General features: G+C 43.8%; 1 protein-coding gene across 4 annotated transcripts; it reads left to right on the top strand.

The window, feature by feature from the left end:
* Positions 1 to 33,663: 33,663 nt before the first annotated feature.
* On the top strand, positions 33,664 to 133,929 carry PANK1 (pantothenate kinase 1). Of its 4 annotated transcripts, none has more exons than XM_073596385.1 (7): positions 33,664 to 34,007; positions 86,100 to 86,452; positions 97,057 to 97,310; positions 106,949 to 107,125; positions 113,456 to 113,579; positions 125,181 to 125,306; positions 130,680 to 133,929. In XM_073596385.1, exons 1-7 carry the CDS (start codon positions 33,815 to 33,817, stop codon positions 130,737 to 130,739), a joined length of 1,287 nt encoding a protein of 428 aa, XP_073452486.1. In that variant the 5' UTR covers positions 33,664 to 33,814; the 3' UTR covers positions 130,740 to 133,929. The 4 variants fall into 4 exon arrangements, with proteins under 4 accessions (XP_073452486.1, XP_073452489.1, XP_073452485.1 ...); XM_073596388.1 differs by lacking the exon at positions 33,664 to 34,007 and adding an exon at positions 38,855 to 39,058; XM_073596384.1 differs by lacking the exon at positions 33,664 to 34,007 and adding an exon at positions 58,557 to 58,869.
* Positions 133,930 to 144,179: the final 10,250 nt, after the last annotated feature.

The following is a 144,179-nucleotide window of genomic DNA, read 5'->3' as shown; positions in this document are numbered from 1 at the left end:
AAGAACTTTGCCTGCCCCTTGTTTGGCGAGTAGTATGAAATGAGGGAGTAAAGTTGTTCGTCTATGAGGATCTTTACAAGCAAAAATCTCCCTCCGGGTCCTTGAATTCAGATACCAGGGAGAACTGAATTTTGTGAGAAAAGAATAGTCCTACGCCTTTGATCTTATTGTCAGAGTTCGCATGAATGAATGAAGGGGTATATGATTTAGGGAAATGTGTTTCCTGCAGGAACAGTATATCTATTTTTTGGGCATGATAAAGTTGGAAGATCTTCCTTCATTTCACAGGGGAATTGAGTCCCTGAACATTGTGGGTGGCAATGCGTAGAGCTTGTCTATGTGTGGTGGGATCAGCCATGGAACAGTATAGAGGAGAAAGTGGGCGACCCTCGACCACCTACCTTCATTACAGAGGCTGATCTTATTGCAAATTCTGCAAGAGGGTTCACCATGTCATCCGTCAGATTCCTGCAAAGGAGCGAGACCACGTCCGTCACTGAAAGAAAAATTGGAGAGATGAGGGATAGAGGAAAGAAAGAGAAGACAGTACGAAGAACTAGTAGAAGTGAGCTCCGAGGTAGAGGTAAGAGCAAGTCCACCTCACCCAGAGAAACAATCATGGTATCCCCCAGCTAGTGAAGGAGTTCCTGACCAGGAGCAGTGAAACCACTACGTTTAACAACTCCGAGTACGGGAGTAGGTGCATTGGACCCGCTCCGTCCTCCGCACCCCTAACTAACAACTCGTGACAAAAAACGTGAACAGTCAGGATATGTGACCCTTATAAACTAAAATAGGAAGGACCCGGACTGGGGTTATAGCAGGATATGGGCGAGATAGGTGGGGTGTACTAAATGATAACGTGGGTCTATGAACTGTAAGTCCGGTGTAGAGCCAGCCTTGGAGGTCTGGATAAGAAATGCAAACTACGGGAAGGGAGAGGGGAATGGGGTATGGGGAGAGGGGAGCCTAATGGGCCAGGCACGGTTCCAGCCTTGTGTTGGGGGAAGGGGCTAGAACAGTTCCCTCTGGATGCTCCATGAAAGCGCCAGTGGACCTAAAAAAAGGAAGCAAGGATTAAGTGATTGGGTCCCTTAAAAAGTGGGAGGCACATATACAAACTGTTGTAATTCCTACACCATTCACCTGATTTGGATGTAAATACCCTGAAATTAAAGCTGAAAGTCTGCAGTTAAAGTACATCTTGTTCGTTTCATTTCAAATCCATTGTGGTAGTGTATAGAGCCAAAAAGATTAGAATTGTGTCGATGTCCCAATATTTATGGACCTGACTGTATATATTTGAAATCAGTTTTTTTTTAGGGGGGCAATAACATGGTTTAGGCTGATTTCTGCCAGTCACAGGCTGTGTCACACCCCTCCAGCCTCTGTCTAAGAATAAGAGGGAGGTGAAGCCTTCATTAATCTACATGCAATATCCTGCCCCCATTGTGTATAGCTGGTTAGTGGGCATGGAGGAGGAAAGAGGGAATGGGCTGTCATTTACCACTGTGTATAAACCTACATGTGTGACTCTATAGCCATATGGGCTGCTCAGATGAGGTAGGGAGGAAATGCTCAGCAGAGAAACTTACTGAAAACTATGCATGTGCAAAGTTGCCACCACAGCTGCAAAATCCCTAGCTAAATCGGGGACATGGACAAAAGGTGGAGAGCAGCAGGATCAACCAGGTTTTTGGCAGAATACAGAAGACGAATCGCATAGTGACTGAGTGAGTATGAACAGCATGTAATACAGCATTTATTGATAGTTTTTTATGATGTGGGTTTAGTGATAGTTTAAGCAAAAAAAGCCATACAGTAAAATAAATCAAGAGTGCATAATAAAATACTGGAGAAAAAATGGTGTCCACACAACTGTAAATTAACGTCCACGATTAACAAGCAGGCCTTCCTTTTAAAAGCCCATTTGTGCACAGGTGTGTAAATATGGTAAACCTCAAGATGTGAAAAACACCACAAATGTGTTCCTCCACCAGGTGCCACACCAAAAGGCTTACCGCACAAATTTGACCCTCTAAACCAAAGAAGTCACATAACGCAGACATGGATGTCACCTCTGGTTCACAGAAGCAAATATGGGAAGACAGAAGACCAAATGTACCACATATGTAAAACTACTCAATAAGGCTTTATTAAAATCAATAAAACTACTCACATACAAATAAAATACATCAGCGCTTATGTATAAGCCTGTCCTGAGGTAGCGCAGACCACTTCTTTATTCTCGGTGTGTGGTGGCGACGTCAGCTCCACTCTACGCATTTCATCATAAATAACATCTTACGAGGCACGCACACCACGCTTTACCACAACGCTTAATATAGACAGAACGAGCATTGAAAAACCGGAACCAGGAAATGGGTAATCTTAGTCACAGAACTAAGCCTTACTATGATATTGGACAAGAGTCTGCCATCTTGTGGTATAATAGCAGAATACCCTCCTCATCTTAATAAAAAAATAAAAACAAGTCTAATTTAAAATATGGAAATTATCCAAAAAGGGCTGAAGAATATTATACAGGTTTCCCAATGTCTGTTCACTGTTACAAATCAAACATGGAACTATCCACAATCAATAAATGAAAAATTTACCAAAGAAATAAATAGTACATTAAAGGTAATTACAATAAATAATTATACATGTGAGACCAAGGATATACAAGCAAAATTATTATGGATATATTGTGAGAATCATAGATGGCCTAAACAACTGCACAAAAACCTCAAACCAAAAACCCCCCAAAAAAACAGACACATTAAACTAATCACAGGACGAACATGGAGTGAAGAATCATTCATTATTAATAAATGCATTGACATCCCACGCCACAGTCATACAGTGGGGAGTAAAGGCCTGCAGCTCGTGAATCCACTGGGTTTCCAACTGGGATATCCCCTTTCTCACAGCACTACCCCGCCAAAGGTGGGTGTATTTTGTCTATTCCCAAGAAAAGGGTACCCAGTAGAGGCTTTATTATGGCAGGCTGCATAGTGCTTAGGGATGATATGCCCCTTATATCTTCTTTTAATATTGCCTGTGGTTTTTTAACTGAGCATTTGAGGTTCTCCCCACATACTGCAAGCCGCAAGGACATTGCGAAAGATAGACTATGTTGGTGGTGGCATATGTGGTGAAGGTTTTGGTGGAATAAGTTTTAGAAGTAGCAGTGGAAGTAAAGGTACAGCCCTTCTTACGTCTCCTGTGATTAATCTATCAAACTGAGCATTTCTTACAAGGGAAAAAATCCTTCAGATCACAAAAAAGAAGGGCTGGATGGCAGGTTCATTATATTAGGGGGAGTCATACCTTGGAGTGAGGAAACTACCCTGAAAATATCCCCCTGCCTTTCAGGATGAAGGGGACATAAAATAGGGTAATTTTTTAACACCGGCCATTGTCGGCTCATAATCCTCTTAATAGCTGGATGTTGAATAGAAAAAGAAGTAATGAGAGATCACTCATTTCTCAGTATCTTTTTGTCAGGGCTGTATCTGGCAATGACTCTTCTTGCTGAGCTACTTGAGATGCTGGACAGTTCCCTGGACAATTCCTTAAATGATCCTGCCTTGAATCTTGTTTGTCTTGAAACACAAATTCTTTACTTCTCCCATGAACTTCTTGATTTAAGCCATGTCTCTGCACTTCCTGTTTGCCAGATTATTGTGCTCTCTCTAGCCAGTATCTTGCTTTTGTGTCATGGTTATGCAGTAATGTGTGTCTGTCAGCTTACCTCTCCATGTGTTCAGATTAAGAGGCCAGCCACTCTCACCTGGCTGCTTAAGTAATCTCTCCTCAAAGCTTGGCTCCACCCCAGCCCCTATCAGGGAACTCTATATTAGCCTGTGCACTGCAAGCCAGCTTTGGCTTCCGTCTGCTCATTACTCTGTGTCCTACATCTGATCCTGTTTATCGATCTTGGCTTGTTCTTGACTATCCCTGCTTGCTTGTGACCCTGACCTTTTGGCGTGTTCTCTGTCTATCCTTGTCTGCTAGTCGCCCTGACCTTTGGCTTATCTCCTTACTATCCCTTGTTGTCCTGGGCTGTTGCTTCCTCTCTATCCTCCTGTAGCCTACCGTGAGCTGGGAGACCCTGGGGGCCGCGACCTGGAGTCAGTTGCAGCAGTCCATCCTCACCACTAGAGGCTCTGGTGAACACCTGCTGGCTCTTAGACTCCGCGCCCTGGGGAATCTTATGATCTAGCTCCCAGTGGGATCCGTGTTGATCCGTGCTCCAGTGGACCTGCCTTCCTGAACCACCCAGAGTTCCATCCGCATCAGTGAGCCGTAGGGTCCACTACCTTGGCGGTGCGCTCCTGACTCCATCGGTGTGCATCTGTCACCTGGACCCAGGTGACTTGACATTTTGTCTTTTCTACTGCCGTTCATATCTTTGCCACTACTCGTTGCTGACCCTTGGCTTGTTCCTCAAGTACGCTTCAGCTTGATCCCAACCTGCAACCACTTGTTACCGAACTTTGGCTTGTTTACGGACTACATTTCTGTTTGATAAGGAAACTCTGATCCAGGCATGTGGGGTGTAACTCAATCCCAGTTTTTCTCTTTGTGTAGTAAAACTGGGATTGAGTTACACCCCACATACCTGGATCCTGGATATGTTCTTCCCACTGACACCAATGATAGAGCACTTTTCCTCCCACTGATACCAATGATGAGGCACTATTCCTCCCACTGACACCAATGATGGGGCACTATTTCTCCTACTGACACCAATGATGAGGCACTATTCCTCCCACTGTTATATCTGCTACTGGACCCCAGCTTGCTCATGTCATAGTGGGGCAATCCTGAGGACCCTGACCTGTTACTAACATGTAGCTAAACCCATATCCACCATCAGAAGCTCTGGTGAAAAACAGTTAGTACTTAGACTCCGCACCTCATTTGAGCCTGTGTTATTTGCCAGGGTGACCTGCTTGTACATCAGTCCTACTGGTCAGTGGGAGTCCTCCTACTGCTATAACTACTGGTCTCCGAGCCTGACCCCAGATTGTGACACTTTTTTTCTCTTATTTTTCCTATCAACCAACAAGGCCTCCCTATTCATAGATCTAATCTGGGAAATATCCAACTCCAAATGCTCCTTCTTATATCCCTTTCCCAAAAATCACTCCTTTAGGATACTGGCTTGGACATCAAAATCCTCCACCCTAGAGCAATTACATCTAAGATGCATAAATTGGCTATGTGGTACTAATTCCAGCCAAGACCTGTTATGGCAACTATCCATGGAGATGACAGAGTTGAGAACTGTGAATTTAAAAAAAGTGCTGGTAACTATATTGTTGTTTGCCACCCTTTTTTTAAAATCTAGAAAAAAAAAAATCTCCTCTAAATGCACCTCATATGAGAGGAAAATACCATGATTGTTTGAATTCAACTCTCATGCACATCTCCAGGAACTCCTCATCGCCTTTCCATAGGATGAGGATGTTGTCTATATACCTAGGCCTTCGGTTGCCTTGAATTGCTGGTATATGATGACGTCACTACTGCAGAAGTACAGACATCCCACCACATAGGCAGTGTGTCAGAAGGTGTTGTGAATTTTTTTTTTGAAGTATAGGTACAGCTTCCTGTCCCTAGTTAGTCAGTGAGGCCCAATTGGAAGAGACATACTGTAGTATGGTAGATCAGACACAGACATCAAATATATGCTGGTACTGTCTCAGGTTATTACAGATCTGACATGTGTATTTTTAACAGAAAAGATGCAAGCCATGCACTCTTTGGTCATTGGTCAGATGTTTGTGACAAATGATCAGATACTGGTGATTATAATCAGGTGTTGGTGACGACTGGTCATAATTTTAGATGACTTCTGGATTTTCCGCTGGACTTTCCTCACCATTTGGATGTATGTTTGTGACTTAATGTTTTCCAATTTTAAACTGATCCTTTGTGGTTACGGGTTGTGACACTCAGATGCTTATGTACAATAAACATAAGGAGAAGTAAAAGTAGACATTAGTTTCAGTAACTATCTTATAAAATCATCAGTAGTTTTTTTAAGGCTCCATGCCTACTGGCTTAAAAATTGCTGTTTCTACAGGAGTTTTGTGTTCTGTCTGTACAGTGGGAAAAATAATTTTTTGATCCTCTGCAGATTCGTAAGTTTGCCCACTTCCAAAGAACTGAAGGGTCTATAATTTGTATCATAGGTGTATTTTAAATGCTAGAGACAGAATATCAACAAAAAATCCAGAAAAAACACATAAAACAAATGTTATAAATTGAGTTGCAGTTCAGTGAGTAAAATAAGTATTGGATCCCCAAGGAAAACATGACTTAGTACTTGGTGGAGAAACTCTTGTTGGCAAACACAGAAGTAAGACATTTCTTTTAGTTGGTCACCAGGTTTGCACACATTTCAGGAGGGATTTTGGTCCACTCTTCTTTACAGATCTTCTCTAAATCCTTAAGGTTTCTTGGCTGTCTCTTGGCAACTCAAAGTTTCAAATCCCTCCATAAATTTTCCATAGGATTAAGGTCTGGAGACTGAAAAGACCACTCCATGACCTTAATGTGCTTCTTCTTGAGCCACTTCTTTGTTGTCTTTGCGGTATGTTTTGGGTAATTGTCATGCTGGAAGACCTCTCCATGACCCATCTTCAGTGTTCTGGCTGAGGGAAGAAGGTTCTCATCCAAAATTTTACAATACATAGACCCCTCCATTGGCCCTCAATGCGTAAAAAGTCGGCCTGTACCTTTAGAAGAGAAACAGCCCCAAAGCATCATGTTTCCACCTCTCTGCTTGACTGTGGGGATGGTGTTCTTAGGGACATAGTCAGCATTTTTCTTCCTCCAAACACGGCAAATTGAGTTAATGCCAAAGAGCTCAATTTTGATCTCATCTGACCACAGCACTTTCTCCTAATCCTTCTCTGAATCTCTGAATCATTTAGATGTTCATTGGCATTAGGGATGTGTCGAACACCCCCCGGTTCGGTTCACAGCAGAATATGCGAACAGGCAAAAAATTTGTGCGAACACGCGAACACCGTTAAAGTCTATGGGATACGAACATGTAAAATCAAGAATGCTCATTTTAAAGGCTTATATGCAAGTTTTTGTCATAAAAAGTGTTTGGGGACCCGGGTCCTGCCCCAGGGGGCATGTATCAATGCAAAAAAAAGTATTAAAAACTGACTTTTTTTCGGGAGCAGTGATTTTAATAAAGCTTAAAGTAAAACAATAAAAATGAAATATTCCTTTAGGTTTAGGCCTTAGGTGTTGGTGGTGCCAGAACACTGTAACCCCTCACAGTTACCCTTGTTGGGCACAGGAATGGGCCCTGCTGTGAAATATTATATCAAAAATTGTAATTACGTGGCCTTGTTAAACAGGGGCAGAAAAATTGGGCCTTAGGTGTTGGTGGCGCCAGAACACTGTAACCCCTCACAGTTACTCTTGTTGGGCACAGGAACGGGCCCTGTTGTTAAACATTATATCAAAAATTTTAATGACATGGTCCTGTTAAACAGGGGCAGAAAAATTGGGACTTTGGTTTTGATGGCACCAGAACACTGTAACCCCTCACAGTTACTCTTGTTGGGCGCAGAAACAGGCCCTGCTGTGAAATATTATATCAAAAAATATTATATCAAAAGTATTAAAAATATAGCAATTTAGCCAAGCTAGCATTTAGATGCTGAGCATGTGGATAGCTAGGACCGAATTTGTTTTTATGGTTCAGCAACTAGGGTAGGGAAATTTGCCTGCTAAAATCAATTGGTGGTGTACTGCTAGCAGATTGGCAAGTACTTGGGACACCTATTGCTATACCTTCATTCCTCTCAGTGCAGGTTTTTGAGAGGACTGGAGGTATAGTAGGGTTGGAGATCCCAGATGAGGAGCAAGGAGAAATCTGCCTTTTTCTATGATGTGGGTCTTTCAAGTACTGTTGCCAACGGACTGCATGGCAGGTCGTCATATGTCTGGTCAAGCATGTGGTGCCCAAGCAGCGGCTATTCTGGCCACGCTTCAGACATAGGTTGCAAACAGCAACAGTGCGATCTGCTGCACACAAGTCGAAAAAGACCCACACCAAGGAACTTTTAAAAGTCAGCAGGGAGACAGCATTGCCTTGCACCTCCAGAGCTCTGCGATGTGATGCAATAGGGTGACTGCCCTTAAGCTGCCCCCTAGAGGACATCCTGCCTCGTTGGAGTTGTGCCTCCTTATCCTCTCTTCTCTCAGGCACCTAAGTACAGTCAGTGACCTCATCATCCCCTCCCTCCTTGTCACTGGAGCAAACTTGGGAGTATGCTGCAGCTTGGGGAACGTGACTGCCAGTTTCTTGTCCTTCTGTGGCACCCCCTCTCTCTAGGCTCACGTTACTCCCTTCCTCAACCTTTGAACCAACATCGGAGCCTTCAAATCGCTGCGCACCCTCCAGCAGCATATAACCAACACTGTGGTCGAATAATTCTGGGGACTCCTCCGTGCATGATAGTGAGGCTATGGAAGGAGTGACTGTGGACAAGGAGCCGGTGGAATAGTCCGCTTTGGCAGCTGCGTTGGAAGCCAAACTACTCTGAGATTGGGTGAGAGAGGATGAGGAGGATGAAGACAGCTTCGTTATCCACTCCACCAACTCTTCTGCATGTTCTGGCTCAATAACACGGCCAGCAGCAGAAAAAAAGGACACGCGTGCTCCACAGCCACCTGCAGAGGATGCACCATGTCCATGACCACCACTGTTGACTGTAGACGCAGAGGCTACTTGCCCTCTTTTAGTGGCCTGTGAGCGTCTGCCTTTCCTTGGTGGCCTTCCGAACATGATGTATTTTTTGTTTTGCCACACCACACTACATTGTATTATATACTGTGTACACCGCCTGAAGTGTATTAGAAACTATAAACCACTGAATGCACTGTATATATAGGCTACACTGAATGCAGAGTATATATATATATATATATATATATATATATATATATTAGACTGTATATATATATATATATATATATATATATATATATATATATATCTATATTAATACACTGCCTGCACTGACTTAATATAGAGTAAACACTGAATATAAAGTCTATGCTAAATGCAGAGTATATATATATATATATATATATATACATATACATATATATATATATATATATATATACATATACATATATTATACTATACTAGACTGACTGTATATATATATATATATATATATATATATATATATATATATAAATTACACTGCCACTAACTGAATAACCTGTCTGCTTAATCTAACTCAAGCTATCTCTCTGTCCACGCCAACAACACTACACATGACCGCTATGTAAGCAGCCTTATATAGTGTGGGGCGTGGACTTAATCCCCCTGAGCCATGATTGACCAAAGGCACCCTGCCTTTGGCCAATTATGGCTCTCTCAGCAGAGCGCGCTGTGATTGGCCAAAGCATGCAGGTCAGGTGCATGCTTTGGTCAATCATCATACAGCAATGCACTGCAATTCGAACCGTTGGCTCATCCCTAATTGACATGACTGTACATGTGCCTTCTCGAGGAGGGGGAGTCGCCGTGTCTGGAGTAAGAAAAATGCTACAGGCATAGCAACCTGAGATGCTGGACAGCTTCCTGGACAATTCCTTAGACAAGCTTGTCTTGAACCTAGTTTCTGGTGAACCTTGAACTCTTTGCCCCTCCCATGAATTTCCTTTTTAAGCCATGCCTTTGTACTTACTGATTATTGTACACTTTCCAGCCAATATCTCGTTCTTGTTATTCCTGCTACCAGTGGCGGTGCGTCCATAAGGGTGCACGGGCCCCCTCTCTCCTGCCACCCCCTCTAGCACCAATAGAAAGATTCATGCATTGCATGAATCTATCTATGGCCGCCGCTGCCACCCCCTATTCAGGTGCCCGGACCCTTTTCGGGCACCAGGCGCCTGAATTACAGCAGCGGGGGGTGTTTTTGAAGCACCTGATTAGAGCCATAGGCTCTAATAGGTGTCAAAAAAGGTGACCTGCGAACGCCATGCTGGGCTCTCGCAGGTCACTTAACTGTGTTAGAAAAGCAAATGAATATTCGCTTTCCTAACACTAAACCACCTCTCCGCCAATCAGGTGCTCAGATCTGTTACCCGTCACCTGATTGGCTGAAACGACAAGCGCTGTGATTGGCGTCCAATCATAGCAGAGGACAGGAGAAGACATAGAGGAGCTGTCCCGCTGAGACAGGGTAAGTGCAGACGGCGGGGGCACGCTGGCAGCATTTGATATGGCACACTGGCAGCATTTGATAGGGCACAGTGGGAGCATTTGATGGGGCACAGTGGGAGCATTTGATGGGGCACAGTGGCAGCATTTGATATGGCACAGTGGCAGCATTTGATATAACACAGTGGCTGCATTTGATGGGCACAGTGGCTGCATTTTATGGGCACAGTGGTTGCGTTTGATGGGCACAGTGGCTGTGTTTGATGGGCACAGTGGCTGTGTTTGATGGCACAGTGGCGGCAATTGATGGGCACAGTGGCTGCATTTGATGGCACAGTGGCTGTGTTTGATGGTACAGTAGCAGAAATTAATGGGCACAGTGGCTGCCTTTGATGGCACAGTGGCGGCAATTGATGGGCACAGTGGCTGCGTTTTATATGGCACAGTGGGAGCATTTGATATGGCACAGTAGCTGCATTTGATGGGCACAGTGGCTGCATTTGATGGGTACAGTGGCTGCGTTTGATGGCACAGTGGCTGCGTTTGATAGCACAGTGGGTGAGTTTGATGGCACAGTGGTGGCAATTGATGGGTACAGTGGCTGCGTTTGATGGCACAGTGGTTGCGTTTGATGGGCACAGTGGCTGTGTTTGATGGGCACAGTGGCGGCAATTGATGGGCACACTGGTTGCCTTTGATGGCACAGTGGCGGAAATTGATGGGCACAGTGGCTGCGTTTGATGGTACAGTGGCGGCAATTGATGGGCACAGTGGCTGCGTTTTATGGCACAGTGGCTGCGATTGATGGTACAGTGAGGCCGCAATTGATGGGGTTTTTTCAGAATCTTTATCTGCGTTTGATGGCACAGTGGCTGTGTTCGATGGTACAGTGGTGGCAATTGATAGGCACACTGGCTGCGTTTGATGGTACAGTGGCGGCAATTGATGGGCACAGTGGCTGCGTTTTATGGCACAGTTACTGCAATTGATGGTACAGTGAGGCTGCAATTGATAAGGTTTTTTCAGAATCTTTATCTGCGTTTGATGGCACAGTGGCTGTGTTTGATGGTACAGTGGCGGCAATTGATGGGCACACTGGCTGCCTTTGATGGCACAGTGGCAGCAATTGATGGGCACAGTGGCTGCGTTTGATGCTACAGTGGCGGCAACTGATGGGCACAGTGGCTGCATTTGATGGCACAGTGGCTGTGTTTGATAGTTCAGTGGCAGAAATTGATGGGCACAGTGGCTGCCTTTGATGGCACAGTGGCGGCAATTGATGGGCACAGTGGAAGCAATTGATGGGCACAGTGGCTGCGTTTGATATGGCACAGTGGGAGCATTTGATATGGCACCGTGGCTGCATTTGATGGGCACAGTGGCTGCATTTGATGGGCACAGTGGCTGCGTTTGATGGCACAGTGGCTGCGTTTGATAGCACAGTGGCTGCGTTTGATGGCACAGTGGTGGCAATTGATGGGCACAGTAGCTGCATTTGATGGCACAGTGGTTGCATTTGATGGGCACAGTGGTGGCAATTGATGGGCACAGTGGCTGCGTTTGATGGCACAGTGGCAGCAATTGATGGGCACAGTGGCTGCGTTTGATGCTACAGTGGCGGCAACTGATGGGCACAGTGGCTGCATTTGATGGCACAGTGGCTGTGTTTGATAGTTCAGTGGCAGAAATTGATGGGCACAGTGGCTGCCTTTGATGGCACAGTGGCGGCAATTGATGGGCACAGTGGAAGCATTTGATGGGCACAGTGGCTGCATTTGATGGGCACAGTGGCTGCATTTGATGGCACAGTGGCTGTGTTTGATGGTACAGTGGTGGCAATTGATGGGCACACTGGCTGCCTTTGATGGCACAGTGGCGGCAATTGATGGGCACAGTGGCTGCGTTTGATGGTACAGTGGCGGCAATTGATGGGCACAGTGGTTGCGTTTTATGGCACAGTGGCTGCGATTGATGGTACAGTGAGGCTGCAATTGATGGGGTTTTTTCAGAATCTTCAGTTTGTTTGCGCCCCCCCCCCCCAAATATTTTGAGCACCAGCTGCCACTGCCTGCTACCACCTGTATCTTTGAGACTGCTCGTTACAGATCTTTGGCTTGTGCCTCGACTACGCGTCTCCCTGATCTGAACCTGCAACCACTTGTTACTAACCTTCAGCTTGTTTACTAACTACGCTTCTGTTATGTCTTCTGCTATGTCTGCTACTGGACCCCGGTTTGCTCACCTCCTGGTGGGCAATCTTGATGATTGTGACCTAGTACTAACATGCAGCAAAACCCATCTCCACCTTAAGGGGTTATGGTGAATATTGGTTAGTGCTTAGACTCATCCACCAGGGTGACCTGCTTGTATACTTATAATGCTGGTCAGTGGGAGCCTCTCTACTGCTATAGCTACTGGTCTAGAAGCCTAAATACCTGACCGTGACATGGGGAATCGAGAAGTCCTACCTTAGGAGCAACCCAAAGAGATTTTAGTTCACCCCCTGTACTCGGGGACTGCACTATAGCTGCTTTGGTACCTGTAATTACCGAAGAAGAGGTAATAGACGACCCATGGAGCTGTTTATTTTACAACACAAATAAGACAATGAAACAGTATAAAAACACATTAGTACCATATTTATTAAATGCAGCTAAAGGGGTAATTCCAAAAAAGTGGTTAGATCCAGAAAAACCTACAGTAAGAGAATGGTTTAAAAGAATTGATTATATATTTTGTATGGAAGATTTAAATAGCAGAAAAGAAGATCGGACAGAGAGGTTTCAGGGAAAATGGGAAAAGTGGATGGACTTTAAAAAACAAAACAAATATATAGCAAACTTTGTGGGAGTATAGATTTTGGTGGGGAGGGAGAAGGAGGGGGTCTGTGAGTCTATGGCATGGGGTGGGAAGAGGTGGGGGGGGGGCGAGATTAAGGTATTAACGATGTGAATAATATGTCTGTGTTTCTTTTCATTAAGAATTTATATTGTAAAACAATATAGTTTAAATAAAAAATAAATGGTACCTGTAACGGAACCGCTTCCTGCACTTCGCTTGAGTGCTTCCGTCAGTATACTGCTTCCTCCAGTCTGGATCTTCAGATACCAGATATTACAGTCACATGTTGTAAACAAGAATCAGGCGAGACTAGCTCAGTTACAAAACTGCAACATGGAATGTTTTATTGAACAAGGATACAGGCTTTTTATAAACTTGAAAAGTATATCAGTCCCCCACATACACAATAACCCAAATATTTACCCAAAACATCCCACAATAGGTTAGATAACAAGGTAGGGCTGACTCATGGCTACTCCCCCCCTCCTCTAGCAACTACTAGCTGACAATGATATAATTAACATGCTAATTAACGCAGCACTTAAACCAGCCCAGGTGAACAGATTGCCCGGCAACAAGGGTAAAGCAGAGTACATTATACATTATCCTAAGAATAAACACAGAACACCTTATTAAACAGACATTAGCAGGAGACCCCATTAGCAGACTGTTTGTCTCCTACCTACAATAGTCTGAGGCAAAGCTCATACAATGTTCCATCATTCTGATACAGTGGAATTAATGTATCCTAGATTTCTTTAGGGATAAATATTACTGTCCCATCTGCAGTAATACAAACCACGTTCTCAGTGTCCATTAAGTGGTGGTTCAACATTAGAGAATGATCTGCTCTGTCCCTGGGCCATAGTCAGTGGGTAAGAGGCTTGCTCCTAGTCCTCTCCAGAAGCCCCTAGGTCTGTCACAGTACCAGATTACTTTGTAAGTTTTATGACCTTGCTTGGCTGTCCTCACATTGAAAAATGTACGTGAGAGGAGATAGGAGAGCTTTGCTTGTACCTGATAGAAACTGCCCTTTGAAGCCCCTTTCCCCCCTTTCCCCCCATTCCCTAAATTTCATGTGAAGTCACCGAACATTTAAAAAAAATGCTTTTTTGCTTTACTTGTCTTTTTTTCTTCCACTTCCTGTTTTCACTTAAGGCAGCGGTCACTTATGCCACACAAATGCCCCCTGGGAATGAAACATTGACATTGCCTTCAGGAAAATACTGTACATAAAAAGAGAAACCTTGCAGTATTGTCATACTGTGCATTGGGGATGAGCCAAACACCCCCGGTTCGTACCAGAACTTGCGAACGGACCGAAAATTTGCACAAACGTTAGAACCCCATTGACGTCTATGGGACTCGAACATTCGAAATCAAAAGTGCTAATTTTTAAGGCTAATTTGCATGGTATTGTCCTAAAAAGGGTTTGGGGACCCGGGTCCTGCCCCAGGGCACATATATCAATGCAAAAAAAAGTTTTAAAAACGGACATTTTTTCGGGAGCAGTGATTTTAATGATGCTTAAAGTAAAAAAAAAAAAAAAGTGAAATATTCCTTTAAATATCATACCTGGGGGTGTCTATAGTATGCCTGTAAAGTGGCGCGTGTTTCCCGTGCTTAGAACAGTCCCTGCACAAAATGACATTTTTAAAGGAATAAAAGTCATTTAAAACTGCTTGCGGCTTTAATGTAATGTCGGGTCCTGGCAATATGGATGAAAATCAGTGAGACAAACCAGGCCCTTTGGGTCTTTTATGGATATTAAGGGGAACCCCATACCCAAATTAAAAAAAGTAAAGGTGTGGGGCCACCAGGCCCTATATACTCTGAACAGCAGTATACAGGCGGTGCAAACAAGACAGGGACTGTAGGTTGTTATGTAGAATCTGTTTGTAATTTTGAACTGGTACATTTTTAACGTGTTTAACTCCAGCAAAAAAATCTGTATTAATCTTTTTGGAAAACATAGGGAAGGGTTATCACCCCTGTGACATTTGTTTTGCTGTCTGTGCTCCTCTTCAGAAGATTACACTTTACTTTTTGTCCCAAATGTTTTTTGAAAATTTGGGGATTTTAGTGAAACAAGGACTGGTGATAAAGCATCAGTGGAAAAGAGAAACGTTTTTCCCATATTAACTCTTACAGGAGAGAATTTCCCTTCCTAGGGCTAGATTTCATTTCACTTTCTGTTGTCTCCTTCCGTTTGCAAGTAGGAGTCGTTTGTAAGTTGGATGTTTGAAAGTAGGGGCCTGCCCTATATACTCAGCAGAAATTTGGGCCTTAGATGTTGGTGTTGCCACAACACTGTAAGCCCTCACAGGGCCCTGCTGTGAATTATTAGATCAAGAATTGTAATTACATGCCCCTGTTGAACAGGGGCAGAAAAATTGGGCCTTTGGTGATGGTGGTGGTGGTGCTGGTGCCACAACACTGTAAGTCCTCACAGTTACTCTTGGTGGGCGCAGAAACGGGCCCTGCTGTGAAATATTAGATCAAGAATTCTAATTAGATGTCCCTGTTAAACAGGGGCAGAAAAATTGGGCCTTAGGCACTGGTGCTAGTGCCACAACACTGCAACCCCTCACAGATACTCTAGTTGGAGCGCAGGAACTAGCCCTGCTGCAAAGAATTGCATCAAAAATTGTAATTACACGCCCTAAACAGGGGCTGAAAAATTGGGCCTTAGGCACTGGAACCAAAAATGTTCTTACAAGCTATCAGCATGATCATTGAGGAGGAAGAGGATAATTACTCAGCATAACAGGATAGTCACTCAGCATCAGCATAGGCAGTTTTGAAGGGATCTGACATTTCAAAAAAAATTATTCGGTTACATCAGCATCAGGTGCTTGGTAGCTGGTGGTGATCCAAGACTGATTCATTTTTATGAAGGTCAGTCGATCGACCGAGTAGGTGGACAAACGCACCCTGTGATCGGTTACAAAGCCTCCAGCAGCACTGAATGTGCCTTCCGAAAGAACGCTGGATGCAGGACAGGCCAGTAGCTCAATTGCATACTGTGCAAGCTCTGGCCAGTGATCCATCCTCAAGACCCAGTAACCCAGAGGATTTTCGGTGGGAAAGGTGTCCAAGTCAGATCTTGCCCCTAGGTATTCCTGCACCATGTAAAACAGACGCTGGAACTGATCATACCTTGGGGCTGCGGACTAAAAAATTGTCTGGTTGCATCGGTCAGATGGCCACCTTCTCCACTGCTCCTTCTTTGACTGACCGAAGCCTCAGCAACACGTTGTCCAGGAACAGGAGTTTGTAACCTCCCAGTCTCTGGGAACGCATTGCACAGACCTTTCAGCAAGGCCTCCCGAAGGTGTTTCATCCTCTGCTCCTTCTGCAACAGCAAGATATGGTCCGCAACCTTACCCTTGTAACGTGGATCAAGGAGGGTTGCCAGCCAGTATTGATCCCTCTCCTTGATACCACGAATACGAGGATCCTTCCGCAGGCTTTGCAGGATCAGGGAGGCCATGCAGCGTAGATTTGCTGAGGCATTCGGTCCGGAGTCCTCTGGGTCACTAAGGACGACATGATCCGCAGCCACCTCCTCCCAGCCACGTACAAGTCCATAGGTTTCTTGGGACTGTAAATGATCCCTTAAAGACTGCTGCTGATGCTGAATGCCAGGCTCCACCTCCATGCTGACACAATCCTCCGCCTCCTCTTCCTGTGTGATCGGCGGGCACGCAGGAACACTGTCTGGATAAAGGGGGCCTTGAGAGCTAAGGAAGTCCTCCTCTTCCTGCCTCTGTTCTGCCTCAAATGCCCTGTCCATTATTCCATGCAGCGTGTGCTCCAACAGGTGGACAAGGGGGACAGTGTCACTGATGCATGCACTGTCACTGCTCACCATCCTCGTGGCCTCCTCAAATGGTGACAGGACAGTGCATGCATCCCTGATCATGGCCCACTGGCGTGGGGCAAAAAAAAAACAAGCTCCCCTGTCCCTGTCCTGGTGCCATAGTCACACAGGTACTCATTGATTGCCCTCTGCTGTGTGTGCAGCCGCTGCAGCATGGCCAACGTTGAGTTCCACCTGGTGGACATGTCACAGATTAGGCGGTTCTTGGGCAGGTTAAATTCCTTTTGGAGGTCTGCCAGCCGAACACTGGCATTATATGACCGGCGGAAATGCACACAGACTTTCCTGGGCTGCCTCAGGACAACCTGTAAGCCCAGGTACCTGCCCAAGAACTGCTGCACCACCAAGTTAAGGAGGTGAGCCAAACAGGGCACATGGGTCATTTGTCCCTGTCAGAGGGCGGAGAGGAGGTTGGTGCCATTGTCGCAAACCACCATTCCTGCCTTAAGTTGGCGTGGCGTCAACCACCTCTGAACCTGCCCCTGCAGAGCTGACAGAACCTCTGCCCCAGTGTGGCTCCTGTCCCCCAAGCACACCAGCTCAAGCACCGCATGGCATCTTTTGGCCTGCGTACTTGCCTAGCCCCTTGAACGCCTACGGAGCACCGCTGGTTCCGAGGACAAAGCACAGGAAGAGGCCATGGAGGAAGAAGAAGAGGAGGGGGTGGAGGAGAGAGGAGTGTCAGAATCCCCAGTAGTGGCATTTTGGAGGCGTGGTGGCGGAACAACCTCCAACACTACTGCACCTCGTCCTGCATCCTTCCCAGCTGCCAGCAGTCACCCAATGCACCGTGAAACTTAGGTAACGTCCCTGTCCATGCCTGCTGGACCATGAGTCATCGGTAATATGCACCTTACCGCTGACCGCCCTGTCCAGCGAGGCCAAGACATTGCCTTCCACATGCCGGTAGAGAGCCGGAATCGCCTTCTGTGAGAAAAAGTGGCATTTGGGAACCTGCCACTGAGGAACCACACATTCCACAAACTCACGGAAGGGGGCAGAGTCTACCAACTGAAAAGGTAGCAGTTGAAGTGCAAGAAATTTTGCCAAGCTAGCATTCAACCGCTGGGCATGTGGATGGCTGGGAGCAAACTTCTTTCTGCGGTGCAACAGCTGGGGCAGGGAAATTTGCCTGGTACAATCTGACGTCAGTGTACCGATAGCAGATTGCCTGCTATCTTGGCTGTGACACACCTAATTCTACACCTTCATTCCTCTCAGTGCAGGTCTCAGAGAGGACTGAAGGTATAGTGGGGTTGGAGATCCCAGCTGATGAGGAGCAAGGAGAGGTCCTCTTTGTTCTTTGGTGTGGGTCTTTTAGGTACGCTTGCCAATGAACTGCATGGCAGGTGAACAAATGTCTGGTCAAGCATGTGGTGCCCAAGCGAGAGATGTTTTGGCCACGCGAGATATGCTTCAGACATATGTTGCAAATAGCAGCGGTGCGATCTGATGCACTCGTCTCAAAAAAGGCCCACACCAAAGAACTTTTGGAATAACGCGCAGAGACAGCAGCGCCCTGCACATGCGGAGCTCTGAGGTGTGATGCAGTGTTCTGCCCTTAGGCTGGCCCCTGGAGGGCATCCTGCCTCATTGGTGATGTGCCTCCTCCTCCTCCACCCCTCTCCTATCAGGCACCCACGTTGAGTCAGTGACCTCATCATCCCCTCCCTCCTCATCACTGGAGCAAACCTGGCAGTATGCTGCAGCAGGGGGAACATGACTGCCAGATTGCTGTTCCTCTTGGGCACCCCCTCTGTCCATGCTCACGTTACTGCCTTCATCTAGCTCAGTATCATCATCAGAGCCTTCAAAACGCTGGGCATCCTCCTGGAGCATGTACCCAACATTGTGGTCAAACAGTTCGAGGGACTCCTCAGGAGGACATGGTGGGGCTAGGGAAGGAGTCACTGATGCCATTGAGCCGAGGGAAGAGGCCGCGTTGGCAGCTGCTTTGCCAGACAAATTACCCTGAGCCTGGGTGAGAGAGGATGAGGAGGATGAGGACGGCTTGGTCATCCACTCGACCAAGTCTTCCGCATGTTGCGGCTCAACATGGCCAGCTGCCGAAAAAAAGGCCAAGCGTGTCCCACGGCCATGTGCTGATGAGGATGCACTGTGTCCACGACCAGCACTGTTGCCTCTAGACACAGAGCCTGCTTGCCCTCTTTTATTGGCTTGTTACTGTCTGCCTCTCCTTGTTGGCCTTCCAGACATACTATTGGCCTGCAGTGAGCTGCACAAAACTGGAATATATATATATATATATATATATATATATATATATATATACATATATATATATATATATATATATATATATACACACACCGATTATACTGCAGCTAGCAGAATCAACTGCCTTCCTGTAATATTATTAGTATGATAACCCCTGCACTTGTCTTCAGGTAGCTATACTGTAGGTGCAACTGTGCAGGGTACACAGTATAGTAACTGGAAATACGTCAAGAGCCTACACAAGCACCTGGCTGCAGGTAGCTATACTGTAGGTGAAACTGTGCAGGGTACACAGTACAGTAACTGGAAATACTTCAATGAGCCTACAAAAGCACCTGGCTGCAGGTAGCTTTACTGTAGGTGAGACTGTGCAGGGTACACAGTAGAGTAGCTGGAAATACTTCAATGAGCCTACACAAGCACCTGGCTGCAGGTAGCTTTACTGTAGGTGAGACTGTGCAGGGTACACAGTACAGTAGCTGGAAATACTTCAATGAGCCTACACAAGCACCTGGCTGCAGGTAGCTTTACTGTAGGCGAGACTGTGCAGGTGTCAGGAAGGGCATGCCAGCACCCAAGATGGCTGCCGAAGAAGACGACCTGTTACCTCTGCCTGTCAGGAAGGGCATGCCAGCACCCAAGATGGCTGCCAAAGAAGATGACCTGTTACCTCTGCCCCTGTCAGAATGCCATTGGTGCACACACACCCTGTGACAGCTTTTGACACCCAAACAGGCTACTTAAACTTAGTCAGTTTCCAGACTCAGTGCTGTCTGCTCTACAGCGTTCCCTGTGTATCCTGCAATTACCTACCTGACTTCCGTTCCTGTTGTGACCCGGCTTGCTTCCTGACGTTCCTGTTTCCTGCCTGCATCCGACCCCGGCTTGTCCTCTACTCTGCATCTGCCTGCTCCTTCTGCCACTTCGCTGCCAGTCTGCTGATGACCTGGCCTGTAATCTGATTCTGCTTCCACTTCAGCCTCTGTTCCTGACGTGCCCATTTGTGTATGACCCGGCCTGCCTGTACCTGCCTTCTCTTCAACCTCGAGGGTGCCACCATCCCTTCTGCTGCACCTGCACTTCTGCCTGTGGGGACCGATTGTCTACTCGCTCCAGCTACCTGCCTACCACTGCTCTGGGATTCCTACAGACACCTCTACAGCCCGGCCGAGTGCTCCGATCCAGCTCCAGGTTCAGCGACCCCGCCAGGCACTCATGCGACTCTGCATCTCGGTGCTTCCTGTCAGCTCTATCAGGGGCTCCAAGTCAGAGTTGTAAGAGAGGCTGTCCTCTGCATATCAAGCTCCATCACCAGGTACATGACAGCAAGGTACACAATACAGTAGCTGGAAATACTTCATTGAGCCTACACAAGCACCTGGCTGCAGGTAGCTTTACTGTAGGTGAGACTGTGCAGGGTACACAGTACAGTAGCTGGAAATACTTCAATGAGCCTACACAAGCACCTGGCTGCAGGTTGCTATACTGTAGGTGAGACTGTGCAGGGTACACAGTACAGTAGCTGGAAATACTTCAATGAGCCTACACAAGCACCTGGCTGCAGGTAGCTTTACTGTAGGTGAGACTGTGCAGGTGTCAGGAAGGGCATGCCAGCACCCAAGATGGCTGCCGAAGAAGACGACCTGTTACCTCTGCCTGTCAGGAAGGGCATGCCAGCACCCAAGATGGCTGCCGAAGAAGATGACCTGTTACCTCTGTCTGTCAGGAAGGTCATGCCAGCACCCAAGATGGCTGCCAAAGAAGATGACCTGTTACCTCTGCCCCTGTCAGAATGCCATTGGTGCACACACACCCTGTGACAGCTTTTGACACCCAAACAGGCTACTTAAACTCAGTCAGTTTCCAGACTCAGTGCTGTCTGCTCTACAGCGTTCCCTGTGTATCCTGCAATTACCTACCTGACTTCCGTTCCTGTTGTGACCCGGCTTGCTTCCTGACGTTCCTGTTTCCTGCCTGTATCCGACCCCGGCTTGTCCTCTACTCTGCATCTGCCTGCTCCTTCTGCCACTTTGCTGCCAGTCTGCTGACGACCCGGCCTGTAATCTGATTCTGCTTCCGCTTCAGCCTCTGTTCCTGACGTGCTCATTTGTGTATGACCCGGCCTGCCTGTACCTGCCTTCTCTTCAGCCTCGAGGGTGCCACCATCCCTTCTGCTGCACCTGAACTTCTGCCTGTGGGGACCGATTGTCTACTCGCTCCAGCTACCTGCCTACCACTGCTCTGGGATTCCTACAAACACCTCTACAGCCCGGCCGGGTGCTCCAATCCAGCTCCAGGTTCAGCGATCCTGCCAGGCACTCGTGCGTCTCTGCATCTCGGTGCTTCCTGTTAGCTCTATCAGGGGCTCTAAGTCAGAGTTGTAAGAGAGGCCGTCCTCTGCATATCAGGCTCCATCACCTATTACGTGACAGCAGGGTACACAGTACAGTAGCTGGAAATACTTCATTGAGCCTACACAAGCACCTGGCTGCAGGTAGCTTTACTGTAGGTGAGACTGTGCAGGGTGCACAGTACAGTAGCTGGAAATACTTCAATGAGCCTTCAAAAGGACCTGGCTGCAGGTAGCTTTACTGTAGGTGAGACTGTGCAGGGTACACAGTACAGTAGCTGGAAATACTTCAATGAGCCTACACAAGCACCTGGCTGCAGGTTGCTATACTGTAGGTGAGACTGTGCAGGGTACACAGTACAGTAGCTGGAAATATTTCAATGAGCCTACACAAGCACCTGGCTGCGGGTAGCTATAATGTAGGTGAGACTGTGCAGGGTACACAGTACAGTAGCTGGAAATACTTCATTGAGCCTACACAAGCACCTGGCTGCAGGTAGCTATACTGTAGGTGAGACTGTGCGGGGTACACCATACAGTAACTGGAACTTACTTCAATGAGCCTACACAAGCACCTGGCTGCAGGTAGCTTTACTGTAGGTGAGACTGTGCAGGGTACACAGTACAGTAGCTGGAAATACTTCAATGAGTCTACACAAGCACCTGGCCGCAGGTTGCTATACTGTAGGCGAGACTGTGCAGGGACAGTAAAAATCTCTCCTGCGCTCATGTGTCCAGGAACTGAACATGTGGTGCGACCACCTAAAGAAGGTAATGTCTGACGTCTTGCAGCCCTCCTTTGAACAATGGGTATTCAAGCTAGAAAGAAACAAAAAAGAAATGCCCGCTCAGGCTCTGAAGAAAGGGGTGCTCCCCCGAAACGCGTTAGCCATTGGCCATCTGCACCGGTCTGACCCTCTTGGCAATAGGTCCTGTTGTGTCGATTCACAGAACAGTGCATTTGTGCCCTTTTCAAAGCTGGTTTTGATAGCTGGTTTGTGAGTATTATTTTTGCTGTTTTTATGCTGCATTAAAGTTTATCAGTGGTGATGCACTAGGTTGGTGCGCCCTCCTTCTTTCTTTTTTGAGACTGTGCAGGGTACACAGTACAGTAGCTGGAAATACTGTAAAAACACCTGCCTGCCTGTCAGTATATTAGGAAGAGAAGAACAGGATCTAGCTAAACTGAATACAATATATATATATATATATATATATATATATATATATATATATATATATATATAAAATGTATAGACAATACACTGTAACTGCAGCTAACTGACTCGACCTGCCTACTCTATCTAACTTAAATCAAATAACACTGTCTGTCTTCCTCTCTCTATCTATCTGAATGCCGGAACACACTACACAGGGCCGCCGTGCAGGTGGCCTTATATAGTGTGGGGCGTGTACTAAACCCCCTGAGTCATAATTGGCCAAAGCCTCCTCCATCTGAACCTCTCTCTGTTCAGATGGCGCTGTGATTGGCCAAGCATGCGGGTCATAGTGCATGCTTGGCCAATCATCAGCCAGCAATGCACTGCAATGCGCAGTGAATCATGGGCCGTGAAGCACCACTCGAATTTGATGCGAACGGCCCATATCGTTCGCAATTCGGCGAACGACCGAACACACGATGTTCGAGTCGAACATGGGTTCGACTCGAACACGAAGCTCATCCCTACTGTGCATGCATGAGATAAAGCGCATAGCATAGGCTAGAGCCAGGTTAGGCATCTGATGGCCACCTCTGGTAGTTAGAGGTCTGGTTGCATGTCAGAATAGAAGCTACTAAGGACTAAGATGCAGAGTAGATAGGCTGACTCTGAGTTCCAGTGTCATGATGCTTTCTGCTGGTGAGAAGCTGTGTTCCAGGCTGGTTGCACAACAGTTGGAGTATTTCCCCATCACCACTGACCTTATCCTCAATTCTCCAACACAAAGACAGACACCGCATCACGATCACCCTCAGGGGACCCTGCAACTGGACTTTGCTGTAACAATTATCTGGAGGTACAGAATCTCTATTAATAACTACAGTATCTCACAGAAGTGAGTACACCCCTCACATTTTTGTAAATATTTTATTAGATCTTTTCATGTGACAACACTGAAGAAATTACACTTTGCTACAATGTAAAGTAGTGAGTGTACAGCTTGTATAACAGCTTAAATTTGCTGTCCCCTCAAAATAACTCAACACACAGCCATTAATGTCTAAACCGCTGGCAACAAAAGTGAGTACATCCCTAAGTGAAAATGTCCAAATTAGGCCCAATTAGCCATTTTCCCTCCCCGATGTCATGTGACTTGTTATGCCGCGTACACATGATCGGAATTTCTGCCAACAAAACTGGATTTTTGTTCGAAGGTTGTTGGCTCAAACTTGTCTTGCATACTGTCAAGTCCCTGGTGGCGAGCTTGACGTGTAGAGGAAAGCCTCCCGTACAACTCCGGCTCAAGGGCCGCTGGTAGTGGAACAGCTGGCGCTGGAGCACGGTGGAGTAAAAGTGCCTATGGAAGTCCCGAAGTCTGTGCAGGAAGTTGCCGGAAACACACAGGTGGACGGCTGGACTTGACTGGAAGCAGACAGGAGCATAGCTGGATCACTGGCAGGTCTCGACAGCAGATAGACAGATCAGATGACGCAGCTGGCAGGAACGTAGTCAGGTCACAGGCAGAATTGGCTACGGCTAGGCAGATCAGGTACAACAGCAGGCAGGAGAGAGGTCAGCTCACAGGCAGGTTCAGCAGCAGGTAGGCAGATCAGGTATAACAGCAGGCAGGAGAGAAGTCAGATCACAGGCAGGTTCGGCAGCAGGTAGGCACATCAGGTATAAACAGCAGGCAGGAGAGAAGTCAGGTCACAGGTAGGTTCAGCAGCAGATAGGCAGATCAGGTATAAACAGCAGGCAGGAGAGAAGTCAGGTAGCAGGCCAGAACGGTAATCAGGAATCAACACAGGTAGCAAAAATTCAGGTACACGCTGTAGACCAAGCAGCAAACAGCCAATACTAAGTCTGTGTTTAAATAGGCCGCCTGGCGCCAGTTCTGATGATAGGGTGTGCACATGCGCATTTACTGATGCACCCATGGTTGTTCTGCGAATCCCCTGCTGGTGCCTGTGCACAGGTGTGCGCCTGCGAGCATCAGCTGTATTCTGCAGACGACTTCCCTGACACGCACGGTCACACAAATTTTGGCAAACAATTCCGAACGGGAGAACGCGGTGACGTACAACATGTACGACAAGTCGATTAAAAAGGTTGTTCAATAGCCAGTGCGCCAACCTTTGGGCTCCTTCTGCTAAGCTTGTGTTTATCTTGTCTTAGTAGAAGTTTGGTGAGAGCCGATTCGCACTTTTCAGTTCGTATCTGTTCTTCAGTGCGTGGTGTCAGTTCGTTCCTGTCTTTCAGTGTGTTCTTTTTATAGTTTGCGTCTGTTTTTCAGTCCTTTCTTGTCCGCTCGTTTCTGATTTTCAGCTCGTTCTTCTCAGGTCCTTTCTGATTTTCAGTGTGTTCTGTCAGTTTGTTCTGAGCAGCCGACCGTTTTCTAGCCATGTTGCGGTTACGTACTCATCGTAGAGTTTGTGCTGTTGTTGGGCTTGGTGTTGGAGTTCTTGCTTTGACCCAAGTCCAGTCCATGAACAGGGGGAGGAGGAGTTCATGGCCCAAGAATTGGTTACTTAATTGTGCCCAGTTCTCTCATATGCCTTTGTTGCGGGAGCTCCAGGAGTATAATCCTGACGATCTCTGGATGACGGACCCCGTCTATCACCGTGTGTTGGCTTTGCTTACTCCCTATATTACCAAGCAGGACACCTGCATGCGCCAAGCAAAGGCTCGTCGCCACCTTGCAGTACTTGGCTATGGTGAGAAGTCTCCAGGATATTAAGTTCACGACTGGGATCTCCCCCCAGGCTCTGGGAATCATTATTCCAGAGATCTGTTCTGCTATCATTCAGGTCCTGCAGAAGGACTATATTAAGGTAAGTTTTATACTTTAACATCACATTCTATGTTTTTAATGTTTGCTTATGTATTGTATTTATTTCATCATTCCCTAATTACCATGATTGTAATGTGCTGTGAATGTCCTCTTTGTCCTCATGCATGCCGTAAGCTTTTAATGCTCCTTTTTTGTCCTTCAAGCATAATTGCCTTCACTAAACTCCCCAGCATGCTACCCTGGGCCCATACACACCTAGCCTAGTCACTTAACAATGTATTTTGTCAGCTCCATAGTAGTGCTTACCCTAAACACCCCCTAAAATGTGTCCAAATGTTATTGTTGTCCTTAAATTCAGGCAGAGTGCAAGAGGCTTTTTTTTGGGGGGCCCCAACTCATTTGGCATTTGGCAAGCTCGAACACATGGAGGAGGGCCAATGCACAATCTGTGAGGAAATAATTTTGAAGGCCCTAAACAATTGGACGAGGGGCAAACTCACAAATAAAACCCACCTGTGTGAGTTGAACCATACTCCTCCACCACCTCCAGCAACACCACCAACACCACAGCCACCCAACCCACCACAGCAGCATGGAAGGAAGTGTGGATGGAAGTGTTGAGAGTGATGGCCTGGGTTTGGTGTAGTCTGGCAAAAAATGCAGGCTGTTGTAAGACCACAGCCTCGGGACATATATGTCATCTACTGCTTCTTCCGATCTCGGAGTCCTGGACCGTATTGTGCTCCCTATTAGGTGTACTCCTCAGGTTACCAATTTTGACAGTCAAATAATTGATGTCTGCCTTGGGGTACAAAGGCTTCACCAATTCCAATGCTTTCTCCAGCATTGCCTTCCTCTTTATTTTGTTATGACCCCTATTAAATTTCTAATTTTTGTTTTAACAAATACTTGGCTATGTGTTTGACTTCAAAAAGGACAGTTTGTTTGTGAGTAGGCAGGTACATTTCAAAAATACAATGTCAAATTAACAAGGGACACCAACATAGTTTTATCTTTGAGGTTAAAAAATACAAGATAATAATGGTGTTGTGGTAACCTGACACACAAAACGAAAAAAAAAATTATGGTGATCACTAGAAAAAAAAAATAAAAAAAACCCAACAAAAACAAATATTATTCAGGAGATCACGAGAAATAATAAAAAATACATTTGTCAGAACTCTGTGAATATCAGCAGCAAAGCAACTTCATTATTATAGCATTATAAAGAAGAGAATGTGCTGCATTGAGAGATTTCAAAATTTGCCACGTGACGAATGTGCTATCTCCATTATGAACGCTAGTTTTACAAGATCGAGCGCTTCCGGCTACTTGATTCCGAGCATGCGTGAACTTTTGTGCGCGGACTTGTGTACACACGATCAGACTTTCCGACAACAAAGTTTTGTTGGCAGAAAATTTGAGAACCTGCTAGCAAACATTTGTTGGCAGAAAGTCCGACAGCAAATGTTCGATGGAGCATACACACGGTCGGACTTTCCGACAACAAGCTCACATCCAACATTTCCCGTCGGAAAATCCAACCGTGTGTACGCGGCATAAGTGTTACAAGGTCTCAGGTGTGAATGGGGAGCAGGTGTGTTAAATTTGGTGTTATCACGCTCACTCTCTCATACTGGTCACTGGCAGTGCAACATGGCAACTCATGGCATAGAACTCTCTGAGGATCTGAAAAAAGAATTGTTTCTCTACAAAAAGATGGTCTAGGCTATAAGAAGATTGCCAAGACCCTGAAACTGAGCTGCAGCACGGTGGCCAAGACCATACAGCGGTCTTAAATAGGACAGATTCCACTCAGAACAGGACTCATCAAGGTCGACCAAAGAAGTTTAGTGCAGGTGATCAGCGTCATATCCAGAGGTTGTCTTTGGGAAATAGACGTATGAGTGCTGCCAGCATTGCTGCACAGGTTGAAGGGGTGGGGGGGTCAGCATGTCAGTGCTCAGACCATACGCCACACACTGTATCAAATTGGTCTGCATGGCTGTCGTCCCAGAAGGAAGCCTCTTCTAAAGATGATGGACAAGAAAGCCCGCAAACAGTTTGTTGAAGACAAGCAGACTAAGGACATAAATTACTGGAACCATGTCCTGTGATCTGATGAGACCAAGATAAACTTATCTGGTTCAGATGGTGTCAAGCGTGCGTGGTGGCAATCAGGTGAGGAGTACAGACAAGTGTGTCTTCCCTACAGTGCTGCCGGGAAATGGGGAGCTACAGTTCATTGAGGGAACCATGAATGCCAACATGTACTGCGACATACTGAAGCAGAGCATGATCTCCTCCCTTTGGAGACCGGGCCGCTGAGCAGTATTCCAACGTGATAATGACCCCAAACACACCTCCAAGATGACCACTGCCTTGCTAAAGAAGCTGAGGGTAAAGGTGATGGACTGGCCAAGCATGTTTCCAGACCTAAACCCTATTGAGCATCTGTGGGGCATCCTCAAATGGAAGGTGGAGCAGCGCAAGGTCTCTAACATCCATGATGTTGTCATGGAGGAGTGGAAAAGGACTCCAGTGGCAACCTGTGAAGTTCTGGTGAACTCCATGTCCAAGAGGGTTAAGGCAGTGCTGGAAAATAATGGTGGCCACACAAAATATTGACACTTTGGGCCCAATTTGGACATTTTCACTCAGGGGTGTTCTCACTTTTGTTGCCAGCAGTTTAGACATTATTATTATTATACAGGATTTATATAGCGCCAACAGTTTACGCAGCGCTTTACAACATTAGGGAGGACAGTACAAGTACAATACAATTCAATACAGGAGGAATCAGAGGGCCCTGCTCGTTAAAGCTTACAATCTAGGAGGGAGGGTCAAGTTATACAAAAGGGTAATAGCTGTGGGGGATGAGCTAATGGAGAAAATAGTGCAGTTGTTAGATGGAGGCAGGATAGGCGTCTCTTAAGAGGAAAGTTTACAGGGTTTGCCTAAATGTGGATAAATTTGGAGACAGTCTGACAGATTGGGGTAGGGAATTCCAGAGGATGGGCGAGGCTCGGAAGAAGTCCTGGAGGCGGATATGGGAGGAGGTGATGAGGGAGCTAGAGAGCAGGAGGTCCTGGGAGGAACGGAGAGGGCGATTAGGTTGGCATTTTGAGACTAGGCTAGTGATGTAGCTGGGGACAGAGTTGTGGATGGCTTTGTAACTTATTGTTAGTATTTTGAATTGAATCCGTTGGGCGAGTGGCAGCCAATGAAGGGATTGGCAGAGGGGGGTAGCAGACACTGAGCGGTTTGTAAGGTGGAGTCTGGCGGCAGCATTCATAATGGACTGAAGGGGGATAGTCTATTTAAAGGTAAGCCAATGAGGAGGGAGTTGCAGTAGTCGAGGCGAGAGATAACCAGGGAGTGAATCAGGAGCTTTGTGGTTTCGTTCGTTAGAAAGGGACGTAGTCTAGAGATGTTGCGGAGGTTGAGGCGGCAAGCTTTGGAAAGTGATTGGATGTGGGGCCGAAAGGAGAGTTCAGAATCCAGGATAACACCTAGTACCCTGACATGTGGGGACGGGTGGATGGTTGTGCCACTGCTCTTGACAGACAAGTCAGGGGAAGAGGCACGTGAGGGAGGAAATATAAGCTCAGTTTTGGACAAGTTGAGTTTGAGGAAGTAGTGTGACATCCATACAGTTATGTCGGTTAGTAAGTTAGTGATGCATGAGGAGAATGATGGAGTGAGTTGAGGGGTGGAGAGATAGATTTGTGTGTCGTCAGCATAGAAATGATATTGAAAGTCGTGAGAGGCTATCAGCTGACCCAGGGAAGAGGTGTAGATTGAAAATAAAAGAGGTCCAAGAACAGAACCTTGGGGGACCCCGACAGAGAAGGGAAGAGGAGTGGAGGAAGTAGAATTGTAAGTGACACTGAAGGTGCGATGGGATAGGTAGGATGAGAGCCACTAAAGAGCACAGTCACGGAGACCGAGGGAGTAAAGTTTTTTTTCGAGGAGGAGGGGGTGGTCAACCGTGTCAAAGGCAGCTGAAAGATCCAGAAGTAGGAGTACAGAATAGTGTCCGTTGGTTTTTGCAGTTAGTAGGTCATTTGTGAGTTTTAAAAGAGCAGTTTCTGTGGAGTGTTGAGGGCGAAATCCAGATTGAAGGGGATCAAGAAGGTTGTTTTTAATGAGGTGGTCACTCAGTTGGTTGTAAACCAGGCGTTCAAGGAGTTTAGAGGAAAAGGGGAGCAAGGAGATAGGGCGTAGGTTGTTAAGATAGGTGGGGTCCAAGTACGGCTTAAGTATGGGGGTGACCAGTGCATGTTTTAGAGCATTGGGGAAGATGCCAGACGTGAGGGAGAGATTGAAGATGTGGGTTAGAGAGTGTAGGATGGAGTTAGAGGGCGACCGTAGCATATGAGAGAGAATAGGGTGCAGGGAACAGGTGGCTAGGTGGGCGATAGAAAGGAGTTTAGCAACTTCGTCTGTAGTAGCAGATTTGAATAGGGGGAGTGTCAGTTGTACCTGTTGACATGGGGTCTTAGCTTGGGGAGATACCTGTAGAGCGGAGATTTCATCGCGGATTGTATCAATCCTGTTTTTGAAGTGATTAGCGATCTCCTGGGCAGTGAGTGAGTCAGTGGGTGGAGGTGGTGGAGGACAAAGTAGAGAGTTGAACGTAGAGAAGAGTTTACGGGGACTATATGAGAAGGTGTTAATAAGAGCTGTAAAATAGGTTTGCTAGGCAGTGTGGAGGAAAGAATAGTATTTTAGGAGGGCAGATTTGTATTGGTTGAAGTCTTTGAGAGACTTAGTCTTGTGCCACAGACGCTCAAGAGCGAGACTACGTTTTTTGAGAATTTTAGTGTCATCTGTTTGCCAGGGTTGTAGGGGTCGAGGCCTGATTCTGCGTGTAGTGAGGGGAGCAAGCTTGTCCAGGGTGGAAGACAGGGATTTATTGTAGATGGACGTGGCTTGGTTGGGGCAGGACAGGGGAGAGATTTTGTCATAGAGGTGGTCAGTAGCAGAATAGAGGAGACAGGAGTTGAAGTTGCGAAAATTTCTACGGGTGATGGTTAGGCGATTGGAGGGAAAGGTAGAGACAGGGGGAGAGAGAAACTAATAAGGTGATGGTCGGAGAGAGGAAAAGGATTGTTTGAGAAGTTGCATGCAGTGCATACGTAGGAGAATACGAGGTCAAGGGTGTTGCCATCAGAGTGAGTAGAAGCCTGTACCCATTGTTTTAGGTCAAATGAAGAGGTTAGACTAAGAAGTTTAGAAGTAGCAGGAGTGTTTGTATTAGCAGGGATGTTGAAATCACCGAGAAGGATTGTGGGAATTTCTGTAGAGAGGAAGTTGGGTAGCCAGGCAGAAAACTCATCAAGGAAAGTTGATAATGGTCCAGGGGACTGGTAGATCACAGCAATTCTTAGGGAAGTAGGAGAGAATAGACGTATACAGTGGGCTTCAAATGATGAGAGAGAAAAAGAGGGAGGAGAGTGAATAACCTGGAAGGTGCATTGGGGGGATAGGAGGAATCCCACTCCACCTCCCTTGCGTCCATTACGCCTAGGGGAGTGAGTCCAGTGAAGGCCACCCTGGGATAGGGAAGCAGGAGAAGGGGTGTCATGTTCGTGGAGCCAGGTTTCGGTGAGAGCAAGTAGATTGAAGGAATTAGTGACAAAGAGGTCATGAACAGCAGTGAGTTTGTTGCAGACAGAGCGGGTGTTCCAGAGGGCGCAGGAGAGAGGGAGGCTGGTGTCGGGAAGAAGAGGAATGGAGACTAAATTGCATAGATTGCGACTACTGCCAGAGGGTGTAGGGTGATGGGTGTGTTAGGCACAGTTAAATAAGGGAGGCCCAGGGTTTGGGGAAATATCTCCAGCGGTTAAGAGAAGCAGAAGAGTAAGGGAGGTAATATGAGAATATGATTTGTATGAGGGGAAATGCTTCAGTATCCTGGGGGGTTTGTTAGCAAGTGGGCTTAGAGTTAGAAAGAGGTGATGAGTGCAGTAATAGGGGGAGGGGAGAAGGGAGGGTGATATCTACAAATTGCGGGGTTGAGCAGAGGGGTGAAGAAAAGAGAGTTTGAGGAGAGAGGCAGCAATTGTGAAAAGGAGGAGAGGTAAAGAGAGCATGTTTCAGAGAGGAAGGTGAGATCATTTGGAATAGAGGTCATCTGCTGTCTGTTGTAGTTTGCTTTGTGCAAATCGCTGAAGTGCAAGAGCATAAGTGCCACTTATTTAAAGAACCCCACTTCTTTGGAAGAACCCCTGTATGTTAATGGCTGTGTATTGAGTTATTTTGAGGGGACAGCAAATTTACACTGTTATACAAGCTGTACACTCACTACTTTACATTGTAGCAAAGTGTCAAATCTTCAGTGTTGTCACATGAAAAGATATAATAAAATATTTACAAAAATGCGAGGGGTGTACTCACTTTTGTGAGATATGTATTTATATCTGGGTATATGTGCACAATTCCACCAGGACTCCTATCGGACCCTTTCCTGATATTACCTGTTTTTATATTGTATGTATGTATTATTATTAAAGTGATATTAAATTGGTTATAAAGGCTCAAGGCTTTTTTCCATCATGCATTCTATGAATGAAGGTAAAAAATCTTCTTTCTGCAGCAGCCCCCCCCCCCTCATATTTTTATCTGCGATCCAGCAGCGTGCAAGGAGAACTCTCCCTCCTTATTGGATGAGCTAATAGCTCCAACTGCTGTCAATCACAGCCAGTGACCCAATGAGGAGGGAGAGGGGGCAGGACCCAGCCACAGCTCTGTGTGTGAATGGACACGCAGAGCAGGGCTTGAAAGCGAGCCTGCTTGGGTGCCCCCCAGAGCAAGCTGCTTGCTCTGGGGGCACTTGGTAGAAGGGAGGGGCCAAGAGTTCTGACGGGGGACCCAAGAAGAGGAGCATCGGGGTGGCTCTGTGCAAAACCACTGCAATTACCAATATCCCTTTTGAGGGCTGTTTTTTTTTTTGAAATAACAAACATTTTATACTTATTTGATCTATGCAGTGGTTTTGCAGAGAAGCCCTGATCTTCCTCTTCTTGGGTCACCCCACCGGCACTCCTGAGCCCTCCCTTCTGCTTAGTACCCCTATAGCAAGCAGCTTGTTATGGGGCACCCCTGCAGGCTCTCCCCTGAACTGCTGCCTTGTCTGACTATTCAGACCCAGAGCATGGCTCAGCCCTGCTCTCTCCTCACTGGTGCAATTGACAATTGTGAGAGCCAATGGCTGTCTCAGCCAATGAGGAGGCAGAGACCCCAGACAGCCCCGAGGCTCTCGTGCACACCTCTGGATGGAGATGGGACTCAGGTAAGTATGGGGGGGGGGGAACTGCACACAGAAGTTTTTTTAACCTTTATACATTCAAACCTTGAGCCTTTACAACCACTTTAATCTCTTTTTATACAAAACTTGTATTCTTCTCATACTGTTGTATCAGTATACATATGGTTACTATTATATACTGGTTGCGGTAGTTCCTTGCCTCCCAATGACTTTGATTAGATTACGGGTTCATTTCCCAAGAAGGGAACTAGGGTTGCCACTTTTCATTTTTTTTTCATTTTAGTATACACTATAGGATTGTAACAGACCTGGGACCCCTTTGGGCACTCCAAAGAGAATAGTAATGTGGTGCACATAGTGCCCCCTCACCCTCCTGTTCCGAGCCACATTCCAGTCTGAATAATGAGGCCGAGTTTCAAGTGGAATGAAACCCAGACACGTGATTTAAAACCTGGACTGTCCGGGTGAATCCCGGACAAGTGGCAACCCTCTCTGCTCACAGATGACCTGTCCTGAATGGAAGCACTACCAACTGTATTATCATTCCCACTCTTCCACTTAGTGAAGGTTCTGCTTGTCTTGTTTACATAGAGGTTTAGTGCAATAGGGGAGTCCATTTCTTATAACTCCCCAAAAGAGGCCTACACATGCACCTGACATTGTCCATACACCCCCTATACAGAATGTCCTGTAGTACAGATACTGTAGTGATCAGCACCTAGGAGGAGACAAGGAAGGCCACACAGAGCTCTCACCCTCCATAGACTGGACACACACTAACTGAGGGGTTTGGTACAAATCACGTGATGCGTCACACAGCTGACTATAGGACACACATCACGGTTAGAGGTTACACTGTACGCTTCACCTTGTCACTTTGTTCGCTTGCGCGCGCGCCCCGCCCCGCAGCTTACGCGTCTGCGCAGTATACACTCCCGAGCAGCGAGCTGACAGGCTGATCCTCATGACAAGAACTCCAGCCTCAGCCAAGCCCCCGCTGACGTCACCCTCTCCGGGCTCCATTGCTCGCAGTGCCGCCCCCTCCCGCACGTTGTAGTGATGGGGGATCCTGCGGAGCCCGAGGCGGCCTCCTCTCCCCGCCTGCAGAATGGCTTTCATCCCCCGGTGCTGGTGAACGGGGAGAGCAGCCGGGTCCCGGGAGAGCATGGGCCGCTCCGAGCACACCAGGACAGTGCGCACCACCAGGGATCCCCGGCCAAGAAGAGCCGAATGAGGAGGAGGAGCAGACCCCGTGAGTGGGGCAGCTGGGGGGATTGTTCCCTGTCATCATCTGATTGGTCATTGTGGTGTCATTCATTCCCCGTCATCATCTGATGGTGTATTGTGGTGTCATTCATTCCCGTCATCATCTGATGGTGCATTGTGGTGTCATTCATTCCCCTGTCATCATCTGATGGTGTATTGTGGTGTCACTCATTCCCCGTCATCATCTGATGGTGCATTGTGGTGTCATTCATTCTCATGTCATCATAGGGCCATCTGTTGGTGCACTGTGTTGTCATTCATTCCCCTGTCATCATCTGATGGTGCATTGTGGTGTCATTCATTCCCCGTCATCATCTGATGGTGCATTGTGGTGTCATTCATTCTCATGTCATCATAGGGCCATCTGTTGGTGCACTGTGTTGTCATTCATTCCCCTGTCATCATCTGATGGTGCATTGTGATGTCATTCATTCCCCGTCATCATCTGATGGTGCATTGTGATGTCATTCATTCTCATGTCATCATCTGATGCTGCATTGTGGTGTCATTCATTCTCATGTCATCATAAGGCAATCCGATGCTGCATTGTGGTGTCATTCATTCTCATGTCATTATAAGGCCATCTGATGCTGCATTGTGGTGTCATTTATTCCCATGTTATCCTAGGGCCATCTGATGGTGAATTGTGGTATCCTTCATTCTCATGTCATTATAAGGCCATCTGATGCTGCATTGTGGTGTCATTTATTCCCATGTTATCCTAGGGCCATCTGATGGTGAATTGTGGTATCCTTCATTCTCATGTCATTATAAGGCCATCTGATGGCCGCACTCACCCCAGTACATTGTGGTGTCATTCATTCTCATGTCATTATTGTGGTGTCATTCATTCTCATGTCATCATTGTGATGTCATTAATTCTCATGTCATCATAGGGCCATCTGTTGGTGCATTGTGGTGTCATTCATTCCCCGTCATCATCTGATGGTGTATTGTGGTGTCATTCATTCCCGTCATCATCTGATGGTGCATTGTGGTGTCATTCATTCCCCTGTCATCATCTGATGGTGTATTGTGGTGTCATTCATTCCCCGTCATCATCTGATGGTGCATTGTGGTGTCATTCATTCTCATGTCATCATAGGGCCATCTGTTGGTGCACTGTGTTGTCATTCATTCCCCTGTCATCATCTGATGGTGCATTGTGATGTCATTCATTCCCCGTCATCATCTGATGGTGCATTGTGATGTCATTCATTCTCATGTCATCATCTGATGCTGCATTGTGGTGTCATTCATTCTCATGTCATCATAAGGCAATCCGATGCTGCATTGTGGTGTCATTCATTCTCATGTCATTATAAGGCCATCTGATGCTGCATTGTGGTGTCATTTATTCCCATGTTATCCTAGGGCCATCTGATGGTGAATTGTGGTATCCTTCATTCTCATGTCATTATAAGGCCATCTGATGGCCGCACTCACCCCAGTACATTGTGGTGTCATTCATTCTCATGTCATTATTGTGGTGTCATTCATTCTCATGTCATCATTGTGATGTCATTAATTCTCATGTCATCATAGGGCCATCTGTTGGTGCATTGTGGTATCATTCATTCCCCTGCCATCATCTGATGGTGCACTGTGGTGTCATTCATTCTCATGTCATCATAGGGCCATCTGATGCTGCATTGTGGTGTCATTCATTCCCATGTTATCATAGGGCCATCTGATGGTGAATTGTGGTGTAATTCATTCCCATGTTATCATAGGGCCATCTGATGGTGAATTGTGGTATCATGTCATTATAGGGCCATTTGATGGCCGCACTCACCCCAGTGCATTGTGGTGTCATTCATTCTCATGTCATCATTGTGATGTCATTCATTCCCCTGTCATCATCTGATGCTGCATTGTGGTGTCATTCATTCTCATGTTATCCTAGGGCCATCTGATGCTGCATTGTGGTATCCTTCGTTCTCGTTATTATAAGGCCATCTAATGGCCGCACTCACCCCAGTGCATTGTGGTGTCATTCATTCTCATGTCATCATTGTGGTGTCATTCATTCTCATGTCATCATAGGGCCATCTGTTGGTGCACTGTGATGTCATTCATTCCCCTGTCATCATCTGTGCATTGTGGTGTCATTCATTCTCATGTCATCATAGGGCCATCTGATGCTGCATTGTGGTGTCATTCATTTCCCTGTCATCATCTGATTGTGCATTGTGGTGTCATTCATTCTCATGTCATCATAGGGCCATCTGATGCTGCATTGTGGTGTCATTCATTCCCATGTCATCATAGGGCCATCTGATGCTGCATTGTGGTGTCATTCATTCTCATGTCATCATAGGGCCATCTGATGCTGCATTGTGGTGTCATTCATTCTCATGTCATCATAGGGCCATCTGATGCTGCATTGTGGTGTCATTCATTCTCATGTCATCATAGGGCCATCTGATGCTGCATTGTGGTGTCATTCATTCTCATGTCATCATAGGGCCATCTGATGCTGCATTGTGGTGTCATTCATTCTCATGTCATCATAGGGCCATCTGATGCTGCATTGTGGTGTCATTCATTCTCATGTCATCATAGGGCCATCTGATGCTGCATTTTGGTGTCATTCATTCTCATGTCATCATAGGGCCATCTGATGCTGCATTGTGCTGTCATTCATTCTCATGTTATCCTAGGGCCATCTGATGCTGCATTGTGGTATCCTTCATTCTCGTTATTATAAGGCCATCTGATGGCCGCACTCACCCCAGTGCATTGTGCTGTCATTCATTCTCATGTTATCCTAGGGCCATCTGATGCTGCATTGTGGTATCCTTCATTCTCGTTATTATAAGGCCATCTGATGGCCGCACTCACCCCAGTGCATTGTGGTGTCATTCATTCTCATGTCATCATTGTGGTGTCATTCATTCTCATGTCATCATAGGGCCATCTGTTGGTGCACTGTGATGTCATTCATTCCCCTGTCATCATCTGATTGTGCATTGTGGTGTCATTCATTCTCATGTCATCATAGGGCCATCTGATGCATTGTGGTGTCATTCATTCCCCTGTCATCATCTGATTGTGCATTGTGGTGTCATTCATTCTCATGTCATCATAGGGCCATCTGATGCTGCATTGTGGTGTCATTCATTCCCATGTCATCATAGGGCCATCTGATGCTGCATTGTGGTGTCATTCATTCTCATGTCATCATAGGGCCATCTGATGCTGCATTGTGGTGTCATTCATTCTCATGTTATCCTAGGGCCATCTGATGCAGCATTGTGGTATCCTTCATTCTCATGTCATTATAAGTCCATCTGATGGCCGCAATCACCCCAGTGCATTGTAGTGTCATTCATTCTCATGTCATCATTGTGGTGTCATTCATTCTCATGTCATCATAGGGCCATCTGTTGGTGCACTGTGGTGTCATTCATTCCCCTGCCATCATCTGATGGTGCATTGTGGTGTCATTCATTCCCCTGCCATCATCTGATGGTGTATTGTGGTGTCATTCATTCCCCTGCCATCATCTGACGGTGCATTGTGGTGTCATTCATTCCCCTGTCATCATCTGATGGTGCATTGTGGTGTCATTCATTCTCATGTTGTCATAGGGCCATATGATGCTTCATTGTGGTGTCATTCATTCTCATGTCATCATAGGGCCATCTGATTGAGAATTGTGGTATCCCTTATTCTCATGTCATTATAGGACCATCTGATGGCTGCACTCACCCCAGTGCATTGTGGTGTCATTCATTCTCATGTCATCATAGGGCCATCTGATGGTGCATTGTGGTGTCCCTCATTCCTCTGTCATCTCATGTCATCATCTGATGGTGCATTGTGGTGTCATTCATTCCCCTGTCATCATCATCTGATGCATTGTGGTGTCATTCATTCTCATGTCATCATAGGGCCATCTGATGATGCATTGTGGTATCATTCATTCTCATATCATAGGAGCATCTGATGGCCACACTCACCCCAGTGCATTGTGGCTTCATTCATTCCCATGTCGTCATAGGAGCATCTGATGGCCGCACTCACCTCAGTGCATTGTGGTGTCATTCATTCCCATGTCGTCATAGGAGCATCTGATGGCCGCACTCACCCAAGTGCATTTTGGTGTTCTTCATTTTCACCATACCATTGTGTTCAGTATGGTGGAGTGATGTGCTGCCATTCATTCTCAACCACAACCCCTCCATCTACCCGCCAATGAATGTGTGCAGCCAAAAGATGGTGCTGTGTGTACCCCTTTCTGGCACCTCACCCCTCCTGTCATTGTCCTGCAATGCATGCCCATTGGGTGGGTCACTAGGCGCTGTTCAGGATGAATGGCACTGCATTGCACTGATGCATCTAGGGTCCATTCACCCTGTAACCTTCCATGCACGTAGTTCTGATGTTATACATAGACGGTGGGCACATCACTGCGCTATTTAGAAAAATATGAGCTGTCAGATTTTTATCTGTGTGCTACTTTACACCAAAAAATACAAATAAAAATGCAGAAAAATGGCAGAGGCCTAGGTGTGAATGGGGAAAAATGGCAACCACCCCAACCTATAACTGGCCTTAACAGCAAGGAGCACATAGAAGAACAATGCATGTCAAAAAAACAACAAACAAAGATTCCCAGCTCATTTACCAGTCAGTCTGCAACAAACTGAATTCTCCTGTCTGACAGTTCACGTTAAAACCAGGGATTTAGTTTGCACACATTTGCAAATACATGTTAAAGCTACAGCAGCCACTTCACAGCACCCCAGTGTACTGCAGTCCTAACTCTATCATTTTGAGAGCCTCCATAGTAGGAGCACATATATAATAGTGGATAGATTGAGGGCAGGTATGCCTGGAGGAAGCCAACCCCTCCCTAAAGGGATTCAAATGCAATGGACACCCAGCAATAGCACAATGGCGGCGAAGATATCCAGTGCGCCCCCTCACCAATTCACCAACAGTACAAACAAATGGCAACCACCCCATCCTAGAACTGGCCTTTGGAGCAAGGAGCACATGGAAGGGCGACGCATGTCAGAAAACAACAAGGTGTGAATGGGCCCTTGGTGTGCATGCTTCTATAACTAGATGTTGTGATGGGTCCTGGATGGCAGCACATAGTAATCAGGGTGTGTGTATCGGGGTGCGCTGTTTCAGGGGAGAAGGTGGCGCTACATTTATCTACCTACTCTTGTGCTAATCAAAAAAATCAAATAAGAGGGTTTTTTTTTTTTTTTTTAGGTTTTATATGGTTTAGATACAATTTCTGCTGCTGGATTAATCTAATCGCTATGGATATTTTTGAATTTCACAACAATCATGTTATTGACTCTGAAGGTGTTTTTGATGAATACACTTGTGCTTTGGCTGCCTCTCCAAAATAAATGAGCCACCTTAAGCCCCGGTTCACACAGGGGCAGCACGACTTGCAGGTCGCCTCAGCGAGGCGACCTGCAAAAGACTTCCGCGGCGACTTGCAAAACGACTTCTGTATAGAAGTCTATGCAAGACGCCCCAAGTCGCCCCCGAAGTAGTACAGGAACCTTTTTCTAAGTCGGAGCGACTTGCGTCGCTCCTATTAGAACGGTTCCATTGTCGCCTGACAAGTCGCCCCTGTGTCGCTGCGAGCCATAGTTACTTCTGGTTCGAACAGCAGTTTTACAGACAAGATCGTGGCGTGGCCATGGGAGCCAAATACGCTCCAAGCCTGGCCAACATTTTTATGGCCAAATGGGAGGAGGACGTCATCGACGCCCCCAGGAGACCCGAGGTGCTCCTGTGGGCTAGATATATTGATGACGTCCTCCTCCTATGGAATGGAGGGGAGACTGAACTCCACAGATTTATGAACACCCTTAACATTAATGACCGAGGCATCAGATTAAATTTTGAAGCCAGTCAGGAAACCATTCACTTCCTTGACCTTAAGATCCAGATCCTGGAAGGACGGTTCGTGACGTCAACATATTTTAAAGATACTGACAGAAATTCCTATATCTCTGTAGACAGTTGCCACCACGAACCGTGGCTGAAGGCCATCCCATACGGACAATTTTTGCGCCTTAGACGCAATTGTTCAGATATAGCCACCTTCGATCAGCAGGCATCTATTTTAACAGAAAGATTCCTAGAGAAGGGATATGACCGTTCTTCCCTCTTACAGGCCGTGAAATCGGCAAGGGACAGGGATAGAGCCACTTTGTTAACTGAAGTTCCCAGACCTAGGAATGAGGTTTTGGAGACTATACCGTTTATTACTACGTATTCAGTACAACATCGAGCTATCAAACAACTAATACAAAAACATTGGCATGTTCTTGGTAGTGATTTGACTCTTAAAGCCTTCTTACCACCAAGACCCAGGGTGATCTTTAAAGGAGTAGCCTCCTTGGGAAATAAGATAGCACCTACAGTCCAGGACCCTCCACGGGAAAATAGATCTTTCCCTTTCCGTCATTTCAGGACAGCCACAATAGAGAGATAGTCTCCTCCCCTTCCTCTGGAAACACTGCGCCAGCCCATAAAATCTCTCCTCCCCTGCCAGACCTCAGTTATTAGTGTTTCCTCCGGTGGGGAGACACTGTGCAGAGGAACCAGGCCGGGTGCAGTCAGGGAGACTGTGGCCTCTTTCTAAGAAAATCATCCCTAGGGAAGCAGGGGCTTCCAGGATGAAGAGTGGCGGTACATACCGCAGCTGAAGCCACCCCTTCCTTGCCGAGCGCGGCATCAGGTCGTGGGGGACCCCTATCGCGTCCACAGGGCCGCAGCATGGAGACAGTCCGCTCTCCCCTGTATCCATACAGGCCGCAAAATTTGGAACCAGCGGGCCGGACGACGGGTGACGTCATTTCCGGCGGGGGGGCGGACGCTTTCCCTTTGAACCGCGACTTCCGGTTCCGGGTCGCGGGGCTGATAGGGGGCCGGGCTCAGGCTGGAGTGAGTCGCTTCACATGTACACAGTGTGAGACTCTACACAGGCAACCACCTGCAGTCATGTCTGAGGCAGATGCTGCAGCTCATTCGGACGCTGTCTCCAGCCTTCCAAAGGTAAGAGTTCCCTGGGGAGGGGTCCTCTCTATCTAAGGTTTGCTCTCCCTCTTGTATGGTTCCTTACTTAGAGGGAGGGCAGTCCCCCTGGGTGGTCAGGGGGTGGGGGGGTGAGCGCAGTTCCCTTAAGATGGATCTGGTACACCCCCAGGGTTGTTTCCACTTAAACTTGCTGGAAGTAATATGGTTTTTTTGTATGTATTCTCAGAAATCTACAGAAAAAACAAAGTCCACTCATGTCTCTAAAAGGAAGTGTGCCTCTTGTAGAGACAGTTTAGGGGAAGCATGGACTAAAGTTTTGTGTAAGGAGTGCATAGACTCCCTGGTTAAGGAAAGGGAATCTGAACAGCAGTCTGGGTTGGCAGCTTCTGTGAAAGAGCTGTCATCCACCTTTTCATCTTTTAAAACCTTTTTTGAGACGTTCAAGCTTCCCTCTAAACCCATTCAGCAGGACACAACCCCGCCTCATGCTCAGGGCTCTGCACCTGCCAGATCTACCAATTTAGTTATGGCAGAGGAGATGTCAGGCCCTTCCGGGGTGGAGCAGAGGCAACCGGACAGTGGCACGTCTGATTCCCATGAGGAATCAGAAGGGGAGGACCAGGACGGGGAGTCCAGGAAAATCTCCAGGTATAAATTGTCCCTGGATGAGGTGGAAGATCTCTTGGGGGCAATATATACAACCCTCGGGATACACGAGGATAAAAAACCCCTATCTCTCCATGACCTTATGTATAAGGGCTTGGGAGTTCAAAAAAGAAAAGTTTTTCCAGTACATGAAGTGCTGGTGGAAACGATTAAGAAGGAGTGGCAGGATCCTGAGAGGAAACCCTTCTTTTCTAGCTCCCTTAAGAGAAGGTTTCCATTTTCAGAGGATCCAGCGTCCATTTGGAATAAAAATCCCAAGTTGGATGCCGCCTTCTCTCAGGTCTCTAGACACACAGACCTGGCATTCGAGGATATGGGGGCTTTGTCGGATGTCATGGACAAAAGGATAGACTCACTTCTAAAAAAGACGTGGGACTCAACTGTGGGTAACTTAAAGCCAGAAATGGCTGTTACGGTCGTAGCCCGCAATTTAGAGCACTGGCTTTTCCAGATTCAGGAGCACATTGAAGCTGGCACAGCCAAGGAGACTATCCTAGCCTCGTTCCCCACGATTCTGCGAGGAATCGCATACATTGCAGACGCCTCAGCAGAGTCAGTCCGTATGTCGGCCAGATCAGCGGCGCTGGCGAATTCGGCCAGAAGAGCGCTCTGGCTGAAAACTTGGCCGGGGGACACCGCCTCCAAGGTCAAATTGTGCGGGATACCCCTGACAGGTGATCTACTCTTTGGCCCTGGTTTAGAGACGGTCTTAGACCGTACAGCGGACAAAAAGAAGTCCTTTCCGCCTAAGAGGAAAGCCCCAGCTCAGACGAGAAAGGGGTTTCGTCCGAAAAAAGGCAAGGAATCTCCCAAGCAAGGGAAGAAAACTTGGGGCCAAAGAGGCAAGGGCAGAGGAGGGGCGATTTTTCGCCCTCCTGAGAAGGCCCGTAAAGATCAATGACTCTCTAGGGGCGGTGGGAGGAAGACTGGGGGCCTTCCTTCCACAGTGGGAGACCCTCTCACCCAATCGATTCATCCTGGGGGTCATAAGAAGGGGGTATCTCTTGGAATTCTCAAGACCACCCCCGCAAAGGTTCCTTGTTACGAAGCTTCCCAGCTGCACAGCAAGGGCCGAAGCTTTGGTGGACGCCCTGAAGGAACTGGAGATTCAGAACGTAGTTCACAGAGTACCAAGGGGGCAGGAAGGAGAGGGGTTCTATTCCCACGTATTTGTGGTGAAAAAGCCCTCGGGAAAATTCAGACTGATTCTGAATTTAAAACCCTTAAACAGGTCAATTTGCTACAAAAGGTTCCGCATGGAGTCAATCTTTACGGTCAGGGCCCTGCTACCACACAACTGTTATATGGTGTCTCTGGATCTCAGAGACGCATATTTACACGTCCCTATCGCAGAAACCTCCCAGAGGTTCCTCCGTTTAGCAGTAGACCTGCAGGGCACAATACTGCATCTGCAGTTTCAAGCGCTGCCCTTCGGGCTATCCTCCTCGCCCCGCATATTCACAAAGGTACTGGCAGAGGCGTTGGCCTTCCTGCGACTCCAGGGGGTATCAGTTATAGCCTATCTGGACGACCTGCTTCTTTTTGCAGTATCCCCAGAACAGTTGATCAGAGACCTCGATCTAACCAAGAGGGTTCTAACAGGTTTGGGGTGGCTGCTGAACTTAGAAAAGTCCAGTCTCATTCCCTCACAGCGCATTGTGTACCTGGGGTACCTGCTGGACACTACGCTCTCGAGAGTTTTTCTTCCAAGGGAAAAAATTCTAAAACTGGACAGAGCAGTTCTCTCTCTCCAGTGCAACCATCTGGTGTCCAAGAGGTCCATAATGTCAACATTAGGCCTTCTAACTTCTACTCTTCCAGCAGTGCAGTGGGCAGGATTACATTTTCGCCCCCTACAATCATATGTACTAAGAGTATGGGACCACAGTCAGAGGGATCTAGACACCTTAGTACAGGTTCCCCATCAAATAAAGAGATCTCTTTGGTGGTGGAGGAAGGAAGTGAACTTGTCACAGGGACGTCTGTGGCTCATCCCAGTCCCACAGATCCTAACCACGGATGCAAGTGGCAAGGGCTGGGGGGCACATCTGGGATCCCTTCTAGCGCAGGGCACATGGAAGGGCGACGAGCTGCAGAGGTCTTCCAATTGGAAAGAGCTGAGGGCAGTAGGCCTAGCCCTCAGATTCTTCAAAAAGGAACTCCAGGGCCACCATGTACAGGTACGGTCGGACAACTCATCCACCGTGGCCTATATAAACAAGCAGGGAGGCACCAGGAGCGGAAGTCTGCTGGCCCTAGCAGAAGACATTCTAAGCTGGGCCGAGTCCAACACTCTCTCACTCTCAGCGGTTTTTCTGAGAGGGGAGAGGAATATAATCGCAGATTTTCTCAGCCGGAGGAGTCTAAAGGAAGGAGATTGGGCCCTCAACCAGGAGGTTTTCAATCTCATATCCGAGAAATGGGGACCCCCGGAAGTGGATCTTTTCGCTTCAAAAGACAACGCGAAAACCCCCTGTTTTTTCTCCCTAAACGCAGGGGAAGGAGCACTGGGAGTGGACGCATTATCTCAGAGTTGGCATTTCAGGACATGTTATGCCTTCCCTCCTCCGGTACTATTACCGGCGGTTCTGAGGAAGTTTCAATTAGAGAGCACCTCTCTTATTCTGGTAGCTCCACATTGGCCGAAAAGGGCATGGTTTTCAATCCTCAGTCAGTTAGCAGCGGAACCTCCCCTTTTCCTTCCACCTCGAAAGGATCTTCTGTCGCAGGGTCCAGTCCTCTGCCCACAGGTGCAGCAGTGGAAATTAGCGGCCTGGCTACTGAGGAGGGTATATTAAGATCCAAGGGGTTTTCAGAGAGCTTGATCTCTACCCTCCTCAACAGTAGGAAAAAGGAGACCCGTAAGATTTACAAAAAGGTCTGGCTCCTTTTCAACAAATGGTGCATAGAAAACTCCTTCTCGGTGCAGAGTCCCGTAGCTGTGTTGGAATTTCTGCAGTGTGGAGCGGACAAGGGTTTATCTGTAGCTACCCTTAAAAGTCAGGTTTCAGCACTCAGTGCTTACCTGGAGAAGTCTCTGGCTACCAATCCATGGGTGGTCAGATTCTTTAAGGCACTGTCAAGACCGAGACCTACCAGGGGTCCTCCCTTTCCCGGGTGGGACCTATCTCTGGTTTTACAGAGCCTTACGGGAAGTCCCTTTGAGCCATTGGACAAGTGCCTGTTAAAGGAACTTACCCTAAAAACAGTATTTTTAGTTGCAGTAACAACTGCCAGGAGGGTCAGCGAAATTGAGGCGTTATCAATTAGACCTCCTTTTTGTGTTATTTTGCCAGACAGGATAGTCCTTAAGACTGATCCAGCTTTTTTGCCTAAGGTGGCGTCAGGCTTTCATAGAAGCCAGGAAATAGTTCTACCCTCGTTTTGTCCCAATCCTTCAGGTGAAAGGGAACTAAGATTTCATTTTTTAGATGTAAGGAGGTGTATCTTACAATACCTAGAGATGACTAAGACAATAAGGAAGTCTGATTCTCTATTTATTTTACTTTCTGGGGCCAGAAAGGGTCTCAGAGCGTCCCGACGCACGATTGCCAGGTGGCTTAGATTAGCTATTGGGCAGGCATATTCTTTAGCAGGGAAGGAGGTCCCTAGAGGCATAAAGGCACACTCCATCAGAGCAGTGGCAACTTCCCAGGCAGAGAAGGCTGGAGCAACGCCAGAGCAAATATGCAAGGCAGCGACATGGTCCAGCTACTCCACTTTCGTTAGACATTACAGAGTGGACCTGGTGGCGGCAGGTGAGCAGGCTTTTGGGCGAAAAGTTCTGCAAGCTGTAGTCCCACCCTAATTGGTAAGTGCTCGATTATCCTCTCTATTGTGGCTGTCCTGAAATGACGGAAAGGGAAAATTAAAGTTACGTACCGGTAACGTCTTTTCCTGTAGTCTTTCAGGACAGCCCTAGTTACCCACCCTAAGCTTGGGGGGGTCTTATTAAAGACCAGAACGCAATATGGTAATGATATTGATTGGTATGTTATTAATGTGTTCTTGTGTCTCCCCAGCGGCCGGAGGTACTCTTGAAAGAACTGAGGTCTGGCAGGGGAGGAGAGATTTTATGGGCTGGCGCAGTGTTTCCAGAGGAAGGGGAGGAGACTATCTCTCTATTGTGGCTGTCCTGAAAGACTACAGGAAAAGACGTTACCGGTACGTAACTTTAATTTTCCTGCAAAATCTAACAGGGTTCTATAGGTGTGGGAGATGTCAGGTGTGCTCCCTAAATGCCAACAGATCAAGACGTATCACGTCATTCATATCCACCAGTACTGGAGACTCACACGACATTGAACCATTCATTACTTGTAGCTCTGAAGGGGTAGTTTATCTCCTACAATGTCCGTGTGGTCTCCAGTATATAGGGAGGACTAAAAGGGCCCTACGGGTTCGTTTAAATGAACACATAGGAAATATCAGAAGAGGGTACGATAAACATCCTGTTTCCAGACACTACGATCAATGCCATGATAGGGACCCTTCCAAGACATTATTTATGGGCATAGACAAATATAAACCCCATTGGCGGGGTAGCTCACTGATCAGGGAGATTTCAAAGTCAGAGATGTCTTGGATATACAAGGTCAAAAGTTATGTACCACATGGTATGAATGTAGACACTGATATTAATGCCTTCATTAATAATGCCTGACTTACGGATGTCCTTTTATAGGGCTCCTTTTTCTATTTAATGTCTAGAATATTTTTGTGGAGTTTTTTTGATCTGGATCCCCTCTCCGGACCACCGGATATGCCCTGTGACTAGGGTTTAGATCAAGACTGCAGTACCTGTAGAGTTTATAATTATTTTAAAAAATTTTTAACTTTATTTTTAATTTAAATTCTTTTTCCATGTACCCACATAGGTAGTTTTATATCTATTTTTAAGTTACATGAGGATTTCAGGATGGCCACTAGGGGTCGCTACATCAGGGACTCATATTTCTATGTCCCCTTATGACCATTTTTAGGTTGTGCCTATATGTGTCACCATTCAGGCCCCATAAATTTTACATTTATTTTTAGTTTTTAAGTTGGGGAGTTGTTTTAATTGGACATATGCTAATGTTGCTATACAAAATAATTTATGATTCATTCACGCCTTTTTAGGCTTATCTACTTGTATCCATCCATTTATGCTCATTCATATAGCCATCATAGCCATCTGACTATCTCACGCAGGAGAAGTCTGGGACTGAGGGTGTATATCTTTATTATGGCCATTAGAGGTCGCTGTTTGTAAGTGGCTCATGTCCCCTCACAACACAATTTTAGTTCAGCTGGCGCGTGTCACCATTCACGCCCAGACTGCTATAAGAAGAAGAAGTCTGGGACTGAGGGTGTATATCTTTATTATGGCCATTAGAGGTCGCTGTTTGTAAGTGGCTCATGTCCCCTCACAACACAATTTTAGTTCAGCTGGCGCGTGTCACCATTCACGCCCAGACTGCTATAATACATGTTATTCATATTTAGTAAACTCATTCACGCAGATTTGCTATATCTTATGTTTAATTTATAACAACATGTTCCCCTAGTTCCATCAACATCTAAATGGCAACACCAAGGATCGCTGTGGGGTTTCTCTTTGGGAGAGTGACCCGACTGGCAGGGATCTGGTGATGTTGTTTGGGACGTTTTTTTGCACATAGGGTTGTTTTGGCTTTTGGCTAGTGCCATTCCCCGTTTGTCTCCTGTTGCTCGGCTCCCACTTGCGCTGTGTGTGGGGTGCCCCTTTGCATGTTGTGTGTGGAGGCTAGCGTCGGGCTCTCGCGCGTGCGCGCGGGGATCTGACGTTCTTTTCCTTGAGTGGGTAGTACTTCTCCTCTGACGTGACATTGAATGGGTCCGCACATGCGCGGTAGCGCTGAGTTCAGGGACGCTTTAGGCTCCCTAGGAAGTCTAGTTCTCTTCCGCACATGCGCACTAGTAATCTATGCGCTCGAGGCTAATGCGGAAGTCCGGTGTGGGGGATTCCAAGGTGAGGCTTATCATTTACTATTTAAGGGAGGTGTTGCGATGAGCAGCTCGTGCCCCTGGAAGACGCAATTCTTTTGCGAAACGCAGCGTAGGGCTGAGCGGCATCATCGCGCCACCTCCCACTGTCGCTGTACTTTTAACAGGACGAGCTATCTGTGGTCATCCGGCCGGTGCCACAGTTCGTTTTTCCGATTGATGATGTTGATTGTCTTACCTACATGTGAGTGTTTTTGTTTTTTTCTACAATAAATTACCAATTGATTTTACACTATGGGAGCCCTCCCTTTTTTCTCTCCTATGATGACACCACTATGCTGAGGGTTGAGCCCCCTTCTTGTGGATCCATCCATTTCTACTCCAGCACCTGATGCCCTTTTCCAGCTTCCATTCCCATCTCTGCTCCATCTCCGTCCCTGGGAAGTCCGGATTACTAGGATCTCAAAAGCCCTTTCAGACCCTCTGTAACGGGGGGTCATGGGCTTCTGGTAAGCGGCCAGGCTCTTACTTTTGGTGGTGGTTCTACATATTTGAGGTTCCATGCGGTTGCAAGACCTGCGATTGCCAAACTCACTCTGTCTTGAGTTCTTTTTTTGGACTATTTTTGATTTTTTCACATGGGTTTCTTTCCAGTGTATTTTATTTGGACTTTATTTTTTAATTGTTTGCACTGATTGGGATACATTATTGCACTGATGATTTATGTGTCATTAATCATTTTTGTGATCTGTTTGCACTGATTGTGATATATCACTACACAGATGGTTTATATATTCACTGATATTGTATCTAGTGCTCTTTGTGTGACAAATTTGGTCACACATATATCCATATAGCGCGAGTCATTCAATTTTCTCCTTTGTTTATTTATGTGTTTGTGTCACATTTAGACATCGCTGCTTTTTTATTATAATTTTAGACACTTTGAAGCGCAATTTTTTATATATATTTTTTCTGGCAAATTAGTGCACAACATACCGGACAGATGTGAAAGGGCCAATTTATTCCAGTGCTGCACAATGCAATGTAATGCATGTAACACACATTGGTGCGATCTGATGGTACATTGTGGTGTCATTCACCTTGCCAACAAATGCACCACAACACGTTAACACTATAACACTATACATCGCATTGCAGTACGCTGTGTTACAAACATGGTTTTTTGTATGTTCAGCGGTTCCTTGTATCGACTGCCCTAAAGTGGTTGTAAACCTCAAACTGGAAATATGAACAAAGAAAATCCCTCTATAGTGTGTACTTCTCTCAATCCAGAGCACTATAATGCCATGTACACATGAGCGAACTTTTCAGCATCAAAGGTCCAACGGACTTTCGACGGAGTTACGATGGACTTTCGAATGACCAGACTTGCCCACACACGAACGGACTAAAGTCCGTTGGTTTGAACGTGATGACGTACGAAGGGACTAGAATGAGGAAGTTTATAGCCAGTAGCCAGTAGCTGCCCTTGCGTCCTTTTATGTCCGTCGGACTAGCATATAAACGAACGGATTTTTCGACCGGACTCGAGTCCGTCAGAAAGATTTGAAACATGTTCCAAATCTAAAGTCCGTCTGATTTTCGACAGAAAAAGTCCGCTGAAGGTCCAATGAAGCCCACACACGGTTGGATTGTCCGATGGATTCGTTCCGTCGGAAAAGTCCGGTCGTGTGTACACGGCTTTAAGTGTAATTTCCTCCCTCACCTTCCAGGACAGCTACTTGAGAGATGATCGGCTCCGCCCTCTACAGGAAACACAAATCAGATAGAATTTAAAAGGCCCCTCCCTTTCCTCTGACCCTCAGATGTTATGTGTTACCAGTCCCTCCAGGAGCACCGACACGTTTTTTGTTTTCCTATGGTCTGGTAACTGTGGTTGGTGGACCCCCTTTCTCTGGTTTCATCTAGTACTAGTTGTGGCCAAGTCCTGGATGATGGTCTGTACTAGAAGGGTTCCCTATTTCTAAGGGTTACTTGCCTTTGAAAATGCTGGCAACTCCCTTCTTTTCCCCAGCGCTGCTGTGTGGAACTGTGTCCTCCCAAATGCTTCATTCTGGTGTACCAAGATGGCGTCAGGAGGACTTCCTGTGATGCAGCCGGAACCGGAAGTCACATGACGCACTTCCAGACGCCGAGTTCTCATAAGGAGCATGATGTGGAGACACTGAGGACATGCTGCAGGGGAATGGCCTGCTAAAAACGCCATTCTAGGCGCAGTTTTTGCGGTATAACAGCAGTCTTCTCGGCGACTGTTCTCCGCTTGCTTCATGGAGCTTGAGGACAGGTCTGAGGATGGAACATCCGCTCATATTGAACCAGCGGCAGCATCCGGGTCCCATACTGCTCCCAAGGTAAGCCCTGGTCTGTGGATAGCTGCAGCAAGGGACTTCTTTTGTATGGATCCTTTTTTCATGGCCCTTGTTTCTGCTCTCTTCTAGGCCAAACCGGTGAAGAAGAAATGTGGGAACTGTAGAGCCAGGCTCTCTGATAGTTACAAAAAGCTATTTTGTGAGGATTGTATCCCACCCAGAGCTAGTTCAGAGTCTTCCTCCTTTAAGGAGTTAATGACTTCTATGAAGGAAGTAGTGGATTCTTTTCGGTCACTGAATGACAGGGTTGCTAGTATAGGCCCTCCCTCTTCTAGACCTATAGCTCAGGATCCTTCAACGTCTGCCAGGTCCCTTCCCTTATTAGTATCTGAGACTATTAGTTCACGCAATACCTCTGATCTGGAGGAAGGTGAGAATTCAGTCTCTTCATCTGATGAAAAGTCTGCATCAGAAGAGGATACAGGTAGCTCATCCAAGTATCTTTTTCCAGTGGAGGATATTGATGAACTATTAAAAGCAATTTATACCTCAGAGCAGATTGAGATACCACAGCATGCTCAATCTGTGCAGGATAAAATGTATAGGGGCCTTCAAGGACAGAAATCTAGAACCTTTCCGGTACATCAGTCTCTTAGAGACATGATTCTATCTGAATGGAAAGAACCTGAAAAAAGGTTGTTCCAATCCAGAGGACACAAAAGAAGATTTCCTTTTCAGCCTGACTTTGAGGAGGTTTTCTTTAAGTGTCCTAGATTAGATGCCCCATATGTCACAGGTGTCCAAAAGAACAGATCTTTCTTTTGAGGATTCTGGGGTCCTTAAGGATCAAATGGATAGGAAGGCAGACTCATTGCTGCATAAGGCCTGGGATGCTTCAGCTTTTTCTTTAGGCCCAGCGGTTGCAGCTACCTGTGTGGCCAGAAATTTAGATGTATGGGTACAGCGTCTAGATGAGCTTCTGGCATCTGGCACCCCCAAGGAAGAGATTAGAGAATCTTTCCCACTCATTGCCAAGTCAGTCGCCTTCCTAGCTGATGCAGCAGCAGATTCAGTGAAATCCGCAGCTAGGGCTTCTGCTCTCATTAATTCAGCTAGGCGAGCTATCTGGCTTAAATCTTGGGAGGGTGACCTGGCTTAAATCTTGGGAGGGAGCCTTTTCCTGGCTTCCAAAACAAGGCTAATTTTAAAGCCAACAGGCTAAAAAGAAATGGTCCTTTAACAAAGACAAACTCAAAGGGGGAACTCCCTTTGCTCCTTCAGCCCCTTCCAAGAGTACCCAGTGACGCCAGGTTAGGGGTAGGGGGAAGATTGTGCCATTTCATCAAGGAATGGGCAGAAATTTCCACCAATTCCTTCATCCTTCAAACTCTGTTAAAGGGTTACAGATTGGAGTTCAAAAATCTCCCCCCCCCCCCCCCCCCCATAGGTTTTTTCTTACCCACCTGCTGAGAGACCAAGAGAGACGGCAAGCCATGTTGAATTTGATCTCTGTGTGGGAAACAGAGGGAGTTATTTCTCCTGTCCCAGAAGATCAGAAGTTCCGGGGATTTTATTCCCATGTCTTTCTGGTCAAGAAAGCTTCCGGCGGCTTTCGTATGGTCATAAATTTAAGCGTCCTGAACCAATACATAGTTTACAGACCTTTCCGCATGGAGAACATTTATTCAGTAAGAAATCTGTTGTTACCAGAGGTCTTCATGGTGACCCTGGACCTTCAGGACTCTTATCTTCATGTACCAATCTGCCAGAGCCACTGAAGGTTCCTCAGGTTTGCAGTGCTTGTGGGAAACGAGCCGTCTCATTGGCAGTTCAATGCCCTTCCTTTTGGTCTCTCGGCAGCACCAAGGATTTTCACAAAAATCATGGCCGAAGTCATGGCCTTTTTTCGGATTCAAGGTGTATCAATCGTTCCATATCTAGACGATTTTTTGATTTTTTTTTTTTTTTTCTCAGGGCAAGGAGTCCCTTATTCAGGACCTACAGTTGGTTTTGCGGACCTTTCAAAAATTAGGGTGGAAGGTCAACCAACAGAAATCTTGCCTAGTACCCTCACAGAGCATACTTTTCCTGGGTTATCTAATAGACTCTGTTGCCCTAAAGATTTTTCTCCCCGAAGAGAAAATTGTGAAAATTCTTCTCTCTGTGCAGACCTTCAAACTGCTCCCTCAGACCTCCCTTCGGCGAATCATGCCATTGCTGGGACTTATGACTGCAGCCATTCCAGGGGTGCCTTGGGCTCAATTGCACTCCAGACCCCTTCAGGCTTTTCTTTTGCTCCATTGGGATCGCAGGAAAAATTCTCTGGATCAGCTGGTAAAATTACCAGAAGGGAATTTTCTAGATCTCGCCTGGTGGGAGCAGCGAGAACATCTGCAGAGGGGGAAGGATTGGGCACAGCATTGCCCGGTCAAAATTACCACAGACGCCAGTCTGTGGGGTTGGGGTGCTCACTCACAGGATTGGCGGGCCCAAGGAGCCTGGTTGCCAGAGGAAGCAGGTCGCTCCTCGAATTACAGAGAACTTCTGGCTGTGAGGAAAGCACTTATGTCTCTGGGAGAGAGGGTCTATTCAAAGGACCTTTTAATATTTTCAGACAATGCCACAACAGTGGCGTACTTGAACAAACAAGGGGGCACTCGCTCGGAATCACTTCTGTCATTAATGCAGCAGATTCTGTCCTGGGCAGAGATCTATGTCTCTTCACATCAAGGGGTCAGAAAATGTGCTGGCGGACATTTTTATGAATTCCAGAGCACTGGGATTCAATATCTTTTTGCCACTTCTGCATTGTATCACATCATTTTTTATCTTCTTTATTTGTATACTGTACTTGTAGTTCGTATAAATTGTTTTTTTAATCTTTGTAAAAATAAAATTTATATTTTCTTAATTTTCTTCTTTGTTGCCTGTAAAATCCCATTTATATGAGGTTCTTGTTTGTACTTTTTAGGGATGATGGCAATTTTTCACACTAATCTTTGAGAGCTTATCTATCCTATATACTCTCTTATGCAGTCATGGTTCATGTAAAATTACTGAGACATATATAGTGCTCTCCGTTTTAACTAAAACCGCCTTTTATTAAAATAAAAATGCTGCAAACATAGCACTGAAACCCCAGTGCTAGGATGCAAGGCATATAACATAACACATGTAGAACCAGGAAGGTGGCTGTAATGACGTCACGGACCCTCCCGCACACGTATTGTCCCTGTGGGCGGGACTTCTTCAGTGAATTACGGGGGATCTTGAGTCAGTGTGTGTGTGTGTGTGTGTGTGTGTGTGTGTGTGTGTGTGTGTGTGTGTGTGTGTGTGTATATATTAGAGCTGCACGATTCTGGCTAAAATGAGAATCACGATTTTTTTGCTTAGAGGATAGATCACGATTCTCTCACGATTCTCGCGGCGTAACATCATCTTTCACATTAAAACAAAAAAAATTGCGCTAACTTTACTGTTTCTTTTTTTTTATTTATTGAAGTGTATTTTTTCCCAAAAAATTGCATTTGAAAGACTGCTGGGCAAATACAGTGTGACATAAAATATTGCAGCAATTGCCATTTTATTCCATATTATAAAATATTATAATATATATATATATATATATATATATATATATATATATATATATATATATATATATTTATATATATTATCTCTAATGTTTGGGGGTTCCAAGTAATTTTTTTTAGCAAAAAATATTGATTTTAACTTAAGAAAGAAGTGTCAGAAAAAGATTTAGACTTTAAGTGGTTAAACTTCCTGCATTTACACGTTGTTTAAAGCTTGGCAGATTGCCCAGGTTATTTGTTTACACAGAGAAGTTCTATCCCTTTGATCTAAGAAGGAAGTTAGATACAATGTTTCAAGTTCTAAACTTGGCAGAATGCCTGGATGTTTTCTTTTGACAGCTGAGTGAGCAGATAATCTCTCCACTTCTTTATATGAAAGAATCGTCAAACTCAGCAGGAGAGATCGTCAGGGGAGGTGAATCGAGATCACGATTTTTTAACGATTAATTGTGCAGCTCTAGTATATATGTGTATGTATGTGTATATATATGTGTATATATATATATATATATATATATATGTGTGTGTGTATGTATGTGTATATATATATATATATATATATATATATATATATATATATATATATATATATATATATATATATTCCACCTTGCTTAACTGGTACACTGCCACAGCAACATTTAAGTGGCATGGTAGGTATCCGGAGCCCGCCCCTACACAATACACTGCCTAAACAGTCACAAACGTCCGTGGGGCGTAGTTAGCATCCAGAGGCCCACCCTCCACAGCACACATTGCCTCAGCAACATTCAAGAGGCATGGTAGGCATCCAGGAACCAACCCCCTAAGAACCCTTTCACACTGAGGCGATTTACAGGCGCAACAGCACTAAAAATAGTGCCTGTAAAGAGCCTCTCCTGTGTCTCCAGTGTGAAAACCCGAGGGCTTTCACATTGGAGCAGTACGCTGGCAGGATGCTAAAAAAAAGTCCTGCAAGCAGCATCCTTGAAGTGGTGTATACACCACTCCTGCCCATTGAACTGAATGGGCACCGCTGCAAAACCGCTGGCAAAGCGCCGCTGCAGCAGCACTTCATGGGTCGTTTTAACCCTTTTTCGGCTGCTAGCAGGGGTTAAAACCGCCCGCTAGTGGCCGAAAACTCCCACAAAAATGACGATAAAGCGCCGCTAAAAATAGCGGCACTTTACTGCCAATGGCCCAGTGTAAAGGGGGCGTAATGGATGCCCAGAGCACTTCCTTCTTCCCCGTACGTTGCCACAGAAGCAAAGACACATGGGAGGTGCAATTGACCTCCAGACTTCTTCTCTGAATAGTGTATGTTCCCATAGTTACACAGACGCCCAGTAGGTCATGAGGCTACATCACATGATCCATATGCTCGTCCAGCTCTGTAACAAGGACACCAGAGCTAGACAGCACGTAACTGAGTACATATAACCCCTCTTCAACCCGGCACGTCAGTGAAGGGAACAGAACACTTTTAAAATCATAACCGTAATCTGATGAGTAATCACCACTTCCATATTCCTGGAAGCAATCATACATAATTTTATAAAATTAAATACGTCAAAACAACCACCTTTCCTGAAAACAAAATATATGCGTATTAATAACAAACATTTATTTAAAACAACACGTATTTAAAATTACTTTTAGAAAATCCTACAATCCCTGTATATAACCACTAAACTCTATCCTTATCCCTTTCCGATCTGAGATAAAACAGTTCAGATCGAACTCCACGTTCAACCCTGTGGGGACCCCTACCTTTGTTTCATATACCCAAAATGATTTGCGGCGACCTCAATTGCCCAATAAAATTGCCTCCCCTCCAGTGATTGGTCACTTTTTCTCTACTCCCCAAAATTTCAACCCTGTGGGGCTACAATTGTGATACTAACGAAAATGTTTGGAAACATTATGCCCTTTGAGACCCTTTTTAATATTGTTCACGTGTTCTCCATTCCTCACATGTAAGGGTCTGGAGGTCCTCCCCACGTACTGTAGGCCACACTCGCATTCTAACATGTACACGACACCCACCGTATTACATGTTATCAGCTCTTTAATTTGATAACTTTTATTGGTGGCAGAAGCAACAAACTTTTTGCGTACCTCCATCAGCATGAATCAATTCTAACAAGTTTTCCTGACACCAAGAACAAAATGGTGGCAGGGGAGGGATCTCCAGCTGATTGACAGCCTCGGCTCTGTTCCTGTGTGAAGGGGGGGTGTCCCTTTTCTCCAATCAGCTCTCATTGAGCTCTGCAGAGTGTAGTGTCAGCTCCCCCCACCCCCCCTACGTTCTGAAAACTTTGGCAAGCTGTATAATTTCTGGACTTTGAACGGATGTAGAAAAGAGAAGACTGCAGATAAGAGCCCTTTCACACTGTGCCGCTTAGAGCATCAGTGGTATAGCAGCGCTGTCCCATTGATTTCAATGGGGAGCAGCGGTGGAGGAGCCGTGAGTTCACCGCTCCTTCACCGCTCCAAAGAAGCTGCTGGCAGGACTTTTTCTGACGCCCTGCCAGTGCACCGATCCAGTGTGAATGCCCTCGGGCTTTCACACTGGAGTGAATGGAGCAGCTGTTTTAGGGCGGTTTGCAGGTGCTATTTTTAACGCTATAGCGCCTGCAACACGCCCCAGTGTGAAAGGGGTCTAAGACGGTACAATTCTTGTAGGAGGGTTTATTTCATCTCTGTGTTTTACCTGAGGTCAGTCACTTCCCTGGGTATATGTAAGGGTTTACAACCACTTTAACACAGCACAAGCATTTTAACACAAGTTGACACAGCTCATTGGTGTGAATGGGGCCTAACATTGTGCTGGTGTCGGTTTCATAGGAGACAAAAGTTGGCTATGCACTATATGATGGGACTGTACAATCAGCCTTCTGCGGAGGGTATGGCCAGGTGTTTCTGATTAGCTGCAGCTGTTCCACTTGGGCATATCAATAACAGGCTGAGAGGCTCCTTGGCTGTCCTGTGTTATGGGCACATGGAGCATTACCTGTGGGTAGGGACAGATGAGTGTCCCTGGACACAAACGGGGAGAGCCCTTTCACACTGGGACGGATGGGCATCGGTGGTAAAGTGGCGCTATTTTTAGTGCCGCCTTACTGTCATTTCAGCAGCGCTATTCGGCCGCTAGCGGTGCGGCTTTAACCCCCGCTAGCAGCCGAAAAAGGGTTAAAACTGCCTGCAAAGCACCGCTGCAGCGGCGGTGGTTTGGCGGCGCTGCCCCATTGTTTTCATAGGACAGGGGCGCTTTAGGAGCGGTGTATACTCCGCTCCTACAGCGCTGCAAAGATGCGGCTTGCAGGACTTTTTTTTACCATTCTACCGCCCGAGGGCTTTCACACTGGAGAGACAGGAGAGGCGCTTTGCAGGTGCTATTTTTAGCGCTGTAGCGCCTCAGTGTGAAAGGGGTCTAAGGCTACTTTCACACTACCTAGCGCCCGGCGTTAGCGGTACTAGTTTTAGCAGCGCTTTACCACTGTTATAGAGGTGCTTTTAACCCCCGCTAGCGGCCAAAGAAAGGGTTAAATGAGCCCGTGTTGCGGCGTTGCCGAATCGCTTTGCAGTCGCTTCGGCAGTGCTGCCCATTCATTTCAATGGGCAGGGAATTTTGGGAGCGGTGTATACACCGCTCCCGCACCATCCCAAAGATGCTACCTGCAGGACTTTTTTTCCCATCCTGCAAGTGCACCGCCCCAGTGTGAAAGCACCCGGGCTTTCACACTAGGGAGGCATGAGAGGCGCTATTTTTAGCTCTAAAACGCCTGAAAAGAGCCTCAATGTGAAAGTAGCCTAAAACTGCTGATCTCAGAATCTGGTGCAGTTCTGCATAGTAACCAATCAGCTTCCAGGTTTTATTGTCCAAGCTTAATTGAATAAGCTGAAGCTAGAAGTTGATTGGTTACTATGCACAGCTGCACTAGATTCTGTGTGCTCCAGTTTTAGTAAATCTACCTCAAACCATCTGCATACGGAAACGCCTCTGTTTCCTTAACCGCCTGTAATTGCTCCTTGGGCAGTTACTTGTGGACAATGTCTATCATTAATCCGTTCAGGGTGATCCACCGCAGCTGATCGCAAATGATTGTACCCACCACATAAATACGCTGATCTGGGTGGTGTATGGAACCAGCCATGTGAATGAGCCCCATAGTCTGTACTGCACATGGTTCTCAAGGGGGTCATGTTGGTAAGAGAAGTTTTGATTAGACTGTATGATATGGAAGACAGAGTTCTACCATTCAACTGAAAGCCTTTTCCTTAAAGGGATTGCTAAGAAAATTGTGATGATTTTCTATGGGGTAAAAATGTTAAAGTTATTTGTCACTCAGTTGCTCAGCAACATCAGCATCTTGGCTTGGTGGGGAAAAAAAAAAAAAAATATATATATATATATATATATATATATATATATATATATATATATATATATATATATATATATATATATATATATATATATATATATATATATATATATATATATATATATATATAAATTTTGTACTGAGTTACTTTTGTTTATGTGCAAAAAAATGTAGCATGCTGTACCTCTTCTTCTTTTTTTTAATCACATATTTTTTATGCATATATGTTTATTCTGCATCTGGTGTAAAGGAGCCCTTTGTTTTCACCCATAAATGTCATATTTATTAAAAAGCAGAGTGATGCAGGGTTGTGTTTGTAGAATATACAATACTAGCAGTGCAATGCAGATGACGTGATCTCTATCCAGTGATCCAGTGTGCTAGCTGTGTACAGGGAGCTGGGATTGAGAGCACATCATCCAGGCTGGCAGTGCTCCCCCCTTTCCCTGTGTATAGGGCTCTCCAGCCTTCCCATCAGCAGCCATACAAGCCGGGGGTGGATTGGTGAGAACACAGTCAGTAGACTGCTTAAAATCAATGTGCTGTTAAATGCCAGACTGGATCAGCCAATGAGGCGAGCAGAAAGCCGAACACACCTACTGACACCATGGGAGGCTGGGCTGCTAATCAGCCAATGAGCAGGCAGGAAGCATGGCTTTTGTGGCTGCATTGTAAATACCATGTAGAGAAGGCACAGTTCACCGGGCGTTTCACAATTTCTATGCAGGAAAAAAAAAAAACACAAACTGTGACCTTGTTCCTAGTGATTTCACAGCAGACAGTCTTGAAATGCGAAGGTGCTGGTCACATCTCTCCGGATTGTCATTCTGTCACTGAAGGGTTGGAACAGAAAAGCTGCTACATCATACATACAACAATGAAGCTCATTGATGGCAAGAAACATTGTAAGTACAGATGTGAATGCAGGCGAGGATTGGCCATTGCTGATGAGATGTAGGGTTTGCAAGCCGCTGCCTATGTCTGTGTCTGTAATGATGTATGGGAATAGACCAAGCCAAGGCGGTGGCATTAGAATGTGCATGACAACACCGGGAATTTATATGGTCAGCTGACACTTGTAACATCTGTGTGTGTGTGTGTGTGTGTGTGTGTGTGTGTGTGTACACACATATGTCTGTCTATACATGCACTGATCCATCTTATATGTGTACCATATTCTTCCTTTTATTTATCATTACACTTTGTTTTTATACAATTATTATTGTAATTATACTCCGCTCACATTTGCACCCAGGACTATATATATATGCATTGTAATAAGCAGTCACTCAGATTGTACATTTTGGCAGATGGTATTGTTGCTAACTAGAATTATAGTCCTTAAATGTACAGTGACACAAGCCATACTGCATTCCTGACATTTGCCTTTTATCTCTGTAAAAATACCCAATGCTTGGCACTTCCTTAACAGGGTAACAACAGATTCCCCTGCAGTGAAATCAACGCAGCGTGGTCACCCTGTCTAGTGTTGTCACCCCCACACAAGTAGAGGGGGGAGATCCCAGTGTTGTCACCCCCACACAAGTAGAGGGGGGAGATCCCAGTGTTGTCACCCCCACACAAGTAGAGGGGGGAGATCCCAGTGTTGTCACCCCCACACAAGTAGAGGGGGGAGATCCCAGTGTTGTCACCCCCACACAAGTAGAGGGGGGAGATCCCAGTGTTGTCACCCCCACACAAGTAGAGGGGGGGATCCCAGTGTTGTCACCCCCACACAAGTAGAGGGGGGAAAACCCAGTGTTGTCACCCCCACACAAGTAGAGGGGGGAAATCCCAGTGTTGTCACCCCCACACAAGTAGAGGGGGGAAATCCCAGTGTTGTCACCCCCACACAAGTAGAGGGGGGAGATCCCAGTGTTGTCACCCCCACACAAGTAGAGGGGGGAGATCCCAGTGTTGTCACCCCCACACAAGTAGAGGAGGGGAATGTGCTTTTTTGAGTCACGTGTCTATGTTTCACAGGTGCGTGATTTGAATCCGGTAACCAGAAAATGCATAAAAAATGCAGGCGTTTGTATGGGGTTTTTTCAACAGAGCAGCGTGAAAGAGCCTTAAAAGTTATATGGGCTTAGAAGGGAAAAATGTGATTGGTTGATAAAAACTTAATAAACAAACTCAGAGGAGGTTTTTAAACTTCGTGTTTTTAGTTGATAACTGAAATACACTTACAGGGATGAGCCAATAATCCTTTGTGCTAAGTGACCGTTTAGTGCAAATCGTGTATTTCTGGTTTAGTTGGGTGTTTGTCTCTGTAGGCCTTGACCTGCATTAAAGAGGTCGTAGAAAAAATAAGGTCTGTTTGAACTGGTGGTGGTTTGAATTTTCAGATGCCCCAAAGGCTTAAAAAGTACTGTTTTATCTGCAGGTGGAATGTGAAGATTGAAGGGACAGCTGGTTATGTTACATTTGGCTGTTTGGCTCTAAATAGTGGTGATCACATTGTACTGGTGTCGCTAAAGGCTAAACAATGAGTAATCATGGAAAGGTGTGTTACTGTTGACATGTACACAGAGATGTTAGATGGCTATTGTCTTATACCTAGAGATAATTGATAGCTATTGTCATAAATGTAGAGATATTAGCTCACTGCTGTCACATGCGTAGAAAAATTGGACGACTATTGTATTTATAGAGATCTTCGATCACTATTGTCGCATGCGTAGAGATGTTAGATCACTATTGTATGCGTAGAAATATTGGATCTCTATTGTTGTATGAGTAGAGATGTTGGATCTCTGTCGTCGTATGAGTAGAGACGTTGGATCTCCGTCGTCGTATGAGTAGAGACGTTGGATCTCCGTCGTCGTATGAGTAGAGACGTTGGATCTCCGTCGTCGTATGAGTAGAGACGTTGGATCTCCGTCGTCGTATGAGTAGAGACGTTGGATCTCCGTCGTCGTATGAGTAGAGACGTTGGATCTCCGTCGTCGTATGAGTAGAGACGTTGGATCTCCGTCGTCGTATGAGTAGAGACGTTGGATCTCCGTCGTCGTATGAGTAGAGACGTTGGATCTCCGTCGTCGTATGAGTAGAGACGTTGGATCTCCGTCGTCGTATGAGTAGAGACGTTGGATCTCCGTCGTCGTATGAGTAGAGACGTTGGATCTCCGTCGTCGTATGAGTAGAGACGTTGGATCTCCGTCGTCGTATGAGTAGAGACGTTGGATCTCCGTCGTCGTATGAGTAGAGACGTTGGATCTCCGTCGTCGTATGAGTAGAGACGTTGGATCTCCGTCGTCGTATGAGTAGAGACGTTGGATCTCCGTCGTCGTATGAGTAGAGACGTTGGATCTCCGTCGTCGTATGAGTAGAGACGTTGGATCTCCGTCGTCGTATGAGTAGAGACGTTGGATCTCCGTCGTCGTATGAGTAGAGACGTTGGATCTCCGTCGTCGTATGAGTAGAGACGTTGGATCTCCGTCGTCGTATGAGTAGAGACGTTGGATCTCCGTCGTCGTATGAGTAGAGACGTTGGATCTCCGTCGTCGTATGAGTAGAGACGTTGGATCTCCGTCGTCGTATGAGTAGAGACGTTGGATCTCCGTCGTCGTATGAGTAGAGACGTTGGATCTCCGTCGTCGTATGAGTAGAGACGTTGGATCTCCGTCGTCGTATGAGTAGAGACGTTGGATCTCCGTCGTCGTATGAGTAGAGACGTTGGATCTCCGTCGTCGTATGAGTAGAGACGTTGGATCTCCGTCGTCGTATGAGTAGAGACGTTGGATCTCCGTCGTCGTATGAGTAGAGACGTTGGATCTCCGTCGTCGTATGAGTAGAGACGTTGGATCTCCGTCGTCGTATGAGTAGAGACGTTGGATCTCCGTCGTCGTATGAGTAGAGACGTTGGATCTCCGTCGTCGTATGAGTAGAGACGTTGGATCTCCGTCGTCGTATGAGTAGAGACGTTGGATCTCCGTCGTCGTATGAGTAGAGACGTTGGATCTCTGTCGTCGTATGAGTAGAGACGTTGGATCTCCGTCGTCGTATGAGTAGAGACGTTGGATCACTATTGTATGCGTAGAAATATTGGATCTCTATTGTATGCGTAGAAATATTGGATCTCTATTGTTGTATGAGTAGATATGTTGGGTCTCCGTCGTCGTATGAGTAGAGATGTTGGATCTCCGTCGTCATATGCATACAACCACTTTAAACACAATAGAGATTTCTTTTTAAAGTCATGCTGCCCTTGCAGAGTAATCAGTGGTGGAAAATTCAACTTTTTAGTACAAAAGCTACTTTTCTCTGTGATGTTTTTCTTTTAATATCATCTTTCTTTTTTCTTTTGGTACAGATGAACACAGGGTTTACGTCTATGAGCAATGAAACAGTCATTTATAAGCCATAATCCTCAGGCTAGTAAGTGTTTTGCATCTGAAGGTATCTACGGAAGTCTAGAGCAGCCCATAGATGAGTCTTTTTTTTTTTTTTTTTTTTTAACCAGTGGGTTGAACAAAAAAAATAAAAAAATAACTTGATTCCCCCATCCACACGTTGAGGATAGGGGAATCCTCACTGCTGAGTTATTGTATTCTAACAGCTGAGGGACTTTGCCACCATTAGAATACACTGATAAGCGCTGCTTGCTCTACCCAGCGGCCCTGATCATGCGGAAATTTTCCTACAGGTTGGTTGGAAAATCAACTTCTGTACAACCAGCCTGCTCATACGTGGATCGAAATTTGGCCAATGCAGCAGGGAGCGGCCGAGTTTCAAGCCATTTGTGGCCGGCTTAGGCAGCTTTCACACCTAGGTGTTTTAAATCACGGGCAGAATTGCCGCGATTTCAAAACTCACATTGCGAATTTCAGATGCCATTAATTTTAATGGCACCTAAAAATGCGGTGTGGTGCCGCGGTGGTTGTCGCATGATAAATCGCAGCAAACTGCATCATGTGAAGTTTGTCGCCCAAAAAAGAGTCAGGAGCTTCTTTCCAGCGACAAGTGACTGCACCACATTTTTAGGGGTCATTAAGGCCCCATTCACATCACATCTGGGTGGTTGCGTTTCCAATCGCTTTATAAAAATCACAAATCACACCACACTTGTTCAGGTGCCATTCATTTTCAGTGGCACCTAAGTACGGGTTTGATATTGAGCTCCTGCCCTTTTTGAACTACAAGGTTTGCGTGATGCGGTTTGCCACAATTGCAGCGCAATTTATCGCTATACACTCAAGGCAGAATCGCACCCGTGTTTAGACGCCATTGAAAATGAATGGCACCTAAACAAGCGTGGTGCAATTGGTCAGTGTTGCAGAGCGTTTTTGGGATTGTGGGCAGAATCGCGGAGATTCTTCCCAAGATCGCAAATGCCCAGGTGTGAACGGGGCCTTAACTGAATGGCATCTGAAATTTGCATTGTGTGATATGTCATTTAAGCAGAGCATTTTGAAGTCGCGGACAGAATTCAAAACGCAGGGTGTCCCTAGCTGTCCTGTTTTAATCCAGAATCGGCGGGATTGCACAACAATCATCTAATTAAATGCAATGCCAGCTTAGACAATTTTGGAGAGTTAATTGTTGGTGTAGTCTACATTTAAGCTTGCTGTTAAATACACGTCACTAGTAAGATATTCCTTGAATGTTGTTCCTTTAATATCCATGATGTGACTACTAAGACCCAAATACCATGAACAATCTCATTCCTCTTTAATTATAATCCTATTATATACAGGAAATAAACATGCCTCAACACAGTCTTTTCCTAAATGGTTGAAGCAAACCTTGAAAGCAAACCAAAAAAATCCAGAAACTTGGACAATACTGGGACTTTTGGACATCAAACTGCTGCTGTAAGCAGAGGTCAATCGCTGTCTTTGGAATGGGGGTCTTCTTATAAAACAAAACATAGAGAGCACTGTACCACCAGAGGCATTGCTACCACTAGTGCCCAATCTCCTTCCTTTTTCCTCGATTGTAAAAAAAATGTAACCTGGCTTGATCGGCCCCAGTGATTTCTGCGTGTTATAAAGTAGAGGGTGTTCCAAAGGTCAAGGTGTTCTAAATCACTGCGGTTGCAAACTAATGTCGATTTGACCTCAATAACAGTTAGAGAATGAACGTTCTTCAAATGACAGTTTTCGAAGAAAATCCTAATAGTGGCCAGCTTTACTGTTGGGGTGTTTGAATACTAACGGTTAGAACAGTTTATAAAAACATTTGATCACCTGTAATCTTATGTATATGGGCACATATGATTTGCAATGTTCTGGCCTTTTTTGAAGAAATTCTGTCAGGTAAAGGTACGCTTACAAAGATTTTGGAATTTGTGAGTAAAAGCCAAGTCCTTTACGGTTGAGTGAAGTAGAGACCATGTTCCTAGCATGGCACCTCTTTCATCATTTGGCAATGTAATATGGTGGGATACAGGGCTCCAGTGACTATCCCCATCATTCTTAATGGGGAACTGTATCTTTTAATGTGTAGGATTTTGGCAATGCTGAGATGACCGAACTCCTGTGCAGGAGTGACATCATTTCGGCCCAGCTAATGGGAATGGCCGTGGACTGATACCTGGAAGCCATGGGGTTGAAGATGTCAGTGGCCGGTGGGGCGCTCCAGCGCATGGCAAAGTCGAAGGAGATATCTCCGCTTTAAGAAGATATCTGCCTATCTAATAGTGGGCTGACATTTTAGGCCGCCCCTGCTGAGAGAAGACAGTGATTATTGCTAGCAGCTATACCAACCACTAGTGATAATTGTATGTAAAATCCGGCAGGCTAGTTGTACCCAAGTCGATTGATCAATCAACTTGGGTACAATCAGCCTGCCCATACATGGTTCAAATATCAGCCAGTTCCTGCTGAACCCACCAAGATTTGAACCGTCTATAGCCAGCCTTAGGTTTGAGGAAGCATCATTTGGTTACATCACTTCAAATTCTCAGCACGTCCATTCGCAGGATTTCCTGTAGTATGTGTCTTCTGCCAAAGTCCTAATAAAGGTGTAAGTTGCACAGTTGGAATTCTGAGGGAATGGTGATACCATAATTTTGCTTAATGACAGCCATATCAATTTATTGCATCTAGAAATTCTTGCGTATCTTTCTCCTGATGTTAAAGTAATGATAAGCCACCATTTTATCCAGAACTCCAGCTACCACTCACAACTTCTTTCTCTTTTCAAAAAAAACCCAAAAACTTATTTATAATCAGCCATGCGATTCCAATCAAGATGGATCATTTCATGATGTTTGGGTCTATGTCTCATGTGTGGTAATAGTCCACACCAGGGGTAGGCAACCTTAAAGTGGTGGAGATCTACCTGAACAACATGGGAAGTCAAAGATCACCGGGCACAATGTCGCCTCCTCACACCAGTTTTAAACCTGTAATTGCCTTACTACCTTGTCGCAATCGCGTGCATTGCATGGCAATCATGGGTTTAAATCAAGTGGTGAGGAGGCAACGTGCCACCTCCTCACCACCTGTCAACTACACTCAGATCACTTTTTAGGGGAGCAGCAGTGCCTGTTGCACTTGTGAATGAGGCCTAAGTTGGATTCGGCAGTGACACTCTTAGGGCTCGTTCACACATAAAACCTTGTGGTTGAGTTGCGGTTTTACCGCTCTCAATCCCTACCCCCTTTAGCTGCAGCAGGAATTACCTGTTGGTTTTGGTGCATGCTAACGCCTACCAATCACAACCCATTAAAGTAAATGGGGCCACTCCACATGGGACAGGAGCGGGTACTACGGAGGAATCTGCTTATGTGGCTCTTACTCCCTACTACAGCTTCAAGTAGTCCCTCTGCATTGCACTTTGTTTGATGCTCTGGGATGGCGGGTCAGCAAGCCAAGACCGTGATCTACTGGTAAATCCTGATCTACAGGTGGGTGACCCCTGGTCCACGCCAAGCTGATGGCTGCTGTAGCTGTGAACTTGCTTTAACCCTTTGAATACCGGGACATTTATGAATACCTTGATAGACAAGTGTAACGTAAAGCAAACCTTTATGTTTAAAGCCGGCCATACACGTAACATTTCTGATCTATTTAGGTACGAACAATCGCAAACAAGTAATTCATCATTGATTTAAAATACTGAAGGATGCAACATGCACAATATTGTTCCACACTTGGCTGAAAATATCAATTGAAAACTCAATTAATCGGGTATAAATGTAAACAAGCTATTAAATATGAAAGTTCGATCTGAATTACAGATATTTTGCTCAAATGATCAGAAACTATAGATAGAGTTCCAACCCCGCCGATCAATTTAGCAGAGTTTAAGGCTGGATTCACTCCATGGCAAATTGGATGCGGACTCACAGCATCCAATTCGCAATAGCAGGAGATTTTGACCGGCTCTCTATGGAGCCGATTCACATATCTCCGCAACGGGTCTTTTGGTCGATTTCAGGTCTGAATTCAGCCCAAAATTCGGGCTGAAATCAGACGTGAAACGGTGAACCAGGATGCAACGGGCCCGTGCTGTGGGCCGCATGCGGTTCATATGTGAACCCAGCCTAAATCTCTTGTGAGCTCACTTAATCAATGATATTAATATGAGTGTGGCCTGCATTAGATGTGTGATGAACGCAGGGCATTTTTTTTTACTGACAAAACATGGTAAATTTACTGGTGTTGCTCTTCTTTCTTCTTCCTTTTTTTTTTTTTTTTTTTTTAACTGGCAACCTGAGAAATTACAGAACTCCTATTGAAAACTAACAGTGAATATTTGAACAGTATAAACATGATATGAAAACACTGACAATACCTATAACAAAGTAATTTGCTTGATTTACACTCAGTCAACACATCATGAAATTATCAGCCCCTGATATTTACTGGCAGTTGTAAAAAAATAGCTGCTTTTTACAAACTGTCAGTAAATTTACTGGCGGTTGGCAACCCTGGATGAAGGGTTAGAATCTCCGTTGGTGGTTATTGCTCCCTAGGTCCTAGTTAGGGAACTATGCCTACACTTCCTTTCCACTGCCTCTGAAAAATCCTCCACAATAGGGACATTGTAAAAAAAAGAAAAGGTGCTGAACCTTTCTCAGGCTATCGAAAGTATAGGAAGAAGGTTTTGATGGATTTCAGTGTTGATGGAGTTTCCCTGTACACATTTTCATATGATCCACTCATGTACCCTTAGGAGCTGCACTTCACCTTCCTTGGCAACCACTCCATTACAGCGCTGAATGTTGAGGCCAGAAGGATATCTGAAACCACTTGTTACTAAATTACTTAGTAACTTTTAGTGTCCTAACGCGATTAACCTAGGGGAATATATAGACAGATCCTATTAAGTAATCCAAGACCCAGAGTTATAAGTGAGCCTAAACGTTTCTGTTTAAAGTCAGTGGTACAAGGAACGTTGCGTGTGCATATAGTAATGTTTACTAGTACTCAATAACAGTAACTAACTTTAAAACCTTTGCCATGGAAATAACTTTGTCATGGAAAGTACCTATAAATGATGCTTGTGATTTATATAGCATCACTGAGAACAGTAAGTACACAGAGGAGATACTTTCAAAATACATTAACACCTTTATTATTTGAAGAACTAAGCACCGTGTCTTCTTCTCTTACCCTCCTTAAAGTGGTTGTAAACCCGTTTAAAAAAATCCTAAAAAAAAAAAAAAACCTGCAAGACAAAGGCATAATGAGCTAGTATGCATGAAAAAAAATTAAGTTAGCAGCTACAAATACTGTAGCTGCTGACTTTTAATATAAGGGCACTTACCTGTCCAGGGAGATGTCTGCACCCCAGGCGATCTTCGGATCAACTCCCTTGTGCTGCCGGCGCCATTCCTGGTGGGGGTTCCCTACTGCGCTGCGCTTTCTAATTGGCCCGGTGGTGAGGGAAGGAGGAGGGGGCCGAACATTCGGGAGATTGGGCCCCGGCCCGTTTCCGGAAGTGGGGAAGGGGACCTGTCAAATGAGTCCCCCCCCCCCCCACAAGGTGCCAAATGTGGCACTGGAGGGGGGGAGGAGGCCTATAAGTGGAAGTTCCACTTTTTGGGTGGAACTCCGCTTTAATTATAGCATTTGCTGACTACTTCAGTACAGGAGTGCATTAAAGAATCGCTATTCTCGGTTGAGGCCTCTTACACACTGGACATGTTTAATGCTGCTCTTAGGGGCGTTTTTCTTTTATGCTTTTAAAAGCCCGGCATGTTAGTCTGTGTCCATGCACGCACAGGCATTTGGAGGCAAAAAAAAAAAACTCACTGCTGCCAGCACACCCAGGAACAGCAGCGTCTTGGCATAAAAAATACTTGACACGCTTAAACGCATGTTAATGCTAGGTGCCTAAAAGCCTTAAAGTGGTTCTAAAGACAGAAGGTTTTTTATTTTTATGCATTTTATGCATAAAGATAAAAAAATCTTCTGTGTGCAGCAGCCCCCCTAATACTTACCTGAGCCTCGGCTGTCCGGGACTGTCCTTCATGATTGGCTGAGACACAGCAGAGAAGCACCATTGGTTCCCGCTGCTGTCAATCAAAATCAGTGAGCCAGTGAGGAGATGGGGTGGGGCCGAGCTGCGACATCGTGTCTAAATGGATACACACAGCAAAAGTTTGGCTCGGGTGCCCCTATAGCAAGCTGCTTGCTGTGGGGGCACTTGACAGGAGGGAGGGGCTAGAAGCGCCAAAGAGGGACCCAGAAACAGGAGAATTGGAGCTGCTCTGTGCAAACCACTGCACAGAGCAGGTAAGTGTAACATTTACAAAAAAAACAAGACTTTAACCGGTTCCCGACCAGCCACCGCAAGACGCTGTAGGAGGCGCATGGAGCTGATCGCTCGTGACAGAGCGAGAACCGCTTTGTAAACACACAAATCCCGGTTCTGTCGGGAGTGGAGTAGGAACACCGATTGGTCTCTCCCCCCCCCAGTTAGAACACACCTAGGCATCACAGTTAACCCCTTGATCGCCCCCTATTGTTAACCCCTTCCCCGCCAGTTACATTTATACAGTAATCAGTGCATTTTTTTAGCACTGATCGCTGTATAAATGTCACTGGTCTCAAAAATGTGTCATAAGTGTCCGATTTTGTCCGCCGCAATATCGCAGTCCCGATAAAAATCACAGATCGCCGCCATTACTAGTAAAAAAAAAAATTAAATTAAAATGCCATAAATCTATCCCCTATTTTGTAGACGCTATAACTTTTGCGCAAACCAATCAATACACGCTTATTGTGATTTTGATTAAAAAAATAAATAAATTATGTAGAAGAATACATATTGGCCTAAACTGAGGAAAAAAGTTTTTTTTTCGTTTTTTTTTTTTTTTTAAATTGGGATATTTATTATAGCAAAAAGTAAAAGATTGTATTTTTTTTTTTTTTTTTATGTGGGAAAGCTCTATTTGTGGGAAAAAAGGACGTAAATTTTTTGTTTTGGGTACAGCGTCGCACGACCGCGCAATTGTCAGTTAAAGCGACGCAGTGCCATATCGCAAAAAAATGGCCTGGTCAGGCAAATTCTTCTGGGGCTGAAGTGGTTAATATCACTTTAAAGCTGAACTCCATCTTTTGACATACTTTACATAGTTTGTTTGGGCCAAGCTGGCTCAAACGAACTATGTCCCTCACTAACATGTGAGGCTGCTGGATGTGCAGTATAAACGCTTATCGAGCTGTGGCTACATACAGCATATTGCACTTTCCGGGTTCGAGGCGAGGCTTCCAGTCTCATACCTGAAACACAGTAGAGTCTATCGCAGCAGCGCTCAGCCATTCACAGAAAGCGGTATATTTTATCAAAGCTTTCTCTGGTTGGCTGAGTCAGAGGTTGTGACATCTTCCCACCCTCTGTGATCAGAACTGCTCTTTAGGGCTCGTCGCAGTAAAGGCAAGCACTACCGCTCCCATGAAAAGCAGTCCATGCTCGAAACGCTTTTCAGAGGCTTTTGACAGGTGATGAAGAGGTGATATGTCACCTTCTCATCACCTGTTTTCTGTTCAATTTTGTTTTATTGGTAACAATCAATAAACAGTAGTGTGTATTCATTTGAAAACAATGAAATTTACAAAGAGTATAATGGTTAAGAAATACAGAGTAAAATGTGTATTGGTTGTGAAGATACAGAGTAATGTAGGGTTACACAAGCATACATGCGTTGATGGATTCAAAGGAGTACTAGGACGTTGGAGGCAAGAGTCTATTATTGTAATGGGTATAAGACAAGAGTATTACTCCGTGAGATGAGGGCGAGGTAACTGTTAAGGGTGTTACACCAATAGATTGCGTTACCAATGGTGTGCATTGGGTAAGGGAGTGAGTAAGAGCGAGGGGGAGGAACAGGTAAAGAAAGGAAGAAAGAGCTCATCACATGTTTTAACCCCCTAAATGCAGTACCACCCTGCCACAACCATATGCATTGCACGCGGTTATGGGGTAGTTCGGCCCCATTGACCTGGGGGTATAATTCCTGCTGTGGCCACAGTATGTATATGACCCAGTCTGCTGCCTCTGCACTTAAAGGGGGAGCAGTTGGGGGTAGTAAAAATGTGGCTCAACCGCGTGGTTTAACCACCTCCCAAACCTCATGTGTGAAGAAGCCCTTGGTTCACATCTGTGCAGCTACGTGAAGGACAGCCTATTCATTTCAGTGGGCTGCTCTATCCGCAGAAACATTGGAAAAGAAGTTCCTGCCCCTTTTGTTTAAAATTGTGCAAAACTGAAAGTACACTGCGTTTCCAAATGCGTGGGGGTACCATTAAGAATTCACGACACCCCTGTGTGTCTACTAACGAGCAGGTTTGTTTGCGGGTTGGGACCACAATAATGTGAACAAAGCATTATTAAGCATTATTGCCAGTGACAAAGCTTTTTGTGTTTAGCCAAGTTGAGCTAGACCAAGCCAAGTGTCAAAGACCTCAAAATATATGAATCCATCTTACAGAGAATTCTCAAAAATGTCTGCCATCACACCACAACTTAACCATGCCTCAAATCGGATCATTTCCTCTACATCACCTCCCCTTTAAGCACTTTCCACTAGAAAAGCAATACTTCCATGGGCATTTAATATCAACATTTTTGGACAAAATTCAACCAGTGGACTCAAAATGGACTTTATAGGCACCACAACACAGATTGTCATCTAAATGTATATATTTTTTATTTATACAAAAAAAGGATTAAAAGGACAAACGAGGTGAAGGTAAAAATCCCTAGCATCAAAAGCTCGTAAAACTATCACATAGGCCAGGGTTTCTCAAACAGGGTTCCACGGAACCTTAGGGTTCCTCCAGAGGTTGCCAGGGGTTCCTTGAGCATGGACCAATTTCTGCCCCTCAGATAACTTCCCACTGACGTCATTGATCTTTTTAGCTATCTGTAAGGGAGTCATTCTTCCCAATGACCTCAAATATAAGGAGCATTCTTCCCACTGACCATCACACTAATGTTTCATGAGTTGTAGATATAGTCCTTTTCAGCAGGGGTTCCCTGAGACCGGAAAGCTATTTCAAGGGTTCCACTGTGTTGAAACGGTTGAGAAAGGCTTACCTAGACACTACCATAACCATTCATAGGCCAAACTGTAACTTGGCATAAGGTTTATACAGATGCAGTCATCAATATTGCAGTAGGCCTGGTATAAGATGATGCGGAGGGTAGAATAACTCGGAGCTCTATATGTTTTGCACTGACGCGCTTCTTCAGGAGCTTGAAGTAAGTATTGTCAATAGTAATCAACTGCCAAGAGTTATCCCGGTATTTTAAGATGTAGATTACACTGTGTACCAGTAGGAGCTCAATGGTGGGGAAATCTCCGCCCTCATATGTCACATTCAGGCTGCCACATAGTAAGGCCCATAGTCAACCACCAAGTCAGCTATAAAAATGATGAGGTCTCCAGCGTCTGTGCATCAAGACAGCTTACTTTTAAACATTTTGAATATATCAATATTTTTAACTTTCTGCTACAAAACATATCCAATAAAAAAAAAGTAAATCAAATTTCTTAAATTTTGGCCAAAATGTATTCTGCTATATGTCTTTGATGAAAAAATCCCAATAAGTGTCTATTGATTGGCTTGTGTTACCGTTTATAGTGCCTACAAACTATGGTGTAGACACTGGAATTTTGTATTTATTTTATTTTTTTTATACTACTACTGGCGGTGATCAGTGACTTATAATGGGACTGCGATAGTGCGGTGGGCAATCTGACAATAACTGGCGCTGGGGGAAACTAACGGTCACTGACGTTACCAGTGACATTAATAAGGTGATCAGTGTTAATAATATTCAGTCATTGTATCGATGACACTGGCTGGGAAGGGGTTAACATTCAGGGCAATCAAGGGTTAAATGTGTGCCTAACTATGTGTAATGTGTGTAAAGTGTGCTGATTTTATTAAGAGATCTCTAAGTTTCTCATCTCTGTTTTGTACAGATGAGAAATGGATCATTCTCTTTGTACAGAGTTCTGTGTTGATTGTCAACACAGAGCTCTGGGCTGTGATTGTACACATCTGATCAGCAGGTCCCAGCCGTGAATCATTGGCCGGGACTTGCTCATGGGCTCTCGCTGTATACAGTCACAGTGGGCGCAGACAGGGGTGTGGATGTGCAAGCCCTAATTCCCAGAAGCAGGCAGCGATGTACAAGTGTGCCGCTTTGCCTGTGCAGTTCGCCTGTCCATAGTACATTATGGGCGGTTCACAAATGGTAAAACACAACAAAGACACATCATAAATGCTTTAGGCACAAGCATTACTTTATTCTTCATAATCAACATGTGTGAATGAGCCCTCACAAGTTGCCAAATTTAATGTATGAATATACTGCCAACATTTTCCAGACATGGTATTTTTATAGTTGCTGCATAGCATATTGCCTAAAACAAGTTGTTTAAAAAATTAAAATTAATTTTAGATTTTGACGTTTGCCTACTTGGCATTCTTCACAACTGGGTGACCCGAGTCACCTTCTAGTTTGGCATCTAAATTTATATTTGTCTGATGGGAAAGCTTGGCTGTATGCCCCTCTGACACGTGAGCGGGTTGTGTGCAGATAAAGGCACAATCACTGCGTATCACAGGTGTGTAGACTATTCACTAGAGTTTAGGTAAAGAGGGACCCCACCCTCCTAACCCCCTCTTACCTGATCTGATGTTTTGAGCAGCAATAACATATTTAACTGCCCAGCAAGTCTAGCTTTGCCCTGCAAGAATCCACAAAATGCCACGGCACGCCAAGTCCTGAACCACCATCTTTTTTTCTGATGTCATCAGGAGGCTGGCTGTCTTTCCCATCCTATATTACACTGCATGTGCATGTATATTCTACATAGCCCTGAGAAGTGGGTTTTTCCGACCTAAAAAAGAAAGGTGTAAGTTTAGGGTGCGTTCCTCTAGATAATGCACATCCTCCCCAAGAACAATGATGATTTTCTGACGTTATTGGGAAATAGGTAAAATTAAGGGCAGCCATACATAGATCGAAATTCAGGCCAGTTCAGCAGGGACCTATCCAATTTCCAGCTTAAAGTGATTTGTAAGAATAAATAAAAAATAAAAAACAAACCTGTCATACTTCCCTCCGCTGTGCAGCTCATTTTGTACAGAGTGGCCCCGAACCTCGTCTTCTGGGGTCCCCGACAGCTCTCGTGGCTCCTCCCCACATCTGATAACCCCCTAGGAGAAGCGCTTCCCCGAGGGGATTACCTTGCGGGCGCACTCCTTAGTCCAGAATTCGGGGTCCATAGAGGCTGAATGCAGGACTCGGCCCCGCCCCCAGCGGTCGCGTCATTGAATTTGATTGACAGCAGCGGGAGCCAATGGCTGCACTGCTATCAATCTATCCAATCAACAGCCAAGAACCCCGGGCAGAGAGACAGCGCGTCCCCGTGGGTCAAGTTCAAGATATCAGGTAAGTAAAACGTGGGGGGCCGGTCACTGACAGGTGTTTTTTCACCTTAATGCATAGGATGCATTAAGGTGAAAAAACACGAACCTTTACAACCCCTTTAAGGGCAGAAAATGATTCATGTAACATTCGCTTCCTGGATTCCATTTGCCCTTAGCACAGGCATGCAGGTAGGAGGGTTTACTTGACTGAGAAAACCCCTCCTGCAGATGAAAAAAAAATTCCAATGATGACTCTAGGGATGTATGACATCATTTTGGCCTAGACCAGAAAGCAACTGAAGAAAGATGTGAAAAAAGGGTTAAAAAAAGGAAATCTAATATACCTTCCTATTTAACAATGCTATCAGCATAAAGATTAAACATAGTCAATTTTGATTGAGAGTTTAGTTCTCGTTTCAGACCTCCTAGGATCTCGCAGTTGTTTCTGTAACCACCGCAAATCGGTGTAGCAAAAAGAAAAAAAAAAGCAAATTGTATACAGATCATCACGGGGATGAAGGGGGTGGTTTGCAGCTGGTTACAAGAGTTCAGATCTTTATGGAGATGTAAGGGCACCCCAAGTACATGGATAGTAGTTGTAAACGCTCAAAGTGTGTTTTGTTTTTTTTTTTTTTTTTTTGTTTTTTTTACCTTCATGCACCATGCATAAAGGTAAAAAACCTGTGTGCAGAATCCTCCCCAGCCCCATCTCGATACAGTAATGTGCACAAGAGCCTCAGCTCTCCCAGGTCTCTCCCTCCTTATAGTCTGACAGTAGTGGGAGCCAATGGCAACCTCTGCTGTCTCAATCACTGCCAGTGAGCCAATGAGGAGAGAGCGGGGGTGGGACCAAGCTGCGCTCTGTGTGTGAATGGATACACAGAACAGCGGCATGGGAGTGAGCCTGCTCGGGTGCCCCCCCCCCCATAGCAAGCTTCTGGCTATGGGGTCACTAGGCGGGAGGGAAAGGGCCTGGAGTGCCGGCGGGGACCTGAGAAGAGGAGGATCAGCGTTGCACAGAGCAGGTAAGTATAACATGTTTGTTATTTAACCACTTCAATACCAGGCACTTAGACACCTTCCCGCCCAGCCCAATTTTCACCTTTTCAGCGCTGTTGCAATTTGAATGAGAATTGCGCGGTCATGCTACACTGTACCCAAACAAATTTTTTATCATTTTGTTCCCACAAATAGAGCTTTCTTTTGGTGGTATTTGATCACCTCTGCGGTTTTTATTTTTTGCGCAACAAATAAAAAAAGACCGAAAATTTCGAAAAAAAACAAGTTTTTCTTTGTTTCTGTTAAATTTTTTTGTAAATAAGTACGCTTTCTCCTTCAATAATGGGCACTGATACGGCGGCACAGATGGGCACTGATACGGTGGCACTGATGGTCACCGATGAGGTGGCACCAATGAGGTGGCACTGATGAGGTGGCACTAACGGGCACTGATGATGGGCACTGATAGGTGGCACTGATGGGCACTGATAGGTGGCACTGGTATGCGGCACTGATGGGCACTCATAGGTGGCACCGATGGGCACACATAGGCGGCACTGATGGGCACTCGTAGGTGGCATTGATTGGTATATATGGGTGGTACTGATGGGTACGTATGTGTGGCACTGATGGGCACTGATAGGTGGGCACTGATGGGCACTGACAGGTGGCACTGATGGGCAATGACAGGTGGCACAGATGGGCAATGACAGGTGGCACATATGGGCAATGACAGGTGGCACTGATAGAGCATTGCTGGGCAGATCTGGGCATATCATGGACATAATAGTGCCAATCAGTGCCCATTTGTGGGCACTGATTGGCACAGATTGGGCACATGTGGATGGCCATGGGGTACATACCTGGCCATCCACGTTGCCCCTTCCCTGGTGGTCCTAGTGGCATCCCTGGTAGTCCAGTGGGGTGATCTGAGGGGGGGCTGCGCTGATAAACAATCAGCGCAGACCCCCCTGCCAGGAGAGCCGCCGATCGGCTCTCCTCTACTTGCGTCTGTCAGACGCGAGTGAGGAAGAGCAGATCAACGGCTCTTCCTATTGACAGCGTGGTCAGCCGTGATTGGACACGGCTGATCACGTGGTAAAGAGCCTCCGCCGGAGGCTTTTTACCAAGATCAGTGTAGCGGTGTGTCAGACTGACACACCGCTCCACCGATCGCCGCGATGCGCGCCCCCGGGGGCGCGCTGCGGCATGTTATCCTGCTGGACGTCATATGACGTCCAGTCAGGATAACACAACCACTTCCCGGACGTCAATCCGCTATAGGGCGGGCGGGAAGTGGTTAAAGAAAAAAAGAACCTTTAATATCACTTTAAGTTATTTGTGTCAACTGCATGCAGATAATATTGCAATTTGGCCAGTTCAGCAGGGATCGGCCGAGTTTCGATCCAGGTGTGGGCAGGCTGGTTGTACAGCAGCTGATCTACCATTCGACTTGTGTACAATCAGCCCGTCGGGTTTTTCCTGAACGATCAGTGCTGGCCGGCTATAGTCAGCAACAATGATCAGATTGTTCTGACCAGTGGTGGCCCGTAATGCAGAGCGCAGGGGCGCCGCCCCCACATCCATGCGTTCGGCCCCTTTAATCTACATGCGGCGTGCCGGACGCATGGATTGCAATGTTTTTTTGTTTTTTGTTTTTTTGAAGCAGAGGCTCTAATAGGCTTCAAAAAAGGGTGGGCTCAGAGCGCAGAGCATTGCATTGCGTGGGGGATTGATTGCCGCCATCCGGCTCCCACGTGGGGGGGGGGGTGTTAGTTTGTGCCGGGAGTGATTTCCCCATCTACTTCAGATGTATGGATGGGAGAATCGGGCCTTTTTTTTTCTATTCAACTGACTGCTTGAACTAAAAAAAAAAAAAAAAAAAAAAAAAATACGATTACTGTATTGCCAGCTTTAAAATATAATTGATACAATGGCCATATGCAGGGATGGTACTGTACAGTGTGTTCCAAACTTGTTGTGGTTTGTTAGACTTTCCTAGTAGCAGCCTACAGCAATCGTTACCTGTTATTTGTCTCTCCAATAGACGATCCGTACAAAACATTCTGTTGAAAACAGGCTGAACTTTACCTCTTTGCCTGAGACAAGTCTTGGCATTTCAGCCATCAGATACAGTATGTATGCTATGCAGGTGCAATGATCTGGCATGACCTGAATGGCACTGAATAGCAGTCCAGTCTTTGAAATGTGTCCATATAGGTGTATGGCTAATGCTGACAAAGATCTGACAGCATCCATTGGTTTGGATGAGTAACCTTATTTGTATATGTATAGTCTGCTTAATTGCTAAAATCACCACTGCTGAATAATTGAATGCAAAATCTGCTGAATGTGGGTTTTGCTGTATAGATCAGAGGGATCTGTGACAGATGATTATTACGTCTTTCTAGGTCACCAATAGCAGATTATTGGTCACACCAAGCCGTCATCAGTGTAGCGGTATATTCTTTATTCATATGACAAGATGTATACCTGTTCACCAGGTGATCAGTGAATGGCATGTCATGGGCAGGGTTGTTCTTTTTAGATTGAATTACTTTGTATTGGATTTGTGGATTATGGATATACTATTTTGTCAATTATCAGTAAGTATACTAGTTGCTATTTTAGATTGTATTCACTCTTACTGCAAATGGGCAGTTTATACTAGTTGCTATTTTTGTGAACAGTTTTAGGTCCTGTTCACATCTATGCATGAGCATTAATTAGTCACAATGTTCCTCGGCATGCATGGCTCACTCATGCCCGGGCATGCTTTTTCGCCCATTTAATCAGTGGGACCCCAGTGCTTCTGCAGATGACCCGCTAAGCAATATATACACCAGTAGACTCTTTTGTTGACATGGAAAGAGGGATAATGTGCATCTTTTTGGTGCATGGACTGGTGTTGGGGACCCATAGTTAGTGGATGAGAATGTACAACAATGCACATTGATGCATCAAGAAACACGTTACGGTATATGCTGTATAACACACATAGGTGTATATGGTTTCTTGGGGGTGCAATGGGAAAAAAATTGTGTGGGCTGTACATTTTCTTTGATTAGCACTACAAAGTTCTGTGCCTCAATAGCTTTTTTCAGTTGTTAAGCCAGCCATACATGGATCAAAATTTGTCCGGGTCAGCAGGGACTGGGCGAATTTTGATCCATGTATGGGCACTGAGGTTGTACAGAAGTTTATCTACCAATCTACTTTTATACAATTGCCCTGGATTCCCCCCCATCCGATCAGCGCTGCAGGTTATAGCCGGCAGCACTAAGTAATTTTTTTTTATGACGGCGGGGAAGTCTACCCACTATCAAAATACAATAACTCTGTGGGGAGGATTCCCCCATCCACATCATCAAGACTCATGGCTGTATTAGATCAAAGGGGTGCTTCTACTAAATACTGAGCAAAGGGTCTGAATACTTAGGACCATGTGATATTTCAGTTTTTCTTTTTTAATAAATCTGCAAAAATGTCAACAATTCTGTGTTTTTCTGTCAATATGGGGTGCTGTGTGTACATTAATGAGGGAAAAAAATGAACTTAAATGATTTTAGCAAATGGCTGCAATATAACAGAGAAGAGTGAAAAATGTAAGGGGGTCTGAATACTTTCCGTCCCCACTGTGTGTGTGTGTATATATATATGTATATATATATATATATATATATATATATATATATATATATATATATATATATATATATATATATATATATATATATATATTTATTATTATTATATATTTTTTTTTTTTCTTTAAATCAAAAAGGTTTTTAATTTGAAAAGATGCATTGCAAATATACAACAATAGTATACAATATTGTGAAGACATTATCAGAATTGAGATAAGTGTGGTGAAAGGTTCGATATGCATGGTTTACTGTCTAATAAATTCATTGGAAGACACTGCAGAAATTCCCTCCCCTGCCTATTGGCCCATACACATGATTCAAAAATTGTATGAAAAATACAGATTTCGACGCGTTCGTACAATAATCGGATCGTTAATACAGAGCTTTCGAGATAATATGACATCACTTCCGATTATTTATTTTTTTCTGTCGTATGAAAATTTTCGTGACATTAGTAACCTATCCAATTTCTACTTACGACTAGTAAGCGAAAAAAGTCAGACAATCTGTTGTCCGATTTTCGGATCGTGTGTACGGGGCATTAGAGGCACCTTCATGTAAAACACATGAATATAGGAAGGAGGGAGCAAATGCTTTTAAATGTCAATACTAAGGCAGGGCAGCTTGTGGATTAGTTTTAATAGGTTGTAAGCTATATATTTTTTTTTCCTTTAGTTTTACACTTGATTATAACTTTTTTTTTTTTTTTACTGTACTTCTTGTGTTGACATTTAGATTATTTGTCTTGTAGAACTGCTGATAATAGTTTAATTATTAGGCTGTACCTGATATTGTGTCTCTGGGCCCTTGTCTGATATACTTGAGACCTTTCCCCTAGATAGTTATCAGCTAAAGCGGAGATCAAATTTCACCCTTTCAGATAGCACCTGCTGACTTGGCCATGTGATTGCGGAGTGCAAGCGAAGCGAGGTATGTAGAACAAAGTTTGGTTAATAGAAAAGGAAGGTTAGGCTTGTTTTATCATATATATATATATTTTTTTAATTCATTTATTTCATTTTCTGTTGTGGGATGGCTGAATGGTGGCCTATTTTTTAGGGCTGAGCTCAATAAAAAAGGCTCCAAACATGACTATTTTCAGTGTAACATTTTTGTTCAGTCCTTCTAATGCCCTGTACATCTGATCAGACATTCTGACAACAAAATCCATGGATTTTTTCCGATGGATGTTGGCTCAAACTTGTCTTGCATACACACAATCACACAAATCTTGTCAGAAATTCCGAACGTCAAGAACGCGGTGACGTATGACGAGCCGAGAAAAATGAAGTTCAATAGCCAGTGCGGCTCTTCTGCTTGATTCGAGCATGCGTGGAACTTTGTGTGTCGGAATTGTGTACACACGATCGGAATTTACGACAACGCATTTTGTTGTCGGAAAATTTAAGATCCAGATCTCAAATTTTGTGTGACGGAAATTTCCGATGGAAAATGTGCGATGGAGCCTACACACGGTCGGAATTTCCGACAACAAGGTCCCATTGAACATTTTTCGTTGGAAAATCCCACCGTGTGTTTGGGGCATTAGGTTTCATGTACACTGCTGCTGGTAAACAGACGTTTAGGAGCAGTTGGGCGTTTTTTTCAGCTGCCCCTGAGCTCTCCTCTGTTATATTATCAGTACATGTACACAGGGTCGTTTATAGTCGTTTCCAGGCAGTTGAGTTTAGAAGCTTTTTTGGAAGGCAAAAAAATGCGTTCAGGACGGATGTTCAGAGGCATTTGAAACGCCAAACGCCTGTAACAGCTTGTAAACGTGGTAACTCGTTTTAAATTTTTGACTATTTAAAAAAAAACACAAAAAAAGCTTCTAAACACGGCATGTAAACGCAGCAAAACAGACGTTTTTAAACGTCAGCTACTATCTGTCAAGTTAAATCGTTTAGGAGAGGTTGTAAAACGTCCCGTGTACATTGAGCCTAACTGGCTGATGGTGGTGATGTTATTGCAGCTGGACTGTGACTGATCATACCAAGCATGTTGGACATCACACAAAAGCAGCACTGGCATTTGTAGCTCCCTGCTACATATAGGGCGACCGTTTATTATCCCAGTTTGTAGCATGGTGCATAGAGGCCTATGAGCCGTGCTGCTGAGACTCACGGGTCCCCTGCCCTCATTGGGAGTTAAAGGGTATGTAAACGTTTGGTTTAAAAAAAATAGAAACAAACATGTCATACTTGCCTCCTCTGTGCAGTAGGTTTTGCAAAGAGTGGCTCCAATCCTCCTCTTCTGGGGTCCCTCAGCAGCACTCGTGGCTCCTCCTCTTCTCGATTGCCCCGTCGGAGAAACGCTCTCTCTCGGGGCACCCATGCGGGCATGCTCCCATGTCCTGTTGCTGCATCCATTGACACAGACAGCAGGACTATGCTCCACCCCCCCCCCCCCCCCCCCGGCTCCCACGTCATTGGATTTGATTGACAGCAGTGGGAGCCAATGGCTGCGCTGCTCTGTCTATCCAATCAGGACCCGAGACACCGGCTGGGGCCCGTGTGCTCGTCCCCGGCGCAGGAACGATCGGGCTCAGGTAAGTAAAAGGGGAGCTCTGGGGGGGCTGGTGCACTACAAGAGGTTTTTCACCTCAATGCATATAATGCATTGAGGTGAAAAACTGTGAGGGTTTACAACCCCTTTAAGGCTGACACATTTTCTTAAAGTGGTTGTAAACCTTTCAGGGGTTTTTTTTTCTTTATAAAAAAATAAAACAATTAATGGCACTGAAAGCGCAACTAGTAATTTTAGGTGTATAAAGGTGGCCATACACTATAGAATCTGATTGTACAATTTCCTTTAGATCTGCCATAAATTATGTAGTGCAAGGGCCTGCCTGATTGGATATAGAGTAATTGGCTAGTTAGGTGTGTCCTCCTATTATATAAATTTGGTAAATCTAAAGGAGATTGTACAATCAGATTCTACGGTATAGTGTATGGCCACCTTTATACACCTAAGGCCCCTTTCACACGGATGGATAGAATTGTGCTTTTAGCTGCGTTTTCTACCTCAGCTAAATGCACACAATGCTTTCCTATGGCCCCATTCACACACTGCATTTAGCTGCGTTTTCATTACATGCAGTTTGGTGCGGATAGAAAAAATAGAATTGACTGCGTCCAGGAGCGATTTAGCGCAGCTATCTGCACATAACCGCAGGTATTCGCAGTGCACTGTGTCAGCTGCGGATAGCAGCGCTGAGCTGGCTCGCTCATCGGGAAAGGGAAAATATTTTATCCTTTCCCAATGAGCAACAAGCACGGGGATCTGACTTGGATCCCCGCCAATGCCAGGCACTGTTTGGTATGAATCTTGAGGGGGAACTCCACGCCAAATTTTAAATAAAAAAAAAAAACGGCATGGCTTCCCCTCCAGGAGCATACCAGGCCCTTCAGTCTGGTATGGATTTTAAGGGGAACCCCTAAGCCAAAAAATGGCGTGGGGGTCCCCCTCAAAATCCATACCAGACCCTTATCCGAGCACGCAGCCCGGTCTGTCAGGAAAGGGGGTGGGGACGAGCGAGCGCCCCCCCCCCCCCCCTCCTGAACCGTACCAGGCTGCATGCCCTCAACATGGGGGCGTTGGTGCTTTGGGGCAAGGGGGGCGCCCTGTGGGCCTATCGGAAATATTTAGAACATGTTCTATTTCTAGGTTCTAGTCCGATGAGGCACACACACGATCAGAATATACGATGAAAAGCTTCCGTCTGACTTTTTCTGTCAGACATTCCGCTCGTGTGTACGCGACTTTAGAAAAACCATTCTAAAGCGTTTTTTAATTCTGTCTGTGTTGCTGTGTTGAGGTTTTCATCTCACTTTTCTGATTTCTCTCCAACAGCGCCTTTGATGACAGTAAAACCCGACGGGGGTTCTAATTCTTCCTCGCTCTATCAAAAACAAAAAAGTTTAAATTTTAGATCTACTTTAACCTCTGCCTGGGCCTGCTCAAATCATTTGCATTGTTGACACGTATGGGGACATGTATGGCCACCTTTTAGATTTGCTGGGAGTGTCTTTATTAATGTGCACTGCTGTGATGGTCGGACATAAATTCATCATGAGCTTAGAGAGAGAAGAGCTCCATGTGGTGATTATACTCTCAGGCTATATTTAGGAGTACATCAAAACACTTGGCTGTTTTGTTGCAGTTGCCAAGTTAGCTGGGCATTGAGCGGCAGGGTGGGCTCCTTCAACATTTTTTGTGCTGGTTGGCTCCTTTACAAACTGGAGCTCAGACCATGACTATTATACTGCCAGAAATGTAATGAATTTATCTTTAATACATCATATAAAAATAAACAAACAATTTGGCTTAAAATTCACGCTAATATATACTGCCTGTATAATAAAGTATCGACCACTCATACATCAATCGTTGCACTACATAGAAAGTAAGAACATTCTATACAATAGGGTTGATTCCAGAGTGCTTGATGTACTGTAGAATTGTGGCGTAATGTATCTTGGCTTGCTCGCTTCTTCAGGAGCCTGTTGTTGCAGACGTGTTAGGTTGTTATGATTTGGAACGATTGTCATATGTTTAATGTCACTAACGGTGCTCAACAGGAAAGCCCATACACTGGAATTTGTCGTAAGATCAGGTAATCTTTGGGATTTCAGTTTAAATTTATTAATGGGTACTGATGTTGAGGTTTCTAATGTATCTGATAACTCAGTGATGGTGTTTGTAGTATTGTCTACATCGCTGTTTCAAATCACGGAGGGCTCGAAAGTCCTGCATGGTAAAATGCTTGATCCTCTCAGATAATTCCCTTTCCTGTTTTAGATCGAAGGTGGTCCTGGTCAAACATAAATTTGTAAGTGAGGTTCCACGTAAACATATAAACATTTTTACTAGCCTCATATATATATCAATTTTCATAGATCGACAGAAGCTCAGCCCAAAATTAAGGACATCCAACTTCTGTTGAGTAAACTGGTATGGAGCAAGATGAAGAATATCCAATCCTACATTTTGTGGTTGATTGATCACTGGTGCCTGAAAATTTGCATGTGGGCTTCCTGGCTGGGTGATATGGGGAACAAGTGTGCTTTGTTTCTTGAACATCTGTAGTTGTGTAGTTGGTAATAAATTGGGTTGTATATTGTGTGAAGATATTTGAGAGTTGTCTAAAGGCATGGGAAGTGCAGGGACATTCAGGTAGATTGGAAAGTGTCAGTGTAGTATTTTGGGTAAAAGGTGGTTGTGAAGAATTAAGCGTTGGTGGTTGAGTGTTCAAAATCTGTAAGGCCTGTTTGGCTGTAGCAGCCACGTATTTGGTCTGTGACTGATTCCCAACACCACTAGCAGAAGTGATACCTGGTTGTTGATTCTGATGCATTGATGTCATATCATATTTAGGAGGACGTTTTTTAGAATAAGGTATGAAAAACCCACCACCACCATGATTCTGCTTACGTGCACCCTGGTTGCTGTTTGAAAGTGTAGTATTTCTATTCGTAGGCAGCGGCTATGAAGAAAAAGTGGAAGAATCAGATTCTGTATCATCAGTCATAAAAAATTAATTTACATGAGTACGTTGTGTTCTATATTATTCCTAGGGCCTCTCCCCCGGGGGGGATTCTGCCAACAGTAGGCAAAGCTTTCTGAGAAAGCCAATCTGTTCTTGGGCAGTTTATTCTGTTTTTATAAGATGATATCTTTGGTAATTCTTCACTTCATGCCAATGTTTTACATAATGGGTATGATTTTTAATAGCATCGTTAGTCGACTGTAACCAGATGTCTTCATCAAGACTGTTGAGTTCAGACTGATATTATATAATCAGTAGCTTCATCAATTCGATACTACATTGAGTTAGAATGTTTTCCCAGGATTTCTTAAACTCTGGTGTGGCATTGTGGAAGGAAGAATATAACTGCACTCCCAGTGCCAGAGGGCTTGTATTTTTGAGAACATATTTTTGTAGAAAATCAACATGCCAATGAATGGCTTACTGAAGAGTCTCCAAAAGTATTGGGACAGCTGCCTTTATGCGCACAAGACCTTTTTAATGGCATCCCAGTCTTGGTCTGTAGGGTTCAATATTGAGTTGGTCCACCCTTTGCAGCTTCAACTCTTCTGGAAAGGCTGTCCACAAAGTTTAGGTGTGTCTATGGGAATGTTTCGAACATTCTTCCAGAAGCGCATTTGTGAGGTCAGTCACTGATGTTGGACAGGAAAGACTGGCTTGCAGTCTCTGCTCTAATTTATCCCAAATGTGTTCTATCAGGTTGAGGTCAGGACTCCATGTCTTTATGAACCTTGTTTGTGCACTGGTGCGCAGTCATGTTGGAACAGTAAGGAGTCATCCCCAAACTGTTTCCATAAAGTTGGGAGCATAAAATTGTCTGACATCTTAAGAATTCCCTTCACTGGAATTAAGGGACCAAGCCCAACCCCTAAAAAACAACCCCACACCATAATCCCCCCCTCCACCAAATTATTTGGACCAGTGCACAAAGCAAGGTCCATAAACACATAGATGAGCGAGTTTGGAGTAGAGAAACTTGACTGTTCTGACCTCAACTGATAGAACACCTTTGGGATGAATTAGAGCAGAGACTGCGAGCCAGGCCTGCTCGTCCAACATCAGTGCCTGACCTCACAAATGCGCTTCTGGAAGAATGGTCAAACATTCCCATAGACACACACCTAAATGTTGTGAAAAGCCTTGGCAGAAGAGTTGAAGCTGTTATAGCTGCCAAGGGTGGGCCAACTCAATATTGAACTCTACAGACTAAGACTGGGATGCCATTAAAGGTCTTGTGCATATAAAGGCAGGCATCCCAATACTTTTGGTAATATAGTGTATACAGTTGGAGCCTCTTCAGTTAGCCATTGTGCTCTCTATATGATGGCTTTGATCTATTAAGTAATAAATTAATCCTCCCCCCTAAACCCGGCCATAGATGGATTGAAATTTGGCTGGTGCCTGGTCAATCGGACGAATTTCGATCCATGTATGGGCAGGCTGTTGTACTAAAGTCGATCCGTCAATTGACTTCAGTACAACTAGCCTGTTGGATTTTTTTTCATGCAATCACTGCCGACGGCTATAGCCACACCGCTCCCGCTGCCAGAATACAATAACTCCAGTGGAAGGGCTTCATACACATTCAGTGTTGATGCGGGAAATCATGCAATTTTCTTACCTTCAACCTGTGAAAATTGGTTAATTTATGGCCAGCCTTACAAAATACTCTAAAATGAACCCTTAACACCTAAATTAAGCACCTTAACCCCTGGCCTTAAGCTAGTATCTCTTATCCTGAAAGATGAGAGTTCCATACTGGCAATGAACAACTTTAGTCTCTTAGCATAGGCAAAGAATGGTCCACCTTACTTCTTCTGAGGAACATGTCAGTAGGGGCTCTTAGAAAATGGCTCAGACTCATGCAGTTTAGATGCGGCAAGGTTGGGTACACAACCATAAATATATTCTTCTTTTTGGTTGATTTATTTGCTATAAAAGCATCAAGAAGTGAGAGTGATCCATAGCTGGACTGGCTCAATGTCAAGAGGGGAACACAAGCTATATCTTTAGGCTGAAAGTACATGTTTATGTTAATGTGTATGTGTGTCAAGGTTTGATTTATATTTATTTATTTATTTATTTTCTTTTTACAGCCTTCCCATGGTTTGGTATGGATATTGGTGGCACCCTGGTTAAACTTGTCTACTTTGAGCCTAAAGATATCACAGCAGAGGAAGAACAAGAAGAGGTTGAAAACCTGAAAAGCATAAGAAAATACTTGACTTCAAATACAGCCTATGGTAAAACTGGAATCAGGGATGTCCATTTGGAACTGAAAAATCTGACCATGTGTGACCGTAAAGGCAATTTGCACTTTATCCGCTTTCCCACCTGTGCTATGCATAGGTTCATTCAGATGGGAAGTGAGAAGAACTTCTCCAGCTTACACACTACACTATGTGCCACAGGAGGCGGGGCGTACAAGTTTGAAGAAGACTTTAGGACGGTACGTAGGGGGAAAGGGCACAGCTTTTTGTTTTTTTTCGTAGTGTCTCGTAGTCCATTTCAGTTTATACAATGCATACATATATATGGAAAGCTTGTTAGTATGCTAACAAATGAACAAATGATCTTAAACCTGACTTTATTAAGTAACGTGCGAAAGAACAGTTGATGTCTGTCAGTCTTTGTCCATCATAGGCTACATGTGTTAGTTTGTACACATCCTTTATAGTTCTTGTCAAGCAGTGTCTGTCAGTGCATGTCCTTCACTGTGTCCATCCGTGTCTTTGTTTCTGTTAGTGTGTTAGTATCTTAATAATTCATTTTAGGGGTGTGTTATAAAATTCTGGCAATAAATTAAGGCTGCATCATGCATTTATATGGCCGCCAACCTGCTCACATCTTTAGAATTTATAGCACAGGGTAGATATTCCAAAATCTAACTGGGTGACCATTGGCCTGGTCAAAGTCTATGCCTCCCATCTTTAATTCATTTTTTTTTTTTTTCTTTAATGGAGGTGAAAGTAAAAGAAAATACATAGTGCCTGTGGTCAATAGAAGGAGCAATAGTGCCCCATCATTGGTATTATTGGGAGGAATAGTTCCCCATCATTGGTATTAGTGGGAGGAATAGTTCCCCATCATTCATATTAGTGGGAAGAATATTGCCCCGTCATTAATATTAGTTGGAGGAATAGTTGACACATCATTGGTGTCAGTGAAAGGAATAGTGCCCTATCATTGGTGTCAGCGAAAGGAATAGTGGCCCATGTTTGGTGTCAGTGGGATTGATAGTGCCCCATTGTTGGTCTCAGTGAAAGAAACCGCACCTCTTTGTGTTGTGATCATGCAATAAAATAAACCGTTTGGACACCATCCTGTGCTGATCCTTGGTGTGCTGGCAAGTATCTTCATAGTGAAAGAAACCGTGCCCCATGATTAATAGCAGTGGAAGGAATAGTGTCACATCATTGGTGTTAGTGGGAGGAAGAATTCCCCATTGTTGAGGTCAGTGGGAAGAATCGTGTCCCATCATTGGTGTCGGTGGGAGTGACAGTGCCCCATGGTTGGTGTTGGTGAAAGAAATGGTGCCCCATCATTGATGCCAGTGGAAGGAATTGTGCCCCATCATTGGTTTTAGTTGAAGAAATGGTGCTCAAGCTTGGTGTCAGTGAGATGGAAGGGATGGTGCCTCATTGTTGGTATCAGTGGGAGGAAAAGTGTTCCAACATTTATATCGGTGGAAGGAAGTTTACCCTATTGTTAGTTTCAGTAGAAGCAAAAGGAATCCACCGTCTGTGTCAGTGAACATAGTGGTGCCTCATTGTTTGTGTCAGTAGAAGGAATAATGCCTCATATCAATGACACAAATAGTGCCCCCAAGGGCTGGCTAAGGGCAGGCAAAGGGCTGCAGTTTGGAAACCACTGCTCTACATCATGGGTCTCCAAGCTATGGCCCGCTTCAAGATGTTATCCAGCCAGCAGTCACTGTCTGAGAAAGTTCCTCAGCCGGCTGGCAGTGGAGGCACCGTTCTGTGTATCCTAATACGGACACTGGTGCATCCACTGCCAGCCAGTCATGACCCTCTGATGGGCACTCCTGAATGTAAGGGGGAGGGGGGGTGGAACTCTAATGGGCACCCCTGCATGTAAGGAGGGACTCTGATGGGTACTCTAATGCCCCGTACACATGGTCGCACTTTGTTCGGACATTCCGACAACAAAATCCTAGGATTTTTTTCAGACGGATGTTGGCTCAAACTTGTCTTGCATACACACGGTCGCACAAAGTTGTCGGAAAATCCGATCGTTCTAAACGCAGTGACGTAAAACACGTACGTCGGGACTATAAACAGGGCAGTGGCCAATAGCTTTCATCTCTTTATTTATTCTGAGCATGCGTGGCACTTTGTCCGTCCGATTTGTGTACACACGATCGGAATTTCCGACAACGGATTTTGTTGTCGGAAAATTTTATCTCCTGCTCTCCAACTTTGTGTGTCGGAAAGTCCGATGGAAAATGTCCGATGGAGCCCACACACGGTCGGAATTTCCGACAACACGCTCCGATCGGACATTTTCCATCGGAAAATCCGACCGTGTGTACGGGGCATTAGACTTAAGGAGGGACTCTGATGGGTGCTGGAGGATGTAAGGGGAGACTCTGATGGGGGGGACATAAGTGAAAATTCTTTATAATATTATTTTTTTGGCCCAAGAATATTTATAAAATATATGATATGGCAATAATATTGAATTGTTTGGAGACTCTAAATCAACCCTACTAATGGGGCGTGAAACAAGATGTGAATAATCCGATTCACAAAGCATATTTGTCACCTCTAAAGGCAGAACTTTAGCTGAGCTTTTAGTTGAAGCTCACTTTAGTATGTTCCTGATATTGAGTATTTCCTAGTTTTGTGTAAACCGATTACTAGATTGGATAACAAAGATCACCACTTTGGATGCTTCCATTGTTCTTTTTCTTATTCACACGGTTAATTCTACTACTCAGGTTTCCGTTTTTAAGAGTGATAATCCCTTTACAAGACCATAACCTAAGTATGTCTCCTATTGGCAGAGCTATATGTGTGATATTAAGGAGGTTATTGTTTGTAATCAATATACAGGTATGGCTAGGTGAGATAAGAGAGATCAATATATAGGTATGGCTAGGTGAGATAAGAGAGCTGCAGAAAGGGAATAGCAGAACTAATGAGTTTGTTTATCAAGTGTACATAGCTGTAAAAGACAAGTGCGTGTAAAATATCACACTTACAGATAAACATTAGAAAGGTGTTTGACCTCAATACTTTTAAACATTAATGGGTATGGAAATAAGTTTATGTGGGTTTAGAAATGACATAGGTACAGCATATACATTATAACCCCTGACAGATATAGTGAATAATATTGATTATGTCATTGCAATGGTATCTGAAAGTGGGTGGGATATATTGGACAGCAATTGAACATGTTGCCCCTGAAGTTGATGTGGTGAAAACAGAAAAAATTGGCAAGTGTAAGGATTTAAGTGACTTTCACAAAGACCAAATTGTAATGTCTAGACAACTGTGTCAAAGCAACTCCAAAACTGCAGGTCTTGTGTGATGTTCCCAGTCTGTAGTGGTTAGAACCTACCAAAAGTGGCCCAAGGAAGGAAAACCAGCGAACCAGCAACAGAGTCATGGGTGGCCAAGGATCATTGATATACATGGGGAGCAAAGGCTGGTCAGAAATAACAGAAGAGCTACCGTAGCTTGAAAAAGTTACGACAGAAAGGGTTCAGAACGCACAATGCATCTCAGTTTGTTGTGTATGGGGCTGCAGATACTTCTAGTATGAGCAAGGCTCATTAATAATGATTAAGTGTAAGATCTGCTTTTTTCCCGTGCTTCCAGTTCATTGTGAATGAGACATTACTGATTAACATAGTAGTTTACAATTAGTGTGTACTAGGACACTATCTACATATAGTCTACATATCACCCTCAATCCAAAAACATACGGGTAGGATAATCGGCTTCAAATTAGAAAATTGCTTTGTCGACCGGTCTGACTGCTGGAACTCTCACATCAAGCATGTCAGTAGATGGCCTGCTCTGTCTGTGTAGTGTATCTGACTTTCTCTTATAGCAGCACAGGCATAATGTAGGAGCCTTCTTTGTTTATTGCTGTCCCTTATTTACATAAAACCTAGTATGTGAGGTCGCCAACACTATGAATGTACAAAAATCTGAAATATAATAATCAGGTGTTCGTATGGGATTTACAACATAATATAGATAGAAAAATACTCCATTAAAATCCCTGCAAAAAAAATTGTATATAACTCATTATATACTAACCTAATAATAACTAACCTATTTCCGAAAGCTTTACTGCCTAACAATAAATAAAGAATAAAAGAAATGACCCATTAAAAGCTTTTTCTGTCCATTGTTCACCCCTGGTATTTGACCAGCACACTGGTAAATTTTCATGAACTCGCTGTATCCCATATTTAAAGGTGGCAACTGAAAATGGCATGCACACATTATCACCAAAATTATACTAGTCTTCCATACCGCCAACTACTACTAAAAGAAAACTCGATTTTACAACGCTATGTAAAAAAATAAATAAATACAAAATAAATAGGTTTTTACTTACTTACCTGCTCTGTGCAGGGATATTGCACAGAGCAATCCCTTACCTCCTCTTCCGGGGTCCCCTGTCAGCGCTGTGCATTTCTTAACCGTTTCAGTATTTGCCCCCATAATAAGGTGTGTGCTGTCCCAAGCCAGACTGTGTGCATCTAAAGACACACACAGCATGACGCGGCCTCGTCACCCACTTCCTCCTCACAGGATTTGACCGACAGCAGCAGGAGCCATTGACAGTGAATCCAGGAAGTTCAGGATAAGGGCAGAGAAGACCTACAGCTGGGCACAGAGCTGGATTGATAGAGGAGTCGGGTAAGAGTTTGGGGAGGGGGGGGGGATAGTTAGTGGGTTGTTCAGGAAATGCATTAAAGTGATACTAAAGTTTAATTTTTTTTTTTCTTTAAAAATAACAAGCATGTAACACGTGCCTGCTTTGTGAAATGGTTTTGCACAGAGCAACCCAGAGCCTCCTTTTCTCGGGTCCCTCTTCAGTGCTCCTGGCTCCCCCCTCCTGCCGAGTCTCTGTGTCTCTGTGTCTCTCTCTCTCTCTCTCTCTCTCTCTCTCTCTCTCTGTATCTCTCTCTCTCTCTCTCTCTGTATCTCTCTCTCTCTCTCTCTCTGTATCTCTCTCTCTCTCTCTGTATCTCTGTATCTCTCTCTCTCTGTATCTCTCTCTCTCTCTCTCTGTATCTCTCTCTCTCTCTCTCTCTGTCTCTCTCTCTCTCTCTCTCTGTCTCTCTCTCTCTCTGTCTCTCTCTCTCTCCTTATTGGCTCACTGACTTTAACAGCATCGGGAGCCAATGGCTCTGCAGTCTCAGCTAATTAGGAGGGAGAGTCCCAGACACTCTTGCAGCATCGCTGGATCGAGATGGGCTCAGGTAAGTATTAGGGGGGCTGAGGGGGCTGCTGCACACAGAAGGTTTTTTTTTATCCTAATGCATAGAATGCATTAAGATAAAGAACATTCTGACTTTACAACCACTTTAAGGTAAAAAAACACCCAGACTTCAGAACCACTTTAAGATGGGGCACTTGTGTGTGTCCAGGCGTGAATGACAAATCGCAAAATGCACATTTCAGGGGCCATTTATTTGAATGACATTTAAAAATGTGGTGCCGCATTTAAATCTGCCCGCGATTTAAAACCCCCAGGTGTGAATGCAGCCTTGGGCTGCTTTCACACTTATGAATTTTTCAAACACTTTTGCGTTTAAAAAAAGTGCCTGAAGAGCTCAAGAAAAATATTTCCCTTTTTAAATCAATAAATGTGTTCACACTGGGGTGGTGCGCTTCCGTTGCAGTGAAAAAACTCCTCCTTGCAGCATTTTTGGAGCATGTTTGGGGAGTTAAAAAAAGGCAAACGCGGCAAAAATGCATATGTGTTTTTGGCGCGGATTAGTATGAAAGCAGCCTTAAAGTACCCCTACAGAAAATCTGTAAGGTGAACTTACACTGGACCCCCTTCCCATCGCACCTGGTCCCGCTAACCTGGAGTCCGGTGATCACACGTTCTGACAGATCGTATAGCCGCTTTACCAGTCCGGGGATTTGAAATCCCCGCGGCTTTCCTCTTAGCCTGCGGTGACAGGACAGGTTTCGTGGGTTCTAATTGGTCGGCCTCACCCATGTGACGGCGACAACCAATTAGAATGCTCCTAAACGTGCCTCCTGACATGGTTTCCTATGGAACACGTTCTGGAGAGCAAATCTGCAAAATGCGAAAAGCACTAAAAATGCATAGGTGTGAATCCAGCCTAAGTTTACCTTACAGATTTTTCTGTAAAGGTAAACTTACCCTTTAAGGATTTCCTTTCACCACCTTCATTAACTTGCTTAAGGTTCTTGTTTATTTACAGTTGTCATTTTCAGCGAAGACAAGGGAACCCCTAATATTTAGTATACATGGAACGACTGATGATTGGCTGTCCATACCAGGGAAGAAAGAATAGTGTTGATTGTCACTGTGCTTTTCTATTGAGAATGACGCATTCACAATGTCGGGGTGTTGTCTATATTCATTAGAATAATCCTTTGCTTCTTATTGAAGACAGACAGAACAGCAGTTCTCGCAGAAGCTTGTTGCATAGCAACAAAATGAGCATGAAGGGCGAGCGAAACCGGCCTAGCTGGTTGGTTTGTATTTTCCTCAAGAATGACAAAGGAACGGGTTGGAAGAGATCTAAAAGGCAGCACAGTGAAGTACCAGAATCTAAAATAAAATGCAGTCACATTGCCTACAGTGTGCGGCTACTAGATGAAGAGACGTGGATCCATCAAATACTTTAACACCTTTTTATATTGGGTGGAAAAAGCTTGATTAGAGCAAGTCGTCTTCAAAGTGACGCCAATTGCCTTTATTAATAATTTAGCTCATTAGCAATTCTCTTTCATTGACGGGCCGCTCCGAAGAAGGTGAACTCTGCTAGTTGGGGATGTCAGTAGGTCAGTGTTCCTTGTGCTAATCTGTTAAATGTCAGGAAACCCAGAGATGTTTCTGTTGTCATTGCATATAAAACTATTATGTCTGTCTGTATACATAAACATTCCACCCTTATTTATGTAGTTTCCTTCTTCAATGCATCTGATCTTCTGTCTCCTGCATTGCCACTATCAGTGTGCATGCTCAGGTTACCCCCTATGAGAAAGCTGTAAACGTCTTCATTTCTCCCTACCCACAGATTATTATTTTTCCCATTGTGACTTTCTTCAGCAGCTTGAGAGAGACTGACTGCGGCTCCTCCATAAGCCGCCCTGTAATTTTTTTATATGAACATAGCAGCAGTTACTGATCACTATATATTACATGAAATATATGAAATAAAAATGTATTTATTTCTTTATCGTACATCATGGGACACAGAGCAGCTATAGTAATTACTATGTGGGTTATACTCCACCTATAGGTGAACGAACTCTGGCACACCCAAAGACAGGAAGTACCCCCTCTATATAACCCCTCCCATACAGGAAGTACCTCCGTTTTTCGTCAGTGTCTTCAAGGTGTACTGCAGACAGCAGTACAGGTCCTCACGTCTGATGGCAGCGGCCTGCTTTGATATGTGCAAAAAAGACATTTACCTCCAGCAAGGCTAGTTTAAAACGCCTAAACATTTTCAAAAAAACATTATAAAAAAATATGGGGATTTGGTCACACCATATTGCTATATGGTGCTAAGCCCACTTACTGCAACAAAGTACCCCATGATTAGTGGGTCCTACACTATCCATAGATTGGGAGATCCTACTTCTCTGAACCATGAGAGCAATACACTCTTCTATATGGGAGAATCTTGAGGTCTCCACCCATGACACAAGTGGACACTAATGAGAGGTACTTAATGAGGGAGTGGGGTGCTCCGCACCCAAAAGGATTTGGTCAGAATCCATACAATAGACAAACAAGATATTTGGGGGGCACACCCTAAAAGATGCATTAAAGATGGTGCAGCCATAAGACCATACAGCAGATGATACAGCATGTACTGTGTTCTGTGTACTGTGGGAGACCAGATATAGTGAATGCTGGGTCCTGGGTTTAGTAGTACTTAAAGTATTTAATTTGCTTTGCATAGAGACCAAAATGTAATAAAGATATTTCTCACACTTTGGGACTAAGGGCTCTTTTTGTTAACAAGGTTCACACGGCTTTCACCTAAGATTCTCACATTGTTATAATTGGATTCAGTTGGATAAATGTGTGAATTCTGTGTGAAAATTGTATGAAACTTGTGTGACAACATAAAAAGACCCCAATGTGTATATAGGCTTTTGCTGACTGCCCAACAGTAAAAGTATTTGCTCCCCCTGCTGATTTTGTACGTTTGCCCACTGACAAAGAAATGATCATTCTATAATTTTAATGGTAGGTTTATTTTAACAGTGATATAAACCAGACTAAGGAAAAATTATTATTATTATTTAAGGTACTTATATAGCGCTGTCAATTTACGCAGCGCTTTATATATACATTGTACATTCACATCGGTCCCTACCCCCAAGGAGCTTACAATCTAAGGTAAAATCCAAGCTTACTCACCGACCGGCCCGCTGACAACCGAATCAACTTATCCAACAGTGTGCGTTAAAAAAAAGGGGTTTAGTCTGCACACATTTGCAAATACATGCGTAAGCCACAGAGCCCGGTCAAGGCACTCTGGTATCTGTGGTCCTATCACTAGCTTATGAGTGACTCCACAATCAGAAGCACATTCATTCTGATGGATAGATGGAGGGCAGGTGGACTGAAGGGAGCCCCCTCCTTCCCTCAGCCATGGCATTGAAAATGAGTCGTGGATGGCTATTCCAGCATGACAATGACCCAAAACACTTGGCCAAGGCAACAAAGGAGTGGCTCAAGAAGAAGCACATTAAGGTCCCTGGAGTGGCCTAGCCAGTCTCCAGACCTTAATCCCATAGAAAATATGTGGAGGGAGTTGCCAAATGTAAGCTTTGAAACCTTAAAGCGGAGTTCCACCCTAAAGTGGAACTTCCGCTCATCGGATCCCCCCCCCCCCCCGGCGCCTCAATTGGGGAGAGGGGGATGCAGATACCTGTATAATACAGGTATCTGCACCCACTTCCGGGAATAGCTAGCCGCAAATGCCTGCCCACCCCCATTGTGTTCTGGGAAATACACACTTCCTACAACACAACGGGGACCAGTGTAGACGCTCAACACGACTCGCGCATGCGCAGTAGGGAACCGGGCAGTGAAGCCGCAACGCTTCACTTCCTGATTCCCTGACCGAGGATGGCGGTGGGGGCAGCCGAGAGACGAGCGATCGATCGGCTTCGGCTGCCGACATCGCTGGACCCTGGGACAGGTAAGTGTCCATTTATTAAAAGTCAGCAGCTGCAGTATTTGTAGCTGCTGGCTTTTAATATTTTTTATTTAAATGGACCTCCTCTTTAATGACTTAGAGAGAATCTGCAAAGAGGAGTGGGACAAAATCCCTCCTGAGATGTGTGCAAACCTGGTGGCCAACTACAAGAAACGTCTGACCTCTGCCAACAAGGGTTTTGCCACCAAGTACTAATGCCCCGTACACACGATCCGAATATCGTATGACCGATCGTAGGACCATTCTCGATAATAGTCGCAAGTAGAAATTGAATAGCTAAAATAATTTCACGAAAATTCTCATACGACAGACAAAAAAAATCAGAAGTGAAATCATGTGTTGTAATGTATTTGTATTGTATTTTAGGACGACAACTATACTGACTAAACGAAAATCGTACGATCTGGAATCGTACGAGGAAAATTTCCGGGTATGTCTGATCGAATAATATCGGACGAACGATCGTGATCGGCTGTCTAAAGTAGTGTACACACGATCCGAATATCGTACGATCCTTCCTCGGATGACCGTTTTTATTTGGATCGTGTGTACGGGCCATAAGTCATGTTTTGCGAAGGGGTCAAATACTTATTTCACTCCTTTAAAATGCTAAATCAATTTTATAACTTTTTTGAAATGCGTTTTTCTGGATTGTTTTGTTGTTATTCTGTCTCTCACCCTTAAAATGATAGACTGATTCTTTCTTTGTTAGTGGGCAAACGTACAAAATCAGCAGGGGATTCAATACTTTTTTTTCCCTCATTTTATCTGCTGCCAGCTGTACTTGGCATATACTGTACAAGTACAGGGCAGCCCTCACTCACTGCCAGGGTTCAGTGGATCCAATAGGTCTTGCCCCAAAGTATTCATTCATGCTTGACTGGTCGAATATAGTGGAAAGTGGGAACATATCCTGTTCTCATGGTTTCTCCTGCACTTGGCAAAAGGATGTAGCACGGGGGGTACCCATCAGGTGCGATGTGAATATATTTTAATGTACTAAAGGCACCAATTGGGAAGACATCTACAGATTCCCTAATCCAATCCCAATTTCCCTAAATTATTACCAAATCCAACCATTTTACTGTCTTCTATAGGCAGCAAAAGCTCAAATACACTTGATCTGTGTCAAATTTCACAGCCTTGCACCACCCACAAGGAGCCTGTATAGCATTCTCTGTAGTCTAGATTGTCTGTCATTTAACAGAAAGAATGAGGCCCTCTAAGGATAAATATGGCTGGTGAGACAATATTGAGGTGCAGAGAACTTTCACCTGAAGTCCAAAGACTGGGGGAAGAAGAGATACAACAGTGCTTACCCAGAGTGTGTTTATTAGGTCTACTAACCCTTTATTTGGCACTACAGTCAGTTTTTGCACAATATTTTGCTTGGTGATACAGAATCTTTTATGTTTATCAATATTTGGCATTCAAGGATTTGCCAATAAGTGATAAATCCCAAAGTGCAGAACAGTCATGTTTATATGTGTTATGCAATATCGAACATGTACAGGAGATCAAAGTGCCGTCAGATAGCTCTTTGCCCTTGTATTTGGAGAAATTGTCTCCTGTGCTCTACTTACACCTGCTTATTCATTAACTTTATGTTTCTCTCTTTCTAGATAGCTGACCTTCAGCTCCATAAACTGGATGAACTGGACTGCTTGATCCAGGGCCTTCTCTACATGGATTCAGTGGGATTTAATGGACGACCAGAGTGTTATTATTTTGAAAACCCAACAGATCCAGAGCAGTGTGTGAAGAAGCCATATTGCCTTGATAATCCTTATCCTATGTTGCTGGTTAATATAGGGTCAGGAGTCAGCATCCTTGCAGTGTATTCTAAAGACAACTATAAACGAGTAACTGGGACCAGGTATCTAATATTTTATGAGCTATAACTCTATTGAGACATATCAAAGCATACAACGTATTAGTAAGAAATAATGCCACACACATCATTGTACACATGAATTGCTTTATGACAAGGAGAATGTTGTGCCTTGTGACTTTAACCATTTCAGCCCCGGAAGATTTTACCCCCTTCCTGACCAGAGCACTATTTACAATTTGGCACTGCATCGCTTTAACTGAGAATAGGGCGGTCATGCAACACTGTACCCAAACAAAATTTGCATCCTTTTTTTCCCCACAAATATAGCTTTCTTTTGGTGGTATTTGATCACTTCTGTGGTTTTTATTTTTTGCCCTATAAATTAAAAAAAAGAGCGACAATTTTGAAAAACAAAACAATATTCTTTCTTTTTGCTATAATAAATATCCCCCAAATTAAAAAAAAAAAAAAGCGTCTTCATCAGTTTAGGCCAATATATACATATTTTTGGTAAAAAAAATTTGCAATAAGCGTACATTGATTGGTTTGTGCAAAAGTTATAGCGTCTACAAACTATTGGAAAGATTTATGGCATTCTTATTATTTATTTTTTACTAGTAATGGCGGTGATCTGCGATTTTTATCATTACTGCAACATTGCATCGGACACCTTTGACACATTTTTGGGACCATTGACATTTTATACAGCAATCAGTGCTATAAATATGCACTGATTACTGTGTAAATGTCACTGGTAGAGAAGGGGTTAACAATAGGGGGCGATCAAGGGGTTAAATGTGTGTTCCCTAGATGTGTTCTAACTGTATGGGGATAGGACTGACCAGTTAATGATTCTGGTCAAATTACTTTAACAGGGTTTTTGGTGCAACTCCCAGCTATATTACTATGCACCAATCAGCCATGGCTTTATGGCCACTGATGGGTTAAGTGAATAACATTGTTTATCTCGTTACAATGGTATCTGAAAGTTGGTGTGATATATTAGGCAGCAAGTAAACATGTTGCCCCTGAAATGTTGAAAGCAGAAAAAATTGCCATCACAGTTTGTTGCGTATGGGGCTGCATTGATGCAAAGCTGTCAAGGTGCTCAGGCTGACCTGTATCCACAGTCAAGAGTTCCTACAATGGACACATGAGCATCAGAACTGGACCACTGAGCAATAGAAGAAGGTGGTCTGGTCTGATAATTCTTGTTTTCTTTTAAATGGGTGGCCAGGTGCATGTGCATTGCTTATCTGGGGAAGAGATGGCACCAGGATGTAGTATAGGAAGAAGGCAAGCTGACAGAAGCCGTGTGATGCTTTGGGCAACGTTCTGCTGGGAAACCTTGGGTCCTGCCATTTGTGTGGATGTTACTTGACACGTACCACCTACCTAAACATTGTTGCTGACCAAGTGCACCCCTTCATGGAGACAGCATTCCCTGATGGCAGTGGCCTCTTTCAGCAGCCACTGCAAAAATGGTTCAAGGATGGTTTGAGGTACACAACACCAAGTTTGAAATGTTCACTTTTTTCAAATCTCAATCCAATTGGGCATCTGAGGGATGTGCTGGAAAAAACAGTTCAATCCAATTGCCCCACCCTGCAATTTACAGGACTTAGCCCTCATGCACACAGGCTGTTAAAAAAACGTTATGAAAACGCCAGTATCTTTGCAGTGATTTTTTTTAAACTTTTTTCAGCTTTTTGCAATAGTTTATTTTTAAATTTTTAGTGTTTTTGAGCGTTTTTCCGCGTTAGCGTTTTTGAGCGTTTTTTTTTTTTTTTTTTTTTTTTTATTTATTTTTTTTTTTCAATGGATCAAAAACGCTAAAAAACGTTGGTGAATGACGTTTTTGAGCGTTTTTGAGCGTTTTTCAGCGTTAGAGCGTTTTTACAGCTGAAAAACGTCTTTCAGAACCCACTGGTCCTGGGTTTTTTTTACAGCTTAAAAACGCCTATGCCACTTGCAGCTCAAAAATGCCTAGGTGGGCATGAAGCCATAGACTAACATAGACAGGCCTTTTCAAGCTGCAAAAAAAGCTCAAAAAAGCAGCTGTAAAAACGTCCGTGTGCATGAGGACTTAAAGGATATGCTACTGATGGCTTGGTGCAAGATACCAGAGCATAACTTCAGAGATCTAGTGGCATCCATGCCTGAACGGGTTAGGGCTGTTTTGGACACAAATGGGGGACCTACTCGATATTAGGTGGGTGGTCAAAAAGTTATGGCTGACTGGTGTATACAGTCCAATGAAAGCACCAAACAAATGTCTAAGGCCGGGTTCACACCTATGCGGATTTCCTCGCATCCAATTTGCATAGCAGGAGAATGTGACTGGCTCCCTATGGAGCCGGTTCACATATCTCCGTTGCAGCTGCGGAGTGCACTGTACTGAAACGTCTTTGCGTCTTTGGCTGCATTTCAGGGCCGAATTCAGGCATAGGTTCGGCCCTGATTCGTCCCTGAAACGGGAACAGGGATGCACAGCGCTTCTGTGCGATCCGCAGCCGGTTCCAGTGTGAACCGAGCCTTAAAGTCCCAAATAATAATGTTGGTTCAAAGAAGAAAAAATCCAACAGGTTTTGGGGGCCAACCAGACTCCTCCGTTTATCAGGGCTGAGGAATTTTGACTTTGCCTAAATGGACTCGGATAAGCAGATACCAAATAGACTGTACTGTGGTCTTCTGCTTAGATCAGTTTCAATAGGCAAGTTATGCCAATATTAACAAGTGCAGCAAGGGTTCTTTTTGTTGTGCTACCATTTTATTATTAAAAATGTTGGACCCTTAGACACATGTTTAGCATTCTTCTTTTTTTTTTATATAATTGACAGTTTTTATTAAGTTTCAGTGTAAAGAATACAATTTGTTTAAAACCACATTGTATAAGAAAAAAAGATAATGAAAAAGTGGTCCACAAAACACTAGATTGACATATTAAAATTGCTTGGCCCGTTCTTCCAGAGGGGGCTGAAAGAAAAGAGAAAGAAGAGAAAAGAAAGAGGGAGGGGGGGAGAAAGGTGTAGAAAGGACCCAAATATTAGGGTGCGTCTCTCCTGGGCTCCAGGTGTTGACAGTGTACAAGGTGGAGGGGGTCTCATGGAATCATGGGGGGGGTCCAGTCGCCTGTGCCATGGCTTCCATGTCGCTGTGTGTCTGTCTACTCGATCTGTTAGTCTGGCTGTCATGGATTCCATAATTTCTACGTCTTTAATTCTGGTGTACAGATCATGTAATGATGGGGAGGTTTCGATGTTTCCAATGGAGGGATACTAGACACCTGGCTGCCGTTAGTATTTGTGTTGCCAGCTTTTTGACTAGTCCCGGGAGTGTGGTGGGAGGGAGGCCCAGTATGAAGAACTTGGGGGAGAGAGGGATATCTACCTCAAATAGCCGGTGGAGGAGGTCCCGGACCGTGCGCCAGTAGGGCTGGAGGGAGGGACAGCTCCAATAGATGTGGTATATGCCCCGGTCTTGGAGACACCTCCAGCAGCGATCCAAGGGCGATGGGTATATGGCATGTAGACGTGATGGAGTAAGGTACCAGTGAAAGAGCACCTTATATGAATTCTCTTTGTAAAGTGTGCATATAGAGCTCCTGGGCGCCCATCTCCATATAGTGACCCATTGTTCGGGTGTTTTTTCCTCTCCGAAGTATTCCTCCCATCTACGCATGTATCTGTGTTTCCCCCTAATGAGGATGTCGTATGAGTTTAGGAGTTTATATATGTCTGAGTTCAGACCTTTCTGCGTGGGGCCCGAAAGGACTAAACATTCAATTGGGGATGGCTTGGAGAATTGGAGGGTAGGGTTGATGGTGAGTGCATAATGCCGTATCTGGAGGTAGCCAAAGGAGGCACTAAGGGGAAGCTCGTGTTTGGCTCTGAGTTTGTCAAAGGGTAGCAAGATCCTAGACACTGGGTCCACCAGGTGTTCGTAGTGAAAAACTTTCCTTTGCAGCCATGGGGAGATCATCTTAGAGGTTAAGCTATCGGGTAGTTTAGGGTTATAAAGGAAGGTTGTTACCAGGGAGGCCTCAGACTGCAGGGGGGTGCTGCGGTTTAGCTGCCTCCAGATGCGTAGGAGGTGCATGGTATGTAGTAGGGCGGGGTGAGGCGATATCGGCATTGGCTATCCACAGTAGATTGTTCGGATAGATTGGAGCCAGCTATATTTTGTCTGAGTCCAGCGGTTATAGGCCGGAAGGGTGACCCAGGAAGCTATAGCTCTCAGTTGTGCAGCATGGTGATAGCGTTGAAGGTGTGGAAAGGCCTAACCCCCATCGCTCTGGAAGAAAACATTACAGAGCGGGCTATTCGATGTTATTTGTAGTTCCATGTAAAATTTAAAAGGTCATTCTGGAGTTTCGTGGGATGGGCACTGGTCATAAAACAGTACAGGAGTTTAGGTAGTATGTTCATCTTAATCGAGGCGATGCGACCGAACCAAGACATTGGGTAATGTCTCCATTTGGTCAAGAGGGATCGGTGTTTAGCATTCTTATTGGACCATACAATGGGTATAGAAACGAATCACCCCCCTTTAAAATAATCGCACTGAAATGAAGACAAACACTGTTTTTGTTTTATCCAGCTGTATTTACTTGGTGCAACTTATAACATTCAAGTGAAAGATATAACACCAATATGCCAGAATATTTTTTTTAAAGTGGTTGTAAACCTAGTTGTACCACTTTTACCTACAGGTAAGCCTATAATAAGGCTTACTTGTACGTACTGGAAATATTGTCTCCTAAACCAGTTTAGGAGATATTTACCATATATATATACAGTCAGGCCCATAAATATTGGGACATCAACACATTTCTAATCTTTGTGGCTCTATACACCACCACAATGGATTTGAAATTAAACGAACAAGATGTGCTTTAATTGTAGACTTTCAGCTTTAATTTGAGGGTATTTACATCCAAATCAGGTGAACGCTGTAGGAATTACAACAGTTTGTATATGTGCCTCCCACTTTTTAAGGGACAAAAAGTAATGGGACAATTGGCTGCTCAGCTATTCCATGGCCAGGTGTGTGTTATTCCCTCATTATACCATTTACATGGAGCAGATAAAAGGTCCAGAGTTCATTTCAAGTGTGCTATTTGCATTTGGAATCTCTTGCTGTCAACTCTCAATATGAGATCCAAAGAGCTGTCACTATCAGTGAAGCAAGCCATCATTAGGCTGAAAAAACAAAACAAACCCATCAGAGAGATAGCAAAAACATTAGGTGTGGCTAAATCAACTGTTTGGAACATCCTTAAAAAGAAAGAACGCACCGGTGAGCTCGGCAACACCAAAAGACCCAGAAGACCACGGAAAACAACTGTGGTGAATGACCAAAGAATTCTTTCCCTGGTGAAGAAAACACCCTTCACAACAGTTGGCCAGATTAAGAACACTCACCAGAAGGTAGGTGTATGTGTGTCAAAGTCAACAATTAAGAGAAGACTTCACCAGAGTGAATACAGAGGGGTCACCACAAGATGTAAACCATTGGTGAGCCTCAAAAATAGGAAGACCAGATTAGAGTTTGCCAAACAACATCTAAAAAAGCCTTCACAGTTCTGGGACAACATCCTATGGACAGATGAAACCAAGATCAACTTGTACCAGAGTGATGGGAAGAGAAGAGTATGGAGAAGGAAAGGAACTGCTCAAGATCCAAAGCATACCACCTCATCAGTGAAGCATGGTGGTGGTAGTGTCATGGCGTGGGCATGTATGGCTGCCAATGGAACTGGTTCTCTTGTATTTATTGATGATGTGACTGCTGACAAAAGCAGCAGGATGAATTCTGAAGTGTTTCGGGCAATTGGACGGTGCTTCATGGTGCAGATGGACAATGACCTGAAGCATACTGCGAAAGCAACCAAAGAGTTTTCTTTAAGGGAAAGAAGTGGAATGTTATGCAATGGCCAATTCAATCACCTGACCTGAATCCGATTGAGCATGCATTTCACTTGTTGAAGACAAAACTGAAGGAAAATGCCCCAAGAACAAGCAGGAACTGAAGACGGTTGCAGTAGAGGCCTGGCAGAGCATCACCAGTTATGAAACCCAACGTCTGATGATGTCTATGCGTTCCAGACTTCAGGCTGTAATTGACTGCAAAGGATTTGCAACCAAGTATTAAAAAGTGAAAGTTTGATGGATGATTGTTAATCTGATCCAATACTTTTGGTCCCTTAAATAGTGGGAGGCACATATACAAACTGTTGTAATTCCTACACCGTTCACCTGATTTGGATGTAAATACCCTCAAATTAAAGCTGAAAGTCTGCAGTTAAAGCACATCTTGTTCGTTATATTTCAAAGCTATTGTGGTGGTGTATGGAGCCAAAAAGATTAGAATTGTGTCGATGGCCCAATATTTATGGACCTGACTGTGTATATGTATATAAATAAATTCTCTGCTCCTGAGTTTTCCCTGTTTTTCAAGGAATGTCCCCATTTTGTGAAGTGCTGCTGAACCAAAGCTAGTATTCCCAGTGATATTTTGATTGACCCATTGAAAACCTGTATCTCGTGCCTCATAATCTTTTTTTTCTTTTTAGACCGTTTTCGTGGCTGTTGGTAACAGCCTGAATAAATACTGAAAAAGTGCAAGCTAATATAAACCCTCATGGCGTACTCCCACTTCTATACATTATTGTGGGTAGACTTATGCCCCGTACACACGGTCGGACTTTGTTCGGACATTCCGACAACAAAATCCATGGATTTTTTCCGACGGATGTTGGCTCAAACTTGTCTTGCATACACACGGTCACACAAAGTTGTTGGAAAATCCAATCGTTCTGAACGCGGTGACGTAAAACACTTACGTCGGGACTATAAACGGGGCAGTGGCCAATAGCTTTCATCTCTTTATTTATTCTGAGCATGCGTGGCACTTTGTCCGTCGGATTTGTGTACACACGATCGGAATTTCCGACAACGGATTTTGTTGTCGGAAAATTTTATATCCTGCTCTCAAACTTTGTGTGTCGGAAAATCCGATGGAAAATGTGTGATGGAGCCCACACACGGTCTGAATTTCCGACAACAAGGTCCTATCACACATTTTCCGTCGGAAAATCCGATCGTGTGTACGGGGCATTACTGTACATGGTCAGAGATATAGCTATATTTGCTAATGCTTTAAGGCCCACCCTATTATAATGTCGATCTTCTATCTGTGAACCTTTCAGGGTATCTCTCATTCCAAACCTGAAGTCCCTCTAAGGCCCCTTTCACACGGACATTCTGTTTGTTTTATCAGATCAGTCATGTTTTTTTCAAAGAAAAAACGGATTCAGTTTACATCAGTATTTTATCAGTTTTTACACCAGTTTTTTTTTACATCCACTACCAATGCAAAAACGGACCGTTTGTCCTTTTACATCCATTTTTCACCCGTTACATTTTTTTTTAGCGGAACAGAAATAGGGCTTTGCTCCGTTTAAAAAAACAGATGTTGACAGAAGTGGGTGGAAACGGATGATCACCTGTTTTTCCATAGAGATGCATTGATATCCATTTTTCTTCGATCGATGGATGAAAAACGGACAAACGGAACCTGTGTGAAAGGGGCCTTATGCTGACTATACACGTGGGAAGTTTGTAGCAAGTTTTCCCTTAGCTTTTTGTTGAAGTTGAATAAAATAGTGCATGGCAATCTGCCACCAATTGTTTCAGACTTTGAGCATTCAAATGATCAACAACACCGAATAAAGTGATCACTACCACTGTAATCCAGTCAAAGGCAATTTGTTAATAATATCCACCTCAGTTGTTGGCCAGCAAGTCACTTCAAACAGTGAAGGGTGGCTGTGATGAACTACAGTGTTAATTTTGTAGACTAAAATATTTTAGTCAACTAAATTAATACTATCTTAGTCGACTAAAAATGTGACTAAAAAAAACAATTCAGATGACTAAAATACGATTAAAACTAAAATGACATTTTAGTCAAGACTAACTAACACTAAATCAAAATTTGATGTAAAAAATTAACACTAGTGAACTACTGAGGCTAACGTTTCCAAAATTGCCTTAACATTAGGAGTCTTATGGCCAGAATAGTTTTCCTTCACAGATTCACAGGGTCATGATTTCCTTTGCTGTCTTTACATTACCCAATATAATACACCTAGGCAGAAGCCCATGATGTTGGCTGTGATCTTATGTGATCATTTGCTGAATGACCAGCACAAGCACTGATTGTAAAAACGGCGTTATCCCAAGTAACTATAGCCATAATAAAGTTGTATGAAATGTGTGTGTGTTTAAAAAATATATCCCCTCCGATTTAAAAGCCTGGTTTTGCCATGAGGCCCAGCCATGCATAGTTACATCTCTGCATCTTCTCTTAATGTAGTGGTCTCCAAACTGCTGCCCTTGCTTGCCTTTTTCCACCCCTAAGGACCCTCTTCCTCCCATCTGACATCAACAATGGGACACTATTCCTTTCACTGACACCGATTGGGCACTATTCCTCTCATTGACACCAATGATGGTGCACAATTCCTCCCATTGATACCAATGATTGGGGCGCTATTCTTCCCACTGACAAAAACAATAATGCACTATCCCTCCCACTGACACCAACGATGGCGCACTATTCCTTCCCACTGACTCCAACAATGGGGCACTATTCCTTCCCCCTGACGCCAACAATGGGACACTATTCCTTCCCCCTGACGCCAACAATGGGGCACTATTCCTTCCCCCTGACGCCAACAATGGGGCACCATTCCTTCCCCCTGACGCCAACAATGGGGCACCATTCCTTCCCCCTGACGCCAACAATGGGGCACCATTCCTTCCCCCTGACGCCAACAATGGGGCACCATTCCTTCCCCCTGACGCCAACAATGGGGCACCATTCCTTCCCCCTGACGCCAACAATGGGGCACCATTCCTTCCCCCTGACGCCAACAATGGGGCACCATTCCTTCCCCCTGACGCCAACAATGGGGCACCATTCCTTCCCCCTGACGCCAACAATGGGGCACCATTCCTTCCCCCTGACGCCAACAATGGGGCACCATTCCTTCCCCCTGACGCCAACAATGGGGCACCATTCCTTCCCCCTGACGCCAACAATGGGGCACCATTCCTTCCCCCTGACGCCAACAATGGGGCACCATTCCTTCCCCCTGACGCCAACAATGGGGCACCATTCCTTCCCCCTGACGCCAACAATGGGGCACCATTCCTTCCCCCTGACGCCAACAATGGGGCACCATTCCTTCCCCCTGACGCCAACAATGGGGCACCATTCCTTCCCCCTGACGCCAACAATGGGGCACTATTCCTCCTCCATCTAACCACAGCGGTGCTATGTAATTTTTTTACTCCCACTGACCCCCAAGCCTGAGGCATTATCTACTCCCACTGTCCACAGCCCGGTCCCCTTAAAGTCTGAAGGACCTTAAACTGGCCCTTTGTTTAGAAAGTTTGGAGACCCCTGTTGTAATGGATGTTTTGCACCTGCACTGTTCTTTGTGTGTTTTTTGAGGTCCCCATAACCTTGAATTGCTGTGTCCATTTATTTCTCCAGAATCAACTGAAACCTACAAATATTTCTTTCTTTTTTCTTTTTTTTTTTTTTTTTTTTTTTTTTTACTTGTACCAATACAAGTCCTTTACACAGTTTTTGTTTCCTAATCTTTTCAGTCTGGGAGGAGGAACATTCCTTGGCCTATGCTGCTTGCTGACGGGTTGTGAAACATTCGAGGAGGCTTTGGAAATGGCTGCTAAAGGAGACAGCACAAATGTCGATAAACTTGTGAAAGACATCTATGGTGGGGACTATGAACGCTTCAGTCTTCAGGGCTCTGCTGTTGCCTCTAGGTAATAATTCTACAGTAACATTAGTTGTTGATGCAAGAAATGTGTTGAAACATTGTAAGGCTAAGTTGAAAATCTCTCCATGGTGTGAACAGTAAGCTTTTTCAAAGCATTTGCAGAGCTTTCAGCATGCTTTAGAAGCTTTATGAAGCTTTAAAAAGTATCATTCAGCTCCCGTTTTTGAAGTGTTAAATACAGGTTATTAGGAGTACTTTCACTTTAAACAAGCTATCTAGCAGACTTCAGTACTACTTGAGACTTGCTGAAAGCCTGTTGAAGCCTGCTAGTAGCTTGTTTAAAGTGACAGTCAGCACTCCCATTTAGATCTGTGAATAACATTTCCAAACAGGAGCTGAGGTGTACTTTTAGGCCCCTTATACATGGGGTGTTTAGCCACCGTGTGTCTAATCGCGGTGCTTTTGTGCAATAGGGAGGCACAGGTACAGCCTCTAGCCTTTCAAGGTCTGTAAACACATGAAATGCGTTGCAGCATCTTGACACTGTACTAAGTGGTGCTCGTGCTTAAGGCCCCTATGCGTTCAAGGATGTTTGCTTAGAACAAAATGTTCTGGGCATACGTCCCTGAATGCATAGGGACCTAAACGTGAGGGTCACTCATTGTGCATGTGGCTGCTCGAAGCTTGCCAAAAGTTTCATAAAAGCAAGCTTGCTGTTTACAAATGCCTGTGCGAACTAGGTCTAAAAGAGCTGATAACATTTTAAAAAAATATGTTTGTAAGGGCTTGTTTACCCTTGCAGTCAGGCAATAGGCAGTTGAAGCACAGTTTTACTGCCCCTCCTTAAGCTGCACAGGCAGCTCGACAGTGTTGTACACATGCTGCAGGCATGGCAAAAATAATACAACCTGTTGTGTTCATTGGGCAGTACTGTTACTGAACACAACCTGTTAAGAAGAATAGTGCCATGCCTCAACAGCATTCAGTGCCTTTGGTTATGGCGCAGTGGTGCTGGGATTCCAGGGTAAAACAGGTGGTGAGGAGGCAACATATCGCTTACTCACTGCCTGTCTGATGCCTCTGAAAAGCTATCCACAGCAAATGTATTTCCAGAGGGTTGGCATGGTTTTGCCACAAGTGTACATAACACAGTGTAACATAAAAACTAAAACTAGGAATTTTGGAATTATAGGGTCCATACAAGTGGGGGGGAGGTCCTGGGGCAGAACCAGAAAAGTCTTTTGATCTTGGAACACCCAGGAGGATGCTAGAGTCTGTAGCTGGGAAAAGGGTGTCCTGGGACAACCTGCTCAGTTTTGTTTCTTCAAACGTGTCCCGTAAGATTAAGTAGTATGATAATGACAGGTTCTATAAGAAACACAGGTAACCAAACACATATACTTGTCACAATGACCTCAAGGTAGGTGTGGTCCAACAGTCACTTAGCCACTGCCACAATACATCTGCCTATGTCTAAACAGGAACAAAGCAATTTGTCTTCTCATACAGTGGGGCAAAAAAAGTATTTAGTCAGCCACCAATTGTGCAAGTTCTCCCACTTTAAAAGATGAGAGAGGCCTGTAATTGTCATCATAGGTATACCTCAACTATGAGAGACAAAATGTGGAAATTTGCAAATTATGGTGGAAAATAAGTATTTGGTCACCTACAAACAAGCAAGATTTCTGGCTCTCACAGACCTGTATCTTCTTCTTTAAGAGGCTCCTCTGTCCTCCACTCATTACCTGTATTAATGGCACCTGTTTGAACTTCTTATCAGTATTAAAGACACCTGTCCACAACCTCAAACAGTCACACTCCAAAATCCACTATGGTGAAGACCAAAGAGCTGTCGAGGACACCAGAAACAATAATATGGGAGCAATAGTTAAAATGGAAGACATACACGACCACTGATAATCTCCCTTGATCTGGGGCTCCATGCAAGATCTCACCCTGTGGGGTCAAAATGATCACAAGAACAGTGAGCATAAATCCCAGAACCACACGGGGGGACCTAGTGAATGACCTGCAGAGAGCTGGGACCAACGTAAGAAAGGCTACCATCAGTAACACACTACGCCGCCAGGGACTCAGATCCTGCAGTGCCAGACGTGTCCCCCTGCTTAAGCCAGTACATGTCCAGGCCCATCTGAGGTTTGCTAGAGAGCATTTAGATGATCCAGAAGAGGATTGGGAGAATGTCATATGGTCAGATGAAACCAAAGTAGAACTGTTTGGTAGAAACATAACTCGTCGTGTTTGGAGCTCCTGCTCCTTTTTGACCGACAAGCTTGGCACGATTTTTTAACGCACATTTTGCCATGATTGCCACATGATTATGTCATTCAACAACAACAGCAGAATTGCACTTTATTTCGGGTGCCGTTAAGAAAAAATGGCACCCAAACTCACATTGCCTGTTTTGCTGCAATTTGGAAACGCGGGCAGAATCACAGTGATTCTGCCCGCAATTCCAAATCGACCTAATGTAAACAGCGTGAATCTTACAGTAAGTGCTGAACCAATATGTTCAGGGTAACATGACCTTCACATACATAAATGACAGCCAGAGTTATTCCCAGGAATGGAACAAGCAGCCAGGTGTCCAAATAATTACTAACCATCCAACCATGCACAATAGCTAACAAGCATTGTCCCTAAACTTCTGACCTAATCATGCTTTTGCAATGCAGCCTGTCACGTCTCCCCTATAATTAACAGCCCAAATATTTGACTTATCAACTGTTTACAACAAATGTCACTATTCCTCAGAATACACGCAAACATGTGTATTCCTCAGAATTGCCTGCTTTTCCCTTTTATTACTGACTTATCTAAATTATTCAGGTTCCATGATTATAGCAAATCTATTAAGGAAATCCAACTTCACCCTTTAGAAGATCTTGTGCAGGTTTTCTGTTTAATCAACACAGCTGTAGACAATGAGCAAACAACAATAGTGGCAGTTAACCAAACCAAACAAACAATAACCAATGCAAACTATATACAAGGTAAGTGCATAGTAATAGGGGAAGGTACAGGACTGGGACTAGCAGGACAGGGAAATAATAGGGATGAACAGGATTGGGAACAAGCATGCCATAATACAAGCCCTGGAGACTAGATGGCCAGAACTACAAGGTAGAAGGAAACTGGCTGAAAACTGAGGCATCCGGGTGGTGAAGAGTGAGAATATAAAGTCTTCCAGTGGCCAGGCATAGTTGATTTAATAGAGGAAGGTTATGTGTTGGAAGGAGTCACCTACTTGTGGCTACTGGAACCACACAATCTACAGAGACAGATATACTGTATAATGGCCATAGAAGGATCAGAATTCAACCAGTTTAGTAGGGATCGGCCGAATTTCGATCCATGTATTGCTGTTTCTACTGAACAGAATTCGATCTGATGATAGACTTCTGTCGAATGGGAATGTTGGAAAACCTTTGTCAATCAGTGGCTTCACTGATCAGTGTGTTCTGACAGCAGAGAGTCCCTGTTATCAAAATACTATGGGGAGTATTCCTCTATTCACATCGCTTGTGTGAATGGGAGAAATCCACTTTATTTATTTTTTGATTAAAAAAATGATTAATCAAGGTGCAGCCTTATTAATAGAGTTGAGACTCGTCACTCAATAAACTAATATTCATGTTCAGTTATTTAGTCATGTGGTAAGCAAATTCCTGTTCACTTTTGTAAACCCAATTATGTGCAGCTGAAGTAGGTAAACCCGAATGTGCATTTCACATGATTGAGTGAATATCCACACAATAAGGCCTTTTGTACACGGTACTGATGTTTGAGCTTCTGCTTTTTTTGACAAAATTGAAGGTGTTTTGCTTTGTGCATAGGGCAGTCCACCAACCTTAATGGGTTTCCCTATGTGCGTTTTTTTTTTTTTTTTTGTCCAAAGGAAGCTCCTGCTCCTTTTTGACCGACAAGCTTGGCACGGTTTTTTATCGCACATTTTGGCATGATTGCCACGTGATTATGTCATACGACAACAGCAGAATTGCACTTTATTTCGGGTGCCGTTAAGAAAAAATTCTTAAACGGGCAAACTCACACTGCCTGCTTTGCTGCGATTTGGAACCGCGGGCAGAATCGCAGTGATTCTGCCCGCAATTCCAAATCGACCTAATGTAAATAGAGTGTGAATATTACAGTAAGTGCTGAACCAATATGTTCAGGGTAACATGACCTTCACATACATAAATGACAGCCAGAGTTCTTCCAATGCATTGAACAAGCAGCCAGGTGTCCAAATTACTAACCATCCAACCATGCATAATAGCTAACAAGCATTGTCCCTAAACTTCTGACCCCCATCATGCTTTTGCAATGCAGCCTGTCACGTCTTCCCCTATAATTAACAGCCCAAGAAGTGTATTTCAACTGTTTACAACATATGTCACTATTCCTCAGAATACACGCAAACATGTGTATTCCTCAGAATTGCCTGCTTTTCCCTTTTATTACTGACTTATCTAAATTATTCAGGTTCCATGATTATAGCAAATCTATTAAGGAAATCCAACTTCACCCTTTAGAAGATCTTGTGCAGGTTTTCTGTTTAATCAATCAAAGAAAGGATAAGTTAAAAGGTGAATAGACACAGCTATAGACAATGAGCAAACAACAATAGTGGCAGTTAACCAAACCAAACAAACAATAACCAATGCAAACTATATCCAAGGTAAGTGCATAGTAATAGCAATCAGTGGCTTCACTGATCAGTGTGTTCTGACAGCAGAGAGTCCCTGTTATCAAAATACTATGGGGAGTATTCCTCTATCCACATCGCTTGTGTGAATGGGAAAAATCCGCTTATTTATTTTTTTTATAAAAAAAATGATTAATCAAGGTGCAGCCTTATTAATAGAGTTGAGACTCGTCACTCAATAAACTGTGTGAATATTCATGTTCAGTTATTTAGTCATGTGGTAAGCAAATTCCTGTTCACTTTTGTAAACCCAATTATGTGCAGCTGAAGTAGGTAAACCCGAATGTGCATTTCACATGATTGAGTGAATATCCACACATAAGGCCTTTTGTACACGGTACTGATGTTTGAGCTTCTGCTTTTTTGGACAAAATTGAAGGTGTTTTGTTTTGTGTTTCGGGCACACAATATATTTCTAGGGAAAACTCACTCGTATCTGTGCTCATATGCGCATATTTGCGTGCCTCCGTGCAAAAAAATGTAGATTTAATCTAAGAATCCGCAGCACTTGTTTATGCGTCTGTGTGTACAGGCACACTGTAAACAATAGGCTACATTCTAGATCAGTGTGCAAGAGGCTTTTGAGTAAAGATTTTCAACTCCTTTAGTCCCATACTTTGGTGAAGCACTGGGGTTGATTTACTAAAACTGGAGAGTGCTAAATCTGGTGCAGAAGTGCATGGTAGCCAATCAGCTTCTAACTTTAGTTTGTTCAATTAAGCTTTAACAAAAAACCTGGAAGCTGATTGGTTTCTATGCAGAGCTGCACCAGATTTTGCACTCTCCAGCTTTAGTAAATCAACCCCATTGTGTCACTGTCAAGCAATATATGAAAGTGACTTTAGAACACTTTCCTGCCATCCAACAATGAATGGTAAAAAAGAAAAACCTACCAGTGCTGTACAGAATGGCGCTTTGGACTCTCAGGCACATGATCATATGTCTAGGCACTTGGTTGCTTGAATTTAGCTAGGGATTAGTCCCGGAAATGCATCTTATAAGTAAAGATGCAGCGATACTGGTTCTTTACTGGTACCAATACTTTCGGTCAAGTACCGATACCTTTGCAGTGCAATTTGAGGACACGGAAAATGAATGGGCTCAAATCGCACTGCAAAGAATCACATGCGTTTTTAAACAGGAATGAGGTGCGATTCCTCTTGGAATCATGTGCGGTTTCCTGCACCGCTCCTGTGTGTTCCCAGGCTGAAGCCACTATAACCAGCCTGGGTTCACACAGGAGCGGTGCTGAAAACTGCTTTTGATTCGGACAGGAATCGCACTGCATTCCTGTTCAAAACACATGGGGTTCTTTGCTAACATTTTGTATGGGCTCAAATCGCACCGCAAAGGTATCTGTTTCAGGTATCGGAGCATTTCCACGGGTACTCATGCACATGCTCAGTATCGGCATCGGTATCGGTGCAACCCTACTTCTAAGCAATTTGTTATTTTAAAGGAGTAGCATGAAGGTTGTATTTTCATGTTATATTCTCATCAATTATATGTAGCCAGTACCTAACCCTCATTTATTAGCCACATAAACTGTATAAATCCTATGCATTGGTGGATAAAATCATAAGTGGACAGCCATGGTGCTTCTGATGGTTTAATGGTTTTTATTGTCTCTAATTTTTCTCCTTAAAGTTTTGGCCATATGATGAGCAAAGAAAAAAGAGATACCATCAGTAAGGAGGACTTGGCAAGAGCGACACTGGTTACCATTACAAATAACATAGGCTCAATTGCCCGTATGTGTGCCCTTAATGAGGTAAGAATTAGGTCTTGCAATTTTCAATTTAAGTGACATTTACAAGATTAACTAATGTCGATTGCACATAGCAATTTTAAGTTTATGCCATGCTCAAGTAACAACTATTGCTGTGCAAGCATATACACCCACCGACCACTTTATTAGGTACACCTTGCTAGTACTGGGTTGGACCCCCTTTTGCCTTCAGAACTGCCTTAGTTCTTCGTGGCATAGATTCAACAAGGTGTTGGAAACATTCCTCAGAGATTTTGGTCCATATTGACATGTTAGCATCACGCAGTTGTTGCAGATTTGCTCGCTGCACATCCATGATTTGAATCTCCCGTTCCACCAAATCCCAAAGGTGCTCTATTGGACTGAGATCTGGTGACTGTGGAGGTTATTGGAGTACAGTAAACTCATTGTCATGTTCAAGAAACCAGTTGGAAATGATCTGAGCTTTGTGACATGGTGCATTATCCTGCTGGAAGGAGCCATCAGAAGATGGGTACAATGTAGTCATAAAGGGATGGACATGGTCAGCAACAATACTCAGGTAGGTCGTGGCGTTTAAATGATCCTCAGTTGGTACTAAGGGGCCCAAAGTGTGCCAAGAAAATATCCCCCACACCATTACACCACCACCTCCAGCATGAACTATTGATACAAGACAGGATGATTTCATGTGGTTTTTGCCAAATTCTGACCCTACCTTCTCAATGTTGCAGCTGAAATTGAGACTCATCAGACCAGGCAACGTTTTTCCAATCTTCTATTGTCCAATTTTGGTGAGCCTGTGTGAATTGTAGCCTCAGTTTCCTGTTCTTAGTGGACAGGAGTGGCACCTGGTGTGGTCTTCTGCTGCTGTAGCCCATCTGCTTCAGGGTTCAATGTGTTGTGCTTTCAGAGATGGTCTTCTGTATACCTTGGTTGTAACAAGTGGTTATTTGAGTTACTGTTGCCTTTCTATCATCTCGTACCAGTCTGCCCATTCTCCTCTGACATAAACTAGGCATTTTCCTCCACACAACTGCCACTCACTGGATATTTTTTCTTTTTCGGATCATTCTCTGTAAACCCTAGAGATGGTTGTGTGTGAAAATCCCAATAGATCAGAAGTTTTTGAAATACTCAGACAAGCCCGTCTGCCACGTTCAAAGTCACTTAAATCCCCTTTCTTCCCGATTTTGATGCTTGGTTTGAACTTCAGCAAGTTGTCTTCACCACGTCTAGATGCCTCAATGCATTGATTTGCTGCCATGTGATTGGCTGATTAGCAATTTGTGTTACCAAGCAATTGAACAGGTGTACCTAATAGTGGCCGGTGAGTGTATATTGCCTCTGTCATAACTACATACCAGACAACACCAATAGTGACTCAAGAATGCAATTCGTGCGTTGCAACCAATCAGATATTTGTTTATACTATGTAAACTATATGTGAAAATTGCTAGGTTGCATCTGATTGGTTTCACTTTGCTTTGCATTCATGTACAAAAATAAGCTAAAATTGCTTTATTGTAAATAAAATGACATTAACGACAGCTCTCCTTTACATGCTAGCATCAACTCTATGTATGCTGAAATCAGATGGGAAATTCGTTTTTAGTGGAAAGGTGTGTTTTGTTGAAGGTGTTTTTTCAATGCATAACATCTGTATATAACGCAAAATGCCTATATTTTTCATACCGTCCAATGGCACAGCATATATTAAAACATTAGCTGACTTATTTTAAATTAGTAAAGAGTACATTGAAGATGTGCAGGACTCCATAGCAGCCAGTCAGATTTCAGATTAGCTATTTTTGTGTTGATGATTACTGATTGGTTGCTATGGTGTACACTTGCTATCCTTTGCATTGCCTTGCTGAGTAGGTCTTCTGGCATTTAAAGTGTAAGTAAACCCTCCTATCATTTTCAGCCAAGGAAGCTGCCATCTTTGCCTTTGTTTAATCTACAACTGCCATGATGCTTCACATGTGATCAGTTATGACACCAGCCATTGGATGGCTTGACAGTTTGGTTGAGAGCACAACCAATGGGAGTGTTACATTTCTGGCACGTGGCACATTTTATGGATGGGTTTACTTCCGCTTTAAGGCTGAACTCAGCAGTGCAAGGCACCAAAATGCCTTAATGGACGGATGCCAGTCTGGTGACGTGGGCATTCCTAGGCAGACTGCATTTACATGAAGACTGTCCAAAGTAGCACCCACGTGTGATGCTGAGCTTTCCTGATTGGAAGAACTGAAACTGAATAAATGAAAGGGGCAAGCCAGTAAGGCTTGGGAGGAAGGGGTTATATGATGCTGGATGTCCTTCAGTCTTTGAATATGGGCTTTTTTTTTTTTTTTTTTTTTTGATTTGTTGCATCTTCTGATGTACTCTGAGAAGCTCACAGTGTGTTGTGAAATCAGAGTAAGCAATTTTAGTACAGAAGGGGTGTCTGCACAACTGTGCAAGACTGAAGGCAAGGCTGGAGTTCAGCTTTAAATATGCTTGTACATCTGTGTAGCTTAGCTGCTCACTGCACTTGGAGGGTGTATGTAGCATGGTAAGGACTCTACAGTAAGGACCCCAGTTTGCTGTACATATACGGGGACTTTATTGGAGGATATCATGGGGGAAGAAATGTACTGCGAGGATCCCAGTTTGATGCTCACATACTGCTCACTTTGATGGAGGACACACTGCACATTGGAGACCCTAGACAGATACATGCACGAGTCTTCGATAGTGGACGTAATGGGGGAAGAAATATGCAGTAGGAATGCAGATTTGCCCTACACATATAGGAATGCTGATGGCGGACATAGTGGGGGAAGGACTGTACGGTGAGGATCCTAGTTTGTTGTACACATATAGGAATGCTGATGGCGGACATAGTGGGGGAAGGACTGTACAGTGAGGTTCCTAGTTTGTTGTACACATATAGGAATGCTGATGGAGGACATAGTGGGGGAAGGACTGTACGGTGAGGATCCTAGTTTGTTGTACACATATAGGAATGCTGATGGAGGACATAGTGGGGGAAGGACTGTACGGTGAGGATCCTAGTTTGTTGTACACATATAGGAATGCTGATGGAGGACATAGTGGGGGAAGGACTGTACGGTGAGGATCCTAGTTTGTTGTACACATATAGGAATGCTGATGGCGGACATAGTGGGGGAAGGACTGTACGGTGAGGATCCTAGTTTGTTGTACACATATAGGAATGCTGATGGAGGACATAGTGGGGGAAGGACTGTACAGTGAGGATCCTAGTTTGTTGTACACATATAGGAATGCTGATGGCGGACATAGTGGGGGAAGGACTGTACGGTGAGGATCCTAGTTTGTTGTACACATATAGGAATGCTGATGGCGGACATAGTGGGGGAAGGACTGTACGGTGAAGATCCTAGTTTGTTGTACACATATAGGAATGCTGATGGAGGACATAGTGGGGGAAGGACTGTACAGTGAGGATCCTAGTTTGTTGTACACATACAGGGACCTTGATGGAGGACATGGTGGGGTAAAGACTGTACAGTAAAGCTGGCCATAGATAGATTGAATTTTGAACAACCGTCCTTAAGGAAAGCCTTTTCAGAAATTTTGTACAAAAAAAATAAATTTAAAGCATTATATATAGCACAGTGCGTGTGCTGTGTAATTTGGCCCCCCGTATCACCTGAAATACCTGGCTGATCCTGCCAGTTTCTGCCCTCCCCTATATACTTTGACCATGATATATCGGGGCTGCTGAGCTGTTGTCAGCGTACATGTCCCTGTCAGCCGCAGCCCTGCTCTGCGTTTCCTGTGTCCTCTCCTCCCTCCCCTCTCTGGCTGTCTGCTCTGTGTCCACGCTGCTCCCTCGCATCCTGCTCCTCAAATTAGGGTTAACGTTAAATTATCCTCTTTGTTGATTCATCCAATGTCCCCCTGTGACTGTACTTTATAAAAAATGTAGCTATATACCTTGTTTACTGATCGCAGATCGGCGATTACATGACATGGCGCCTCTCTCTTCTCTCCCATGACAGCTGCAGCGGGTGGGGCCGCCTCTCTCCTCCTCCTCTCCTCCTGAATGACGTCAGCGGGGGGATCCTCGGTCCTGCCTGCTGCATCTGTCGGGCCGAGGGAAGAGAGAGGCGGCATGTCACGAAATCGCCGATCTGCGATCAGTAAACAAGGTATATAGCTGCATTTTTAATAAAGCACAGTCACAGGGGGACATTAGATGAATCAAAAAAGAGGATAATGTAAAGTTAACCCTGTGGGTTAACAAACACTTCACACTGGAATTACATTTGAAAGATTTTGTTTGCTTTTAACATTTGAATTTAGCATGAATGGAATTTTTTTCGATCAAGTTATTTTTTATTCGTATAAAAAGATAATGAAAAAAATACACATTTTTGTACATCCTTCACTTACTCTTTTAAACCACCACCCCAAAATTTAGCGTACCATTTATTTATATAATGCACTACCATTCATTTTTCCCCTATCAAAAATATTATACCATTTTTTTTAATTATTTATTCACTATACATATTTCCAAAAGGCAGAAAAGAAGAAAGAAAAAAAATTCCTGGAATACACGAGAGAGAGGGCCCCATTATCCTTAATTCTACATTGCACTCCTTCCCTTATCTGCTAATCCAGCATTCCCATATACAAATCTTTCCTTTCTTATTGTTTTATTAACCTCATCCTCCCATTCTACACAGGTTGGTGGATTTAACGCCAGCCACCTCCTTGGTATCACTTTTCGTGCAAAGAAAAGGCATCTAACTATTACTGTTTGTCTCCCCCACATTATTATCCTTTTCCATACAACCCAGTAGGCATATCTTGGGGTCTAGGTCAAGAGTTATTCCAAATACCTTATTTATTTTTCCAATAACTTCACTCCAGTACCTATTTAGCTTGGGGCACCTCCACATCATATGAACTATGTACCTACATCTTGGGCATTTAGCATCCATCCTCTACCCATATAAAAATAGTTTCTGAGGTGTGTTATGTGCTCTATGCAGCAGCATTAAGATTGACATTGAATGAATGGAATTTACTGAACAGAAACCACATACACTGCTTGTAGGTAACCGAAAAACGTTCCATCTTGCTCCTTTTTAAATTTTCTAGCGAATGTGATTGGAAACAAATGCCAACCCATTAATGATTACAAAAATAAACAAAGTTTCTTAGAACATTTTGTTTCTTAAGAATATTTGTTTGACATTGTACCCATCTATGGCCAGCTTAAGGATCCCAGTTTGTTGTACATGCACAAGGACATTGATAGAGAACGTCATGGTGGAAAGACTGTAAAGTGTGGATCCCAGTTTTTCATACAAGGACATTGATGGCGGACATCATGGTGAAAGGATTGTACAATTCACAGTTTGTTATATACAGTGGGGCAAAAAAGTATTTCGTCAGCCACCAATTGTGCAAGTTCTCCCACCTAAAAAGATGAGAGAGGCCTGCAATTGTCATCATAGGTATACCTCAACTATGAGAGACAAAATGTGGAAACAAATCCAGACAATCACATTGTCTGATTTTTGAAAGAATTTATTTGCAAATTATGGTGGAAAATAAGTATTTGGTCACCTACAAACAAGCAAGATTTCTGGCTCTCAAAGACCTGTATCTTCTTCTTTAAGAGGCTCCTCTGTCCTCCACTCATTACCTGTATTAATGGAACCTGTTTGAACTTGTTATCAGTATAAAAGACACCTGTCCACAACCTTAGTCACACTCCAAACTCCACTATGGTGAAGACCAAAGAGCTGTCGAAGGACACCAAAATTGTAGGCTGGGAAGACTGCATCTGCAATAGGCAAGCACCTTGGTGTGGGATCAGTAATTAGAAAATGGAAGACATACAAGACCACTGATAATCTCCCTTGATCTGGGGCTCCACGGAAGATCTCACCCCATGGGGTCAAAATGATCACAAGAATGGTGAGCAAAAATCCCAGAACCACACCGGGGACCTAGTGAATGATCTGCAGAAAGCTGGGACCAATGTAACAAAGGCTACCATCAGTAACACAATCTAGGCCGCCAGGGACTCAGATCCTGCAGTGCCAGACATGTCCCCCTGCTTAAGTCAGTACATGTCGGGGCCCGTCTGAGGTTTGCTAGAGAGCGTTTGGATGATCCAGAAGAGGACTGGGAGAATGTCATATGGTCAGATGAAACCAAAGTAGAACTGTTTGGTAGAAACACAACTCGTTGTGTTTGGAGGAGAGAGAATGCTGAGTTGCAACCAAAGAACACCATACCTACTGTGAAGCATGGGGGTGGTAACATCATGCTTTGGGGCTGTTTCTCTGCAAAGGGAACAGGACGACTGATCCGTGTACATGAAAGAATGAATGGGGCCATGTATGGTGAGATTTTGAGTGCAAACCTCCTCCCATCAGCAAGGGCATTGAAGATGAAATATGGCTGGGTCTTTCAGCATGACAATGATCCCAAAAACACTGCGCAGGCAACAAAGGAGTGGCTTCGTAAGAAGCATTTCAAGGTCCTGGAGTGGCCTAGCCAGTCTCCAGATCTCAACCCCATAGAAAACCTTTGGAGGGAGTTGAAAGTCCGTGTTGCCCAGCGACAGCCCCAAAACATCACTGCTCTAGAGGAGATCTGCATGGAGGAATGGGCCAACATACCAGCAACAGCGTGTGACAACCTTGTGAAGACTTACAGAAAACGTTTGACCTCTATCATTGCCAACAAAGGATATATAACAAAGTATTGAGATGAACTTTTGATATTGACAAAATACTTATTTTCCACCATAATTTGCAAATAAATTCTTTCAAAAATCAGACAATGTGATTGTCTGGATTTGTTTCCACATTTTGTCTCTCATAGTTGAGGTATACCTATGATGACAATTACAGGTCTCTCTCATCTTTTTAAGTGGGAGAGCTTGCACAATTGGTGGCTGACTAAATACTTTTTTGCCCCACTTTACACAGGGACTTTGATGGATCCCGAAGGACTAAAATAGATTACAAACACACTGATAGTTTTTACAAAATAACCATGTATGACCTTGTTCATAGGATTAATGTGTTAATATGAGTATAAACATCTTTGAAATATCTTTTTGTACACAGATATTTTTGTTTCAGTTTAGAAGGTACATATTTTCATCCGCTGGGGAACATTTTTGGTGTAAACCACCAGCAATATGATGTCCTCTTCCTGCTTTCAGCTTCTTTACAGTGTTGCCTTGTGGCATGGAGTTCAAGCAGCATTGTACAGGGCTATCAAAGCATGAAGAACTGCAGCAGAATCCTGCAAGAGAACTCCTGTCTTTTTGCTTGGTGTTGTCTTATTTTCCTTTGTTTTTTTTTTGTTGTTGTTGTAACTGTTGTATTCCTTGAAGACTAATTTCGTACAGTGCTGAGAATTCATTGTTGCTGCAGTCTAGGCATACTAGAACCCCCATTCACTGAAGCTTTTACTTCAAGTAAAAGGCAATATTCAGCATCTATCTTTTCATTGGACTGGAGATGTTGGTGTTTTTTCCAGTTTTTTAACATTTTTTTTAAGTAAACGCTATAATAATATTTAATTTTATACGTGGAAAAAAAAGCAAAAGTGTTTTATTGCCAATATCAGCCAAAATCTTTATTTTTTTGAATTGACACCCCAACTTGTGCTGTTGATTCGGAATACCTCAGTTAGAAACACTGGCAGAAGCGTGCCAATTTTGGCACAGGAGGAATTGGGAAGGTATAACTAATATTCCCACATATGTAGATTAGTAGTTAGAACTTGTAACCCTTCAGTCCTCCAAGACATGCTGGGAGCTTGGGGTTGTAACTTCCCATTTCCCCCAAGAAACATGCTGGGGCTTGTAAACACATACCTCTGTACAAACAGACAGAGCAGCAGTTGGTGTAACAAAGATTAATCTGCCTCTTTGTTACAATGACAACCCTCCCCACCTCGGGGAGCACTAGTTGGCACCAGTTGACCAGTTTCCTAATCTTATCCTTACTACTTAACCTAAGATGGCAGAGGGGAGGGCACATCGAAGATGGATTACAGACTTAACCAGTCCCACATAAGTGGCAAGTGTGTGAACTCTGAAGCTGCATCAGCCATATTGGTTATGGTCAAACACCTGTGGAGGCAAGAAAGACTTATTGGCCACCTATGCACATTTCCCTACTTTCTAACCAATCTGCTTATATGCCAGAGGGATAGTTCGGGCTAAAAATTTTTTAGAACAGGACATGTATAGTATTTCTTTTAGTACTTGGATGTTAATCATTTATCGCAAATACCCGTGAGTTTCATTTTTATTTATTTTTTTGCATGTTGTCATTGAGATTGAACAAGGGTTTTCTAGGCCAAAATGATCCCCTTATTACTTCATCATTTTGATCAGTACAATATATCTTCATAACTTTGATTATAAATGATCTACTGTAGGTCTATACAGCCATTAATATTAGTTTTTAGATAAGATTTATTTTCCTGTGTCTAAGACAACTCTTCTGGAATTCAGAATCTTATTATGTTTAAAAAAATTTTTTCCAGGGGGCATTGCCTGAATTCCCTGCACTTCTCCCCTTGAGTTTTTGTATTTAGCTTGTTGGAGTTTGACTAGCAAGCATCCAGAGTTAAAAATGCCGCGGCCACAAAGCAATGCACCCTGTCCATCTCTATTGTTATAATTTGGGTTGGCGGCCAAGGGACAGTAAATCTGCTGCTCAGTCACCTGTTTTTACCTTTTAATCTGCTGTTGACTGATTCTGGGACACAGGAGAGCAAAAGTAAGTGAACTCCTGTGTAACAGAAAAGAAATAGGGTCGAAAAAGCTTTGGCCGTACTTCTCTTTTAAAAACCCACTAAGCAGTGGTGCCAATCTACCAGATTGAAATTTACTGACATGACACCCAGAATATACTGGCATTTCCAAAAATAACAAGATTACAGTTGTAAGTGTAAATTTCAGTATTTAGGCTGCAAACAGGTACAATATGCCATTAGCAATGTGATTTAAGGTATATATTAGGAAAAAATATATTTCTTATTTTATTTTCGATTAAGTAAGTAGCTCAGCGACAGGACGTGGGAGGGAAAGAAAATAGAATGGGTACACACACATACATGAAATGGACGTTCATAGTGACACTGACAGCAGTGAGCAGCAGCACCACCGACACGACACGTCCCCTACTGAGTCACAGTGACAGTCTCTCTCCATGCCAGGTGGTCCCTTGAGTCCACTCCAGTCCAAACTGCACTGACAGTCCCGCTCCCGGCTTGCCTTGCTGCCATCCTGCAGACCCACACACAAGGTTCCGGCAGCTCTGCTCGACTCCCTTGCACCATGACATCACATGTCTGGTGAAGGCACTACCTCCGCCAGACCTACCCCCTGCCAGTTCCCCCTAAACACACTGAAGCGGGCACTTGGATGGTCTCAGCTGGCTCAGGACCGGAATAGCTCATGAGCAGTTCCGAGCTGAGCATCACAGCCATATTTTTTACTTTTAACCTTTTCCTGTCACTGGCATTTACTGGCAGGAGAAAAGTGTCCAATTTTTACTAGCTGCCAGTAAAAATACTGTAAGTTGACAATACTGCACTAAGTATGAAATTCACAGAAGCTCTGCTGCGAAATGAGGACATTTACCCAGAAGTCATTTTTGCTGTGAGAAGTTTTCCTGGAGAGTATTCAGTGTTTAGATTTTTGTACTAGGCTGAGAGAGGATCTGAAAAAGACAAAAAGAGAAGTTGTTCTTTCTGGCTCATAGATCTTCAGTGTCATCTTGCCCTCGTGCATTATTACAAACTGTTTTTTTTTTTTTTTGTTTTTTTTTTATCACTACCCTATTGTTTGCCTCCTGAAATTGGAAGATTGATTTAAAGTCTATCTCTAGGCAAATTAAAAAAATATTCCCTTGTGGTGGGGCTGCCCCCACACTGCAAGGACAACAAGCTTTTCCCTTTCATGACTAAGCCTGTTTTTGACATTTGGTGTTTACAAGTTAAAATCCGTATTTTTTGCTAGAAAATTACTTAGAGCCCCCAAATATATATATATATATATATATATATATATATATATATATATATATATATATATATATATATATATATATATATATAATATATAAATTTTTTTTTTTTTTTTTTTTTTTTTAGTAGAGAATAAAATGGCGATTGTTGCAATAAAACGCAACTTTTTGGGAAAAGGTACACTTTCATGAATTAAAAAAAAACAAACAGTTTTGTATAATGTGAAAAATTATGTTACGCTGAGTAAATGGATACCAAACATGTCAAGCTTTATAATTGCACGCACTCGTGGAATGGCGACAAACTACGGTACCTAAAAATCTCCATAGGTGACGCTTTAATTTTTTTTTACGGTTACCAGGTTAGAGTTACAGAGGAGGTCTAGTGCTAGAATTATTGCTCTTGCTCTGACAATCGTGGCGATACCTCACATTTGTGATTTGAACACCGTTTACATATGCGGACGCGACCTCCATATGTGTTTTCTTTGCTGCGCGGGGACGGGGCGCTTTAAAAAAATTTTTTTTCTTATTTATTTTTATATTAATAAATTGTGTTTTAAAAGAAAAAAAAAACATTTTGATCACTTTTATTGCTGTCACAAGGAATGTAAACATCCCTTGTGACAGTAATAGGTGATGACAGGTACTCTTTGCACCTCAAAGTATTCAGATCGCCATTTTCGGCGATTCTGAATACTATATATTTTTTTTAAAACCGGTGTCATTGGCAGCCGAGTAAACGGGAAGTGACATCATGACGTCGCTTCCGTGTTTACAATTAGGAGGCTGGAACGAAGCCGCTCACAGTGGATTGGTCATCGGGCCTCCCGATGGAGTGGGAGGGGGGGGACGTCCCCTCCCGCTCCTCCGGTATAACAGCCGAGCGGCTTTTAGCCACATCGGTTGTTATACCTGTAAAGCCGATCGCCGGCTCTAAAAAACAGTACTGGGATGATGCCTGCAGCTGCGGGCATCATCCCGGTATAACCCCCGAAAGCCGACTATGCGCATCTGCGTACGCTCGGTGGGAAGGGGTTATTTAGGTCTGTAGGACCAGGAAAAGCAATATTTTTACTTGACCCCCTGCTTCCATGGAAATCATTGCTTTGCTGTACACCTGTATGCTTTGTTGGTGAACCCTACCTCGGGGTCCTCACGTTAAATGCAAGGCGATGGGCCCTGCCCAATGTACTTGATGATGTCAGAGGACCTGCAACCACCAGAGCATTGGCTAGAAGAGACTGTAGGGACCGGTCTGTCAATGTGGAGGGAGCTTGCAGGAGCAGAAGATTGGTTAAGTAAAGGTGCTTTTTCCAGTCCCTTAAACTTAAACAAGCCATTGACCCCTGCAGTGCATGGGTACTTTACTTGGAGTTCAGTCTTTAAAAACATTAATTTCATCCATCCCTGTTCTGTGTTTTTCTCATTATAAAGTCTGTATATATTTTTTCCGTATGAGTGTTTTGTAGTCATCCATGATAACAAGCATGCCTATGTTAAGTATTCTTTAAGGTTATTTGGAATTAATAAGTTGTGTGTAATTAATGTCTGTGTTGCTCTGCACTTTTAGAACATTGACAGAGTATTATTTGTGGGGAACTTTCTACGAATTAACATGGTTTCAATGAAGCTGCTATCTTATGCCATGGATTACTGGTCAAAAGGACAGCTCAAAGCCCTTTTTCTGGAGCATGAGGTAAGAGGCATTTTACCACTGTATTTAATCATGTATTTAATCATCATAATTTTGAAGTCCTGATGTTTACTTAGGGTGGCCATTCGTGGATGGAAATGTGTCCAGTTCAATCAACTTGTGTACAACCAGCCTGTCAAGTTTTTCCCAAACGGTCAGTGCCATAGCCAGCAACACTGATCATTGTATTCTAATGGCAGGGAAATCTCCTCGCTGTCAGAATACAATAGCACCGTGGAAGTGATTATTTGGATCTTCTTTTTTTTTTTTTTTTTTTTTTTTTTTACCCACCACAAAAAAAAAAAAAAAAAGATTAATGTATGGTCAGCCTTAAGCCAGCCATACATTAATCATTTTTTTTGTTCAACCAGAGGGCCATACATGGATCAAAAATTACCAGTTCAGCTGGGACAGGCTGAATTTCGAACAATGTATGGGCTAGCTGGTTGTACACAAGTTGATCTAGTCAGCCTGTTATCCAAACTATCAGTGTCGCTGGCTATAGACAGCAACACTAATCCTTGTATTCTGCCGACTGGGAAGGCTCCTTGCCAGCAGAATACAAAGGCTCAGCAGGTGTGGTTCCCCCATCCACATCAAATGTCTGTTAGATTTGTTGTTTCGTTCAACCAGCTGGTTGAATTAAAAAAAAAAAAATGAATCCTGTAAAAGCCGACAGTATGACATGGTAGTCTCCTGATATTAAAACTAGTATCACAGAAAATATGGTTATAAGAAGGCAGTGTGATAGAAGAATACAACTCATAGCATCTATGCTAATTTGCTGGTGTTTTGCATTGACTGAGATCCCCAGTTAGTGACTGAATTTAAGGTACACCGTTATCTGTTTGTGGATCAGGGATAACCATAGTGCCACCACATGCCACTAGCATTGGAACTCGTAGCTCTAGGAGCCCAAGTATAATCCAGCATATTGGCACTTACAAATAGCTGTTCCCTTGCAAATCGTATGCATTTCTTCTTGCATGATCTGTAAATATTCTTAAAGCTGAACTCCAGGAATTCAGCCAGTTTGTGAAATATGCTGGCATACTAGGAGTTAAGTTAAATGAGATGCATATCTCTTTTATTTACATCTGACAGTTTTATGGAGCTCTGGGTGATTAGTTATGGCTACACTCCAGGGCTTTGAGAGGAGAGACGCTGACTTCTCACATGCAACTCCCCCTTTCCCCCGCTGCCCATTCCCTGAAGCCTTTGTATTTTGTGAATGAGTTCACATAATAAAAAGCGGTCTTTGATTGAGCAGGAGGAGGGTAGGGACAGGCACAGCAGCTGCGTGCACCTTTGCAGCTTAAGGAGCTGAGACAATGAGACCAAAAGGTCCAGTGTTGAAGCTCCAGAAATGTAGCAAAAGCTATCCTCCCAGAGCTCCATAAAACTGTCAGATGTAAATTAACCACGTAAAGACCGCAACAAGGACTTAGTGGGGGAAGGGCAGTGATAACCAATGAGTGAAATAAGTATTTGATTCCCTATCAATCATCAAGATTTCTGGCTCCCAGGTGTGTCCTATACAGTTAACTAGCTGAGATTAAGAGCACTCTCTTAAAGGGAGTGCTCCTAATCACAGCTTGTTACCTGTATAAAAGACACCTATCCACAGAAGCAATCAATCAATCAGTGATTCTGTTGTCCTCAGGCTGGGTTCACACTGGTGCGACACGACAGCGGTCCTACTTTGGATCCGACTTTGCCCTGCGACTTGAAGCCGGCATGCGTCCGACTTTCAGTGAACGAGGATCCGACTTGGATCTCCGCCAATACCAGGCACTGTGTTTGGTATGAGTCTTGGGGAACTCTGCGCCAAATTTTAAATAAAAAACAGGCATGGGTTCCCCCTCCAAGAGCATACCAGGCCCTTGGGTCTGGTGTGGACCTTAAAGCGGGGTTCCACCCAAATTTTGAACAATATCTGTATGTATTCTCTTCCTTGCCTAGATGCTGACATGCCGTTTAAAAAAATTTAAATCGCCATAATTACCTTTTATTTTTCTATTCTTCTTTGCACTTCCTGGTTCTCCTCCCATGGGAGTAGGCGTGTTTCTAGCCTCTCCCAGACTCCTGGGAGCTAGTCTCAGGCTTCCCAGGATGCCACTGAGCATGTGCAGGAACGAGCGGTGAATGCTGGGAGCATAGCATTCACCACATCCAGGAAATAAATGCTTGTGGGCTTCAAATGCCCACAATGAAGATGGAAACCGCCTGCAGTGAATAATATAAGTTATTCTTTCCGACGAAATCTGACACAGGCGGACATATTACACACAATATGTGAGTATGTAATGCTGATAAGAAAAGTTTTTGTGAATGAACTAAAAAAAAAAAAAAAAAACGATAGGTGGACCCCCCGCTTTAAGGGGAACCCCCTACGCCGAAAAAACGGCGTGGGGGTCCCCCCCAAATCCATACCAGACCCTTATCCGAGCACGCAGCCCGGCCGGTCAGGAATGGGGGTGGGGAAGAGCGAGCGCCCCCCTCCTGAACCGTACCAGGCCGCATGCCCTCAACATGGGGGGGTGGGTGCTTTGGGGCAGGGGGGGGGCCTGCGGGCCCCCCCACCCTAAAGCACCTTGTCCCCAGGTTGATGAGGACAAGGGCCTCTTCCCGACAACCTTGGTCGTTGGTTGTCGGGGTCTGCAGGCGGGGGGCTTATCGGAATCTGGGAGCCCCCTTTAATAAGAGGGCCCCCAGATCCCGGCCCCCCACCCTATGTGAATGAGTAGGCCCCCCCTGCCCCAAAGCACCCACCCCCCATGTTGAGGGCATGTGGCCTGGTACGGTTCGGGGGGGGGGGGGGGGCGCTCGCTCGTCCCCACCCCCATTCTTGACCGGCCGGGCTGTGTGCTCGGATAAAGGTCTGGTATGGATTTGGGGGGGGACCCCCATGCCATTTTTTTCGGCGTAGGGGGTTCCCCTTAAGGTCCATACCAGACCCAAGGGCCTGGTATGCTCTTGGAGGGGGAACCCATGCCTGTTTTTTATTTAAAATTTGGCGCGGAGTTCCCCCTCAAGATCATCTGAGCACAAGTCGCATGCCGAAGTCGGATCATGCGAGACGGCGATCCGACTTTGATCTGACTTCAATGATAGTCAATGGGCTGAAGTAGGATCAAAGTCGGACCAAAGTAGTACAGGGAGCATTTCTAAAGTCGGAATGACTTGTGTCTGACCAGTTAAGATGGCTCCCATAGGGAAACACTGAATTTCACACGTCATGCGATATGAGCTCCCAATGTCGGAGAGTTTGTCGGACCAGTGTGAACCCAGCCTCAGGATCCACTAACAGGCCAGGTTTGCAAGAAAACTGAAATTTATCACAGGTGATATCATTTGCTGCTCAGTGATTGCAGTATTCTAGTCTGCATCTCCCCAAGGCAGATAATAATCTGCCGATGCAAAGGCCACTTGTTAGTGGGTCCTGAGTTGAGAACCACTGCTCTAGGGTCTTCTCTGCTAAATATATATATAATATATTACAGTGGGGACGGAAAGTGTTCAGACCCCCTTAAATTTTTCACTCTTTGTTATATTGCAGCCATTTGCTAAAATCATTTTAAGTTAATTTTTTTCCTCATTAATGTACACACAGCAACCCATATTGACAGAAAAACACAGAATTGTTGACATTTTTGAAGGTTTATTAAAAAAGAAAAACTGAAATATCACATGGTCCTAAGTGTTCAGACCCTTTGCTGTGACACGCATATATTTAACTCAGGTGCTGTCCATTTCTTCTGATCATCCTTGAGATGGTTCTACACCTTCATTTGAGTCCAGCTGTGTTTGATTATACTGATTGGACTTGATTAGGAAAGCCACACACCTGTCTATATAAGACCTTTCAGCTCACAGTGCATGTCAGAGCAAATGAGAATCATGAGGTCAAAGGAACTGCCTGAAGAGATCAGAGACAGAATTGTGGCAAGGCACAGATCTGGCCAAGGTTACAAAAAAATTCTGCTGCACTTAAGGTTCCTATGAGCACAGTGGCCTCCATAATCCTTAAATGGAAGACGTTTGGGACAACCAGAACCTTTCCTAGAGCCGGCCGTCCGGCCAAGCTGAGCTATCGTGGGAGAAGAGCCTTTGTGAGAGAGGTAAAGAAGAACCCAAAGGTCACTGTGGCTGAGCTCCAGAGATGCAGTCGGGAGATGGGAGAAAGTTGTAGAAAGTCAACCATCCCTACAGCCCTCCACCAGTCGGGGCTTTATGGCAGAGTGGCCCGACGGAAGCCTCTCCTCAGTGCAAGACACATGAAAGCCCTCATGGAGTTTGCTAAAAAACACCTGAAGGACTCCAAGATGGTGAGAAATAAGATTCTCTAGTCTGATGAGACCAAGAGAGAACTTTTTGGCCTTAATTCTAAGCGGTATGTGTGGAGAAAACCAGACACTGCTCATTACTTGTCCAATACAGTCCCAACAGTGAAGCATGGTGGTGGCAGCATCATGCTGTGGGGGTGTTTTTCAGCTGCAGGGACAGGATGACTGGTTGCAATTGAGGGAAAGATGAATGCGGCCAAGTACAGGGATATCCTGGATGAAAACCTTCTCCAGAGTGCTCAGGACCTCAGACTGGGCCAAAGGTTTACCTTCCAACAAGACAATGACGCTAAGCACACAGCTAAAATAACGAAGGAGTGGCTTCACAACAACTCCGTGACTGTTCTTGAATGGCCCAGCCAGAGCCGTGACTTAAACCCAATTGAGCATCTCTGGAGAGACCTAAAAATGGCTGTCCACCAACGTTTACCATCCAACCTGACAGAACTGGAGAGGATCTGCAAGGAGGAATGGCAGAGGATCCCCAAATCCAGGTGTGAAAAACTTGTTGCATCTTTCCCAAAAAGACTCATGGCTGTATTAGATCAAAAGGGTGCTTCTACTAAATACTGAGCAAAGGGTCTGAATACTTAGGTCCAGGTGATATTTCAGTTTTTCTTTTTTAATAAATCTGCAAAAATGTCAACAATTCTGTGTTTTTCTGTCAATATGGGGTGCTGTGTGTACATTAATGAGGAAAAAATGAACTTAAATGATTTTAGCAAATGGCTGCAATATAACAAAGAGTGAAAAATTTAAGGGGGTCTGAATACTTTCCGTCCCCACTGTATAATATATTGAGGGGTTCTAAGTAATTTTCTAGCACCGAAATACAGATTTTTACTTGTAAACAAAAAGTGCCAGAAAAGGCTTGGTCCTTAGGTCCATAAGGTGGCATGCTCCTGGTTGGGCTTAACTCATATATGCCTGCACATATTACAAAGTAGCCTGGAGTCCTTTAAAACAAACATGCATGTTTGATCACACAAATAATTTCCATGGCCTTTCTGAATAACAAAATGTGTTTTAGGGTTATTTCGGAGCTGTCGGGGCCCTTCTGGAGCTACTGAAGATGAATGACGAACACTAAAATTGTCGGTGCACAAACTGCACACCTCAAGGCTGCTGACTGAGAGGCTTCTTCCTTCCTAAGCTTCCAAGAGATGCATACAAAGCCATTTCACCACCTGTATGTCGTGTCAGATTCCTTTCAACAGACACTGAAATCCTGTATATATTTGTATATTTTATTGTATAAACCAACTTTGCAACATGGCCAAATGTACTGTAGTGATTTTAGAACTAATTTTTATGCAGTAATTATTCATATTTATATTTCTTTTTTATGTAAATAGTATTTTACCCTGCTGGTTATGCAGGGCTGCTGCTGTTTTAAAATAGAGATCTCCGTTTTATGTTTTTTTTTTTTTTTTTGTCAAAATATCTCTGTTAGTTGAACTTTTAATGCTAAACCTCAGTAATACTTTTTGGGGGCTCTGAGGGCAGCTTTGCAAATTTTGTGGGGATTGGACCTATGAAATACTAGAATGACTTGTTGGGTAACTCACACCTTTCTAATGAGAGCCAGTTAATAGAAAAACCCATCATTCACTTTTGGACCCATTTTAGAGTAGTACATTATTTGAGGAAACAATATATCTGCAGAGTAGTGAAAAGGGTTTAGCTTTCCTTTCCTGTCTCTGTTGAATGACACAGTATCAATTTTATTTCATTTTTATTAAATGCCATGTTTATAGGGTATCTTTACTTGTATACCATTTTTTTATTTTTAAATACATTTGTCATACAAGGTGCTTCCAACATTTTAGGTTGCCCTTGTTCACTGAAAACAGTAAAATTCACATGTCTGTATGAGCAAGCAGACTTGGAAGGGGTTCTATCTCTCCTCTGATTTTGTGAGTTTTTAATAGACCTGAATAGTAGGCTATCAAACTACCCAGGCTATTCACAACATAAAAGTAAAACTCTTTGCAGCAAAGCTACTTTTCTCCCTCCTAACACGCCACCTGCTGCAACGAGTAAATAGGAAAAGTTTATGGATAATATTTCTTTCTGTCAAAAAAGAAGCTTTTTATATATTTAATTCTGCATAATAAATAAAATATGTACAAAAACACTATACATTCCCCTAATCCATTAAAGGCACTTGCACCATTGGTTTGAATGTTTTGCAGTCTCAAGGGTCTGGTTTTTTTTCACTTATGAAAAAGTGAAAGGACTTTAAAGGCTAAGTTTACCCTTTTGGAATATGTTACATGTTACACCCATATTTATGGTGTAACATGTACCGCCTGTGACAGCAGGCAAACCAGCTAGGCTGTGCGGGACTCTGCCCACAGAGCCGCGTCATTCATTCACAGGAATCTGTGAATGAAGAAACTACAAGTCCCATCTGTCACCACGGTTCTCAATGAACTGCGAAGGCATGGATGATCGCTCTCCTAGTTTGTTCATGAGGCCTGCAGTTTTCAAACAGAGTCCGTACAGAGGTCCAGGCTGAAAGCTGTAGGGCTTGTCTGCAGGAGCCTGACACTGAACTCATGATCTACTGACCTGCAGGAAAAAATAATAAACGCATATTTTTTTTCTCTGCAAAAATATGTGCATTTATTAGTTTTTCCCAAATGGTGAACTTGTCCTGTTAACTTTTTTTTTTCAGTGAATGTCTGTCAGAAAAGGGAAAGCTAAATTTTGTATTAATTTTAACAAGACAAATGTGAGTTGATTTTCCTTCCAATATACCCTGTGAACAGAAGTCTTGCTTTTTATTATTGATATATAGTCAAGCAGCATAACAAGTAAAAAGGCATTTTCTTCTTCTTCTTCTTCTTCTTCTTATTATTATTATTATTATTATTATTATTATTATTATTATTGCTCTCAGTGTAGGGGTCTGAGTTCTACAGCAGACCAACACTGCCCTTTCACAGTACTAGAATCAATAGCACTCATGCTCCCTGAGCAGCATTGTTGGTGGGAGCACTGTGTAGGGGCTGTGTTGAGCTGCTGGAGACCTGGACAGGTTAGTTGTGTCTAAGAGCAACGGGCCAGCTCTCTGCTGGCACAAGGCAGCTCCTTACAGTTTAAAGCACATGATAAAAAAAAAATGCTTTACTTGTTATGCAGCCTCAAAACAAAAAGGCACCTAGACGTTCCTGCATACACCTGCAGCAACCTTCCAAACCCTCCAATCATGGCAACGTGCTGGACCATTCTATAAGGCAAAGCTTCAGCTTTTTCTGACAGTGCTCAAGCTGGCTTGTCTCTTTCTACCTCCTGCATATTGGCTAGTGAGGCTGCCCCCTCATAATAAGGATTAAGCTGCAAATTGACACTACCTAGAAAAGTCAGACCTTTACCTGTTAAAACAGCCAAGGATTCTGCCATGTCAGCAGAGTTTAGACGTCTCCTTCAGGTATGTGCACCACGAGGTGCCTCTACTTTATACTTGCAGCATTTTTTTTTTGTAATCTCGTTACGAAGTCTTTTTAAAATGAAGCTGACCCAGCCTAATACGTTCTATAGTAAAAACTGTGCTAAAGTGCAGGGATCTTGTGATAATTGAAATACCTATAACAGTTTCAACTCAACCCCTATGCCCCATCTGAGCCCCTTGGTTCCTAGGTCTAGGCTGTACATGGGACCTTCGCTTCCTGCCTCCTCACAACACCAAACCCTGCTCCTGTCATTTACCTGTCAAACGCCAAGAGCCTTTGCTATCAGTAAAGCTCTGGCATTTGACAGCTGAAGAAGAGAGATGGGATCTGATGTCAAGAGTGGAGGGCCTTTATTAGTGGGCAGATGTCAAGGCCCGATGTACTCCCCAGACTGGGAATTCTTGGGAGTGACACATGGACACACCGACAGTCAATGCAAGTCACCGCTATACTGTTAGATTTAGACCAGGATAGCTTCAGTTATCTTTTTAAATACATTTTGCAGGGTTATAAGGATGAAGAAAATCTATGTAGAATAAAATTCAGTCCTCTGTACAATTTGTATTGTTGATATTGATCGGTAATATTAATGCTCTCTCATGTGAGAACACTTGAATTGATGTTTAATGACTGTGACCTTGTTTAAGAATTTTTTTTTTTTAACGTTTTCATATGCTGAAGCTCAAAATTCACTGCACTTAATTTATGCTGTTGTTTAAAAAGGATATTCAAAGGCTGTTACCGCAGCCGGTTAATATTATCTTTGTTTTTTAAAGCAAAATAAAACGGCGATTAAACACTAAAAGACATTATATGCTCCTATTGATATGTTGTGTATATTTTTGTATAATCAGCACTAAAGTAAAATGTGTAATAACGTGTAGTTTATGTAACCTTGCGTAAATGTTAGGAATTGAATATTTGTTGTCTATGGATGACACCGAGTGCCTGCCCTATCTTGTTGAATGGATTACTTGGAAGTGTGGAGGTACTTGTCTAAGCACCAGTGATTCCAATCTCAGCACGTCCAGGTGGTTGAGCATTGTTTCTTTGTATTTGTAGAGATTAGCAAAGACCTGGTGTGGGATGGCAGCAGACCCTCATTGGGAAATCTCTAATGGGTTTACTTACTCTTTTACACTACAGTGGGGATCGAAAGTTTGGGCACCCCAGGTAAAAATGTGTATTAATGTGCATAACGAAGCCAAGGAAAGATGGAAAAATCTCCAAATGGCATCAAATTACAGATTAGACATTCTTATAATATGTCAAAAAAAGTTAGATTTTATTTCCATCATTTACACTTTCAAAATTACAGAAAACAAAAAAATGGTATCTGCAAAAGTTTGGGCACCCTGCAGAATTTATAGCATGCACTGCCCCCTTTGCAAAGCTGAGACCTGACAGTGTCATGGATTGTTCTCAATCATCATCTGGGAAGACCAGGTGATGTCAATCTCAAAGGTTTTAAATGGCCAGACTCATCTGACCTTGCCCCAACAATCAGCACCATGGGTTCTTCTAAGCAGTTGTCTAGAAAACGGAATAGTTGACGCTTACAAAGCTGGAGAAAGCTATAAGAAGATAGCAAAGCGTTTACAGATGTCAATATCTTCTGTTCGGAATGTAATTAAGAAATGGCAGTCATCAGGAACAGTGGAAGTTAAAGCAAGATCTGGAAGACCAAGAAAAATATCAGACAGAACAGCTTGCAGGATTGTGAGAAAAGCAATTCAAAACTCACTGACTGCACGATCCCTCCAGAAAGATCTGGCAGACACTGGAGTTGTGGTACACTATTCCACTATAAAGAGATACTTGTACAAATATGGTCTTCGTGGAAGAGTCATCAGAAGAAAACCTCTTCTTCGTCCTCACCACAAAAATCAGCGTTTGAACTTTGCAAATGAACATATAGACAAGCCTGAGGCATTTTGGAAACAAGTTCTGTGGACCAATGAGGTTAAAATAGAATTTTTTGGCCGGAATGAGCAAAGGTACGTTTGGAGAAGAAAGGGCACAGAATTTAATGAAAAGAACCTCTGTCCAAGCATGGGGGTGGATCAATCATGCTTTGGGGTTGTATTGCAGCCAGTGGCACAGGGAACATTTCACGAGTAGAAGGAAAAATGGATTCAATAAAATTTCAGTAAATTTTGGATGGTAACTTGATGCCGTCTGTGAAAAGCTGAAGTTAGAGGATGGCTTCTACAAATGGATAATGATCCTAAACACACCTCTAAATCCACAGGGATTACATCAAGAGGCGTAAACTGAATGTTTTGCCATGGCCTTTACAATCTCCTGACCTCAACATTATTGAAAATCTATGGATAGACCTTAAAAGAGCAGTGCGTGACAGACAGCCCAGAAATCTCAAAGAACTGGAAGACTTTTGTAAGGAAGAATGGGCAAAGATACCTCAAACAAGAATTGAAAGACTCTTGGCTGGATACAAAAAGCGTTTACAAGCTGATACTTGCCAAAGGGGCAGTACAAGATATTAACTCTGCAGGGTGCCCAAACTTTTGCAGACGCCATTTTTTTGTTTTCTGTAATTTTGAGGTATAAATGATGGAAATAAAATCTAACTTTTTTGACATATAATAATGTCTAATCTGTAATTTGATGCCATTTGGAGATTTTTCCATCTTTCCTTGGCTTCGTTATGCACATTAATAAACATTTTTACCTGGGGTGCCCAAACTTTTGATCCCCACTGTATGTAGATAGAAACTGCAGTTCTGTGTATAGTTAGTGCTTTACCGCCAATTCTTAAAAATGTAATCTGTGAAATCCTGCTTTTTGATGTGTTGTTAATGCCATTTGGATTTTATAAATTATCTGCTGGTGAGAGACAACCTGTGTGGCCATTTGGAGCCAGTCAGGAAACCATAGCACATGCTGGGATACTGTAGCTTTGGTCAGAATGAATTTCTGCATTACACTGAGCATGATCTGTGCCAGTATGCAGAATGTTCACCTTCTCCATAATAAACTATTTTTTGCTATCCTATAGTATAAATAATTAGGGCACTACTGCTATTCATTGGTATAGGCTCATGCTCTATATTAGGATTCAAGCAGGTGATCCTTGGCCATATTAGTACATGAGGCTATAAGCAGCAAGTATGCATAAGGGGCTTTGAGCAATGTAAAAACCTAAAGCTGAACTCTAGGTATGGATTTAATTGCATAGTTAAATTGGTTCAGCTTGGAACAATGGAAGTATACCTTATGCCATACCTGTGGGACCACTTTCGAAGCGGAGAATCATTTGTAGTTGCTGAGTGGCTGCCCTACTGCATAGTGACTGCAGGGAGTCATTCGCTCGGCACAGGACCCAGAGGACAGCAGTGATCACTGTATTAGGGGATACTACAACCATGAATCTTAGCTTCCACAGCAGTACCACAGGCACACCATATGCATACAAACATTGGTGCAAGCATGACCAGTGTAACTATGCAATAATATCCATACCTGGAGTTTTATCTTTAAACTATAGGCTTCAAATTATATTCCTATAGCTGACATATACACAGACCTAAAGACATCCTGTGAATGCCAGTTTATCAAATGCTGTTTGCTGGCCATGGATAAGGTTTAATTAGACAGTTAAACGATAACAAGCAGCTAAAGTGCTAGCTCTATAAAACAGTTTAAACTATTTATACAGAATAATCATGTTCAGGATGTGCCATTGGCATCTTCTACAAGGTATGACTTATAAATATGCTGCCTGCTTATAAATTGACTTCACATGCTTTGTGATGTAAAGAGGCACACTAATTTTTAAATTCATTTTGAAATGTGTTCACAGACCAAAGGCGTTATTGATGTTAAATCCAGTGACTGTAGACATTATCTCCCATTGCTTTTTATTGTGATATTTCATGTTTGATCTTTTCATGTACAACATGTGTTTCAGAGCTATGTTCATATATGTATACTGGCCAATCTCCATTTTCCCAAAGTCAGAGAAACTTCTAGATCTAGATTATAGAAGACCTTTCTTTACACATCCCAAACACAATAGAGGAAAATATTGAAACTTCCCTCCCTTCCCTTAATACCACCTCACTTGCAACCTAAACTATAAAACATACCTATATTGGTAGGTACCCAAGAGGTACGTGTTGAAAAAGAGTGTCTGTCTGTCCAATGACCCTTCTATTATCAAACTGAAAAGATTCCCACCTGTCCTCCATTTTTCTTAATTTTTTTGCCATTGCACAGGGACACAAGGGTAGCTCAAATCCCTCGAAATGCTACCTGGTGGAGCTTCTTCCACCACAGGAGTCTGGCATTTCCATTTTGTTAGAACAGATTAAAAGTTTTAAAGTTCATTAACTCTTTTTTTTAAACCACTCTCCTTCCTTAGTAGGCCCTTTACTGACTTTGAACAATACTTGCCTAAAGAGCAGAGGCCTTCCCATGTTGTGTCTATTATTTATAAGTTACTCTTTAAAAAATTGTTCCCTGGTGCTCTATATTTTTTGTAGCCAGGTAGGTAAAAAATTGGTAGGTAGGTATCGAACTGGGATAAAGCGTTAATACTGACTCAAACTGTCAATTTTGCCAGACCTCATGAACGTAATTAGAAGATTATTACTAGGTGATATAAATGCCTGGATGATCTTCATATATTTGGTCCTAAAGCATATAACCTATGTTTGCAGTGTCTTAAAGAAAATGGCACTATCCCTTTATATCTGGGGGAAGATCCCCCTTATTATTACTACATGAACTCTAGTATGCATGGTATCCAAACATGAGATGTCAATGTTACAAATGCAGATCTCTACACTGACACACCTTATTCCTCGCAGCAAGTGATCAGTTGCAGGATGGGAATGGCTGCTGGACAATAAATAATTGCACCTACCTGGATATGTGAGGAATTCTCAGTATTCCTCACAAACTTTGTTAATATATATGTATATTGCTGAAAGCATTCCCATCAGTGTCAGTTGTGATTTTGAATGTTATTTACTAAGGCCACTTATGAGTATGTCTGTGCTCCCTTTCATATCACATTCAGTCTGTGTGACTTTCCATGAGATAGTGTGGGTCTGTTCCATACTCCTTGGACAGATTACCACCTTGAAACTACCCCACCTATATGTTTTTAATCAACCTTGGTCGTGCACAATATTTCAATTTGAAGATGTCTTCATCCCCCTGAGGAAGATCAGAACAATATACGATTGAAACGCGTTGGAGCTTTTTTCTGAGCAATAGCATTTAGTGTTCAACTCTTTTTTGCTATCTACATAAGTAACATTGACATCTCATGTTTGGATACCATGCATACCAGAGTTCATGTAGATTTTAATTTTAATTCATGTGTTTTTTTGGGTTTTTTTTTTTTTTCATATATCTGTACGCAATAAAGAACTTTTTTGATATATTCTATTCAGTCAAACTTTTTCTAGCTGCCTATATATAGGCCCTTGGGAGCAATTTTTCAAATTTAATTATATTTTGGGCTAGCAGCACTTTCCTCTCCACCCAAGTTGGTGGGTTTCACGTGACTACAATCCCCCTTATTACTTCCTTTCAAGGCAAAATACCAACAAGATCATGGATACTAACATCAAAGATGGCACTTGCAATTAAATGTTATCTATCCTGGGATCTTTTAAATCAAAAAGGATCTACATTATATTCCTTCAGGAGCTCGCATGCCCTTGGCCTACAGCCGTCCCTATTGCAGCAGATTAGATGTGTGAAATGAAAGAGATTGAAGCCATTGAAAAATGGTCTTTTGGCAGGTGAAAAAGCCTTGAACCTTATCAGTTAGCATGGTTCTAATGGGTCCTCCTTCATATTTTTTCTTCATATCTGTAATGCTGCAAAGTGTGTGTCTTATTGCACCATTTTGGAGCTTTACTCCCCTCTGGGTCTGATTTTCTTAACCCCCCATTTTTCACTGTCTTTTTTGCCTTTTTATTCCCATTTTCCCCCTCAGATCTTGCCAGCATGACACTCATCATCACTGCAGGTGCACTTGGAAGTGCAATCGCTGTAGATCTGAGGGGAAGATCTGAAATTAGGGGAAGCTCTGCAGATTTCTATCATCAAATCATGTACAAACAAAAATGCTGTTTTTTATTTTCCTTGCACGCTCCCCTCAGATCTACAGCGACTGCACTTCCAAGTGCACTTGCTGTTCAAAGTGAATTTCCCTTTAGTAAATAACCCCCAATGGCTCGAATGTTCATAGTATCATCAAGATGGGGATTTTGTATGGCTTTTCTTGTGATTTTTCAGAAATTCCCTTCTTAATGCACACATAGACATCATGCCTGTTCTATGCCGATTTTCCATTTTCTATATGTTCCTGTAAACTGAGAAAAACAATAAAAACTGATTTATGATAGTTTAGGGCAGCCCTTCTCAACTTTTTCAACACAGAGGAACGCTTGAAATAACTTTCCAGTCTCAGGGAACCCCTGCTAAAAAATCATAAAGTTACAACTCATGATACATTAGTGTGATGGTCAGTGGGAAGAACATTGTGAACTTGTGAACATTGGGAAGAATTACCCCCCTACAGATAGCTAAAAAGATCACTGGTGTCAGTGGGAACTTATCTGAGAGGCAGAAATTGTTCATTGCTCAAGGAACCCCTAGCAACCTCTGCAGAAACCCTAGGGTTCCATGCAACCCTGGTTGAGAAACCCTGTTTTAGGGTCTTACAACTTATGCTTTCACTAAAGAGGTGTCACTTGGGCATTAACATACGTCACAGTCTGACCACTACTTCGACAGAGCTATCCTTTTGATGTGTTTGATGCAGTGGGCAACAGTTTATAAATGTACTAATGTGCTGCAACAAAAAAATTGAACCAGATTTTAGCAGGTACAGGTTACTTTTATGTTGTACAATAAATATATGGTTTAGTTGTGTTTTTGAGATACACCACTGTACATGTGGCCAACCAGTTCTTAAGTGCCTGCCCAAATCTTCCACTGGTCCAGTGCCTTCTATCGCCAGGAATTTCTATGCTAGGATCTGTGTGTGAAATGTTGGCCCCATGCCAACTGCACATATATGGTGGCAGGAAAATTGGGCTATAAGACCCAGTCTCCACAGATATGTGCCCACAATGTACTGAGAGAGCACTCCAGCACACTGACCCAAGCTGTTGCCAACAGAATTCCATCACAGCTTCTGACCAGGAACCAGTGGGAGGGGCTCTGATCACGTGACTGCTGCAAGAGTCTTGACAGTCGCATGATAGAGAAGCCATACCACCTTCTGGGCATTAAGGCCCATGTAAAGGGGCAACTCGTAGGTGGCGCTGAGGGATTAGAACAAGTAGTAGCAACTGTTAAAGACAGATTCCTTTTGGCCTTCCTTATGTTTTGGTGCCTTGCACTAACTAGCTAATATATTTTAAATGGGGTGTCAATGCATCACAAAAAAGGTCAGTCAGTTCTTACTGTATTTGTACGTTGGGTGCCATGTGAAAATGGCATATGTAAAAGGCATAAATAAACAATATCTTATTGTGCATGAACAAAATGCATAGATGTGAAAGGGGCCATAAATGTAAGCTGAAACCTGATTGGTGACTATGGGCAACTGCTTCTCTTTTCTGTAGATTGCCTAACTACATTATTTATAGTTCCTCTATGTACTATAACACCATTTAAGAAGGTTCCCGTTGCTCTGAGGGATTTGCACACACAGGCATTGGGTGCTGTAGAACAATAAAAGATGTGTTCACACTGAGATGGGTGCTTAGCAAAATTATTCCTGAAGCCTACTAAATCATTTTACATTTCTAGAAGTAGTGAGATAAAAATGTTTCATTGAAGGAGAGCACATGTGCCCAAAGAGGTGTTTGGACCCATATAGTAGTAGCCTACAGATGTGAGGCACCATTGCATTGGGTAGATAAGGACTACAAATGTGGGAAAGAGAGTGGTCATCCCCCACCTGAAAGTCTTTGTGATAATGATGTTCTAGGACTTTTTTGATACCTGGCTGTAAAATTGCCTTGCTGATGTATTAAAACATACATACGGAATTCTAGCTAACTCTGTACACGGTTGCCGGTTTAGTGAGCTTCTGTTCACTTTGGACAATCCTCTTAAGGTTTATAGAGGAACAAACTTGTTTGACAAAAACACAAGCCTTTCTGGTTTGGCAAGCTGTGTGACATCACCCTACAGATCCCTAAAATGCAAACATCCTTTTCATTTAGGAAGTAGGATTAACAAACATTGTTTTAACTACTTAAGGACGAGGCCTTTTTTTGACCTGTGGTATTTACAAGTTAAAATTTTTTTTTTTTTTTTTTGCTAGAAAATGATTTAGAACCTCCAAACATTATATATTTTTTTTTCAGACATTCTAAAGAATAAAATGACGGTCGTTGCAATACTTTGTCAGATTGTATTTGCGCAGCGGTCTTACAAACGCAATTTTTTTGGGAAAAAATACACTTTTTTTTAATTAAAAAATAAGAGCACGGTAAAGTTAGCCCATTTTTTTTTTTTCTTTTTTATATTGAGAAAGATGATGTTACGCAGATTAAATTGATACCCAATATGTCATGCTTCAAAATTGCACCCGCTCGTGGAATGGCGACAAACTTCGGCACTTAAAAATCTCCATAGGCAACGTTTAAAAATTCCTACAGATTACCAGTTTTGCCTTACAGAGGAGGTCTTTTGCTAGAATTATTGCTCTCACTCTAAGAATCTCTGTGATACCTCACATGTGTGGTTTGAAAATTTAAAAGTGATCTTGCGGTGAATCCGGCACGGAGACCACTTTTATTGTAAAGCGGACCGCCCGCCGTTGAAAGAAAATACCGGGGTTATGGCAGCTATCTGCTGCTGAAACGGTATTTAACATCAAAAGACTGACGTATATCGACGACGGGTGGTCCGGAAGTGGTTAATTTAATATACATGTGTAACAGATCAGCTTAATATAAATAATCTTATCAATGTGTGTATAGTTTGTCATTTTAGGCCTTATGCACACTGGGCTTAAAAAAACATGCTTTTACAGGAGTTTGGTGTTTTGTTTTTTTTATTTTAAAAGCACTTCTACGATGGCCTGTGTGGCCATGCACACATAGAAGTTACAGGCATAGTAGAAGAGGAGCATTTACAGGTTGAAAAAAAAAAAAACACCAAAAATGCATTCAGGAGAGGAGGTGAAGAGCAGAAAAAACAATGAATGCGCCAAAACACTAGGCATGTTTGGGCGTTTATTGCATTACAAAGGCCAGAATAAATAAATATTCTTGCCAATGGAATCCATTATGCTTAAGCACACCTACACGTGCGTGCAATACACTGCTTTAAGGCTCATAGACACTATAAGGGGCTAATCGGGCAAACGTTTTCGCTCAAAGAATATTCATATAGTGTGTACGCAACTTTCGACAGCCGATTTTTCTCGTGTGAAAATTCCCGAAGGGACAATCTCCAAAATTTTTCTCGTATGGGAACAGAACGAACAATTTTTGTTTTAATGTGTAGGGTTTTCGTACAAGAAAAATCATAAAAGCAAGACTGCACATGATCAGAAACAATAAACCACAACAAAATAAAGCCTTTGTGGTACGAGAATTTTCGTGAGAATATCGGTTCCCATTTGCTTTAAAACACCGAGAAAAATCGAACGGACCTTCACCTGATTTTCTTATAGTGTCTACCCTACTTTAGTCATGTTTTTTTAAGCAGCTTTTCTCTTGCCAGGAGTTCTGGCATTCAAAAGGGCTAAACAGACACCCTGTGTGCGGGAGACCCATATAGGTACCCAGGGGCAGCCATACTGTATATTACATGTACAAGATCTGCTTCCTGTTTAGTAGTGCTATACAGTGGTTGTGCCTTACTGTTCTTTCTCCCAGTGTTTACCAGCCAGGTCTGACAGCATGTGTGTCTGAGATTTTGAGGTTTATGTTCTATAGCCTTGTACATATGGGATCCAGCTTGTATGCAGCAAGCTTTTGCATTGCAAGCGTTGGTAACGTGTTCAGTAAGCTTTAAGCAACTTTGTTGATACAATTAGTTGTAGTCTGGGAAAGTCGAATGATGATCCAAATTGGATTCTCACTGTCACTTTAATTAAATTGCTTATCAAGCTCAGTAAGCTTCAAGTGTATCTAAACCCAAAAATAAAAATGTGATATATTACAGCTTACTAGTCCTTGGATGCGATGGTTCATTTTCTTCATTTTCTTCTGGTTATTCTGCCAATAACACACTTTCAGTCTTAAGATGATAACCCTCAGTCTACTGTATCAGGACAACAGAAATTGAACAGGACTCCACCCCTCTGCTACTGCCCATAACATAGAGGGGCGTGGGTCTGTAGTCCTTAGAGAAAGACACCTAGGTGATGACTTACCACAGGCAGAGAGTGCTCACAATATTTCTGACATGATCAACATGTATATTTTACACATATCAAATATATTTATGTATATAATATATAAGTATATTTAACAGACCAAATAAGAGAAGTTCATTGTCTGGGTTTGCATCCCCTTTCAGTTCTATTTGAAGCTCATTAAAAGCTTGTTAGAAGCTTGGTTAAAGCTACAGTCAGCACACCTACTAAAATCTGTTTAAAGCTGAACTCAGGAATAAGCAGATAACTCCTATATACAAGAGGCACGTGTATTCTTTCTTGAATCTTGCTGTTCTTTGTGTATTTCTTCCAGATCTGTGCAATAATCCAGTGTGGAACTCTGCCTCTGTGCCGGAGCTTCCTGTGTTAAGACCGGTCATTGATGCTCTCTCCCCTTGTACAAAGTCACTGGTCTTGGCTCCGCCCCCTCCTGTAGTGGGTGGGTTCACTGGGTCCCTCCCACAACTCTGTTCTCTGCCCATGTACTGTATAGTACAGTGATAATGTCCCCACTACTTTTACAAGGTAATATCTAAGTTTGTAAAAGGTATTGTTTGCACACAAAGTGGATTTATATCCTTTGTGGCTGTTGATTATATTTAACCACTTCTGGACCGCCCCACGCAGATATACTGCGGCAGGGGGCCCTTCTGCGCAAAATCGCATACCTGTACGTTATTTCGTG

This window comes from Aquarana catesbeiana, linkage group LG08 (genome assembly GCF_042186555.1).
Source record: "Aquarana catesbeiana isolate 2022-GZ linkage group LG08, ASM4218655v1, whole genome shotgun sequence".
In the NCBI taxonomy this organism is placed as follows: Eukaryota; Metazoa; Chordata; class Amphibia; order Anura; family Ranidae; genus Aquarana; species Aquarana catesbeiana.
The sequence above is the reverse complement of the archived record's forward strand: the minus strand, read 5'-3'. Positions and strand labels throughout refer to the sequence as shown.

Bases quoted from the DNA above. Each gene is read 5' to 3' on its own strand.
- PANK1 (XM_073596384.1), top strand. From the start codon at position 58,572: ATGGGAGGCTGGGCTGCTAATCAGCCAATGAGCAGGCAGGAAGCATGG. The intron at 86,453-97,056 runs GTACGTAGGGGG...CTCTCTTTCTAG, and splicing joins TTGAAGAAGACTTTAGGACG to ATAGCTGACCTTCAGCTCCA. The intron at 97,311-106,948 runs GTATCTAATATT...TAATCTTTTCAG, and splicing joins AAACGAGTAACTGGGACCAG to TCTGGGAGGAGGAACATTCC.